The following is a 144,179-nucleotide window of genomic DNA, read 5'->3' on the forward strand; positions in this document are numbered from 1 at the left end:
TTTGGTAGAGTTATACCAGATGATTGTATATGACTCTCCAAACTTCGAATATAACTCCTTATTTGTTGTGTGAAAAGTGTGGGATTACACAATTTGGTGTACAAAGAGAAGATATTCTCTAGTACCTTCTTCACACTATCTATTTTGGTTGCTAATGCAACCTATGATAGTGCAATAATACTTGATATCTTTTCATCAACCTTATGTTGGAACTTCCTCTTAGACCATTTGAGTAATTTTACATTTGAATCTAGGTTTGGGTCATTTAGCTTCTCCATTAAGTTGGTTAATTGTTCAATTATTGGCTTATTTTCCTCTAGAGCCAATAGATTGAATGAATCAAAGGAAATGTACTTGATACCTTTCAAGGCTTGCTTCTACCTATCCTCTTGTTTGAGCAGTTCTTGATTCTTCTTCTTTGCAAGAGCATCTTGTAGTATGCCCATTTGCTCAATAGTGATAGTTGAAAAATCAAGTTTAGGAAACTTAATCACCTCATCTAAGTTCACATTTAAAAATGATGTGACATCATCTACCTTAGATTTTCCTAGGCTTGACTATGATAATTGTAGGGTTATATCTTCTATACTTGGTCTATGAAGATCTTGACTAGGAGGAGTAGTAGTTTCTGGTAAAGTTACCAGTGTTTGTATTGCTAATTTCTCCTAAAGTTTGCAATTCATACCATGCTTTTCATTCTTATCATTTTCCTTCTCTAAATTCATAGATGTGCCTTGTTCTTGTGTTGTAGGTGTAGGAGTGTCTTGCTGACCTATTTGAACTTGTGTTCCTTCAGTCTTCTCTATTTCAACTTTCTACTTTCCAACTATCTCACCCTTATCATGTCCACTTACCCTTATAGTGACTGAGACTAGAGTACTTTGTACTAATGTACTAAAAGTAGAAGTAGATGGCCCCTTCATTTGATATACCACAAGTGGTAATGTAGGTTGTATCATAGAAAATTGAGGAGGGGTTGTAGGTGTAACTTGTTTTTGTACTTCCTCCCTTGTAGATATCTTATCTTCCTTCTCAATCTCATCAATAGTCACAAGTACAAGATTCTTACAAAGATTGACCTAGGTAGTGGATTCCACCAATATCTTTTTCAAGTCATCTTCTATGAGGTGATTTATGTTCTTAGGGGATTGATCTCAAAAACATCATTAATCTTTACATTATCACATTTTTTATTCACTTCATGTGGAGGACTCGTACTAGGCACTAGTGTATTTGGTACACTCTTTTCTATTTCTTTCTCACCCTCAGTTGGTGCCTATGTATCTACATTTTTTTTAGTGTCTTCCTCCTATGTACTTAGCTTAGTATCAATTTTGATTACCTTAGTTACCTATTTTTGCTCTTCTTTGTCCTCACCTCCCTCAATAGGTGCCTGCATTATTTCCCTGGGTGTTATCAAACCATATAGTGATTTCCAAATAAAAGTGGTCTTTTGTACAACATCCTCAATCTTGTTATGCAATATATTGAATGCCCTATATTTTGGTGCAAATTTTCCAATATGCTTTATCAATGCCTTGGACATTGATTCCCTATCTAGTTCTAAGATTACTCTGGCATGCGTAGTCTCTCTGATATGTATTTCTATGTTTAGACTATATTGCCACTTCTACTCAACTCTATCAAATAATTCTTTTAGTAGAGAGTTGGCAATCTCAATTGGAGTTCTTTTAAATGTTTCCATCATGGCATAAATTGACTCCTCTACTTGTTTCATCTCAATTATTCCAAGTGTTTCAAATTTAATATGTGAGAGACTAGATAAATCAGCATTGTTCTTTATATTCTCACATATATTGTCTATATGTAAAGAAGCACTATGACTTACTACTTGAAATTGGTTTTTGTCATTAGATTCTATCTTTTCTTCATCATATTCAACTAGAGAAACATATTATCTCCTCTATCTCTTTTGAGATTCTTTAGCCTTGCTAGCTTGACTAGCTCTATTCTCCTTTGGCTTGACTACTTCTTTAGCCTTCTTTGTAGTATCACTTATGCTTGCTCTTGTAGAGGGGATTGTAGGCTTAGGTTTTGCAACCTTCCTTAGTTTTCTAGTAGCTGGTATCTTAGCTTTCCTTTTCTTTTGATCAAGTACTTCACTGGCTTCTTCTCCCTTGACACCTTCTTCAATTTACACTTCTTCTTCTTGGTCTTATCCTTCACCTTGAGTTAAGACCAATGGTGCTTGAGCTGATATATCCTCTTCTTCTTAATCTTCTTCATCTTCTCCTTCACCAAATTTCTCTTTTAATTTCTTCACAATTTTGTTCTTTTTCCTAATGAATGAGATAGTCTTCAAATATATTGTTATCTTAGATTTGGCCACATCATAGTTTTCAAAGGTAGTAACCTTAGCATCTACATCTTTTGCAAGTAATGTTGTTAGTGTTTTAGATGCTTCATTGACATTGATTTCATAGCCTAATGGCCTTAACCACCTAACCCTTGGAACAATAGCTTGAACATAAGTATAATCAGTATCAACTAGAAAGAAAACATCATTAAACAAAATTCAACTAGTGAAAGCAGTATCCTCAGTCTCTTTTTCATTGATTGTTTTAAGTCCTCAAAATAGCTAGTCATAACTAACTCAAAATTGTTCCCAAGTTGCTCAATAAACTCTCCTATCTGTGCTGCAATAGATCTTTCTTTTTTTTTGAGGAAATTTTACCAAATGTGGGGAATGTGTTATGTACATACAAGAATAGAGCCAAATTTACATTGTGCACTTTTGGTCTTCCTTATAGCTCCCAAGTTTTATGATAGTTGTTGCATCTCCAACTAGGCAAGGTCATAGGTATGATCCTTCATTACAACCTTATAGCACATGTCAACAATAATACATGGTACACTATTGAGCCTACTTGATTGATAGAATTTGTGTTCTATTATCCTCACTCCAAATTCAATTAGGGGATCTAAAATAGTATCAATTGTCATCCCTCATTTTTTCTACACTACCCCTATATTATTTTCAATGACGTCTTTAGATTGACTTCTCATTATTTTAGGTTGGTCAGTTGTTGTATACCCTGTTACTCTATGTACAATTTTCTTGGTGATCTTCACTAGTCCATTATCAAACCAAATATAATTATCATGAATTCTATTCAAGACTATCTTAATCCATTCATTCTTGAAAATATTTGGAAAATCTAGGGCACAGGTCAACCCTTTCCTTTCTATGATTATGAATTCATCCTTAAATGCTCCATTTTTACATAATTTTACATAGGTTTCCCTAATTTCCATATCTCTCATGCTACCAACCTTTCATGTATAGAAACATCTTATGTCTTGGACCATTAAAAATCTCAGTGGTATCATTGACAACAAACTAGATGGATCTTTCTTGTAAGCAATATCAGGTATGGCTCTAAAGTTTGTTTGTTTGATCTCATTACTTATCAATTGCACATTCAAAACTTCTTTACCCTCTTTAACCTTTGTAGCTAAAGAACTAGATGCCATAATGTAAACTAGAGTTTGCAAAAATTCAAATGGCATAGCTTGGCACACGATAAATACCTTTCTGAATCTATTGTAATGGTGTTAAGAGACTTTTGAATTTGTCTTGCAAACACTCATATGATATCTTTTAATTTCTCCTTTCTCTCTTTGTATTATTCTTCAAAATCAAATGATGTCAAATGAGTATAAATTGATCATATAGACCTCAAAATCTCGCATTTAATGCTTAGTGCTTACATAGTTGTAAACTCAATTTTAATAAAGATTTCAACTCACTCAGCTTCCATGAAGTTCCCATTCCACTCAGCAACCACTATGAGCTCATTCAACACTAACAACTTTGATAGCTTTTCATCAACTAAAATTTCACTTGGAAACCATAGTGAATCTTTTCATGCTTGCCAGTAACATGAAAACTAGAAAAACTTAAAGATTTATTCTAGATTCTTAACATCACGTTGCATCTTTATTCATGCATGTGTAATCTTTTCATAGCTAAATCCTTAGAACTGATGTATATTAAATCTTTTAGATATCAGTCACACATACCTTTGGATTACTTAATTGGAGGAGGTGTGATCACTTGATCCATTGGTTGAATTGATCCCTTATGAACTTAGTGTGTTGCAATCTTCCTTTCTTTTCCATGTCTTGTTCATATCATCTCTAACATTCTCAACATCTACCTTTCCTTTTCCTTTGTTGAACTTTTTACTTGGTGCCTTTGACCTTATTAGACAATTTCTACTCATGTGACTAGTTATTAGATAGCTAAAACATGTGGTTTGACTCAACCATCTATTGTAGTCACTTCTAAAATGTGTTCTTATGCAATTTTTAGCAACATGTCCATACTCTTGATAGTAATGACAACTGTACCTTGTATTATAATCCCAATTTTAAGAGTTTCCATTGTGCTTTACCTTTCTCTACTTATTTGATGACCATTTAGGCTTGGATCTACACTCATATGCTCTATGTCCATACTTCTAATAGTTATAATAGTATCCTTTAAATCTTTGTATGCTTGAGGTCTTAGTTTTGCATTCTTGTACTTGATGTCCTTATATGTTTCATTTATGGAAATGACCCATGAATTTTGATTAGAATTTTGATTTGCAATATTTCTCTTGTAAAAATTAGTAGTATGACCTATCTTACCACAATTATGACAAGTAGGTTTGGAGTTCTTACCTTTGTTACTTTTTTCTTCACCAATTTTGGATGATTCTCCTTCTTCAGTACTAGTGTACCCAATCCAAAAGTATTGTTTTTGGATTTAGGGGATCTCATCAATTATTCAAAGTACTTGATGGCTTCACTAGGTTTGTTGAAACTATCAACAAACTCCTTTTCTTTTTTTACATTATTCTCAATTGTTTGTTCTACAACTTTAGTGTTGTGATCTCAATATCCTTTGCATTTAGTTCATGATTTGCAATCATCATTTGACCCAAAGTTTTGAATTGCATATTAGCAATCCTAGTTACCTCTAATGTTTTCTCTTCTAGTCTATTGGTCAAAATCCTTTTTTCATCTTCAATCATGACTTTGTCCTCTTCACCTTTCTTTTTCTACTCAGTCACCTCACATAGAAATATGCTGATTGGACCTCTTGTTCTCTCTTTAAATTTCTAACTTCTTTATTTAGGGCTTCATTCTTTTTCATCAGATCTGCAACTGCTACATCAAATTCATTTGTATTTCCACCAACAAGCAATTCAATAGTGTCAATCTCTTGGTATTGTCTCATTCTCTTCAATAGAAATTTCCTTCCTTCACTTTGATGATATCTTCAAATCATTTCTTGCTTCATTCAACTGGTGTAAAGAAATTTTTATTTCAATCTTCTGATTCTCAATAGTCTTTCCCAATACATAGACTTCCATGTGCAAGATCTTTCCTCAAAGCTACAAAGCTTTACTTTTGGAGACCTAGTGCTCAGATACAAATTGTTGGAAATATAATAGGGAAGAAATTGGGGGTTGGGGGGGGGGGGGGGGGGTGGGGGTGGGGGGGTTGGTGAATTAGCACTTTAAAATTTCAACCTATAAAACTATTCAAACTATTCATCACACATCCATCTCACAATCTATGCATATAAACTAAAATACTAAATTAAGCATATACATCCATAGCATAAAAATAAAATATTCAACACATGTATGACACAAGATATTTGGTTACCCAAAAATCCTCCAAGGAGAAGGTCAAATTGGAGTGGGGATGACACCCACGAATCTTCACTACTATAGTAATAATGTGTATCCAATGAAGGTTACAATGTTTGACCATGAGACATGAACTACCCTATGAAAGGTTTGCCCTATTAAAGGCTTACAAGATTGTTAGATCTTACCCTATTAAAGGATTTAAAAACCCTACTAAAATTTTGTATGGTAGAAGGAATTTAACTTATAATGAAGTAAGAACCATATTAAAGGATTTACAATAGGCTACTAAGACTACTCTATTAAGAGATTTAACTGATTCACCTATTAGAATGCCTCAACAATGGTCCTATGGTTAGCACTTTGTTGCTTGATGTTAGATCACATCTATACTAGTGTGTACTTGATAATTTTTTATCATGTGTATCTTTTTTGTCCTTTGATTCCTTTCCTCTATTCTCCTTTGACAAATTATGCAATGTAACTCAATTCATAACACCTTAATCACCATGAATGCTCTTTTTGTGCATGCAAAACTCACTTCAATTCTCCTTAACATTCTATGAAAAGTTTAGGGTTTTTCTTCCTTAAGAAGACCTAGGTGACTTAGATTTAGGTATGAATCAACATTAGTGATTCACCCATATTGCCACTTAAACCTTCCATTTTTCTAATTGAATGCATGTAATGCTTAGGTATTCACAATTAAGATTCATCCTTATCAGCAAAGATCGTAAATCAATCCTTAAGTTAGCCCAAAAATGGTTTACATAGAAGTTTGTACCATTACAAACAACTCTGTCAAAACTATGTAACTTGGCACTTGAAGTCCCCAATGCTTGACATCAACTACAACTTCAATGTTTTTACTCAACAGTTGAATGACTTGGCATGCAATGTTTTCTCGGCAATTGAATCACCCAACACATACTATATATACTTAGCATCTGAGTGACTTGGCACTTGAGAGGCTCAACACTCACTATTTACTTAGCATGCACTAAATATTTGTTGCTCAGCATATACTATCTAACAACTTATGCTTGACATGTATTACTTGTTCAACATGAACAAAGTAAATGACTTAAGTATATTGTTGCTCATATGTCAAAACCAATCTGAGATTAACATTTCTTCCTTAATTGCAATAAATTCTATTTCATCACTTTGACTCAAGAATCTTTCTACACTAGCTTCAAAATCTTCATCATTTAATTAAAGATATTTTCTAGGATTCCTAGTTTGAAGAAACCTGATATGGGCCTATGCAAGGATTGTCAAATTGGTAAGATGGGCAAGACAAGTTTCAAAAGAAAAAACTATCATTCTAAAGAAGTCTTAAAGATGGTTTGTACAAACTTATGTGGACCTATCATAATTGAGAGCTATAGTGGAGATAAGTATTTTATTTTTGTTGATGATTATTCTAAAATGATGATTATAGTGTATCTAAAAGATAAGTCTGAACATTTTCAAAAGTTTAAGTGGTATCTGACAAAAGTAGAAAAGGAAACTCGGAAGAAGCTAAAGTGTTTGAGGTTAGATAGAGTTAGTGAATTTATTTCTAGTGAGTTCAATAAAATCTACACTAAAAGAGGAATCAAAAAACAAGTATCAACCCCTAGCACACCTCAGTAGAGTGGTATAGATACAAGAAGGAATAGATCCATTATAGATTGTGGGAAAACATTGATGATAGAAGTTAATGTTGTAATTAAATACTAGAAGGAAGTAATCAATACTACAATTCATACATTGAACATAGTATAGCTAAAGAAAGACTCAAATCAAACTCCTTATGAACTATGGTATTGCTACAAACCTATTGTAAGTTTCTTAAAAGTATTTGGTAGAAAATGTTATATCTCGAAGGAATCTAGGAAAGGTAAATTTAATGCCAAAGGTAATGAAGGCATATTCCTATAGAAGAAAAGGATACAAATGTTTGAATTTGTCTACTCATAAAATCATAGAAAGTGCACATGTGAGAATTGATGAGTTTGTAGAAAAGAGTAAAGAAGAAAGCATCAAAGAACCTTAGGACTATACAAAGTTTATCTACTATGAACTTGATACATTGACAAATCTAATTGGAAGTCAAAAAACTTCACCTCTCAAGTCCCCAAAATCTCCAGAAGCTACCGAGTTGCATCTGGTGCAACCCAACTCACATTCTAAAGGACCTGAGTCACAATTAGAGGCTACCAAGTTGTTTCTAGAGAAAACTAAGTCTGAAGGACCTAAGTCATAGATAGTAGGACTCGAGCATGATGTAGAAGATCATGGTGAGGCAAGTGGAACAAGTTCTAAATCCAAAGTACCTATGTTAGTAAGATATGTGAGAAGGCACCATACACCTGATTAGATCATTGGAGTAGGGTATTTCTTAGTGGTGAATATTCATAATTTTGCAAATTTTATAATTTTTTTGCTACAAATTTGGCTAATAATTTAAGATTTAATGCAACCTAAGTTACCACATTTTTATTAAATTTAGTTATAAAATATTTTAAATCGCTCAATAATTTATTCTATTAAAAAATTTAAACTCAAAGATTTGTCACAATATTCGATACGTGATTTGATTTGATTCACCTAAATATTATATATTATTGCAGAAATTAAAATAAATTTGCCAATAATTATCATAATTATTAGTTACTTTATGGATATATTACCAATATTTAATTTTGATTATTGATTTAAAATATAATGTAATTTTTATCATAATTTCCATGAGATAAAACATGTTAAATTTTGATTTGTAATATTCCATGATGATTAGCAAACTTCCTATTATTATTGAGATTTTCCAATATTTTATACTCAAAAATTATGATTCTAAAACAATTGCCAATGTAAATAATATTTAACATTAAAAAAATTGAGAGATTTGCCAATAAAAATAATTTGGTTTTTCAAAATAATGAAAGATTTGCTAATAATTTATATATTTTCTAGAGGGGGGATTCTTAAAGTTTACCCTGCATTAGAGACAAGTCAGATGGAATAATGACAAGGAACAAATTGAAAGGTATATTTTTTCTTACTGAATTTAAACCTAGGCCAATTAAAGATGCTTCAAAAAATGAAAGTTGGATTGAAGCAATGAATGAAGAGATAGAACTGATAGAAAGGAATAAAACTTTGAATTTTGTTCCTAGACCCAAGGATAAAAATGTAATTGGCACAAAGTGGGTTTTCATAAATAAGCTAAACGAAGATGGAGAAGTTTCTAGAAACAAAGCAAGGTTAGTATGAAAAGGCTATTCTCAAGAAGAAGTTATTGACTATGGTAAAAAAAATTTTGTTGTTCCAAGATTAGAAGGTGTTAGGACCTTACTTACTTATGTTGCACATAAAGGATTTAAAGTTTATCAAATGGATGTGAAATCTACATTCTTGAATGGAATTCTTGAAGAGGAAGTTTACATACAACAACCAAAAGGTTTTGTAGATCCAAGAAAAAGGCATATGGTTTGTAAACTACACAAAGCATTGTATGGACTCAAGCAAGCTCCTAGAGCTTGGTATGAAAGACTTCATAACTATTTGATAATGATTGGTTTTCAAAGGGCTAATGATAGCAATAGCCTATATATCAAAGAAGGACCAGACAAGAAGATTGTATTGTTAAAAATCTTTTTGGATGACACATTATTTAGTAGAAAGGATGACTTATGCAAAGCCTTTTCAGAAGAGATGAGTAAAGAATTTGAGAGGTCCATATTTGAAGAGATAAAATTCTTTGTTGGATTGAAGATTCAATAAAAGAAAGATGATATCTACATCACTCAATTAAAACATATCAAGGAGATATTAAATAAATTTGGAATGGAAGATTCAAGACTAGTTGGAAAACCTATGTCTATTGGATATAAGTTTTCCAAAAATGATGATTCGAAGGAAGTAGATCAAACCACATATAGATCAATGATTAGAAATCTGTAATATGTAGTGCATACAAGACCTAATATTGCATTAGCAGTTGGTATAGTGACAAGATTCTCAACAAATTCAGAAAGAAAATCATATCATGGAAATCAAAAGAATCATGAGTTATCTAAAGGTTAGTAAAGATTATGGCTTATTGTACAAGAAAGCAGGCACTTTAGATTTGAAAGCCTTCACAGATGTTGATTGGGCAGGAAGTATTGATGATAGGAAGAGCATCAATAGTGGAGCTCTCTTTCTTGGTAAGACTAGTGTCTTGGACAAGTAAGAAGCAAAAATACATTTCTCAATTTAGAGTAGAAGTGGAGTATGTTGCAGCAATAGTTAATTGTTCCAATGTTTGATTCAAGTAACTATTGGTAGGTATGAAGGTAGAGATCAAAGATCTAGTGGTTATATTTTATGATAACAACACTGCAATTAATATATCAAAGAATCATGTGATGCATACCATGACTAAATACATTGCAATAAAATATCATTTTCTAAAAATTGGTGCAAGATAAAGAGGTAAGATAAGAATATGTAAATACTAAAGAACAAATTGTAGAAATATTCACTAAGCCATTACCTAAGGATGCATTTTTGTATCTAAGAGGTAAGTTAAGATTTATTCCCCTATCTAATGCTCACTAAATGAAGTTAATTAATGCATCAAACAGAGCATGTTGAAGATCAATCAAGTTGATGTAGTATTGGAAGGACATATTGCACATGAATCCGTGCATGAGGTACATTGATATTCACTAAATATTGTCTTTGAAATAAGATTTCAAAGATGGAGAGGTTATTTTCATATTCATATAAATTTTATAAAGATAGAGAGTTCTATGATGAGGGAGAGTTTGTAAAGAGTTCAATCAGAGATGTCAAAGAGGAAGAACTTGTTCTGAAATATTCAGAGTTGTTATCAAACAAGGAATTTTTATTGATAGGGGGAGAAACTAAAGGTAGAGGGAGTTCACACTGATAAAGGGAGTTCTCATAGATGAGAATTAGAATGAAACTAATGATACTTTCCTTACTATTGTTTTTCTCTAAAATTTCATTGTATTATGACATGTGTTGCCACCAATCACAAAGAGGGAGATTGTTGAAAATAATTAATTAATTGTGTACTATGTTTGATGTTACACAAAATGCCATATCTTTACTAGTCAATGTATGTCGAGATCACTTGGGTAATGAAGACAGTTTTCCATATCTACTAAGCATTCTAATTTTTTCCAAGTTTAGAAGATAGTTTCTATCGAGTTCACTTGGGAATCAACAAGAAGTTTGCAGAAGTTGAGTTTTAACTAATCTCACTCAGTTAACAAAGAAAAGTTGGATGCAACTAGTGTTAACAAATCTGACTCAGTTACCAAAGGAAGTTAGCAAAGATGTAGTTTTAACCAAGCTCACTTGGTTAACACAGGAAAATCAATTCTATAATAGTGTCTACACTCATAGGAAATTCAATTCTATATTAGTGTCTATCAAGCAAGGTCGACTAACGAAGGAATTTCTTCTTTTGGCATATTAATTTTAATGTATTTGTTTGTTGGTTCTAGCTGATTGAGGAGATGAATATTAATTATTCTAAGTTATATTCAAGCCACCTTAACAATGCATAAGGTATAAATATAAGGTCAAGTTGAGGAAGAATAGAAGATTCTTAGAGGAAGCAAATTAGAAGGGTAAGAAAAATATCCTTGTGGAAGTAGAAAGATACATTCAATTAGAAAGGATCAAGTATTCGAGAAAGAATTGATATCTTAAAATAACAATACAATTGCATCAAAAATTAGGTCATCTCATTGTTACTCTCTAACCATTATAGCAATGATCTAAATCTCTTAAAAGAGTTGGCTTAACAACTATATGTAAATCCTCTAATATGGTGGTATTTCTAGATTGAAGTTTTTAAAGACCTCGAACAAGGCCACTCCTAAAATGGTGATTAAATACTCTAACATGGTCACACCTAATAGTGTGTTTTGTAACCTTTAATAGGTTTGGCTCATAAAAGGGCACACTTTAGAAGAGTGAAAATTAGTAACTAGTTGCAATTGGTGGTTTTTGCCAAATTAAGTTCCCAGGTTAAAGCTTGGTGTCACTTGTGCTCTGCTATTTCTTTCATGTGTATGAAACTTACTTAATTAAGATTAATCATAGATAATATTCTCATATTTTCATGTTAAGCATTTGTTGAGAAATAGTTGTTTTTTTAGCAGTTACTAAGTTTCAGCATATTGTTAGTATTAACTAAGTGCCTATGTGTTAACCAAACTACAACATTTTGAACCATTTTGTGTTCTGTACTAATATCTAAGGGATTTAGGATTTATTTCAGTGGTAACTTATTCACCCTTCTCCTCTTGGTTACTTCTCTTATATTTCCAACATATTTGAGTAGTGTCACTGGGGGCACTCATGTAGATTGATCCTGATTTTCATCTTGGTTTCAAAGGAGGTTTTCCATTTAGTACTATGATAGTTATCATTTGAAAATCATCCACATGTTTCTTCTATCTCAAAAGATGTTTTTTTAATGCATATTTTTAAGAGGGGATTTTATTCCCATCAAGTCTCCCTCTTTCGTCTTTCCTATTCTTAGGGCTGTGTCTCCTTAGTTTGAATTAAGTGGGGGTGTTAGAAAATAAAGCTTATCATTTTACTTTTTTATCCATGCTTCTATTAGATAAATATTCTTTTCTTAGTGTATAATCTAACTAAGGAATACTTCTTATTTTTTTAGGTTTATTCCTATTTTTGCTTTACTTTATGCTTTGAGGAAGCCTATATTATTCTAATTGATTCATTATTATTAATGAGATGTTCCATTTTTCATCTTTTATTCTAAATTTTTTCTTTATACAACTATATATTTTGTTCTATCATTCTAGCTAAATTATTTGTTGGTTAACCTAAAAATTTTAAATTTCAACTCTAGGTAAGTCTCCACCTTTTCTCAAACTTATCTCAACTAATTCCAATCTTCCAAGAAGAGTCTCTCTTGTGAAATTATCTATGCAAGGTATAACTTATTAAATCATCTACAATATCTATTTATATGGAGGTATCGAAGTTTTCAATATCTTCTATACAATTTCATATTCATCCTTCTTCCCAACATAATCCTTAATTCATGTAACAATCTCTGATATTCTATGAAAATAACTTATTACATATCCATCTTCTATTATTTTAGCTTCTTGAAATTAACATATCCAACTCTATAGTCTAACCTTCTTAGAATGCTTATCACCTTCATAAGTAAATTCCAAAGCTTTCCAATTTGTATTTTCAAAAACTAAATATTTTGTCCAACTGTACTCATTTTTAGGAAGAGTTTTCAAAAGTGCTTCCCTCACAACCATATTAAATGTGAATAGATCTCTTTTAAATTTATAACATCCATCAAGTTTATCTTCTTCAATTATTTATTTTGAGTTCTTAGTAATTAGCCAATATCCTAGACCCATGCATACCAAATGTGTCTTCATCTTTTCTTTCCAATTGTTATAGTTAGCTCCATCAAACTTTAGACTAACCTTTCTAAAATGAATCTTCATAGATCTCCTTAAGGTGTTAAGCTTTTCCTTTAAGGACTCGATGCTCTAATACCAATTTTAGAAAGTAAAGTCCATGAATATAATTAAAGGGGAGGGAGGGGAGGTTGAATTAGTTATCTAGTTAAAATAACTCTTATTAAACTTAATAATTTTGAAACATGTAATAAGAAAGTTCAACAACTACAAGAAGGTAACCATACACAATAAAAATAGATTTATTAATTAGGGAAACCCTTGATCAAAGGGAAAATCCTAATGTGGACGGTACCCAAAAAATGATGTACTAATATATAAGTTCCTTACAAGGTGGTTAATCCTATTAGGTGTTAATGAAATATAGAGATCATTTCTTGTTCAGAGAGTTTGAATCCATGTGAGGAGATTCCAACCATATTAAAAGTTGTGTCGACCTTGTTAGGAGTTGTGGAAGGTAGAAGGACCCACTATCCAAATATCTTTAGGGCAAGGAACACTAAACTCATTGTCCAATTGGCATTAGTAGTATTCCTTTAAAAATAATACTAAATGATCAACTATGTACTAGAATCTCTACAAAATATAATCACTTTTCTCTCTTGTTATGCCTCTATTATAGCAATATCTTATTTGATATCAATTTTATATTTGCTTAATCACATCACATAAAATCCATTGGATCATTTACTCACTTGTAATTTTCAATCCACACTTACAATTCATAATCACTTGCCACATATTCGTAGTCAGCCTTAAGGATTTGTCACTCTACAATTACAATAGGACAACATTAAGATAATACAATGAACATTGCAAAACATCTTTTCATAATTTCATAACATTATCAAATCACAGTCTTCACAAATATTGATGTGTGCAACCTCAGACTTAGCATGATCAACCACACCATCAACATCATGTTGTTTTCCTCTGTTTGACTACACTTGACTAGATTCTATCTATTAGGAGATAAAATCCAACTATCAACAACCACTTCACAAGAACTCTATTAGAACTCCATCTTCAATAAATCTTGAATAAGAGTCAACTATCTTCATCTTTCTCATATGCTCTTAACCACATCATCAAGAAACTCTATAGAATATACCGTTAACTATTCTTGTCCTCATATTTAATCCTCAAACCTCATGATCCCAATCTCTTTCTACTATAATGTCATTCTCACAAAAAAACTAGTAATTTGACATTAATGACAAACATTTCCACGAATGTAACATCTAATCACACTAATAATCTCCCAAATGCTATAGCAATGCTAGGATACACCCCCATAGGAATATCATTAGTATTTATGCTAACATTGATATCTTGAGATGCATTGATAAATGATTCCAACAATTCATATCAAATCATTGAGTCATTGGTTTGAGTCTCCCTTTAGTGGGTGTAAGAGCCTTATTCTATGTTGAGAGGGAGATTGTTGGCTTGGTATTAAGAACCTCCCTTGAGATTCTTGACATGGCATAATTTCCTCTCATCGATTAGGTTTAATATGGAAATAGTATCAAGAATAGACAACTCAAGGTTTGTATGTAATAGAAAATGATTCCAACACTTTAATCTTATTTCCACAATTAAAAATAATATTTAACATGTATCTATCAAGAAAATCTTGATGAAAATTGACCTTTTCAGATCTTAAGTAGTCCTTTATTCCTTAAACCCTTTTGGGTGGGGGGTGACCTCTCCCTCTACCAAAAGTAGGGAAAAGGGTCATCCCTTACCTTGGGCCCCAAAATTGTAGGACCTTGGATTCATTTCCAAGTTGGATTTTTCAAACTTACTTTAACTAATGATTGTGGGGTTTCATCACTAATTCAATATAAAATATCCTCTTTCACTTCATTTGGAAATCCAAGTATAGATAATATTATGTATGGGTGAGAGCATGCTTTGGTGGACGTTCTAATTTTACACAAGCACAATTTCAAGGTGAATATTAAAGACATTTTAATTCATCCATTCAAATAAAGAGTAGATCAAGTATTTTCCAATCAAGCATTAAAAATAATCTTGAAATAAGCATTTAAGACACCATGGAGTCACAAACAGATTATGGAGATGGATAGAGTACATTAGCCCTTGTGAACTTGGTATGATTTTATTTCTATGTTATTTTTAGATCTATTCTTTATTCCTTCATATTTACACATGTTCATGCACTCAAACACATATTAATTACATTTTCATGCTAGAGTTTCACTCTTTTAGGTTATATTTTGGCATTTTTACATTATATTACATAGATTCTAGTATTCTAGATCCACATTCTAGATTCATAAGCACACTATACACTATATTTTTTGTAACATCTATTCATGGAGGTCAAAATCACCAAAAGAGGGGGTTGACTTAGAAAATCATTGTATAGCAATCCACATACATGTTTTCTCAGATATACAAGATTCAAAGCATAATTTTGAACATAGATCTGAAGACCATTTTTGGAGTATATCTTAGATCCCTATTTCATTATGATTTATTAAATTTTAGGGTTGAGGTCTAGGGTATCCCTAAACTTATAGTTAGAGACATTGTTCATTTATGGATCTAGTTGTTCAAAGTGCATATATGCAATTTTTGGGACCAATTTTAGGCTTAGATAGAGGATGAGGTCATCCTCTATCCAAGTTGAAGGGTGAGGTCATCCCTGACCTCCTAGGTTGTCTATGACCTCCTAGGTTTTCTTTGACTAATCTAGAAATACAATTCAACCTAGATCATTTTTATAGTTTTTGGGGGTTCAAAACATATATTAGGTTAGTTTGGGCTTTCAATCAGCAGTAAATCATTCATTGGATCTATTTTCTCCATTATTTTTTCTAGTGAAAACATTTATATACCTATTACTTTCATCTCCTTTTCTAGGTCTAACTTTTAGACATTAATATCTTACATATTACATCTATATCACATTTAGGCATCAATATAAAGTGATTTTAAAACATCCAAGGTTGAGGTCTCATGCCTTTGCTCCTTCTCCTTAGCAGAACTTTATGGGTGATCATTTCTCCCTATGATTCCTTTATTTAATAGGGTAATAAACCACCATCTGATCCATTACCTTTTCATGAACTCATACTTTCTATGCATCTAGTACCTTATGAATGATTAGTTAGATCTTGTGCTCATTTTTCTTATATCAAAAATCATATAAAAAATCATTTAGTATTTATGTTTATCTTTCATATTTAATATTATCTTGTATTTTATTCTTTCATTATAATTCAAATAGAATTGGGAAAAGGCAAGGTAAGATCATAATTCATAAAGGTAAGCCCCAAGGCAAGGTTTATTTTTCAAGTCTCCAAAATTTTGAGACAATAAATTAGTATGCATATAGGTTCTTGCCACTTTACCTATCACCACAAATTCACCTATTTCTACAACCCCACTTATGGCTACACCAAACTTCTAGTTGACTCTTCAACTTCAAAAGTAATTCTCACTAGCATACCTAGGATCTTTCACCACAAGATAGCTAGGTGAATTATAGAGGCATATAATATCCCAATATTATCCATATAAACTAATTTTAGGGTTACAACCTTCATTAAAAACACTCAAAAAATGAAAATGAGAAATATTCCTTAAACATACCATATTTGATTAGACCTTCAAATTGAGTATTTGATAATAAGTCAAGATTTCTCCAAATCTTTTCAAGAATAAAATTAATATTATGAAACCAACTAAAAAAATTCTACAATATTATGAAGTTTCATATTACCAAGCTTCTTCTAAGTTGCTAAACCACAAAGCCCAAGTTTAAGGGTTTTAGGCCTAAAAATGTAGGTTTATTTTGGGCAATACACATACAAAATATTAGAGGCTTTGTTATAAAAGCATTCCATATGCACCAAGTAAGTTATCATATTTTGGTAGTATCATTCCTACTCTTATAGTACATTTAACACCAAACCCTAGTTGTTACAATTCACAAAACCTTAACCAAAATAACCTAGCACAGTGTGACTATAGTGGAAAGAGCATGTTTTGAAGTTAGTAACATATTATACATTAGACTATCTATTTTTCTTGTGTGGCAATCCATATTGTAGAGGTTTCAAAATGATATATAGCCTAAAAATTTTAGATCTTACCTAATAGCCATATTATCAGAGTTTGCACTAGAATAAAACAAAGATCAAGGAGTTTACTAAATCAGAACAATTTTTTCATAAATATACTTCAAATGAAATGAAAAACATACTTGATGCAAGAGCATCTAGTTGTGTAAGGGAAATCCTATATCATCCAAAAATATGATTAATTTTAGTTTCTATTTAATGTATTTGCATTTTTGGATACTCATTTGGTCCAAATAGATATTCCAACTCTCATAGTTCCACTATTAGTTTTTTGGGCTAGTGTTTTTTTAGCACCTCAAGATATATGCCAGCGTAAAAAATAGGTTATTTTTTAATTAAGCCATAATTATAATTATTTATAAGTTTTAAGTTGGGATTATTTTACTTTTAATTCAAAGAATTCCAAAAAAAGAGACAGGTTTAAAGGCTTTATGGTTTGAAAATTATTACAATTTTAAGTTTCCTAGAGACCCCCTAAGAATGCTTCAAAGTTTGATTTGAGGCACTAAACAACCTCATATAGGCCCTAATATTTGAGAATCCAATAAGAATAAATTTCACTTGGAAATATTTCCAAAAAGGTAAATGGTTTGTCAATCAAAGTCCTAGATCAAAAGTTATGCCTCCCGGAAGTTGGACTACCATTTCTAGATTCTTCTAATTTTGCACTGACTTATCACATGTCTTCTAGATCCTTTTGATTTGGTGGTGGATGCCAAATGGAATACTCTAAAACTTATTCCTAACCATAAACCTAATTTGGGTTACTTAATTTCACTTCTTGTATTGTAAAGGTAGTTTTGTAGAGTTTGGCAGAAGGTATTGTGAGAAGGATTTTTTCTCCAAAATCCAATAGCATTGTAAGCCTATAGGTTGCATAGTTAAGTCTATTTTAATTGTACTAAATGTAATAGATTATAATATTTGATAATTAAATTCTTCTTTTCCTATTATTTCATTTTTTATTCGGCCCTCATCAATACTTTAGTTATTTTCGATCAACAATGAAACAAACATGAACACTTGTGCAAAGTAAAACAAGACTTACAAGTTGAGTAGTTTGAAATCCACACAAAAAAAAGATAGTCCAATCCTTCAATAACTTGTTAAAATTTCTTCTCATATAATTTATCCATCATGTAAAATGATCTCTTTACTTCCATGAAGGCATCTACATGGGAAAATACACAAGTAACTCTTCATCTTCAAGAAATTACAAAAGTTGTAATTTTGAAATTTTGCAACATTTGTGCATTTTTCAATCCAAACTACTTAGGACCCAAAAAAATATGACCATTGGGTCACAAAACATACCAATAAATATTTTTTCATCACATTCCCATATTTGAATAGTATTTGACCTTTGACCAACATTGACCTAGTTTGACCACTTAGCTTACATCGCCTTATAATGACACAAATGTGTATAAATGACTTCAAATAAACACGAAATAACTTCAACATATTATAAATATGAAAATAAATCCTCCTATTGACCCACACACCAAAATTGAAGGTAAATGGTGAGGATCATCAATGTTTCTCCCGTCCTATAACTTTTTAATTTTGTAATTTAGCAACGTTTGTACACTTTTCAATACAAGCTATTAAAGACCCCAAGAAAAAATGATCATTGGGTCACAAAACATACCAAGAAATTATTTTTTCATCACATTCCCAAATTTGAAGAATATTTGACCTTTTGATAGGCATTCACCCTATCCAGCCACTTGGCTAACATAGCCTTATTATGACAAAAACATGTATAAATGACTTCAAGTCAACATGAAGTGACTAAAACATATTTGAAACATGAAAAAAAGTTCTTGTATTGACCCACATACAAAAATTGAAGGGCAATGGTGAGGAACAACAATGTTTCTTCTACACCATTTTATTTTTCATATCATTTGCATTTAAAAGAAAAAACCCAAAAATAGTTGGATTACATTAACCTTCCTTAGTTTCTTTTAAACTTGTACAGTCTATTTCATTAGTACTTTGATGATTCCTTCACTATGAAAGATGGTAGAAACCATAATGATTTTTCTAGTAGTGATGATTTTGTTATGTTAGATGAGATCTAACATGATCTCTTATCTAGTTCTTCATCGTGTACATCTCTTCAACCAAACCTTTACCATAAGCTTCTCTCATGGATTTTCTTTAATAATTTTGTGTTTAACATTGAAGCGCCTAAAGTGATTATTTATGAAAAAATATTAATCACAATAAAAGGAGAAGGATTCCCTTCTCAAAAAATTAATAGGCATTAATAATTGTCACTATTAAGGTTTGTCCTCAAATGTTCAATAATCTCATCATTACCATCATAGGCTTTCCTAGGAATAATCCAACATTCTCTCTTTAACTCCAAACTTTTCATCCACTTTCACATTTACACACTCAAAAATTTCCTTAGTTATCTTATTGAAATATCTATAGGCTTTCATTTTCAATCAATAACCAAGGAACATACCTTGATCACTTCTTGGATTGAGCTTACCAATACTATCATCTCTCTTTATGTAACACTTACTTCCAAAGATTATAAAATACTTTATTGGTGGTGCATGTCCAAACTATAATTCATAAAGAATCTTGTGTGTACCTTTTTCTGATTTGTACCATGTTCATGGTGTATACTATTTTTTTACTACTTGTCTCCAAAATGTCTTGGATACATCATTCTCAAATATCATTTCTCTTGTTTCTTTTGATATAGACCTATTCCTTCTTTCTACAATACCATTTTTTTCAGGAGTCTTAGATGATGATAAGTGTCTCTTAATTCTATTTTCTTCACAAAAGATGTTAAACTCTCTAGAATTAAACTCTCCACCTCTATCTAATCTTAAACATTTGATATTTACACTAGATTTATTCTTAACTCTATTCTTAAACACCTTGAATTTTAAAATGCCTTAGACTTTTATTAAAGAAATTCTACCCACATCATTCTAGTAAAATCGTCAAAAAAAATCATAAAGTACCTTTCTCCATAGAATCCTCTCATTTTGGTAGGACCACTAGAGCCTATACGAATAATCTCCAATATCTCTTTGGTAGTGAACTTCTTGTTGGGAAAAGAAACCTTCTTCCTCTTGGCTATAATATATTCTTTGCAAACAACATTAGTAGGCTTCATGATTCTAGGTAAATCCTAGACATCAAATGTGCTACTGGTCTTCAAAATATTATCAAATTTTATGTGAAAAAACCTTATATGCAATAGCCAACTATTATCCACTTTTGTAACTAAACAACTCATCTCAGTAGGGTATAATTGAAATATATTACCTCTAGATCTTGTACCAGTTCCAATCAAGTTATCATCTTTATCCCTGATAATGAAGGTCTTCCTTGTGAATTGAAACTAATAACCTTTATCAACCAACTATCCAACACTTAGTAGGTTATGCTTTAGTCCATCAATAAAATAATCATCACCAATAAATTAGTCTTTCCATTAAGAGTAGTAGATCCTATTCCCATGATGTGAAAAGCTATATTGTTAGAAACTCTAACAATTCCTTCATCATGATTTCTAAACTTAACAAACTTATTCATATCTCTAGTCATATGATGTGAACATCCACTATAGATAATCCAAACAAATTTATTTTCAACTTGTGACACTAAGGCCTTTTCTTCTCTATTTTTTTTTTTAGCATTTTCTTCTTTTATAGCCACAAATCCTAATTCATCATCACTTTCACTCTAGACTCTTTCATCAGGCTTGTCATCTTCATTTGCTTAAAATAATATCTAGGTCTTCTAGGGTTGAAATTCCTTTTATACCTTTTCTCTCTTTTAGGACACTTAGAAGCATAATGATCAAATTCATTGCAAGTACAACATTTACAAATTTTCTTAGCATCTAGTTCTCTTCTTATAAAAAAGGTTATTCCTTCTTCACTTTTCCTATCTTCTTTGGATCTAGGTATGTTCTACTAGCATAGTCTCCATTGGTGCTTGCACTTCTTGATAAAGAAGGACAAACAATTAATGTACTAAAATTTGTTTCCACTCTAGAAAATTCTCTAGATTGCTTCAAGTTCACTTATATTGCTTCCAATCTTACAAGTAGGGTTTCTTTGGTAAACTTCTCCATGCGAGGTATCACTTACTCAATCATTTGTACTATTTTTCTGAATGGTGGTGTCAATGTTTTCAAAATTTTTGAGATAATATCATCTTCAACATTAGATCCTTGAAAAGACCTAATTCCTACAATAATAATAGATATTCTACCAACATATCTTCTCACAGATTCATCATCAATCATTTTAGCATCTTGAAATAAACATATCTAATTCTATAGTTTGACTCTTTTAACATGCTTATCACCTTCAAAAGTAATTTCTAAAGCCTTTCAAATTTCATGGGATGTTTCTTGTTAATCTTATATTGATTTTGACATATGAGTGACTACATACATAGTAATATTTATAAAGTGCATTTCAAGAAAGTAGCATATGTGAAGCATAAGTTGTTAGACAATGCATGTTGAGCATAATATACAGTATATGTCAAACACTAGTATGTGTTGAGAAAACAATTAGTGTTGAGTTACTCCAGTAATGAGAAAGCTAGTATATATTGAGTGATTCAAATGTTGAGTGAATAGTGGATTGACTCATTTGGAAGCTGACCTACAACATTGAAGATATAGTGGATGTCGAGCATCAGTGGTTTTAAGTGCCAAGTAAATAATTTTGGACATAGTTGTTTGTAATGGAAGAAATTCCTATATAAACCACTTTTGGGCTGACTTGAGGATTATTTTGTGATTATAGAAGATATATATGTAGGTATATTATGAATTCATATGTAGTACATTCAGCCAATCAGATTGAGGGATGTTTTAAGCAGCAAAATGGGTGAATCACAATCATTGATTTCTACCTAATCTTAGGTCACCTAAATATTTTTAAGGAGGGAAAACCCTAAAGAGTTCATGAGTGTACGAAGGAAAAGGTTTGCATCCATAGAAAAAGAATTCATGGCGACTAAGGAGATATGAAAGGATTGTATTTTAGAATTAGTTAGAGAGAACAAAGGAAAACAAAGAAGAGGATAGAAGTGATACATCTAATTAGGAGGATAAAGTATACACAAGTAAGGAGAAAACTTGATATCTAGTAGACCAATGCTAACTGAAGGATCAATGTTGAGACATTCTAAGAGGTGAATTAGTAAAATATCTTCATAGAGTAACCCTAACAACTTTCAAGTTCTAACAAAATTTTGTATAAATATCTTAATGAAGTGCTTACTTTATTGCAAGTTAAAGTCCTCTAACTAGACACACTTTTAGCAAGGTGTTGAAATCCATTAATAGGGTGAGACCTAACACTCATTGTAAGCCTTTAATAGGGTAGACCTTTCATAGGGTAGATCATAGTTTATGATCAAACTTATTATAACCTTAATTGAATACACTTTACAACTATAGTAGTGAAGATTTATGGGTGTCATCCCCACCCTAGTTTTACCTTCTCACTAGAGGGTCCCTAGGTAACCAAATATCTTGTGTCATATGTTATTTTCTTTCATGCTTAGGATGAATATGTTTAGCTAGTTATTTAAATTACATGAAAATTATGAGATGGATGTGTGGTGAATTTTAATATGGTTAAAGTTTAGAAGGACTAATTCATTCCCCCCACACCCCCCTCCTCTTACAATTTACTTTTCCATTGTAAAATTCCAACAAATTGGTATCAAAGATTTGTTCTCTGGAAAGGAAAGCTTTGCATCTTTGAGGAAAGATCTTGAAGATGGAAGTCTACAAGTTGGGAAAAGATATTAGGAACTAAAAGATTGAAATATGGCTTGCCCTACATCAGTTGAATGAAGCAACATATGAGTTGAATCATTCATTATAGAGAAGGAAAGAGATAGCTATTGAAGAAAATGACACACACTACAAAGAGGAAGACACTACTAAATTGTTTGTAGAAGTTGTAAATCTAATGCAAAAGAATGGTGCCCTAACTAAAGGGTTCATAAATATTAAGATAAAATAAGAAGTCCAATTAGTATCACTATGTGAGGTGACTGAATAGAAAAAGAAAGTTGTGGAAGAAAAAGTCATGATTGAACATGAAAAGAGGAGACTGACTAATAGAATGGAAGAGAAGACATCAGAGGTACAAAGCATTACTAGCATGCAACTAGATACAATGAATCAACTAATGATTTCTAATCATGAACTAGATGGAAAGGATATTGAGATCACAACCTAGAAGTTACAAAATGAACAACTAAAGAATGATTTGAGGACAGAAAGAGAATTTGTTGAAAGTTTTAACAAATCTAGTAAAGCCATCAAGTACTTTGAGAAAATGATGAGATCTCCTAGATATAATGATGATACTAATAGACTGGGATACACCAGTACTAAGGAAGGAGAATCATCTAAGAGTGGTGAACAAAGAAACAAAAAAGGTAAGAACTACAAACCCACTTCTCATAATTGTGGAAAGCTAAGTCATACAAAAAAATGTTTGCATTGATTTGTACTCAACTATAAATCACTAGTGATAGAAATACCTCTAATTTGGCCTAAAGATCAATCATGAGACAAATATTTTCTAAAAGCATTGGCCATTAAGATAATAAAAAAGGTGAAGATTGGATTCCACTACCTTAGACCTCTTAAAATACTAAAGAAGCCTTCTAGAGATCTATTAATCAAGATAGATAGTTTCAGTGTTTAGATGCATTCAAAGATCAAGATAATTCATTTCTTTGAGAAACTAGAAGCATCCAAACATGTATATAGGAATATCTAGTCTACTCTATCATATGCCTTTTTTATGTCTAGTTAAATCAACATACTTGGTTTAATTTTTTACTTAGAAAATTTTTATCACTTCCTGTGCTATAATAATTCCATTATAAATTGATCAAAAAAGAGAAAAAACTAGTCTAGTCCTTACTAATAAGGTTAGGTAAGAGAAATTAAAGTTAGTTAGCCAAAGTCTTAGTAAGAAATTTATAAACAATATTACAAAGTGCTATAGGTTGAAATTCATCAAAAGACTATGGTTTCTCTCTTTTAGGGATAAGAGCAATAAAGGTATTAGTTATTTCTCTTATAAGTTTACTCAAGTTCCTAACTCCTTCTAGAGAACTTGTTATGATGTCATGTAAGAAAACCCAACATCTCTGAAAGAAGATTATTGGGAAGCCATTAGGTTTAGGTGATTTATCTAGGTTCCTAAGATTTAGAGTTGTCTCAATTTATTGTACAATGCACTTTTTTCTTTACCTTTTTTTTGCCTCTTCAAAGATAATTTTGGGAAAATGAGATAAAATATCCTTCTGGTCCCTTAGGTTTGGGCTTTCCATATTTTTATAGACATAATCAAAATATGATATGGTTTTTAAGTGAATATCATTTGGAGAATCCCTAATTTTTCCTTCAACATCTCTAATGGATTTTATATTGTTAATAATTCTCCTTTCTTTCGTACTATTGTGAAAGAACTTTGTGTTCTTGTCCCTTGCCTCTGACTAGGTTTCCCTACATTTATGTCTCTAGAAGAGTTCCTCCTTAGCTAGGAAATATTCATAATATTGTATGAACTTCTTCTATTTAAGGAACTAGGGTAAACCCATTCCATGTTCCAAAACCTCTTTCTTGAGATATCCCAAGTTATCCTCTGGGGTGAGTTTGTCCTAAAAAATATAGTAAAATAAATTTGAGTTCCATTCTTGCTATTTTCATTTAATAATATTTAACTTACTAACCACCTAAAAAAGTTTGGAGCTAGATATTTTAGTTTCATTCCATCATTGGTTAATCAAACTAAGGTATTTATCATCCTTAAGCCACATTTGTTTGAACTTAAAAGGGCACTTACTTGGTCTTTTATCCTCAATCATTTGAAGCTCAATAGAGAAGTGGTCTAATCTCAAAACTATTTTAAGTTCACATACAAATGAAATAGAGAAGGCAAAAAAATCCCAATGAATGAAGAACCTATCAATATTTTCAGTAATATTACTTAAACCCTTTCTCCTATTATTTTAGGTAAATGATTCTAAGGAGCATTTAATTTCCAACAAAACAACCCTATGGACCTAGTCCACAAAATATTTTGGTGCTCAAGAGAGATAGATGCTACCTCCTCTTTTATTTGAAGGCCTAAGGATGACATTAAAACATCCTCCTAAAATAGAAATATTTCACCCCCCCAAACTAATCCTATCTTTTATTTCCCTCCAGACCCTTTTTTTGTCATGGTTGCTTGTTGGACAATAAATCTTGAAGAGTCTGAAAGGGACAATAGATCTGATGTCCTTTACTAGCCTACACATCCAATTATTTTGAAACTTTGGGGAAGATATTGAAAAATTCCTAGGACCCAACAAAATAGCAAGGCCGATTGAGGCATCCTCTATTGGAGAGTACTTAATTTCCTTCCAACCTAGGAATACTCTAAATTTATCCATCTTTTCCTTAGGTAGTTTAGTTTCTTTGATAAGGATGTTATTACCTTTATTTGATGAGATATAACTTGTTATAGAAGACTTCTTTTGTTAGGTGTGTTAAGGTCCCTAACATTGCATGTTACGATATTCATGACTTTTTAGGAAGGATGTTCCCCTTCCCAACATAAAGTAAATCCATTAATTTTGATTACCAATGGGCTATTCTATCTTAAGATCTGAGCTCCTGAAGAGATTTATGGCCCCGTTTCTTTAAGTATTTAGAAAAATCTGAGTTGGCTTCACTCAGCTTGGCTAGTGGAAGGTAATCCCTAGAGAATCATGTTCCATATCTAATACTATATCTTGATCTAATAAAACCATCCAATCCTCTGGGGTTAGGGAGGATCCTTAACATGCTCCTCATAATTTTTAGGAACCAATTTGATAGGAATTAATTTTTGTCTTCTAATTTCTTCTTCATGGCATATTTGATCTAAAACTTGATTCATGAGATCATCAACCACCATATTATTCAAGGGTTCTACTAAAATATTAACCTCTCTTTTCACTTAGATTGAGATCTACATTTTTACCTCCTATTGTAGAATGCCATTGATACCACTCTAATAGCATATGTTAATGTTGGGTTTAACTTGGTTATAGTCAAAACCATGATCAACTTGATCCTTTACCAGGAAGATTTCTATAAAATCTTTAATAGCATTAAGAGGGGAGGATCCTCCCTCCATTGGGTTCTCTTTCCTAATAATTATCCCTAATCCCCTCTTCCTCCCATTCTTCAATTGTGTGAAAATAGAAACCTCACCCATCCTCATGAAGAATGAGATAAACATTTTAGGCAAGGGTAGCATCTACTAAGTCATTTGGAGCTAGGTAAGGAATATTGCAAAGAATTCGGTCTTCCCAAAAAGGACCTTGCACAAATATATGTTCAATAGAAATGGTTATACTATTGGTGTTTGTAGGGTCCCTCCTCCCATGTACTTATTAAATATGAATTTCTTTGTTAAATATGTTGTAGGAGATTATAATGGATATGAAGTAATGTTTTATGTTGTGAATGCCATAATGAAATTGAGAGTAGTTGATACATCCATGTTTTTGAGAACTACTACATTATCTCGATTGTTCAAACATTAAAATTTCACTAATGATGACATGAGGCATTTTCACCTAATGATGAGGGTGTTGATTTTGGTACCTCAATGATTAGGTTTATTGTTGTTAGATTGTTTAGTATGCCCTATTGGCAATGTTCATGATGTTTAATTATATGCATGCCTAACAATGATTATTCTAGTATTTTAATCTAAATTAATGAAAAATTTATGTTATATTGATTGTGTGATTACTGATGATTAAATGTGAGTAGAAATGAATTAAATAGTTAATTATATGAAAGATTCATGTTTTGATTTATGTAACTATCCAAATAAGTTTTGAATATATGTATGTGATTTTCTTGAGCTACTAATGTGTGCAATGGGTGAGCAAGATATCTTAGCCGAGAAATCTAATAGAAAATCAAAACTGAACCCTATGTACCATTTGTGGAAACTAGGGTTAAATCTGATGAAAGATGCAAACCCCGTTGTTCATATTTTATTTGTTTCATGGATTGAATGAATGTATCATTTTGTAATCTTTAAGTATTAATGTTTTGTAACAGTGATTTTTCAGTGTTGCTTAACACTCATGAATTGTATATGTATTCTAGCATGATAGTTAGGATTGATCGAGTAACCTAAAGATCTAAGTCATACTAGGTTAGTGACCTTTTTGCTAATCAGTTAGTAATCAAGGTTAATTACCCTCATCAAGATTAGTGAGTAATCTATATTTTTTAAGGTTATTAGAAATTCCTAAAATTTCATAGCTTTTGATAGGTCCCTAATTAGTCCTAAGGGCCAAAAATCATGAAATTTAAGTACCTAAGGGGTATGGGTTGGGGGCATTTTCCACCCACGTAGCCCCTTTTGTTGACTTTTATGGTCACTCAAAAACCTCATTTTCACTTTATTGCGAAAATTGAATGTTTTCATCATGAGTTGCATAGCTTTAACTCTGCCTAGAGGTTAGCCTTATGTCTAGTTGAGTTAGAAGACTCTAGAACTTTTATGCAAGTGGGGGGAGTTATTGCATTTTTGAAGGTGGTTGAGTTTAGGATCATATTTAAAGGCAATTTTGAGAGGGTTTTGAGTGTTCACCCAACCTCTAGGGTTTTGAGGATTTCTTAAATGGTTTTCCTTTTTATTTTTTATTTCTTTTTCAAAGGGATTGTATGGGTTGTATTGGAATTACTCACCCTTGGATAAGGAAGAAGTGGCCATGTACAGGAGGAGGCCTTTAGTTGGACTCTAATAGTGTAGAGTCTCTTCTCATGATGAGAAGAGGGAGAGAGGGTAGGGTGTTATGGGCCCCTACTCATCAACACAAATCACGTTTGAGTTTTGGAATGTAAGAATGGAAGAACGAAAGTTCTTGATTTTATAGCCCCAAAAGGGCACTTGTTATGGTATTGTTCTAACATCCCTTGTTCAAAAAATCCACCTTCTCCCTAGTCTGGTTCAATGTTGAACTTGTTATGTAAACTTGGATGGGAGTAAATGTTTGAATTTGTCTTCAGGTTAAGTTTTGTTGTCTCCCAGTCGGTTTTGTTCTCTCTGTGACTTCCTTGATGTGTTTGCAGATTTTCAAAATGGCTACCCTATTGAGGAGCTAAGTAAGAAATTTAGAGTTGTTATTGAAATTAAAATATGTTGGGAGATTCCTCCTTGGGATAGTAATCCTATGTAAAAATGTTAATTCTAATCTTATTGTTGAAACAAATCGATCTTGGGTTTTCTTCCCTGGTTCTTTCCTGAGGGAGTCCTTGAATTAGAAGAATAATTTTTTTTAAATGGAGTATTTTCTATTCATATGATATTCTGTGAAATTAAATTTCCATGCATATGTTTTTCAGTAAATAGTTGAAATGATGTTTTGTCTCCCCGTAATATTCTTAAAAGTTCAATTTTTTAATCATTGATCAAATTGTAATTAGAGGCAATGGTAAGAAATAAAGTTATGCAAATTTGATACTGAAACTATGTTAAGAAAATTCAAATATTTGAACGATAGATTACCTTGCATTTTCATAATTGTTGGAATGAAAAATAGCCCTACGTGGATGAATAAACAAAACATTAAACTCTATGATTGATCCAATTTTTTTTCAAAAAATCCCCCTTGACTATTAAATAAATTTGAAATCCCATACTTAGACAAAAAAATGACCTTCAAAAACAAGTGTTTCCAAGAGCAAATATGCTTTGGATTTTTTATGGGATAGAAATTTAATGCTCTTGTGAACAAAGAATCGTAGAAGATTCTCTAAATATCCTTTTTAAGCTTAACAAGTATTCTACTTATAAGATAGATTATTAAATAATAAATATAAATATAAATATCTATATTCTAAAATCTCTATTTTTCTTACCTTACACTCACCAAGAAAACTTTTAACTTAACTCTTCCCTCAAATCTAAGTGTTGAAATGAAAAAACTGGCATCAATATGTGGCTAACATCATCCTCCCTATCCCTTCACTTTGGATGTAGCATGTATTTTTATTTTTTTGGGGTGGGGAGTTAAAGTCAAATTTGCATTTAACCTACCTTGGTTGCATTTAAAAGAAAATCTCATTACTCTCCCTGGGTTGGCATACTTGTATGAGTCCTTCTTGGATAGAGAGGCCCATGTGGGGGTGGTGTGTCATGTAATGCCCCACCAAGGGATCCAAAGAATTTCACTAAGTTTGCCAAACAATTTTTTTTTTTTAAACATGAAAGATAAACCATTCACAACTTATACATAGTAACGGAAGCAATAGCAACAAATCAAATGAAAGTAAACATAACATAACAGATTACATTCTTTAAGATCCCTTAACGTTGTATCACATCTAAATTAACTATTCATCTAATATCAATCCTTAGCAATGTTACATCCAATGTTCTTAAACAATATTACAAGTGTCCTTTCTGTAATTACATTTTAGATTGCTCAATCATCCACTGTACATGTCACAAGGTATGAAAAACTTAAAAGAGTATACATTGATGTAAATAAAGTACATCATCATCCAATATTAATTCATGATGCTGATAAAGTAAATGAAACCACATGTCATACATGATACATCATTATCATAAAGATATAAACACCCATCATAAAAGATAACCATTTATTACAAACATAAATAACTAAGTGCACAGTTCCTCCCAACCATAAATAACATCATTAGATCATTGTGAATCCTAGCCATCCCTCTGTGCGTAACATCCCAAAGCACCAAAGAGATCATCGGCTATAAACATAGTAGGAATGTCACTCCTAAAACATACTACATCATATGCATAAAGTAATCCAACATGCAAAGCATAACATAACATCATCTAACATATGCAAATCATCAATGTAAGGATACATACTAGTACATACATCCATCATAAGGTATATTATCTATCATAATAATCCAAGAACATAATAAAGATAAATACCAACCAAGAATGCTCCAGCCACGGTGTCTCGGATGGATCTCAAATGATAAGAGTGGAAAAACACTACCACCCGACCACGTGGAACCTAAGTGGTCCACTCCCACCGTGCGGAGGAGATAATCTCAAGTCCCAAATAGGCTATCAAAAATCATATAGCAAAGATACTCTCTAAGTCCAGGAATCCTAAAAGTATACTAACTCAAAGGTTCCATCACACAAAATTGACATCTAATTCCCAGAGGCACACAATGACATGTAGGAAACCTACTCTGCAAGCGAGAAAGTGTCATCACATTTATCATGTACAAGTTACCCTGACAGTTAACTAAACTCCACGGTTCCATACTGATCTCATGCAACCACTAGTATCCTCTCATACTGACGAGGCATACTATGGAATGCAAGGTCACAACCATGCGTTCTCTCTACTCCCATCCTATTCTATACAAGCACTCGAGGCATGGACAAGAACATCAAAACAATTATCTTTTTAGGTTCATTTAATCCCCATTTAGTGTGTAAATGTTATCATTTATTAACCAAACTTACAATGAGTTACCCTGGCAGCCACTTAGGGCCCTGGCCCTCATTGCAAGCCACTTCCTGACACTACAAGTAGATAACCTACCCTAAGCTCATGGAATCATAAATCACCCCAGTCCTATACAAGCGATTGGAAAGAAAATCTAAAAGATAATCCATAAAAAGAATCATCAAATATCCATGATAAAAGAATCAAATATCCACAATAAGAATCATCAAATCTCCATGATAAGAATCATCAAATCTCCATCAGCATCTAAAAAGCATCCATAGAAAATCATGACCACAATAGTTCTCTATTGGCAACTGAAGGCATCACTGATAATCATAAGTATCCATTGGTTCTCAATAACTAAAATATATCTCAAAATAAATCACAATATCCATTGGTTCTCATCAAGCAACCAAGAATATCTCAAAATCATACTGATCGAAGACTCCAAAATGGTTGAGTCAAACATGTCACAACATGACATCATCAAGAAATAAATCAACACTTCAGTCCCATCATGGCAACTAGAAAATAAACCAAGGATAACTGATCGATGACTCAAAAATGGTTAAGTCAAGTGTCTCAGATACAAATAACTCAGCTTCACACATTAAGACTAATGAACAATAACAATCAGTAAATACAAACATTTCATAGAGCATATGATCACATTACCATGGTTGGGTTTATAAATATTGAGACCAAATAAGGTCAACATGCCATCACATCTCATAACCCCCAAGCCTCTGGTCACAACCTAGGACTGGTCAACACTAGTCAACCCAAAAACCCAAAACAAGAAGCATACATAATACACAATGCAAACACATATTTTGGTTTACTAAAATCATATAGTTGAATTAAGTGTAGAGCTTTAGTTTTCGTTTCAAGTATACTTCAAGTGTCTAAGTTTAGTCATTTGACCTACAAGTCAACCCGTTGAATATCAGTTGGCTAATAACTAAAAGTCAGCCATGATCCAATACAAAAATATTCATATTCCTAGTTCAATAATAATAACTTGTTAATATTTAATAACAAGCTATATTAGGAATCTTATTAATAAATCTATATTGACCAGATTAACAAATTATAATAAATCCTTGATACCAAATATTATTGTCTCAAATAAATTTCCCCTATGTACGTTGATTTATAATTCAATAACTATTTAAACCATTAATACCATTTTTTATTAATAGATTGCTAGTCCTTACAAGCATTAATAAACTCATCAAACTATAAATACTCGATCTATAGAATCCTTCCATAAACTCATTAGTTAATATTTGGTTAACTCTTAACACCATTAAGGTATATCAATAGGTTATTTAATAATTCAAATGTATTAACCAATAACATAATAATTCAATCTTAATCCAATATCATTTAGAGTCTCTAAATTTAAATCAACATAATATAAATTATCATCTCACAATTATTTAATATATATTAAATAGTATTTAATATACCTTAAATAAAACCAATATTAAAAGTCAACCATTAAACTCCAACTTGCTAATACTCATACTGATAGTGCAATAACAATTTGCTTTAGTCTTGTTAATGAAAAATCTATTATACTAGATTCATCATTATGAATACTAATGTCTTTATTCTAATTTAATTAACAGATTATTATTAATAATCCATATTTAGCACTATTGCGATTATAATAATAATCAATGTAAAATATTGAGCATAACATTTAATATTTGTCACTTTACAAATATTAATGTTTAGTCATGACTTTATATACCTATTAAATAATACGTAATAACATATGTTGCCATTGATAGCTATATATATTATTAAATATATTCAATGAAATTTACATTAATTAATACTTAATACTATTAATGTTGAGTAACAATATTCATAAACATCAATTTATAAGTAAAATTGATTTAAAATACAATAACAACATTAATATAAATATTAAAAGTCAACTAATGTTAATGAATTACAATCTAATATTAAAACTTAATCAAATTTTAAAAATTTTATAATATATTAATGAGGGAGGCGCTTCAAAGTTTAAGTGATTATAATAAAAATGCTGAACGAAAGTATTGCGAGCCGTGCAGCCCGCAGGTTGCAGGTACCCTGCGTACTCGTGGGTACTCTACGACCTGCACAGGTACACTGCCGGTGAGAAGATGGGGTACAGGGGGTGAGAATATATCCCACCCCTCCAACACATATATAACATTTTATTTTTATATAACATTTTTTATAAAACGTTCATCAAATGCGCCATTCGAATTTATAGTTTTCTTCCACTACGATTCTATACATATATGTATATATGTATATATGTAGATATGTATATATGTATATACGTACATGTATACATACATACATACATACATACATACATACATACATACATACATACATACATATATATATATATATATGTGTGTGTGTGTGTGTGTGTGTGTATTCATATATTCTATAAAAGTATGCAAATTCTATATATTTAAAAAGAGAACGCAAATGTAGCTTTTAAATAAGAAGATTTTTCAAATTCTTTGAATTAAGAATTTTCTCTTTAAAATAATTGTTCTCTAAATTTAACCATTAATCCATCCAATAGGTTTAACTATAAATTTTGAAATCATCATTTCTCAATTTGATTCCAATTCGAACCCAAACCCGTTTCAAATCTAATTTCTTCCTCAATTGGATCTAGGGTTTTCTATTATTTTCTTCTCAACCAAATAAAATATCTAGATTCCAATTTCAAATTACAGGTTCAATCATAGAGAAGTTTTAGACACATATAACAGACATGATGAAGATAGGAAGAGAAAGAGTGCAAATAGAATATGTGATTATCACGAGTGCACTTGGACACTTATGCTAATTTTCTATGCCTTAGAAGTCCATAGATAATCCCTTCCTTCTCCAACATTCGTAATTCCTCCAAGATCCAAGCCAACCGAATCCTCCAAAAGACTAGAAGTGCTAGAAGAAGCATAAGAGCATGTAGAAACATATGAGCATGTAGAGGCATATGAGCTTCTCAAATGCATGTAAGCTTTTGAAGCTTGTCCAAACACACTAGGAGAGCCTCTATTTAAAGGCCTCTAAGATGCATCTAGAATGTGTCTAGAGACAACTAGAAGATAAGCATGACAACTAAGCATGAGTCTACTCCAACCTTCTAGATGAGTCATAAGGTTGTAGACACCATGTGCTCAAATAAAATGCTAACTCCTAAGTGTAGACAACTTGTGCATACTTAGAGTGCACACTCCTGTGTTGTCTACATGACAACTCCTGAGAATTTGCCAACTCCTATGTGAGAAAATATTAAAACAATGCACAATAATTTATTTAATATTTACTTTACTCTTTCCAATTTAATTTATTTATTTATTAAATCTCATGCACTAACTTTAATAATTCCACTTATTTAAAAGTAAATATATTTATATTTTAATCACATGAAATCTAGAATCTTTTAATAATTTTAATATCTTTTCCACTTTTACATTCATTTTTGAAACTTAATTGATAAAATATTTATTAGCTTTAATAATAATATTATTTAGTCATTTATTTAAAAATGAACTCCAAATATATTATTATTAAAATAAATATTGTCACATTTCAAATTTAAACTTATAACTTTTATTTTCAAATTTAATTATTTTATTTAATTAATTTTCCAATTAATTAAATAAAATAAATATTAAAATACCATATTAATTTTTTATTAAATTAAACCATTAATTAAATTTTTTAATTAGGCTTGATTAATAGAAAATACATCAAAGACTCACAAGGGTAAAATACAAAAATCCATCATAGCCAAAATACATACAAAATCAAACAAAGGGTTTATATCATGAATTACATCATCCGACGTATTTAGAAGGTACTCAACTCAGATACTTGTCCTAATTTCCAATTAAGACAAATAGCTTAAAGGGTTGGGATTTGGACTTGAGAATTTATTGGATGATGATGTACTTTATTTACACAAATGTATACTCTTTTAAGTTTTTCATACCTTGTGACATGTATAGTGGATGATTGAGCAATCTAAAATGTAGTTATAAAAAGGGCACTTGTAATATTGTTTAAGAACATTGGATGTAACATTGCTAAGGATGTGATATTAGATGAATGGTTAATTTAGATATGATACAACGTTAAGGGATCTTAAAGAATGTAATCTATTATGTTATGTTTACTTTCATTTGATTTGTTGCTATTGCTTCCGTTACTATGTATAAGTTGTGAATGGTTTATCTTTCATGTTTTTTTAAAAAAAGTTGTTTGGCAAACTTAGTGAAATTCTTTGGATCCCTTGGCGGGGCATTACATGTCAGCACTTGGGAAGCACTAAGGAGAGTAGGGTGAGGTAGTAATAAGATGAAGGGGGTTTGCGTGCCATGTCTTAATGCATGGTTAGGATGGGAGGGTGGGGTAAAAGGGTAGGTAGTGTAGTAAGGTTAATTAGAAAGTTAGTATGAGTTACATGTTAGAATCTTTAGATATTTATGTTAGAGTTGTTTAATGTTTTTTTTTTTTTTTTTGAGTTAGAAAGTTAGAGAGTTAGTGGGGTTGAGGGTTAGATTAGTATTGTGTTAGGATTTGATTTAAAAAGTTAAAGTAGTTAGCGATTAGGTTAGTTGTTAAAATTGTTTGGTTAGTAGTCTACCTTTAATTAAATTGTTAGTGGATTGGTGTGTGTAAAGTTAGATTAGCATTGCATTAAAGATGTTAGAAGTTAAGATAGTAAAGGTAGGTTTCGTTTTGAAGTTTTAATGTTAATATTAGTGTAATATTTTATTTGAAATTAATTAGTTATGTTATTTGTTTTATCATTTAGTTAGTAAATTTTGTTAATTAGAAGGGTATTAAGATTGTGTTAGTTTAAAACTAGTAATAGTTAGTTTTAGTTGAAGTGGTTTTATTAGGATATGTTTAAATGCTAGTAAGTTAAAAAAATTTGGGATTGATATGTTAATGCTAGATTAGTAAATAATGTTAGATGTTAAGATATGTATGTAACATTAGATGTGAGTAGTTAGTATTTTCTTGAGTTGTTAATGTCAATATTTTAATTGATTTAGGAATTTATTTTATAAGGGTAGTGTATGTAATTATTTTTTCTATCATGTTTTGAAGTTTCTTTTTAATATAAAACTATTTGGGTTAAATAGTTAAGTATTTGATAAAATTTTAGCTTGTATGATGGAAAGAGAAATAGTTGTATATTTATGGTTTCTTAATATGAAATATGACATTTTATTATTCTAATCCATTTATCATTAATGATGTATTTGACAATGTTCTAAGCATGTATTAATGTTCTAGATAGAGGATGTCCTTGAGTCACATAATGCTCTTGTATTTATTTGAAAGTCCTATAGGACAAGAGTTGACATGATAACTTGTTAGGATGATTTAGGGCATGTTAGGAGACAAGTTAATGTTGTGATTGTCTAATCATAAATGTTTAAATGTCTTGAATTAGTTAAATAGGTTTTGGTCATTTTTGGAATTTAGTATTAATATGTTATGATGGATTAACCTTTAATTACAGAGTTAGATTATCCTTAGAGACTTATCTAGTATAGTGTTGATAGGGATGGTTTCTTATTCGACTTATGAAATTGGAAACCCTATAATGTAATGTGAATTGGAACTTTTAACCTTGTACTTTGAACCTAAATGTTAATTGATCGACAGTTTTAACTAGAACTAAGTGTTCTTGTAGTGTTAGGATTTTAGGGTTTTGAACCCATACATTATGTAGAGTTGTCAACTCTACATCTGAATAATATGTATTCAAAACTCACTTTAAACCTTTGTCATCTTTTCTATAACCTAATCAGTGTAGCATGTTTTAACCTAGTAGATTATTTATAATAATAAAAAATTTGGTGTGTTTTTTGCCTTGTATTTTGGGCATGACAGTGTTAATATCCAATGGTTTATATTTTAATATGTTAACATTCATATTAATAATAATAATTAGAATCGAGCACTTAAGATTGGTTTCTATAAATCCTGAGAAAGATCTTAGAGTATTACCTATAAGTTTAAGTGTTTCTTTAATTGTTATCTCTATTAGGAGATTTGGTAAAATTATTGCACAACCGACATTGAAATCACCTGGATTCCTTAGATCAAAAAATGTTTCTCAATCCAAAACTTTAAAGGGATAACCATTGAAAATTTGGGTTTACCCTTTTACAAGACTATTTTGTAAATCTAAAATATCACAAGAAATGTAAAAAAAATTATTTTTCATAATTGTAAAGTCTATTTGATTCCCTAAGCTATTTTTAATTCATTTGACTATAACATCTATATCCACATCTATATGCATTGGCATTAGATGTATTCCATTGAATGACTTGTCAAATTCAAAACAAGATGATCATCTACCTTGCTCTCATGTTTATTAATCAAAGACTTTTCCATATCTAAAGTCAAAGAATATGTTGTTGTCAACTTCTTAGGGCTCTAGTATTCTCTCTAGAGAATGCAGAAATCATTTTAGTTAATCATGGTATTTCTTCTTCCTCAATAGTTAGGCAAAACCTTTTCATAGTGTTTCAAGTTACTTTTGTCCCCTAAGCTTGATCTTCTAGCATCATATTTGCATGATTGATGAGATTGAACTACTATCCATTATCCTTGATCATCTTCCACAATAGTTGGATGATTGAGGGACTAGAGGAAGGGTATTGTATATTGTGGCCTCCAAAAGACATAACATTTTCTAAGATATCTATTGAATTCTACATGAGGGTTCAATGTTGTTGTATTCTCATTATTGTTCCAAAATGAAATTTTATTAAAGTGTATGCACAAAAATTTAGATTGCATACAACAAAAATTAAACCTTAGAATAAACAACATTGACCATTTATTAAATCGAAAGAGAATAAATGTTAGTGTGATAAAATTGGATTAAAATACCATAAAATGAAAGTCTTACACCCACTTTCCTATGACATTATATGCATAGAATTTCCAGCAAATGAAAGGGATGCTTGACACACTATTAAATATTGAATTTACTCCTTTAGCATCCACTTCTTTTGATTTTCCTTCAAGTCTTGAATTTTTTATTTTTCCTTAGAAAAATTACCTTCTTATATTTTTCCCTTGCCTCATTAAAGGTGAAGCTTGCATGTGAATTGGACGATATTATTCCTTCAAATTTTGATAAAGGTAATTTTTTTCTTAGATTCCTATTATAATTTTTTGTTGGATTTTATTGTAATTTTTACTAAAAAAAATATTATTCATTCTTCTAGACTTATTTCTAGATGCCAATGATGTACAAGAAAAGCCCTAGCTTAAGAAGATAAAATATCTTGCAACTTTGAGAAGACAAATGATCAAAAAAATAATTTGTTAAAAACTTTCAACCATCAATTATTTCTTTCTAATCATGTGTTGAAAACTGTGATTGTTCTCCTCTGAGATTTTCTAGGAAGTTTGTCGCTTATCTGCACCTTCTTTTTCCTCTAAAAATTTGGTACACATCTATGAAGCTTCCAATTTTTAGTAGAGTGGTGGATTATCATTTCATAATGACTCTTTTGGACACATGTCTTGTACATGGGTAAAAGCACATATATGTGTCACTATTTAGGATACCAAAACCTATTTTGGCCAAATCTCATTTCTCTATCAAAACTCAATTTTTTTCAAAAACTAAAAATACCCTTTTATAGATCTCAAATTCAATATCATCATTATATAAATTTTTGAGTGTTTTGATTAGTTATAATATGTTATAATCTCAAAATATTATAAGTCAATATTTCAACATTTCAGAAGATGCTCCCTCAAAAAAGGAAAAAGAAAGGTAAATCATATCAAAAAAATTAAAAAATCATATTTATCTTTAGAGGAGAGAATCCTCTTCATGAATATATAATTTTTTTTAAGAAGGTATAGATTTGATAGGGAAGTTTTGATGGGAGGAAAAAACTATTGGATTCTGATAAGGTCAAACTTGAGTACTTATAACAAAGAAAATATACATGAAAAATAATTATTTCTTTTTTTATTCCCTAGCTATACATGTCATCTATATGATATTTTCAAATCAAAATGAAAAAAGAAGATTTGTATACACTTGTTTGATGGGAAATACACCCTATATTTTTTATAGTTTAAAATAGGGACTTCAAAATAAAATAAAATGAATAAATTCTTACTCAAAAAAATTGTAAAAATTATAGGCATAAAATTCATCCAGTTCTACACATTTCATTAGTTTACATCATCTTCATATTCTAAACACAAAAACCATATTTTTTGTCATTAATGTTGAACTATGGCATTCTGATATCTCATTTCTTTATAAAAGGTGACACAGGTTTGTGTTTTTACCCACATTGAAGACAATCCATGTTTTCAGTAGTTATCACTATACAGACATCAGTCCAATCATCAATATCTTGTCTCACTATGAAAGAACTCTTTTATTTCTATAGTGGTCGAGCAATAATAATTTTACCACTATGTTTGACCAAATTCTGAGTCTTGATGGTGAAATTTGGAGTGTTCATACTTGGGAAGATCTAATTTTTGGTCTGTTGTTAGTCCCTACCATATAGATAAAGTAGGGAACTAATATTTTTGTTTGACCCCTTCTATTTATTTATTTTGAATAAAAAGTATCATATTTCTAAAGCTTTGAAAATGTTTATTTTTAATTCATTTATCATAATGGAAATCAAATTTTCTAATTGGCCAAAGACCATTTTCCTAGGAATAAAGTCTTTTTTTAGAAATAAAAAATGTCAAAAATAAAAATCTAAAAGATAATGTAATAAATGCTCTTGATTAATGTCTCTATCAGAAAAGTGTGATGGATAGACAAATTGTTGTAGCATATATCTCATCACCACCTACAACAAAAAAACAACTAATAAAATTGGGCAAATGATATATACTATTGGACTCACTTTTCACTGCACAATTGTTTCAGGAATCAATAATTTTTTTGTGGCTTCAAATTTGTTGTCGTAGGTAAGACCCGGTGACAAAAATTCTGGAAGTTTAAATATGCCCTTCAATTTTGTTAATAAATAAAAGATTACTTGATATTCTATAAACATGAAGCATAAGTTAACAATGGGGAGGTAGATAGTATAGATATATAGTGTTTAAAATTATGACCATCTTTTATCTATATTATTATTTAAAAAATTGAAGTTTTTGAATTTGCAAGTATAAAACCTACTTTCTTAATAGAGATCTTTTTATTTTTTAATGTTGAAATTTGTAAACATGTGTATAATATAATTAATATATTGAAGATTTATAGGTCACATATTAACACTATTATAACTTAACTGTATCTAATTCTTTTTAAAATTAGATATAAATTAGAAATACAAATAGTTATAGATGTTTATCTACAACTTTTTTATTTAGTGAAAACATATTGCATATCAGGTGAGAGGTAAGAGACCTTCAAGAATACAAGCAACTAGAATATAGACACAAGATGGACATAAATGGATTTTTCTATATTTAGCTCAATCATATAGAATAATTAAATTATTTTATTTTAAGAGAAAAAAATTGAATTAAAATCTTTTCAAATTTTTATAAGCTCTTTAATTCTAAAGTAAAATCTAAGACTTTCAAAAAGCTAATAGTTCTCATAATTTATTATGTTATTTACAAATACTAAAATTATACATTTAGTTTAGATAGCTATATTTAATAGTATATTTTATTATATATTAGTTTTTTACACTTACAAATTATTCAATATAGATATTATATATTATTATTATTTAAACTAATTCTCCACCAAAAAATATAAAACACTACATACATGTGTCCAAAACTAATCCATTTACAGTTTTATCTCACACAGAAACATTGCAAGACTATTTCCTTTCTAAATACACAGTAATAACTATAACCCCCATTATGATCTTAAAAAGTAGGGACTCTAGATCTCAAAGAGTTCTTATTAAGTTAATCTTTTTTTGGATTCTTGTGATAAATATTCAAGTCAAAAACTCAAATCTTGGAATGGACAACTCTTAGAAAGGTCTTATTTTCTCTTCCAAGATGAATTATATTTTGAAATTATAATTTCAAATAATAGGAATCGAACTTGTCTTTGATGTTTTCTTCAATTTATGATGTCTCAAAGTCTAAAATAGCTTAATGTTGATCTATATTTGATATTTTATGTATTGTTTCAATAATTTGATCTATATTTCCTCAATTTTGATATGCACCTATAGGTCAAATGCATTTTTGATTAGTTGTTTGAATCTTTTAATGATTTGGATCATTTTGAATGTCATTAGAATGCTTAGAAATTTGGGCCAAGGAAAATTAGCTTAAAAGTTATATTTTTCATCAAACGGAAAATAAGTTTCCTTTATACCAACTCCTAAAAATAATTCATTGAGTCATCCTTGATGTTTTCCCAACTAATTAAAATAGAAACTGATTAAGATAATATAATAAATTACATCTTTTCATAATTAAAAAACAGTATCAGCTCACAGTCTTCACAACTTCTCATACACGTAACCTTAAACTTCACACAGTTACTAACAACATCATCAGGTTGTCTTCTATCTGTACCTGATTGTGCTCATCCATATTATATTCATTTCAAGAGATATAATATTAACACCAAAAACCACTTCTCATGTACTCTATCTATAAATTGTCTTCTATAAATCACAAATAACTGTCACAAGTCTTTGACTTTCTGTGCATTCTCTTAGTCATAGCATTAGGACACAATGTAGAACATGTCCACAACTATTCTTAACCTCATTTCCAATACTCAATCTATATGACCTTAATATCTATTTGTTACCCTACCAATCTTCTCAATATGTTGATAGCAATGACAAACATAGTCATGAATGCATCACACAGTCATGCTGACTATCTCTCTACTACTCCAAAAATGCTAGAATATTCTCCCATAGGAATATCATCAGCATTCAAGATAAAAATATCTATTCTAAGTTTTTACCCTTGGTTTGTTTATAGTCTTAGAAAATTATCTTGATATGATTTCCAAATCACTTTTAATCTTCTATGTAGTCTAGAGAGAATCATCACCCACTATGTGAATCACCTAACATTTTGTATTTACAATATTTTCATTTGTAAAACCCTTAGTTTCTACATTCATGGACTTTAATAAGGCATAAATTCATGTTCAATCATAAGTTTATGGTAAAATTTATCCTTTCTTTAAGGCTTGGAAATGGGTATTTCCTCGATGGAAGATCTAGAGTTGGACAATCTTAAAAATTGTAGCAGGAAACCTTCTCAGAGATCTTCTAGAAATTTCTACTACTACCTCACAGAGAGAAATTAATCCAATTTCATAGTGTTGCAATTTTGCGAATGGAAAATTTTGATTATAATTTTGATTAGCAAAATTATATCTAAGCTAGCATATTTTTCTACATGAATCTATTCTAGATTTGTATGGTTTCTACAAGAGTATATATATAACATCTTTTTGTATTTATATGTATGTATATGATGAAGTCTGCAAATAGAGTAAGGGATTTGAAAGATTATACAATAATAGAATAAGGTATAGAGAAGAAAGAAGAAATAAAATGATAGGAAGAAATAATTAGTATTGTAGAGGTTGTGCAAAGAGGTCATTAATGGTTAGCAAAATATTCATAATTGATCTACTACAAATATTTTTTGTGATCTTAACTAGAACTCCCTATTGGAAATATAGGATAGGCTAGGCTAGGTTACTAAGAGGGGAGGGGTAAATTAGGAACCAATAAAACTTAATCTTATTTCACCAATTAATCCTTATATATATTCTAATCTAATTACATGCATGAAAGACTAAAATCAATAAAACATTCATAACACTTTAACACAAAATATGGTGACCTAGAAAACTTCCAAATAGAAGGTAAAACTAGGTGAGGATGATACCCAAAAGCTTTAGTACTGTAGTATAAAGTTGGCCAGTTAAGGCTTACAATTGATCACTTCTGATGATCTACCATGTTAGGAGCAATAAGGATTGCAAGGTTCACTTTGTAAAAGGATTTACAAAAAATAAAATGAATTATGCACTCAGTAAAGATATTTACAAAATACTAATAAGTCTACCTTGTTAAAGGATATAACTGATACACTTGTTAGGATGAGCCACTAGGTGATCTTTGATCTATAACTCTAATTTTCTGGTTGAGATTAATTTGAAATGTGAAGACTGCCTTCCTGTAATTGATAAATCTTTGATGTCCCTTATATTACTTCTATCCTTTTCACTTTGCACTTCTTCTCCTTATATTAACATCATTACATCTTACATGTATTTGGATATGATACAATACATTACATATATACCAATATAAAACACAATACATCAAAATCAGCTATAACATAGATTTCCATCAAAGATCACAAAGTCAGCTCAACTACTACCAATTGGGTTCTAAAAACAAACTAAGTGAGGTTCTAATACTTAGCAACAATTTTCAACACTCAAAATCACCATTTTCTTTGTAGATGTAGAAGATTGGTTCATACTAATCACTTCAAAGTAATCTGATCTCGGTCAGCACTAGTGACTTGGTGAACACTACAAAACTATGCATATAAACTAAATCACTTGGTTGACACTACATGGCTCAGTCAACACTAACATTGCAAGCTCAATATAAACTAAATCACTTGGTTAACCCTCCTTGGCTCAGTCAACACTACATTCACATCACTAACACTATGAGCTTGGTAGACACTGGAGACCATAGTTGACATTGTGCAACTCAATTAATACTATGAAGCTCAATTTGTATTAACATTAATCAACTCGATAGATAGTTCTCAACATGAACTGAATATTGATTCTAGAATTCAGTAGAAACTATAGAACTTAGTAACAACTATATTTCTCTGTAGTAACTATAGCACTCGGTTAACATTTCAAACTCAAAGATAAGCTTGGTAGTAGTCTAACCAATTGACTAAGTGTGAGTCACTAATAAAAAAAATTGACCTTAATCTCAAAAATATCCCCATTTGGCATTAGTGATAAAAACACTTATCAATCCAAAACTGAATACCCAAAATTTTAAGTCCAAAACATTCTTTTATCTCCATCTTGTGTCTTCAACTTGGTAACATATTCTATTTTGTGATTTTTCAAAATTACTTTTGTAAAAGATGTTTTATGATTATCTGTACAAGTATTTGTATAATATTATACTTCTCCTCAATATATATACATATGTCTCCCCCTTATATATGTGTGTGTGTGTGTGTGTGTGTGTGTATGTATACATATATTATACATATATATATATACACATATATGTATACATATATATATGCACATATAGATATATACATATATATATGTATATATATGTATGTACATATATATATATATATATATGTATATACATATATATGTATATGTATGTACATATATATATATATATATATATATATATATATATATATATATATATATATATATATATATATATATATATATATATATATATATATATATATATATATATATATATGTACATACATATATATATATATATATATATATATATGTACATACATATATATATATATATATATATATATATGTACATACATATACATATATATGTATATACATATATATATATATATCTATGTACATATATATATCTATATATTTATATGTATGTATGTATGTACATACATATATACATATATATATATATGTATGTATATATATATATATGTATATATGTATATATACATATACGTATATGTATATATACATATATATATATATATACATATACATATATATATATATACACATATATATATGTATATATATATACATATATTTATATATACATATATATATATATATACATATATATATATATACATATATATATATATATATACATATATATATATATACATATATATATATATATATACATATATATATATATATATATATATATATATCATCTTATACTTTACTTCTCCCCCTTTTTGACATAAATGCCAAAGATGTATGTTGCATGGTAATGCCAAAGCATGACAAGAAGTTAGAATGTACCTTCAAAATCAATGCCATAGTCTTGTTCCAATTTTCTTGTAACATCTTGCTTGCATGACATGCAATCTATATTTCTATTGATAACTCCATCATGTGATCAGCTATGGAAAAGTTATTATCATGGATGAGATTTTTGGCATGTGTAATGTGTTTTTACAATGCATCCATGTTCAAAAGAATCATGCCTTGGATGTCTACAAGTGTGGCCCTAATCTTGGATTCTTCCCTTAATAATTCTACTTGCAAATTAGTCAAAAATATGATCTTTGAGTAGTGAGCATAACTATAGCTCAAGTCAAGTGACAACTTGTGTACACTTTCCTTCAAGTCTTCATCTATCTTAGATAATTTATCTTTGATTCCTTGTGTGAAGATAGATGTCTCAAATAACTTGCTAAATAATGAAGTTACATTATTTTCAAAGGTTTCCAATGAGATATGAGTAGTAGACAATTCTACTTGATGTAGCAATTTTCTCAATTACTTGTTCCAATACCTTGTTCTCAAATTTCCACTCTACTCTTTGTAGATACTTGTCTTGTCCATTCAAATCTTCAATTAATTTCTGGACAACTTCTACTAATTGAACCAAAATAGGTTGTGTACTATTAACCTCAATACTTAGTGCATCTACAAATATAAGCTTTACATCTTCAAGCACATGGTTTTCTCTACTATTCTCTTCTCTAAGCTTATGTTGCTTAGCTCTCTTTTGCAATAATTCAGCCATAATGTTAATTTGATGAGGATTTAGTATAAAGATATCCCAATTCAGGATAACTATATCCTCATCTAGATCAATGTCTTCTTCTTTACGCTTAACCTTATTTGAAACTTTAGTACTCAATTTAGACTTGTTCTCAACTGTCCTTGTACTTGTTACTAACACATTTGGAATTGTAACAATAGTAGAAATAGAAAGGCTAGCAACAAAAATTGGTATTGCATTGATAATAGAAATATCTTGATGTTGTATAACCAAATTTGATGATGGTGGAGGCACTAGCTACTCGGTAGATGAAGTGTTGATCAATTCAATCAATATGGTACTTAGTTGAATAGGTGCATGGTGTTATAGTTGTTGCCACAACCAACTCGGTAGAATCTTTCTCTGAGCTTGATGGCATTAAAGCTTTACTTAGAGAATGAGGAAATGAGGCCATCACATCTACTACAATCTTCTTTAGTTAGTTTCCTCAATACTCTAAATCTTAGGAAGATCATCCTCTATAGCTTCTTGTTATTTCTCCTCATCATCCATATTTACATCTTTTGTTTCTATATCTTCTTCATCATTATTTTCATTATCTTCCTTTTCATCTTCATCATTCATGTCACTAACATGAACAAAAAGTCACCTGGTTGATGAAGCTTGTAAATATTCTTCCATGTAGTTATAGTTGTATGCACCACATGTTAAATGTCATTTACCAATATCATACATGTGTTGTATTTTAGAGAGAGATTTTCCTCATTTTTCTTCATGGGTTCTTTCACCTCTTTCTCACTAAGACATAGCATGAGTTTCCTCAAAGTATGTTCAAATATATCTTTTGTAATTTTCTTAGCATTTTCCCATATTGGCTTGATTGCATGCATAAGTTCATTGGGAATTTGTTGTGCAAGTTGATCAGGAGAGTATTTCATTTACCTAATTTTGACATCATCAAGTCTTCAACTTACTTCTTCTCATCTACACTCCTAGTTTCATATCTGAGAGATTTGGAATTTTCCATTCCAGCTTCTCCTTCAATTTTTTTATTTTTTTCTTAAAATGTAGGTGAAGGCTTTTTTAAAATAATTTCCTTGGCATCCTCCTTACCTTATTTCAATTTCTTTCTTGATCTTGATGCTCTTCTTGTGAATATTGTAGTAGATGACTTGGTGGGTTGGGTAATGATAACCTTACGCTTCTTCCTTATAGGCTCTTCTTCAAATTTTATTTCTTCTACTTCATCCACATCATCTCCTTTTCCTCTAGTCAATGGGAGAGTAAAACTTGCTTCCCTTAGTTTTTCTATCCTCTTCTTTCCTTTATTAACTGCTTGAGGAAACTTAATTTCAAGTTTGATTCTTGCTTTGGCTTCTTGATAAGCACCAAAATATGTGGCCATAGGATCCACAGGTTCATTCAGTAGTGCCTTAGTGATATCCTTGGTGTCATCAATCTTAACCTCATATCTTAGAGGCTTAACCTACACCACTCTAGGTTTGACTGCTTGAATATACACTTTTTCATCGTCTACCATGAAAAAAATATCATTCTTGTAGTCTTCTACAAGTTTTTTAGGCATTCTACAACTGTTATTCATCATTTTCCTTAAATGAATCAAAATAGTTGTCCATAATACTGATAAAGTTCTCACCCATCTTTGCTATATATTCATTAATCTATTATAACATTGGTACATCTTTTCTCTATATGACTGAACCTTTAGAAGGGAATAATTTTTTTAGATAGAAGAATAGACAAGTTAAGAGTGAAAAAACTTAGATGAATTGTTCTTTGAAGTCCTAATGCTCTCCATGTTTGGGTTTAACTAATTTAGCATTAACTCAATAAGATTGAAGGATAGGTTTTTCTTCACTACCTTGAGAGCTAGATCAACTGCCTCACACGATATGTTGTTGAGATGATTGGAGCTATAGATCTTAAGAGCTATCACATGAATTAAAAATTTTAGCTCCATGTCAATCACATTGTTGATCTTCATTCATCTTCCATCTATTATAAATATAGGATAAGCTAGGTTACTAAGAGGGGAGGGGTGAATTAGGAACTAATAAAACTTAATCTTATTTCACCAATTAATCCTTCATATATATTTTGATCTAATTGTGTGCATGAAAGACTAAAAGTACTAAAACATTTATAACACTTTGAAACAAGATATGGTGACCTAGAAACCTTCCAAATAGAAAGTAGAATTGGGGTGGGGATGATACCCACAAGCTTTAGTACTACAATATAAAGTTGGTTGGTTAAGGCTTACAATTGATCACTTCTAATGATCGTCCCTATTAGGAGAAATAAGGACTGCTAAGTCTACCTTGTTAAAGGATTTAGAAAACATACAATAAAGTATGCATTTGGTAAAGAGATTTGCAAAAGACTACTAAGTCTACCTTTTTAAAGGATTTAATTGATAAAACTATTAGGATGAGCCAATGGCTGATCTCTGATCTACAACTTTGATTTTTTGGTTGAGATTCCTTTGAAATGTGAAGATCAACTTGATGTGATAGATAAATCTTTATTGTCCCTTATACTTCTTACAGCCTTTTCACTTTGCACTTCTACTCTTTATATTCCCATCATTACATCTTACATGTATTTGGATATGATACAATACATTACATATATACCAATCCAAAATGCAATACATCAAAGTCGGCTACAACATAGATTTCCATCAAAGATCACAAAGTTGTCTCAATTGTTGGCACTCAGGTTCTAAAGAAAAACTTAGTGAGGTTCTGATACTCAACAACCATTGTCAAAATTTGGCATTTTCATGCTCTTGGTAGATGTAGAAGCTCGGTTCATACTAATCACTTCAAAGTAGTCTAAACTCAGTTAGCACTGGTGACTTGGTGAATATTGTGAAACTTGACCTATAAATTGAACCACTTGGTTGACACTGCATGGTTCAATCAATATTAACACTGTGAGCTCAATATAAGTTGAATCACTTGGTTGACCCTCCTTGTCTTAGTGAATACTAAATTCACATCACTAATACTCCAAACTCGATAGACACTAGAGACCATGGTTGACACTGTACAAATCAATTAATATTGTGAAGCTAATTGGTTTCCACTAACACTGATCAACTTAGTAGATACTACTTGGCATGAATTAAATACGAATCCTAGAATTTGGTAGCAACTATAGAACTTGGTAACAACTATATTTCTCAATATTAACTATAGATCTTGGTTAACACTCCACACTGAAAGATAAGATTAGTAGCAGCTTAGCCAATTGACTATGTGTGAATCACTAATAAAAATAACTTGACCTTAATGTCAACACTTCGCTCATGCAGATGTAGATACAAACCTATCATTTTTTCCTAAAAGATTAATTTGTACTTAGTCATTTCTATATTTAGGCTATTAACCCACCAATAGTAAACATCTTGGTAGATAATGGTGTAGAGAACCTCCCCTTTTAGTTTTTGTGAGTTTTTTGGGTGTTATTTAAGAGTCTTGTGTGATTGTAATAAGATCCAATGGTCCCTAGATCCAACCTTATCCCAACTTGTTTGTAAAGAGCAAAAATTTCTCATAAGGTCCAAAAGTTGTCAATTGTTGTCAAGTAGGTCAAGATTTTATAATATTGATAAACTAGGGTACTTTTTCTCCTATAGGTTCCTAAGGTTTCTAAATTAAGTTCCTAAGATAGGTCTAGGGGCACCCACTTGCTCACAATATGCAAAAAGAAAAATTGCTCAAAAGTTTCTTGAGCAACTTTTGCAATTTTTGCAAGAAAATTGAAAATGAAGGAATGTGAGGTTATGACCACCCATGATCAGTTATTTGATCATGGGATGAATATTTTTGAATTTTATAATGAATTCCAATTGTAGACCACACATGTGAGCAAATTGTACAGATTTTCTTCTAAGTTTTCTTTGTATTTGCAGAACTTTTGTACTCTTCAATGAATGTTTATGAATTGGGTTGCATAATATAATTTCATGGAAGTGTAGATTTTGGTCTTATATTTCATTTTCATATTCAATTTTTGTTTCAAGTTGTAGCATTGGAAAGATCCAATGGTTTCTTTGTGACTAGACTATGATTTCCAACCATAGAGTTATTGGAACAAAAATGGCCCTAACGTGATCATCCATAGTTGAAAATGCATTAAAACTTGTGGAATGATATGTTTTTACTTCTACATAGTTTTTTCCTTTCCTTTTTATTTTTTCAATTGATATTCTAGTTGTGGAGTGATACCCTAGGATGACTACTAGGAGTAAGTGAGCCAAGATAGCGAGAAAATGTGTTTGCATAGCACACCCATGATCTAATATGGCCAATCCAATGGCAAGGTTATAATCCCTATAATGTCCCCTTGAATAAATAATTGGTGTTAGGTGTTAGCATTAAATTTAAAGACTTCTAGGATATATTTCATGGAAATTGGTCGAAAGGTCTAAAAGATAGTCTAAAAACTAGTGGCTATGAGAAAATAGGATTTTGGGTGACTTGGAGCTCTATAATTTGGGAATCCTAAAGTGCTAGGTAATATATTTAAGAATCATAAGGTCTACCATATAGTTTTGTGGAAGAATTTAGAGAAATTGACCAAAATAGTGAGACTGGACCTAATACAATTAGGCCTAATTAGCCTTATTTATGGATAGTGATAGTTAAATGCTTGTTAATGTAACAAGAATTGTTTGAAGGGACTAAGAGGATATGGGGGATATATTCAACATTAGAAAGGGCCTAAGAATGGTGAAAGAAAGATCCTAAGCAACGTTTTGGAGTTCTAAGGGAAGGAACAAGGTACATAAGGGCTAGTAAACAAGAAGATTATATTCTAACATCAACCAAACTATACCTAGGAGGCAAGTTGTGGTAAGGTTCTTAGAGGCCAAGGTTCATGGAGAGAACACAGGAGGAAGGAACCATTAGATAGTTCAAAGGGTTAAACCCTAACTAGTATAATTTAAGTTCTAGAATCCTAAACTACTTTTTATCAGAGTGGTATCAGAGCATGAATTACATTCAATTTTGTGTATGTATAATAAGGAGGAGAGTCATGAGGTTGATAGTATGCCACTAAAGTAAATGAGAAAGGGGATCCTACTGGACTTGGTCAAGGATCTATTGGAAAAGAGCAATCTGGTAGAAGCAAAAATAGAAAAGAAAGTCACTAAATAGAGATATGAGAGTGAGGAAGAAGATGAAAGTATGACAATAGACACATCTAACAAGGGAAAGGGAGTGGATATGGAAAGGGAATAGAAAGTGTTCTTGGATGCCTTCAAGTCCATCAATAATGATAATATGGAACATATTCCTTACTATAGTGGAAGTTTGAATGGAGAAGAGTTGTTAGACTGGTTAGAGGCCATAGATAATTAGCTTGATTATAGAAAAGTGCACAAGGAGAAGAAAGTTAGTCATGCTAAGGCCAAACCCAAGGGATTAGCATTGGTTTTGTGGAATATGATGTAGGATGATATGGTAACAATAGGGAAGAAGAAGATAGTTTCTTGAGATGGGATGAAAATCAAATTAAGGGCACAATTCCTACCCATGAACTATGAGAAATAGATATATCAAAAGTTACAAAACCCAAAGCAAAGGGAGTTAAGAGTAAGTTCCTATAATGAGGAATTTAATAAGTTGAGTCTAAGGGCAAGGAGATAGGAGGAGGAAGTAGAAAGGGTAGCAAGGTATCCTAATGGGTTGAGACAAGGAATTCAAAATGAGATCAATATGATGGCCCCTAATAGTATGCATCAGTGCTTTTATTTAGCCTTAAGAGAAAAGAATAATATTAGAAGGATACATGATTCCCAACAAAGAGGAAGAGGCAATAGAGGATTTAGAGGCAGGGGTAGCTTTGGAAGAGGACAAGACCCAACTAGCCTAGAATAAACTCAGTCTATAGATAACAATGGAGGAAATCATAATAAAGATACATTTTAGAGGGGAAGATATAGAGGAAGAGGACCTCCTAGATGTAGGTTTTAATCACAAGATAGAGATAATTCAATCTTCACTAGTAGATGCTACAATTGTAACCAAGTGGGCCACACCATGGGCATCTGTCCTAAAAAGGGGTCCACCTCATCCATTGGAAAAAGAAGAATTCATTTAGTGTAAGAAGAGGACACCCAAACTATCACTTCACCAATCTTCAAGGTAGGGCCAAAATTTGATGGAGAAAACCTCATGTTGAGGAGGACATTATTGAAGGTACCTAGTGTTGTAGAGACACCCCAAAGGAAGAGCTTTTTTAAAACTAATTGTAGGTCACATGGGAATATATGCAAGGTGATAGTAGACTATGGTTCCATAGAGAAAATAGTGTCAATAGAGATGGTGGAAAAACTAAAATTTAATAGGATACCTCAATGCTCATACCACACCATACAAGGTGTCATGGTTAAGCAAGGGTCATCAGATTTTGGTGGATGAGCAAACTTTGGTGGAGTTTGAAATAGGGGAATATAAAAACAAAGTTTTATGTGAGATAATTCCTATCGATTCATGTCACCTCCTATTAGAATGTCTATGGAAATATGATGTAAAGGTCATTCATGATGGGGAAATGAATAGTTATGTAATCACTAAGAAAGGTAAGAATTTTTAGATGGATCCTTTAGCAGAACCTAATGAAGAGAAACGTTTTGGCTCTAGTGTGATGCTTTTGAGTATAAGGGAGTTTCTTAAAGTCATGAAGAAGTAAAAAGGAGTATGTTGTGTAGTAATAGTGAAGCCAAAAGAAGAGACTAAGGAGAAGTTTATCTACCTCAAGAAGTACAACAATTGCTGGATAAGTATCATGAGATAGTAGATATAGACTAATAAATGCTTTGTCACCTATGAAAAATGTGAGTCATTAGATAGACTTGATATTAGGAGCTAATCTACCCAACAAGAAAACATGTAAAATGACTCCAAGTCATAATGTAGAAATTTCTAAATTGGTACAAGATTTTTTGGAAAAGGGGCTTGTGAGGAAGAACTTAAGTCCTTGTGTTGTACCCATTGTCCTTGGACATAATAAAGATGGAAAATGGAGAGTGTGTACTAACTATAGGATCATTAACAAGATAACAATCAGATTTAGATTTTTTGTGATGCCCCAGATTGATTTTTTTTGGATAATTTGGGAGGTTCTTTTTATTTCTCCAAGGTGGATTTGAAATTAGGGTGCCATCAAATCAAAGTTAGGCCTAGTGATGAATGGAAGACATTATTCAAGAAAAATGAAGGGTTGTATGAGTGGCTTGTAATACCCTTTGGCTTGACAAATGCACCTAGCACATTCTTGAGGCTCATGAATGAAGTGCTAGCAGACTTCATAGGTAAATTTGTAATTATTCATCTAGATGACATTTTTATTTTTATCAAGTCAAAGGAGGAACATGTAGAACATTTGGAGATGGTCTTGAGAAGGCTACACCAAGAAAAATTGATGATTAACCAAGACAAATGTGAGTTTTTGAAAAATAAATTAGTCTATCTTGGATTTGTTGTCTCTAATGGATGTATAAACATGGATCCTGATAAGGTCAAGACCATATTGGAATAGACACCACCTAGCTCCATAGGGATGTGAGGATTTTTCATGGATTAGCCTCTTACTGTAGAAGTTTTTGAGTAATTTTAGTCATGTGTGTGCACCAATCCTAAACACCATCAAAGGGGGGTTTAAATGTTAGTTTAAGTGATAGAAGTAGCAAGTAAGAGCTTTGAAATGTTAAAGAAAAAGATAGAAGAACTACCTACTCTTATGTATCCTAACTTCAATCAGTTATTTATGGTGGTGTGTGATTCCAGTAAACTAGCCATTAAGGTAGTGTTGAGTCAAGAGGGACACCCTATGGAATTCTTCTCAGAGAAGTTGAATGAAGCCAAGAAAAAGTACTCTAGCTATGATTTGGAGTTGTATGCAATGGTCCAATACCTCAAAAAGTTGAGAAATAATTTCCTACCAAGGGAATTTGTAGTCTACAAAAATAATCATGCCCTTAGCTTCTTGAATGGACAAGAAAAGTTGAACCAAAGACACCTAAAATGGGTATAGTATTTACAAGTATACAACTTTTTCATAAAACACAAGAACGGTGTTAGCAATAAATTTGCAAATGCACTAAGCAGGAGAGTGCTACCTGTTCAAGAAATACAATTACAAAGTGTAGGAATGAATGACCTTAAATACCTCTATAAGGAAGAAAAATATTTCAAAGACGTCTATGAAGCATGTGAGAAGTTCAAATAGGGCTTTAGAGTGGATTTTATTGGTTACATGTTACATCAGGGACTATTGTTCAAGGGACACTTGTTATGTATACCCCAAAGCTCCATGAGGTAGAATATAATCAAGGAGAAACACCAAGATGGTTTGGAAGGCTAGTTTGGAGTGGACAAGACACTTGATCAAGTGACTAGGCATTATTATTTGCTTGAATAGAAAATAGATGTGAGGAAATTTTTGGAGCATTGTTAGATTTACCAAAGAGCCAAGGGACATATTAGAAATGTTGGATTGTATTAGCCTCTATCCATACTGCAATGAACTTGGGAGTGCCTAAGAATGGGTTTTGTTTTGGGATTGCCTAAGACACCAAGAGGACATGATAGTGTATTTGTAGTGGTGGACAAGTTTAACAAGATGGCACACTTTGTTCCTTGTAGGAAAATCAATGACGCTTCACACATTATAGGGATTTTCTTCAAAGACATAGTAATACTCCATGGATTACCACTCAACATAGTAAACAATAGGGATAGTAAGTTTGTGAGACACTTATTGAGAACTCTTTGGAAAATGTTAAGAACAAACTTATCTTTCTATTTAGCCTATAACCCTCAAACAAATGGAAAAATTTCAGTAGTGAATAGATCTCTAGGTAACTTATTAAGGTGTTTAACCAAGCAACATGGAAAGTCAAGGGATCACATTATAGGACAAGCAAAGTATGCCTACAATGACTCCATTAATAGGAACACTCACAAGAGCCCATTTGAGTTGGTCTATAGGGATCACGAAGTTGAGGGACCTCAATTTGTAGGACCGAAAGAGTGTTCACGGAGAATCCTTTATAGAGTAGATGAAGGAACTTCATGAATAGGTTAGGAAGACTTTAAAACACCAAGTGGAGAACTACACAACTAGAGAAGTTATGACAAAGAGATATTTACAATTTAAGGTGAGGCATTTGATACTTTTCTACCTTAGGAAGGAGAGGTTCCCAAAAGGGAAACCAACCAGACTAATGAAGAAGAAGATAGGACCATTAAAGGTCTTTCAAAATATTTGGAAATAGTGCATATGAAGTGGAGCTACCTCCTAATTTGGGTATCTCACCCATTTTCAATATATGTGATATGTTTCCTTATAAAGGTCCTCCTTCTGATACTAGTTAGCATGCTATTTCAGATTTGGAAGAAGATGGTTGGATTAGAGATTTTCCCACTCCTCAACCTCTATAGTTGGACAATATAATGGGAACCATGGTGATCAATAAGACTAGGAAGGGTACTACAAAACCTATTTGGTAAAGTGGAAAGGATAGCCAAATGTTGAAGCTACTTGGATGAGGGAGGCAGATATACTAATGCATGTAGTCACCATTAGCAACCTTCTAACTCAAGGGACTTGAGTTCTTTGTCCTAGTGGAGTATGTTTCAAATAACCTCCCCTTTTGGTTTTAGTGAGATTTTTGGGTGTTAGTTAAGAGTATTTTGTGAGTCTAATAAGATCAAATGGTCCTTGGATCCAACCTTGTCCCAATTTGTTTGTAAAAAGAAAAAATTGCTCATAAGGTCCAAAAGTTTTCAAATGTTTTCAAGTGGGTCAACAATTCTTTGATTGAGAAACTAGTGTTCTTTTTCACCTATAGGGTCTTAAGGGTCCTAACTAAGGTCCTAGGATAGGTCTAGGGGCATCCACTTGCTCACAACATGCAAAAAGAAAAATTGTTCAAAAGTTGCTTGAGAAAATTTTGCAATTTTTGCAATTTTTGCAAGAAAGTTGAAAATGAATGAATGGGTGGTTGTAACCACCCACGCTCAGGTTTTTGAGCATGGGATGAATAATTTTTAAGGTTAGATTTAATTTTAGTTGCTGATCGCATGTGTGACCAAACTGTATCGACCATTTTCTAAGTTTTCTTTGTATTTGTAGAGCTTTTGTATTCTTGTACAGATGTGTACAAATTGGGATGCATAATCTGAATTCATGTACATGTATATTTTTGTCTTATCTTTCCTTTTCATATTCAATTTTGGTTTCAAGTTGGTGGGTTGCAAACTTATAGTTGTTTCTAGGTGATTGGATTGTGATTTCCATTCACAGAGTTGCTCGAACAAAAATGGCCCTAACCTGATCATCCATAACTGAAAATGGATGAAACCTTATGGAATGATAGGTTAGGTCTTTTTCATTGTCTTTTTTCTTTCCTTTTTTATTTTTTCAATTTATCTTCTAGTTATGGAGTAATGCCCTAGGCTGATTGCTAGGAGTAGGTGAGCCAAGATAGTGAGTAGATGTGTTTGTACAGCACACCCATAATCTGATATGGTAAACCCAATGGCATGGTTAGAAGGCCTATAATTTTTCCTTGAAGAAAAAAGTGGTTTTATGCATTAGCATGAAATTTTGAGACTTGTAGGAGAGAGTTTATGGAAATTGGTTGAGAGGCTTAAAAGATAGGGCAAAAAATTTGGGCCAATGATAAAATAGGGTTGTGGGCAACTTGGAGCTCTATAATTTGGGATTCTTGAAGTGTTAGATGATATCTTTCAGAATCATAAGGTTTTCCATTTATTTTTGTAGAATAATTTAGATAAATTAACCAAAACAGTTAGACTAGACCTAATATAATTAGGCCTAATTAGCCTTATTTGTGGATAGTGATAGTTAAGTGTTAGCTAATGTACCTAGAAGTATTTGAATGGACTAGGAGGATATGGGGGATATCTTAAAAATTAGGAAGGTCCTAAGAATGGTGAGGGAAAGATACTAAATAGGGGTTTGGAGTTCTAAGGGAAGGAACAAGGTACATAAGGGCTAGTAGGACTAGTTCCTAAATAAGAAGGTTATGTTCTGACATCAACCCAATTATACCTATGAGGAAATTTGTGGTGAGGGTCTTGGAGGCTAAGGTTGGTGAAGATAATATAGGAGGAAGGAACCATTGGATGGTTCAAATGGTTAAACTCTAACTAGTACAAGTTAAGTTTTTCGAACCTTGACCAATGTCACTTTAAATGGTGCTCCATATTTAATAAATAGTTTTCTCTATGCTTTTTTAACTCTTGGGTTTCTACATAAGTTCTAGTATATGATATTTTATGTGTTTTCATGTTCTTAATTACTTTATCTATTTGATTTATTTATGATTACTCTGAATGGTTTAACTTTAAGAAAACTATTTTATGATAATTGGTTCAATCCCACCTCAAATAGTAGAAAATGATTAATTTGATGATGGACTAAAGATAATATTGGATGATATGAAATACAAAATATTTAAAAATAAAAAATTGAAAGAAAATATCAAGGAAAGTTAATGCTTATATCTCGATGACAAGGGAGAAGATTGGGAAATTCAAAGAAAGACACAAAGAAGTTATCCTAAAGTAAAAGGAATCAAAAGAAAATGTTGTGAATTTGAGATTGTGATTAGATGAATTCCACAAGACTATAGAAAAACTCAAAGATATTATCAAATAGAAAATAAATTAAAATGAGAAGTTAGATTAAGAGTTAAGGAAATTTAAATCAGAAACAAGAGTATGTGAGAGTATCACAATTCTAAATCAATATTTGTACTTGTAAAAAAGTAATAAGGACAATGAATGACTAGGCTTCTCCCATAAAATCTCAAATCTAAATATCAAGGGTAAAGATAAAGAAGTTGAATATGAAGAAAAATCTGAAGTAACGAATAAGGTAAAAGATTTAGGAATGCCTACCTTTGATTAGATGACCAAATCCTCAAATGTACATATTATTGTTGGCATACTTGATTCATGAGTTTATGATAATACAAGGAGAGCTATGCATTGTATTATTTATCAATTATATTATTTGTCATAGATTTCAAAAAATTGACTTATTATTTCATTTTGTGACTATATCTTAAGAAATTTTATTGGTTGAGGATATTGAGAAGCAATAAGGAAGCATCTTATTAGGTAACAAATAGAATGATAGATGAGAATGGTTAAGTGATGGATTATCTTATTGGAAAGAAGGGTATCAAAAATAAGAATCTTATGAATGAATTTATCTTTTATCAATTAAGATAAAAAGAAAAGAGAAGTTTCTAGGTTAAGTGTTATGAGATTGTTTTAGAAGCTTCTATATACATGAAGAGATGTCTTTGAGATTGCAAGATTTACGTTTAGGGTTTAAAAGGATAAGATAGAGAGAGAATGGAATCTGTGACAGAGAGGAGAATAGTAGTTGGAAAATGATGGGGACACAACCCAAGAACAGAATGGACACAATAGAAAAGGGGAATTGTATTAACTGAAAAATAAGCTAGTACATTCAGTACAGAGAAAATAAACTTCAAAACATGCCCTAAGGGCTTACAATAGCATAAATGTGGAGATAATTTCTCCTTTTAGTACCTCCTCTCAAACTCCACTCCAAACTGCCTTTTACAATGCCAAAAATCTCCTTAAATAGACCCCGGAGGGTTAAGGACTAGGAGTACATTCTAGAAAGTACTAGTAGGCATCCACCGACCAAATAGAAGGTTCCAGAAGCTGCGTTAGAAGTCGACGCAAATTTAGAAGAATCCAGAAATGGTAATCGAACTTCTGGGAGGCATAACTTTTGAACCGTAGCTTCGATTGACGAACCGTTTACATTTTTGAAAAGCTCTCAAAGCGCTCTATAACGCTATGGACCAGCTCCAATCATCCCCCATTTTTTGGCCCTTTTTGAAGTCATTTAATGCCCCTAACCTAACTTTGAAGCATTCTTAGAAGGTCTCTAAAACTTGAAAAACTGCAATAACTCTCAAATCATGGGGCCTTTTGACCTGATTCTTTTTATGGAATGCTCTAAATTGAAATTTTATTCATCTAGCCAATTCACACCTTCGAGTTCACCAAAATGATGGCCCAATTACATGCTCCTATTTTTTTAGGATTTACACGAACACTGATAGTGGAACTGTGAGAGTTGGAACCCTTATTTGACCCAAATGGGTATCCAAAAATGAAAACACATGAAACAAAAACTAAGTCTAAGTACATTTTTTGGGTGACACAGGATTGCCCTTATACTTGTGGATGCTCCTGCATCAGACACCTAGGGTAGATTGAAAAGTGACCCTGTCACTTTATGAATGGTAGAGGAAATCCCAAATGGAAAACCTCAGCTGCTAAAATCCAAGTTGAGTCCTCGATCGGTCATCCTTTCCATTTGACCAAATACTCTTCATACTGCCTGTTTCTGGTACTCCTACCCACATGATGATCTAGAATGTCTTCTATCTCCTCCTTCTTAGAAGCAGGAATTGGACATGGCTCTAACACCAGCTCCTTATCTGCACCATCATCATGATACTCTGTTAAATTTGCAATGTTGAAAATGGGAGAAATGTGAATACCATCTAGTAGCTCCACCTCATATGCATTTCCTGAGTCATGTTTCTTCAAAATTTTGCAGGGGCCAAATTTCTTCATTTTTAGCTTGTTGTAAGTACCGGCTGGAAATCTTTCTTTTCGTAAGTGCACCATGACTAGATCCCCTACTTGGAATTCCTTATGTCTTCTCCTTTGATCAGCCCTAGCTTTATACTCTTGATTCATCTTGGTAATGTGTGCCTGAACCTCCTCATGTAGACACTTGATATGTTCAGCAAATTCTTCCGCTTCAACACTTGTCCTCTCCCCTTGCTCTATCTTCCTCAATTCTGGTGCAGTCCTTGGGCTATTCTCATATACAATTTGCAATGGTGATTTTCTAGTACTCCTATTTATAGAGTTATTGTAAGCAAACTCTTCTTGTGGTAGAATCAAATCCCATACCTCAGGCTTATCCCCAACTAAACATCTCAGCAAATTGCCCAAACTTTTGTTTACCACTTCTATTTAGCCATCAGTTTGTGGGTGATGCGTGGAACTGAATTTCAAGTCTGTTTTCAACCTTTTTCACAATGTCTTCCAGAAATACCCCACAAATTTAGTATCTCTGTCAGAAACTATGCTCCTTGGAAGGCCATGTAGTCTTACCACCTCTTTGAAAAACAAGTCTGCAATATGGGCAGCATCATGAGTTTTGTGGCATGAAATGAAATGTGCCATTTTGGAGAACCTATCAACCACCACGAATACTGAGTCATTACCCCTTTGTGTCCTTGGCAATCCAAGAACAAAATCCATACTTATGTCCTCCCATGGCCTTGATGGAACAGGTAATGGCTGATATAGTCTAGTATTGTGGCTAAATCCCTTAGCAACTTGACAAACTTGACAACTCTGTACAAACCTTTTCACATCCTGTGACATTTGAGGCCAAAAATAATGTTCTCTCATAATGGCAATGGTCTTATCTCAACCAAAATTTCTTGCCATCCCTCCACTGTGTTTCTCCTTAATCAGATTTTCCCTCATGGAACTCCTTGGAATGCACAATTGACTACCCTTGAACAACATGTCATCCTGAATCAAATAGTCTAACCACTTGGTTCTATCCATGGCAACAGGTTCTTTACAAGCTTTCCATGCTTAAGTAAAATCAGGATCCTCGAGGTACAAATTCTTGAGTTCATCAAACCCAACTACTTCAACCTGCATTACTGTAAGCAACAACTGTCTCCTACTTAGTGCATCTACAACCCTGTTAGATTTTCCACTTCTATGCTTCAACACAAATGTATAGCTCTGCAAGAACTCTACCCACTTCATATGCCTCTGATTCAATTTACCTTGGCTATTTATGTACTATAATGCCTGATGATCAGTATACAAAACAAATTCCTTTGGCAATAAATAATGCCTCCATTTCTTTAAGGCCTGAACTATTGCATAGAACTCTTGATCATAAACAGAATACTTCTTCTTTGCATCATTCAATTTTTCACCAAAATATGCAATAGGCTTACCTTCTTGGCTTAATACAACCCCAATAGCACTGCCACTGGCATCAAAATCCACCTAGAAAACCTTTCTAAAATTTGGAAGTGCCAACATAGGTTGTTCTATTACCTTCTTCTTCAGAAATTCAAAACTTCTTGTAGCTGCTATAGTCCATTTGAACTCTTTTCTATCCCCTCTTATTGTATCAGTTAGGGGTGCACATATGCCACTGAAATTCTTAATAAACTTCCTGTAAAAACTAACAAGGCCATGAAATGATCTTACCTCAGTAGCAGACCTTGGAGTAGGCCATTCCAAGATGGCTTTTACCTTCTCTGGATCCATTTTGAGACCTTCAGGTGATATAACAAACCCCAAATAGACTAACTCCCTTTTTGCAAAGATACACTTTTTCAGATTAATTAACAGTTTCTCTTCCCTTAGCCTTTCAAGGACACTACAAATATGCAGTAAATGTTCTTCCACAGTCTTTTTGAAAATTAAAATATCATCCAAATAGACAATAACAAATTTTCCCAAGAACTTCTTAAGTACCTCATTCATGAGCCGCATGAAGGTGCTTGGGGCGTTCGTCAATCCAAAGGGCATGACTAACCACTCATAAAGACCCTCCTTGGTCTTGAAGGCTATTTTCCACTCATCTCCTTCTTGAATTCATATCTAGTGATAACCACTCTTCAGATCTATCTTTGTGAAGTACTAAGCTCCACTCAAGTAGTCCATAAGAATATCCATCCTCGGCAAAGTAAATCGGTACTTGATGGTTATCCTATTTATACCTCAAGAATCTATACACATCCTCCACTCTCCATCCTTCTTTGGTGTGAGTACTACACATGGACTTAGGCTCTCTCAAATCAAGCCCTTCCTCAATAGCTCCTGAACCTATCTATTTAGCTCCTTTGTTTCAGTAGGAGTCATCCTGTGAGTAGCCTTGTTAGGAAAACTAGCTCCTAGAATCAGATCTATCTGATGACTGATTTGCATTACTGGTGGCAATCCATCTAGAACATTATCAGAGATAATATCTCCAAATTCCCCTAGTAAATCTGAAACTTCAAGTGGTATTTCACTACTACCTTCTTTATCTTTCCTAGCAATCAAAGCATAGCACATATGCTGATGTTTCATGCCATCTAAAAACTTCCTTTCATCAATAAGACAAATCCTAGCATTGCTACATACCTTTTCACCTTCCTTTTTCATGGGCTTCAATTTGTGGCGAACTCCATCCTTTTTCAAAGAGTATGTGTTTGCATATCCATCATGTACTACATGTCTATCAAACTGCCATGGTCTACCCAACAATAGATGGCAAACATCCATCGAAATAACATCACAGAGAACTTCATCATGGTAACTCCCAATTTTGAATTTCACTAAACATTGTTCACTTACCAGGACCTTATGATCATCTTTTACCCAAGAAATCTGATAGGGCTGGGGATGTTTCTCCCTCTTGAGCTTTAGCTTAGAGACCATCTCTTCTGATACCAAGTTATCAGTGCTACCACCATCAATGATCATGTCACAACATTTATCCTCACACTTGCATCTGGTACAAAACAAACTCTTCTGTTGTCCTGGTTCAATCTCACCACTTAGTAGGACTCTTTCATTTACCAAGATCTCTCCTCTTTCTGCATCCTTTGAATGTGATGATTGTGCATCCTCATCCACATGAGCAACCCTAGCTTGGCCCTCAGCTCTTCTATCTGTCCTTCCTTGTCATTGAGGACATTCAAAGGCACGATGACCTTCTTCATTGCAATGGAAACAAGTACCATGGAAGCCTCCTCTTCCTTGTCCACGTCCTCTACCTCTTCCTCTCTAATTTCCAAAGTCTTGATCATGAGAGTGGTTGAAACCCTCATTCCTCTGGTTCCTACTAGTACCCACATCTTCATTTTTCTTTTGGGTTTCATTGCGGCCTCCATATGATCTACCGCTTCCCCTTCCTCCTTGACCATGCCCTCTTTGTCTTCCTTCAAACCTTTTATTCAGCTTCTCTTCAACTCGTAGGCCAAACTAGTATGCCTCTTCAATGCTGGTCATTCGTACCAAACTTAATTCCTCCTGGATGCTAGGTCGCAACCCACTGATATAACAAGCAACCTTCTCCTTATTTGCTTCTGCATGCCCTGCTCTAATCAAAAGTCAGTAAAATTCCTCTGTATATTCTTGGACTGATCTTCCTGCTTGCTTTAACCCATGCATCTTCTTAAACAAATCAAGCTCGTAGTCCACAGGAGTGAACTGCTTCTTTAATTTGTCCACCATGCAATCCCATCTTGTGATCTTCTCCTTTCCTCTTCTGTTTCTTTCCAATTGAACCTCTTGCCACCAGATTTTGGCATGGCCTTTCAGTTTGACCTTTGCAAACTTAACCCTATCTAGGTCCCTGATATCCTCATACTCAAATTATTCTTCTAGTTCATTGATCCAATCGATCAACTCATCTGGTTTCAGATTTCTTGAAAATACACCCACTTCAATTGTAGGTCTTTTCCCAAACTTAGTAATGGCCCTAAAAAATCTTTCCTCTGCATAATTCAAAACTTCCCCATCAAATTCCCCTTCTGGTCCAATTTCATCTTCTTCGTTGACATCTTCACTTTCATCACCTACAGCCATAGTTGCTCCTCTACTGAGCTCCTCCTATAATTCTTGTACCTGCCTTTGGAGGGCTCTAACCTCCTCAAGATTAATAGCACTAGCCCTTTCACCATGCTCTCTTCATGGAGGCATCTTCTTAACTCAAACCCACAACCACACAGTCTTGGTGCAAACTGCCTCACAGTCGGCGCTTTGTCTACACACTCAAGAAAACCAACTTTGATACCACTTGATGGGGGACACAACCCAAGAACAGAATGGACACAATAGAAAAGGGGAATTGTATGAACTAAAAAATAAGCTAGTACATTCAGTATAGAGAAAATAAACTTCAAAACATGCCCTAAGGGCTTACAATAGCATAAATGTGGAGATAATTTCTCCTTTCAGTACCTCCTCTCAAACTCCACTCTGAACTGCCTTTTACAATGCCAGAAATCTCCTTAAATAGACTTCGAAGTGTTAAGGACTAGGAGTACATTCTAGAAAGTGCTAGTAGGCATCCACCGACCAAATAGAAGGTTCCAAAAGCTGTGTTAGAAGTTGACGCAAATTTAGAAGAATCCAGAAACGGTAACCGAACTTCTAAGAGGCATAACTTTTGAACCGTAGCTCCGATTGATGAACCGTTTACATTTTTGAAAAGCTCTCGAAGTGCTCTATAGTCCTATGGACCAGCTTTGCTCATCCCCCATTTTTTGGCCCTTTTTGAGGTCATTTAATGCCCCTAACCTGACTTTGAAGCATTCTTAGAAGGTCTCCAAAACCTGAAAAACTGCAATAACTCTCAAACCGTGGGGCCTTTTGACCTGATTCTTTTTTTGGAATGCTCTAATTACAATTACATTCATCTAGCCAATTCACACCTTCTAGTTCACCAAAATGATGGCCCAATTACATGCTCCTATTTTTTTTGGGATTTACACGAACACTGATAGTGGAACTGTGAGAGTTGGAACCTTTATTTGACCCAAATGGGTATCCAAAAATGAAAACACATGAAACAAAAACTAAGTCTAAGTACATTTTTTGGGTGACACAAGATTGCCCTTATACCTCTAGATGCTCCTACATCAGAAAAGAGAAACAGAATTACCAGAGCTGAGGAAGAGGAAGAAGTAAGAAGAATAGTTAATGTTATGTTATAATGATGAGATTCATTGGATTCAATATAGAAGGATAGTGCAAATCATAGATAATTATTATTTATTATAATTTCTTAACATTGTATCAGTCTAAATCTGTTGGAAGGGTGACCTTAATTGGTCTATTATAAATCCTTTAACAAGGTGACATTCTTAGATTAGAGTTTTAAAATAGTTTAACAAGGTTATTCCTATCAAATTGAAGATCCTAACATATATAGAGAAAAACCATATAATAAGGTACACCTAAGAGTGTGTGTAACCCTTAATTGAGAAAGCTCCTTAGAGATTGTATTTCAAAAGAATGATTTATTTTGTGATCACTGTCATACTGTGGTTTCTACCCTAATTAGGTTTCTACAAAATAAATCTTGGTGTTATAATTGTCTAATTATTATACAATTTTTTTTGGTTTTTGTGTTCGATTAACCAATAACAACACTATAGGTATAACTATATCTTATTGGTAAATTGTAGGAAATGAATAAGCTAAAAGTAAATGTTGAATTTAGTGATTATTGATTCACCCTTAGCCTCTCCCTCTCAATAATTATTAGCCAAAATGTAATGCCCCGCCAAGGGATCCAAAGAATTAACCTAGAATTTCACTAAGTTTGTTAGTTTTTTTTTTTTTTTTTCTAACATGAAAGTAAATACCACATATAACTTATGCACAATAACGGAAGCAATAGCAAAATCCATTTGAAAGCAAACATAACATACATAACAGATTACATTCTTTAAAGATCCCTTAATGTTGAATTACATCTAAAACACTTAACATACATGAATCCATCTAGTACAACATCCACATGAAATAATAATGATAAGTCCAATGTTTATACATTATATTTCCAAATGCTCAATCATCCATTGTACATGCCACAAGGTATGAAAAGCTCAAAAGAATATACATATGTAGAATAATGGTACATCATCCTATTCTAATCCATGATACATCAAAATAAAGATAATCACATGATACACATGATACATCATCATAGAAGATCAAACATAATAAACTAAGTGCATGGTTCCTCCCAACCGTTAATAGCATCATTAGACCATTGTGGATCCTAGCCATCCCTTCGTGCGTAACATTCCAAATCACTGAAGAGATCATCGGTATTAACATAGTAGGAATGTCATTCCTAACATATACTATATCATTTGTAGAAAGTAATCTAACATGCAAATAAAAGCATAAGATAACATCATCTAACATATGCTAATCATCAAGGAAAGGATACATGTCCACCATCACGAAGGACACATCAGCCACGATGTCTCAATGAATCTCAAATGATAAGAGTGGAAAATACACTACCACCCGACCGCATGGTACCTAAGTGGTCCACTCCCACCATGTTGAGGAGATAATCTCAAGTCCCAAAAAAGCTATCCAAAACACATAGCATAAATCTCTATAAGTCCAGGAATCTTAAAAGTATACTAACTCAAAGGTTCCAAACACAAAATCGGCATCTAATCCCAGAGACACACAATGACATGTAGGAACCTACTATGCAAGTGGGAAAGTGTCATCGCATTTATCACGTACAAGTTACCCTAGTAGTTAGCTAAACTCCACAGGTCCATACTGATCTCATTTGGCCACTAGTATCCTCTCATACTGACAAGGCATACTATGGAATGCAAGGTCACAACCATGCATTCTCACTACTCCCATCCTAGTCTGTACAAGCACTCAAGGCATGGGCGAGAACAAAAACTCTTATCTTTTTAGGTTCATTCAATTAGTATTAGGTGTGAATGTTATCACTTATTAATCCAACTTACAATGAGTTACCCTGGCATCCTCTTAGGGCCCCGGCCCCCATTACAAGCCACTTCCTGACACTACATGTAGATATCCTAGCCTAAGCTCATGGAATCATAAATCTCAAAATCACAAAAGATAATCCATAATAAAATCATCAAATATGCACAAAAGCATCAAATATCCATGAGCAAGCATCCATAAAAAATCATGACCACAACAGCTCTCTATTGGCAACTGAAGTATCACTGATAATCAAAAGTATCCAATTGTTCTCAATAACCAAAATATATCTCATTCATACTAATCAAAGACTCCAAAAATGGTTGAGTCAAACATGTCACAAATGACATCATTAAGAATAAATCCACATTACAATCCCATCATGGCAACTATAAAATAACCTAGGATAACTGATTGATGACCAAAAATGGTTAAGTCAAGTGTCTCGTACATAAGAACCTCAGCTATAACAATCAGTAATTACAACCAATACATAGAGCATTCCATCACATAACCATGGTTGGGTTTATAAAGATCAAGATTAAAACATCATCATGACATCACAATCACATAACCCTCAAGCCTCTAGTAGATGTCCTATAACTGGTCAACACTAGTCAACCCAAAACCCAAAACAATAGCATAAAGAATACACAATGCAAACACATGTTTTTGTTTTGCTAAGTTCACAAACTTGAATTTAAATGTAAAAGTCTCAGTTTACGTTTTCCAATTTAAATATCAAGTGGAGAAATTTCATGTTTTACCTAACCCATGTATGTGTTGATAGATAAAAATTTCTCCCCAAAAACCATTAGACTCAATTTTCTAAATGTTCTAAATGTCTTTTATATACACATTTTGATGATAATGACCCCCATAATTTTCCAAATAATAATTCAAAATTCTTTTCATATTCATCTTTCCAAATTAAGAGCTTATATTGAACCTATATTGCTGAACAATATAAAATAACTTGTTATTAAAGAATTACTCTTTAAAATTCCAATCATATATTAATATATTAATTATTTATTATTAATAATATATATATATACTTATACATACACATATATATATATTAATATATATATATATTGATATATATATATATATATATATATATATATATATATATATATATATATATATATATATATATATATATATATATATATATATATATATATATATATATATACTTATACATACACATATATATATATTAATATATATATATATATATATATATTGATATATATATATATATATAAATACATATAGATATATAATTATTAACTTACAAAACAATTTACATAAAAATTGAATCAATAAAATATTTTATTTGACAACATACAACAAGTTTAATAACCGCTGATACAACATTGTTTATATATATAACCTACGAATCGCAGGGTACACTGCGGTCGTAGGTACACTACAGACCGCAAGTACTCTACGGTACCACAGTCCGCATTAACATGACCGTCGGCAGGGGTGAGGAAATATGTTCCCCCCCGCCCATTCAAATTTATCAATTTTTTTTAAAATATTATGTTTTATTAAAATGCATCCCTCCAATGTAAACCGCGATGCGAAATTCGCTCGCTGTGAAATATACGTCATTCAACTTTTATATATATATATTCAAATTTAAAAATATATACACAATATATAAATTCCAACTCTCAGAATTTTCCTATAAGTCTTGATCTCAAAATTTTTCCAATAATTACTCTAATGGGTTTGACTATGAATCTAAACCCTAGCCCCATGTTTTTTTTTTCAGATCTATGCATATAAAATTCTCAAATAAATTAATTACCCATATTGAGAATGCATACAATAAAAATATGAAATTCTTCATAAGACATATGGAAGACATGAAGAAGATAGGGAATGCAAGATGCAAAAATAGCATAAGTAAAATTACAAGAATCTACCCAGATTCTGATGCTAATTCACTCTTCCTCAGAAAACCCACAAAGCAAGCTCCCTTCTTCACAGTTCTCGAATCCTCTAATGCTCCAATTGCACTCCAAACACTGTGTCTAAGCTTCTAGGAATGCCTGAATATAAAGAGCTCTCAAGAAACATCTAGAATGCTTCTAGAACAGCTAGAAGGTGTCACCAACTAAGCATGTGTCTTTTCCAACCTTCTAGATGAATCATAGGGTTGTAGACACAATGTGCTTAACTGATGCACTAACCCTCGTGTTGTTGACATATGAGAAATGAAAAGGTGCGTAGACTCCCATGCAAGCTTATAACTCCAATTTACTTTTTATATAATTTCTATTTAAATATTTATAACTTTCATTTAAATTTTTATAACTTTTTATTATTATTATTTATTTATTACTTTATTATTATTTTATTATTATTATTAATTTTAATTTCTAATTTTCTTTTATTTAAACCTTTTTCCTCAATTAATCCTCATTTAATTAATTATAATCAAAATATCAAAGATTATGATATTTTTATATTAATTTCCTCAAATAATTAATTAATTAATTAAATCTATTTATTAAGACTTAATTAATAGAAAATTCACCATAGACCTCCAAGATAAAATATGAAAACCCATCATAGAGAAATTCACACAAAATCAGTCTAAAGGGTTAAAAATCACCAATTATGTCATCCGACACATTTGGTGGGTAAAATATCTAGATACTTGTCCTACCTCACTAGGACAAATTGTTTAAGGGTTTGGGATTTGGACTTGAGAATTTATCTCCCTTCTCTTATCATTGAGATAGTATAAGAGGGTACGCTCATCCTAGCAATTTAGGGAAGTCGATACCTGGTACCTGCAACCTGTAGAAAAACCATGCATGTACATACAATATATGTAATGCTAAGCTAAACAGACAATGGCAGGAAGTGGTGCATCGTGTAGATCTCGACTAAGCAGGTGACTACGACTCCCTTCCTTAACCACATCAGAAACACCATACAATAAGAAAACATGCACACCATACACATGCAAGTATGGGGTAAGTATCCATAATAAAACACATGAGATAATAAACCATCTAACTAATCATCAATAGCAACTGAAAGCAAAGCAAAGTAATGATCATCATGCATACATGAAATGTAAAGTCTAAATGATCTCATCATATACCACTGAATCCATAACATAATGTCTGATAGTCTCAAAACAATACCACTAATCCATCAACCTAAAACTAGTCTAACATAGTCTGATAATAGCAACATTATGTCTAGAAAAAGATGTGAACAAGGGCAGGCACTACATCCACCCCCCCTTGGATTAGGCTTACTCTTGGAAGCCTACAAACAGGTAGGGATATAACTCCTGTAATCTAGCTGCATCCTCCCATGTAGCTGAAGAATCATCAGTAGGGTTCCATTGGACCCTTACTTGCTCGATGGTTCGACCCCTGAGCGTCAACTCCCGCTACTCCAGAATACAAACTAGCTCCAAAGCCACCTGTCCATCCTCTACCTGCAATGCATTCCAATTGAGAACATGTACAGTATCAAGAATATACCGCCGAAGCACTGAAATGTGAAAAAATTATGAATGTGAGCTAGGCTGGGTGGTAGAGCAAGGCAGTAAGAAATCGAGCCAATCCTCTCTAGAATCTCAAATGGTCCCACAAAGTGAGGTGCTAGCTTAGAACCCTTTCTATAATGGATTGGACTCTTTCATGGATGCACTCTCAAGAAAACCTTATCACCCACAACAAACTGCTTATCAGTCCTATGAGCATCAACATACTTCTTCTGCCTATCATATGCCATAGTCAAGTACTCACGGATACGCACTACCTATTGCTCCATATCATGAAGCATCTCAGGACCCAACAAGATGCGATCCTCAAGGCTATCCCAACTCAATGGTGTATGACAAGGACGTCCATATAATGCCTGAAATGGTTCCATGCCAATAGAACTATGATACTCGTTGTTGTAAGAAAACTCCACTAGGTAGAGATAGTCCTCCCAATGTGTCTGCCTATCCATCACATACATTCATAACATATCCTCCAAAACCTAATTCACCCTCTCTATCTGACCATCAGTCTCTGGATGATATACCAAACTGAAGTTTAACTGCACTCCAAGTTCATGCTGCAGCGATGTCTAGAATGTAGATGTGAATATAAGATCCCTGTCAGAAATGATCTTTCTAGGAATACCATGTAATCTCACAATGTCATGCATGAAGAACATTAGCGATAGAAGCTACTATGTAGGAAGACCTGATCAGTGAGAAATGTGCCACCTTAGTCAATTGATCAATGGTGGCCATGATAGCATCATGACATCGAACAATCATAGGTAATCCTACTATGAAATCCATGGAGATGATATCCCATTTCCAAGAAGGAATGAGATTAGGCTGCAAAAGTCCAATCGGGTGCTGATGTTCTGCCTTAACTCTCTGACACTCAAGGCACCTAGCCATAAAATCAGCAATGTCTCGCTTCATCCCAAACCAAAAGAAAAAACATCTCAAATCAGCGTGCATCTTCTTGACACCTAGATGTGCTGAGTAAGGTGTACGATGGGCTTCTGCTAGAATCAAGGTGCGAAGCTCATCCAAAAATGGCACATAAATCCTCCCCAAATGTCTTAAAAGACCATTTGATTCTCGAACATAACCTGCAAACCTACCTTCCAAAGGTCTTCCTAAATCAATCTCTTTGCAGACTTCCTGATACTAAGAATCCATAGGAAGTGCTTGAAGAATCCGACTCCTCAAATCCACACTAAGAGTCATAGATGATACCACATGTCTCTTGCGACTCAAAGCATCTGCCACCACATTCTCCTTACCCTGAATGTGCTTAACCTCAAAATCATACTTGCATAGAAATTCCATCCATCACCTCTGGCGAGCATTCAGATTAGGCTAGGTAAAAATGTACTGAAGACTATGATGATCACTATGTAGCTCAAATCTCTGCCCCAACAAGAAATGTCTCCATCTTGTCAAAGCATGAACTACTACTGCTAACTCAAGATCATGTGTAGGATAATTTAGCTCATGATCCTTGAGCTTGTGTGATTCATACGCAATCACCCGTCCATTCTGCATCAACACTACCCCAATCCCTTCAAGAGAAGCATCTGTACACACCATGAAATCACCTTCTAGATCAGGTATGGCTAAAATCGGTGCACTAGTCAAAAGCTCCTTGAGCTTCTGGAAAGCTTCCTCACATTTCTCTGTCTACATGAACTTCTTTCCTTTCCTCTAAACAGAAGTGATAGGATGTGCTATCTTAGAGAAGTTCTGGACAAATCTACGATAATAACCAACTAGGCCCATGAAACTACGAATCTCTGACACATTAGTTGGTGTAGGCCAATCTATTATCACTTGAATCTTTGTAGGATCCACTGAAATACCATCACCCAAAATAACATGCCCTAAATATTGAATCTCTGATTTGAAGAATTCACACTTAGCTGCATTAGCATAAAGCTGATTGTCTCTCAAACACTGCAAAACCAACTGCAGGTGTTCCTCATGCTCCTTCTAAGTCTTAGAATATGTCAATATGTCATCAAGAAACACAAGTACAAACCTATCCAGATAAGATCGAAACACACCATTCATCAAACTCATAAAAACCAATGGAGCATTAGTCAACCCAAAAGGTACCACTGTGAACTCATAATGCCCATAGCGAGTTTGAAAAGTGGTCTTGTGAATATCTGCCTCCTTGATGTGAAGCTGGTGGTATCCTAACTTAAGGTCAATCTTGGAGAATATTGTAGCTCCCTTGATCTGATCAAATAAGTCATCAATCCTAGAAAAAGGATACCTGTTCTTAATAGTCACCTTATTCAACTATCTGTAGTCAATAAAAAGGTGCGAAGAACCATCTTTATTCTTCACAAAGAGCACTGGAGCTCCCCATGGTGATACACTAGGTCAAATGCTCCCTTTGGCTAGAAGTTCCTCAAGCTAAAGATGTAGCTCACCCAATTCCTGTGTAGTCATGCGATAAGGAGCTTTAGAGATAGGCTCCACTCTAGGAATTATATCAATACTAAAGTCAATGTCCCTCTTTAGAGGCATGCCTGGAACCTCACTTGGAAAGACATCTACGTAGCCCTATAAAATCAAGTGATCTAAAGTCTTCTTCACAAGATCTTCCTCATCAAGATCATTTACCATAACAGAAAATATCTAACATCCCTTACGGAAACTTCGCTTCATTTGCATAGCAGAAATCATCCATAGAGATATAGGCCTTGGTATCCCAACTATCTTCACATCATTCCCCTGGTCATCTTGGCACATAATAATCTTCTTCCTACAATCTATACTGGCTCTATGAGATCCAAGCCAGTCCATGCCTAAAACCACATTATAGGAACTAAGGGGTATGACTCGAAGATCCACTGCAATATCAAAGCTTCCTAAGCTAAGCCCACACTTATGAACTACAAAGTCTATGGAGACCTTAATACCTAAGGCTAGTTCCACTTGCCAACCATGATCTTTCTTCACTGCATCTAGCTTACACTTACAAACTATAGATGGTGAAATAAATGAATCTGTAGCTCCTAAATCAAACAATATTGAAAGAGATATACCTTGAATAGCACCTGTGGTCTCAACCATTGTTCCCTGGTGATCTACCTGATGTTGATCAATGGCTGCAAAAACTCTATGAGCTCTACCTGCATCACCAACTATAGGCTCTAAAACTGTAGGCCTAGGTCCAAAAAACTAAGGTTCTCACTATAGACACTGAGCTACATAATGTCCAATCTAAGAACATGAAAGACATTCTATATTTCTGCCAGATCCTCTACCCATAGGTGGTACATTTGATTGCTGACAACTATTCCTGCTAACAAAAGATTGGCTACTCTGAGCTAGCTGATTGGGCTGATTTTTTTTATTGCATTGAGCATTGTGGCTGTTCTTGGTGTTAGAACCTTTGCCACCACCTTAAGCCTGAGAATTTGATCCCTTATGTTGCTGTGTCTGTTGAGACTACTACTGATATTGTTTCCCCTTAGAGAAAGGAAACCTCTTGTTACCACCTGAATTGTAGTTACCTTTAGATCCTGATGCTATTGGCGCTCCTACAAAACCTCCTTGACCAAGGTTGACACTTTTCTCAACAAGGATAGCTCGATGTACCACATCCTTGAGAGTTTTTGGCTCAAATACCTTGACACCCCCAATAATACTGTTGTTCAAACCCCTAATAAAATGTTGTGTCAACTGAGCTGAATTTTCACTGAACCCTGAAAAAGACATGAGCTCATAAAACTTACACTCATGCTCGATCACTGACAAAGTGTACTGTCTGAGGTTATGAAATTCATTTTCCCTTTGTTGTTTCCATTCCTCTGGTAGGAATCATTCATGAAAACTCTCTAAGAATAGTTCCCATGTAACACTGCTCATATCGATTCCCAGCTTCTTCTCCTCAATTGTCCACCAAGTGGCCCCAAAATTATCTAAATTAGTGATCGCAAATCTTGCCTTAACGTTACTATCAAACTCCTACATGGAAAAAATCCTATCAAGGGAAATAAGCCACTACTCGACCACATGACCAAAACCTTGCCCATTGAAAGGCTTAACCTTGGATCTTGAAAGATCCTTCATCTGAGTGGACACAATGGACCTCTGACAATCCTTTTGAGGACTTCTAGATTTGGGTCTATGCTCTTGTTCTATCTGGTGCACTTTGGGCTACTCTTGAACAAGAGGTAGACGATCTAGAATAGTCTGCATGATCTGTCTCAAACCAACCTCTTCAAACTTAGCTTGGTCCTCTCTATGGCTCTCTTCTTGTTGCCTACTAGAGTGCTCTTCCCTACTCTCTACATGACCCAATCCCTCATGGGTAGACTCATGGACACTGATAGCTCTGCCATGACCATGGCCTCTACCATGACCTCTACCATAGCCTCTAACAAAAGACCTAGTCCCAGATACCATCCTACAATAGTACAAGGTACTAAGTTTAGTTCTATGTTTATGTTTAAGTAGAATTTCCAATTTTGAAACTAAGTGTTGAAGTATGAAAATTATACAAGTAATAGCTCAGGTTCTGTTTCAATTTACCTAGTTTCAAGTTTGAAAAGATACACTTATTAGATCAAAGTTTCTAATTGTTCCAAAATACTAAGAACTCCCAATGTAGAAACTTGAGCTCTGATACCAAATGTAATGCCCCGCCAAGGGATCCAAAGAATTAACCTAGAATTTCACTAAGTTTGGTAGCTTTTTTTTTTTTTTTTTTTCTAACATGAAAGTAAATACCACATATAACTTACGCACAATAAAAGAAGCAATAAAAAAATCCATCTAAAAGCAAACATAACATACATAACAGATTACATTCTTTAAAGATCCCTTAACGTTGAATTACATCTAAAACACTTAACATACATGAATCCATCTAATACAACATCCACATGAAATAATAATGATAAGTCCAATGTTTATACATTACATTTCCAAATGCTCAATCATCCACTATACATGCCACAGGGTATGAAAAGCTCAAAAGAATATACATATGTAGAATAATGGTACATCATCCTATTCTAATCCATGATACATCAAAATAAAGATAATCACATGATACACATGATACATCATCATAGAAGATCAAACATAATAAACTAAGTTCACGGTTTGTCCCAACCATTAATAGCATCATTAGACCATCGTGGATCCTAGCCATCCCTCCATGGATAACATTCCAAATCATCAAAGAGATCATCGATATTAACATAGTAGGAATGTCACTCCTAACATATACTATATCATATGTAGAAAGTAATCAAACATGCAAATAAAACCATAAGATAGCATCATCTAACATATGCTAATCATCAATGAAAGGATACATGTCCACCATCATGAAGGACGCATCAGCCATGATGTCTCAATGAATCTCAAATGATAAGAGTGGAAAATACACTACCACCTGACTGCGTGGTACCTAAGTGGTCCACTCGCACCGTGCTGAGGAGATAATCTCAAGTCCCAAACAAGCTATCCAAAACACATAGCATAAATCTCTATAAGTCCAAGAATCCTAAAAGTATACTAACTCAAAGGTTCCAAACACAAAATCAACATCTAATCCCAGAGGCACACAATGACATGTAGAAACCAACTATGCAAAAAAGAAAGTGTCATTGCATTTATCACGTACAAGTTTACCTGGTAGTTAGCTAAACTCGACAGGTCCATACTGATCTCATGTAGCCTCTAGTATCCTCTCATACTGACAAGGCATACTATGGAATGCAAGGTCACAACCATGCATTCTCACTACTCCCATCCTAGCCTGTACAAGCACTCAAGGCATGGGTGAGAACCAAAACTCTTATCTTTTTAGGTTCATTCAGTTAGTATTAGGTGTGAATGTTATCACTTATTTATATGACTTACAATGATTTACCCTAGCAGCCTCTTAGGGCCACGGCCCCCATTGCAAGCCACTTCCTGACACTACATGCATATATCCTACCCTAAGCTCATGGAATCATAAATCTCAAAATCACAATAGATAATCCATAATAAAATCATCAAATATGTACAAACTTGAACCACCTCACAATAGGTGTTCCATAGTCATGCACTAGGCCTGGCTTCGGAATAATCTATTCAAGCTAAGGACTACTTTCCCCTACCATGAGGTGCATTTAGATAGTCAACCCAGGGATGTATACTTGAAATGGTCAGCACAATATGTGCACTAGGTACCTTGATGAGTCATTATGCTTGTGCTGCAGGAAAGTAAAAATGCAAAGGAAGGAAACTACACTACTACTGTGGAAAGGAAACTACTGAATCTATGAATGTTGAAAACACAATGACAAGATAACAGAGATTCCATCTTGATTCATCCATTATACTGTTCTTGCAGATGCTGTAGGAATGTTCATGAAGTGTGATGCTACAGGAAGGAATTAACTAGCTATGTCTTACTTAAATACTGCTAATGCTTAGTAAAATAAATCTATTATATCCTAATCTAATCCACCTTCCAAGTGTGCCCCCTTGGTTGGCTTCTCTAATCTACCAATGCAGGATAGAAACTAAAGAGAACTAATTCATTTTATTAATCAGTCATTACATAATTTAGAATTGTAAAACACAACTGCAAAAAACTGTGAATTAGTGTTCTCTCTTACTCGATAAAACTTATCAAAAACAAAAACTAAAAACTAAAACTTCACACACAGGAGTTGATCCCGACATATATAGGGAGTCTACTCTTTATTACATAATAGAAAAGTAACTATCCTAAGTTAAGTCTGCAGGAGAGAATATAGGAGAACAACTGAAAGCGGAAAGGAAGGATAACTGAATTGATGAGGGAGCAATGAAGTCATGGCATCCACTTGTTACAACATAAATGTAGAGAAGGTAATGGCTTGTAAAAACTCCTCCTTATTCATTGCCATGTTTCCTAGAGTGGCTATAACTTCCTTTTCGTGGTTGTTCCTTGATGCTTGTTTCTCCTTGAATGCTGTCGACAACCAACTTCTAGATTCTTCCACTCATCCTTTAATCCTTATCATCAGGTTAGTTATGATATAAGACATATTTGCAAATAAACATCCATCAAACTAAATTCAAGCATAAGAATGCACATTTGGATATTTATATGAAATACTGCATATTAGATATAATTTAGGCAAAGGATGACATAGTTTTTTCTATCCCATAAATCATCAAAGGTTTATCAAACATAGGCTTATAAGTGTTAAAACAAGGATGAACAAAGTATCATAAAGTATCTTAAACATAACAAAATAAAGGCATTTTTTAGACTCATCATCTGCCCCCTGCTAAACTAATGCTTGTCCTCAAGCATTACACTTCTTTGTCAAAGATCTGAGCTCCCCAACTTCTGTCTTTCCCTTTCTACTACTCTTGAAGGTGTAATAGAATCCTCCGGTCCTTTTCCATACTTCTTGTCTGTGATCTTCCTGTAACTTATCAAGTTTGTCAACATCAATATCATACAGGGGCCGTAAAAGAATTGGAGGTTGCATGGTTTAAGGACACCATAGCTCTGGTCATAGTTTCTTTCCTAGTTCTAAATATTTTGGAACTCTATATAGTGCTGCTTCCAAATTAATAGGACTGTGCGGGTCTGATTTCTTGAGAGAATCAGGTAACCGTGCCCATCTACCTCTTACTCCAGTTATAGCTCTTTGGAACACAAAGTAGGGAAAGTTTTCATATTCGGCATATACGTTGGCTCTAGCAGAAAATACCTTCTTTCTAATGTCTGGATTACTCTTCCCATAGGTTAATGTAAACTAGTCTCGAAGCATTTCTTCTGGTTGTTTACTTTTTGCCCTCAAGGGTAAAGGTTTTGTTCTCTCCTCATCTCTGTAATTAACCAATTGTCTATCATAATTCACCTCATTAGGCATCCATGAAATTAAAGCTTTCAAATGCACATCTCCTATATAGAGCAAAGGATTCCACTTAGTTTCTGCAGGAATGACAAAATTATGAATATACAACTCACACAATAGATTTTGCTGCCATGGTGGTAAGGTTTGATATAGCCCATAAAACTCTTGTGTGTTTTTGAATTCTGCATTTACTTTTTTTAGGGTTAACATCAACTGAAACAAAAGATATTGTTCTTCCAAACAAAAAGCATATACTCGAGGAGGTGGTCTACAAGCAAGAGCTTGATCAGCTAATTTAAGTGCATGTTCCATGCCCTGTTTCTGTCATTCTATCTATTCTTTCAATTCTTCAATCTCCTCATTTTGTGATGTTATGATCTTGCTCATTCTTTTCTTCTCCTCTTTCCATAGTGCTTCAGCAAATAAATGTTGTCCATATAATTGGAAAAGGAGTTTTTGCAAGGTGACGGCACTATTATCCTCTTCATAATCCTTTTTCTTTTTCCATTCCCGCCATAGATGTTCCACCAAACTATTGATCCATGTTGATTTATAGGGGACTAAGGTAGTATTCAAATCATGACTTTTAGGAACTACTTCATTCTCATGGCTTGAAACACCTGGTAAATCCATTAAAGTTTTATTAATTTCTTGCTCACATGCTACAAGAGGATTACCAGAAGCTTCTATCATCTCAGTGTGAAGGGAAGAATGGTCAGAAATTATCTGCATAGGAGACTCTGGAGTAGGTGCTTTAGGCAATATAGGATTTTTAAAAATCTGCCCTCTCATTCTAGGGCTTCTCCGCAAAGGAGTCTCTTCTTGTACTATTGTCTTTTGCCTACTTTTCTGTTTTGATATTACTGCTGCAAGATTAGTTGCTGTAGGAACCTTCTTTGTTTTCTTCTGTTGCTGAATTGCAGGACTAGGTTTTTGTTGAGCAACAATTTATTTTGGTGACTTTCATTTCCTTTTAGCTTGACTAGTAGTGGGTTTAGGGATGTCTTGTTCAGGTGGAGGCACATTCGCTTGAGTGGAAGAAAATTTTGGTTCAATCCCTTGTGCCTTTTCTGTTTCAGCTCCCTCAATATTTTGTTCTGCAAGCTCACTACTAGGAACTACATTTTCCTCACCCTACTATTCACTAGGGTCAACTTGGGGTTGTAGGGTTTTAAATTTCACAAAGTCATCCCATGTCAAAGGGGATATGTCCCTAAGATACCTTTCTATTAACAACTTAATCAAATCATGGTGAGTGACAGAATTATCTTTCCCTTTTTTAGTCTCTTCCGCACTAATACAGAGCATATTATACAAAAAATTTGGGAGATTCACGAAAATATTATGCCTTATACAACTAAGCAACTTAAAATGGTGTGCATGTAAGTGAGAAAATCTGCCTTCACAAGTAAAATACTTGATGGCATGCATTGTTAGGTTAGGGTATGGAGGCAGAAAAGACAATCTCTTGCACCCGTACTTTGTAACATCTAATGGAGGGTCATGTGGGGTAGTGAACTGGGCCCTTGCTGACCTAGCATCATGTGAGCTCAAATAATTCTCTCCAACAAGAGGTAACCCTATTACTTCTGCAATTCATTCTTTTGTTGCAATTACTGTCAAACCCCACACAGAAGCTTCACCTTCATCAAATGTCCTGGTGAATTCTACAGCTGCTTCTTCATCATATGTTGTTAAATTCAAACAATAACCTAACCACCCGCATGCATTGAATCTTCTTACTGCTTCTACATCAGAGAGAAACAAAATGTGCTCGACTAGCTCTTTTCTCTGTAAACCTCCTCCCATTTCTTGATACTTTTTCTACTCCGTTTCCCTCTCCCTTTTTGAATGCAAACTTCAAAACTCTGCGTTATTTCTCAGACGCTTCACCGCTTCCTTTTGGGAATATTAATTGCCATAACCAATTTTTATGTGCCATAATTAAACTTTAGGTAAAAGTAAATCATGAATTTGCATGGAAATCATCCGAAAATGTGATTCAAATGCCAAAAAAAATTTAAATAGGTCACATCATGGCTTAGCACGAAAAATTTGGCACGAACAAAGAAAAATTCATTCAGAAAGTGGGAGTACAACACTTGACATGGCATACTTATGGCAAAAAGTTCTCATTAGTAAAGGGTAATGCCAAGATTTTTGAAAATCATCACAGTTAATCAGGCATGTCATTGTATAGTATGACACTCCCCTACCCCCTACTAATTTTATGACAAGTGTCCTCACGTGTCAGACCAGTATGGGTTAGGGACTAGAATATGCCATAATTATAAAGACTATGCAGTATTAGATATAATTAACAAAATCTACAAACTTATAAACGAATAATAGTTTGAAAACATTTATACTTGCCAAGAGGATTGTCACATGCTCCAAAAAAAGGTGGCAGAAATAATGTAAATGGCAACATCCATTAGCATGTACAAATTTGATTGAAAATGCAAAAATGTAAGTATGTAAAAAGTGAGTGGATGGAAGATTAAGAAATGGATTGAGGTGGGTGGATGGAAGATTAAGATATGAATGGAAAGAAATATCATGAAAAGAAAATGGACTTTATGCGAACATAAAGTTATTATTATGGACATGCAAATTAGAATTAATGTTGAAGAAGAGCATGTGAAAGGTTTTCACCTTCGGCTGCAGGAAGAGATACTTGAGTTGTTGGATCCAGTTGTTCAAACTATTGCATGAACTTGACTTTTGTTTGAGGCTATTTGTAAAGTTTAAGTCAATGATCGTTGATCAACATTTTGAAAGGCATATCATCAATTGTGGTTAGTTAAACTGTTCCATTATCAAAGACATGGATGATTTGATATGGTCCTAACCATTGTGTCTACAGATTCCCTGGCATATCCTTGAAGCGAGAATCATACAATAATGCCCAGTCACCAACTTTGAACTATTTGTTGAGGATATGAGAATCATGCCAATGTTTTCTCTATTTTTGCACCAGTTCAGTATGTTCTAAAGTGATCTTGCACATTTCATCCAAAGAATTAAGATGCAGGAGACGTTCTCTTTGTGCTGCAAGAAGATCAATATCTAAGGTCAAGGCTGTTCTTAAAGTCTTGTGTTCAAATTCAATTGGAAGCATTGCCACTTTCCCATACAAAAGCTCAAATGGTGTGAATCTAGTAGTGGTTTTCCAAGTTATTCTATAAGCCCAAACAACTTCTTGTAACTGGCTGGTCCAATCTCGACGATGCAAATGGACTATTTTAGTTAAAATATTTTCCAGCTCATGATTGGTAACTTCTGCTTGTCCATTGGCTTGTGGATGATAAGGACTGGATCTGTGATGCTTGATGTTATACTGTTTCATCAATTCTGAAATTAGGTTAGAAGTAAACTATGTGCCTTGATCAGTAACCAATTCCTTAGGAACTCCATAACATGTAAAAATATCTTCATACAGGAATTCGAAAACTTTTTCATGGGAATGTTTCATAGCCTTAACCTCAACCCATTTGGTTAGATAGTCAGTACAAACCAGAATATAAGACTTCCCATTGGATGGAGGATCAATAGGACTGATGAAGTCCATTCCCCATTTGTCAAATGGTCTTAACACCATTTGAGGGTTCAAAGGCATTTCATCTATTTTGATTGGGTGATCCATTCTTTGGCATTGGTCACACTTCCTTGTATAATTGATGTCATCTTTATGAAGGGTAGGCCAATAGTAACCAATGGCTAAGATTTTGAAAGTTGTTCTTTTGGCTGCAAAATGTCCTCCGCAGGGTTCATTATGACATGCATGCAAAATATCATATGTCTCATCTTCTCTTACACATCTACGCATAACTTGATCAGGTCCAGTATAGAACAAAAAATTGTCTATCCATGAGAAATGAAAGCTTTTCTGTATGAGCAGCTTTCTCTCCTTATAAGAAAAATGTGTTGTTGTCTTATTAGTTGCAATGTAGTTAGCAATATCTACATACCATGGAACTTTAACAGCAATATGAAACAAATGTTCTTCTAGAAATGTATCATCTACCAGAGTAGTGTCAGTATCATGATGATTGATTCTTGACAAATAATCAGCTACGACATTTTTTTTTCCAGGCTTATCTACTATGGTTATGTCAAATTCTTGTAACAATAGTAACCATCTTGCTAACCTACCAATTATAGCAGGTTTGTTCATGAGATACTTGATTGCTTCATGATCAGTATGAACATAGTTAGGATAACCTGTGATGTAATGTTGAAATTTATTTAGAGCATAGACTACTGCTAACAATTCTTTTTCAGTCACTGTGTAATTCAGTTCTAGACCATGAAGACTCTTACTAATATAATAAATGGCATTCTCAAGATTTGAGTGTTTCTGTGCTAAAACTGCTCCTATGGCATAATCAGAAGCATCTGTATATATGTGAAAAGGTAAGTTCCAATCAAGGCCTTGTAAAATTGGGGCTGTGGTCAAAAGTTTCTTAAGCTATAGGAAAGCTTTATCACACTCAGGTGTCCATTTGAATTCAGCTTCTTTTGTAAGCAACTTATACAAGGGACTGGCTATTTTACTGGAATCTTTTATAAAATGCCTGTAATTCCAGCATGTCCCAGAAAAGATCTGATATCTTTTAATTTAGTGGGTATGGGTAATGTTTGAATTACCTCAATTTTAGCTGGGTCTACTTGTATACCTGCAGTAGATATGAAATGATCAAGTACCACACCCTCTTGCATGAGCGTGAAACACTTTTCACTATTTAGTGCCAAATTATGTTCTTGACATCTTACCAAAACTTTTTCAAGATTTATCATTGCTTCTTCAAAAGTAACTCCAAATGTTGTAAAGTCATCCATATAGATCTCCATACAATCATGTGATATATCAGCAAAAATACTAATTACAGCCCGTTGAAACATTGCAGGAGTGTTACAAAGACCAAATGGTAAAATAGAGTATGCAAAAGTACCCCATGGTCAAGTAAATGTAGTTTTGTCTTGGTCTTCAGGAGCAATACTGATTTGATTATAGCCACTGTATCCATCTAAAAAGGAGAAGTACTTCTTTCCAGCTAGTGTATCCAAAACTTGATCTATGAAGGGTAAAGAAAAATGATCCTTTTTAGTAGCCTTATTCAACTCCCTATAATCTACACAAATTCTCCATTTTCCTCCTTTCTTAGGTACTATAACTAGCGGTGATACCCATTTACTATCAGATGTAGGATAGATAAAGCTAGCATCAAGCAGTTTCTGCAATTCTATTTTGACTATTTCTCTGAGGCTTGGATTTATCCTCCTTTGAGATTGATGAAGTGGTAGACAACCTTCATTAATGTATATCCTATGGGTACACAGTGTAGGGCTTAATCCTTTCATATCATCATAATCCCAAGCAAAAGTCTTCTCATGCTTCTAAAGCAATTCTTTTAATTGTTCCATCTGTACGGATGTCAATTTGGGGTTAACATGCAGTTTATGGCCTTTACTCAGTTCAATAGGAATAGTGGATTCTACCATAGCAATTTCAGAGATTGGGCTTCCTTCTACTTCACAAGGAAGTAGTGAACAAAGATTTTTAGGTTCCTTAAGTAAAGTACAACTTGTATCGCACTCCTCATATGTAATCAATTCTAATACAGAGCTTTTAGACACATCTTTTCCTACCACACAGGTGTTGGTAAGGATGCTCTGGATTACTGAATCTTCTTCTTGCAACTTTAGAAAAGTTTTCCTATGTAACATCATAAGTTGTACTATGGAATTTATCTCTTCTTATTCATCTCCTGAATCTAGCTAGAAAGATGTACTCAAATCTGATAATGGTTGTGCAGGAGGATATAGATCAAATTGCTTGGTGGCTTGGCCATTTTATATGGTCATATTCCCTGATTTGCAATTTATGTTTGCATTAGTTGTGGCCAACCATGGTCTACCTAGAATGACAGGATAACTAGATAGGTTTACTTTAGGGGACAAAATCATGAATTCCACAGGATATTCTAGGGAATCTAAGGTCACAACAATATTTTCTATCATTCCATTAGGAGTGACAGTGGAACTATCTGCAAGCTGCAGAATAGTTGGTGTGGGCCTTAATCCTTCTATTTGTAACTTCTTCATGGTTTCTTTAGTCATCACATTTATAGCAGCTCCCAAATCTATTAAAGCATTTTTAACAAATTGACCATTGATGCTGACACTTACTACTGGACTCCCTCGGTCAGAATATTTTGGTGTAATCACTCTTCCTAACATGATATCAGCTAAATGTCTAACAACATGAACTGTGGTAGGATCCTTCTTCTTCCTTCCAGGTTTCTTTAGACAAGCTTCCCTTATAGCTTTTCCATAAGAAGGAATGTCCTTAATAGCTTGAAACAAAGGTATTCAGACATGCATATTCTTCAACTAGTTAACAATGTCAAAGGGTTGTTCCTTGCTTTGTTCCTTTTGTATTAGTTGGTCTGGAAAAGGAGGCTCTACTGCTAGTTGATCTAGTATTGGTATGGTAACATTAGTTGGGTCAATAGGTTCTAATGCTGCAAGAGAGTCTGATACTTCAGTTATAAGAGGTGGCCTTGGTGCTGGTAAGGTCATTCTAGATCTCAAATGTATATCTGTGACATCTAGGGCATAAGCAGGGTACTGCTGAGTATCAGTACTATACATGGGCTGCTTCGGTTTGCTATTTTGATTTGGCTGAGGCTATGTAGGTAGTTGTGTTTGCTTTTGAGGTCCACTATTTTTAGGTGGTGGCATTAAAGTAGGTTGTTGAGCTGGAGGGGGTAATTGTGGAACACCAGTATTTTGGTTAGGCCATTGTTGAGATCCCTTCCATTGGTTTAGAGATTGCCAATTCCCTTGGTTTGGAGATTGCCAATTCCCTTGGGGTGGTTGTCATTGGTTCTGCTGGTTAGGCCAAGGTTGTTGGAAATTTTGAGACCGTTGAGACTGTTGTGGGTTATTTTGCCTAGCATTATTCCAATTGGGTTGGTTTTGTGGAGGACCTTGGGTATTGTGGTTTTGCCATTGATTACCATATGAATTTAAATTTTACAAGGGGTCTTGAAGCATACCTTGATGTTGAGCCCATGGTCGGCATTGAGCAACAAAGAATACTTGCTCATCATCCCCATCTATCTTTACATATTCAGTTGGAAGATGCTGGTTCTCCATGCTTGCAACCAATTTACAGTGGCATTCCTTCTTTTTCTTTTGGCAATGAGGACAGTACTCAGCTAGTTATAACTCAGCCTCTGCTTGCTTCTTCTTTGCAGTCATTGTATCCAACTGTGTAGCGACATCATTACTGATTTCTTGTTTGAAATCTAACAACAAATTGGATATTTCAAGTTTTGAAATGCCTTGACTAATTCCTTTTGTAACCGTAGAACGGGGTCCTCGACCTTTCTTCATGGTTGACCTTGAGTATTTCTGACATATCTTTTTGAGGTCATCCCATTGAGCTTGATATACATCTCCACCGGCCATCAAGTCCAATGCTTCCAAATAGTCTTCATTTACTCCTCTTAGAAAGACTAGTTTTTGGGAATCTTCAGACAATGTGTGCTGAGGATTCTTTTGTAGTGTATATAAAAATTGAGAAACATAGTCTTCTAATGTCTCTTCCTCCTTTTGTGATATCCTAAAGATATCGTCTCCTCTTGTGCTAGATGCTTTGCAATATTCTTTATATTTATCTAAAAACAAGGCTTGCATTTCATCCCAATTTACAGCTGCATTGGCTCCTAAGCCCATGAACCATCGTAAAGCTGATTCTTTCAATGTGGCTAGAAATAATTTAAGCTTATGGGCATCAGTGAAATAGTCAAAACTACGACAAAGGATGTTGAACTCAAACAAAAAGCTATCAGGGTCTTCAGTTGCAAGGCCATAGAACTTCAGAAGAGTAGTGGGAAGTATATTCTTGAGATTGGAATTGGTTATGAGACTCGGAAGTGGAAATGGAAAAGTGGGTTGTGCCATGACTGGTGGGACTAGATTATGAGGTTGCTACTGAAAAGGAAGGTTAGGTACTGGGTGATTAACAACTGGTAGATTCGAGGTAGTGTTATCAAGAAAATTGGTCAATATTTCAGTGAAAGGTTGGAGACCAGATATATCTAGGGATTCAGCTCTTGATGATGATACTGTGGAGAAAATAGGACTTGCATCTTCAAAGGGAAACTCAACTTCTTCTTCAACTTCTTCATTCAAATTAACAGATCCTCGTGGAAGAAATCTACCATATTCATCTCGTTGTCTTCCTCTTCAATGCATGCAACTAAAATTTTCACACTGGTAAAAAGAACTTAATTTAAAAACTATGACTCAAAAATGATCCTAGCTTGACACCATCCTCGACAACGGTGCCAAAAATGAACCACCTCACAATAGGTGTTCCATAGTCATGCGCTAGGCTTGGCTTAGGAATAATCTATTCAAGCTAAGGACTACTTTTCTCGTACCATGAGGTGCATTTAGATTGTCAACCCAAGGATGTATACTTGAAATGGTCGGCACAGTATGTGCACTAGGTACCTTGATGAGTCATTATGCTTGTGCTGCAGGAAAGTAAAAATGCAAAGGAAGGAAACTACACTACTACTATGGAAAGGAAACTACTGAATCTATGAATGTTGAAAATACAATGACAAGATAACAAAGATTCCATCTTGACTCATCCATTAGACTGTTCTTGTAGATGCTGCAAGAACGTTCATGAAGTGTGATGCTACAAGAAGGAATTAACTAACTATGTCTTACTTAAAATACTGCTAATGCTTAGTAAAATGAATCTATTCTATCCTAATCTAATCCACCTTCCAAGTGGGCCCCCTTGGTTGGCTTCTCTAATCTACCAACACAGGATACAAACTAAAGAGAACTAATTCATTTTATTAATCAGTCATTACATAATTCAAAATTGTAAAACACAACTGCAACAAACTATAAATCAGTGTTCTCTCTTACTTGATAAAACTTATCAAAAACAAAAACTAAAAGCAAAAACTTCACACATAGGATTTGATCCTGACATATATAGGGAATCTAGTCTTTATTACATAACAAAAAAGTAACTATCCTAAGTTAAGTCCGCAAGAGAGAATATAGGAGAACAACTGAAAGCGGAAAGGAAGGATAATGAAATTGAGGAGGGAGAAATGAAGTCGCGGAATCCACTTGTTACAACATAAATGTAGAGAAGGTAATGGCTCGTAAAAACTCTTCCTTATTCGCTGCCATGTTTCCTAGAGTGGTTATAACTTCCTTTTCGTGGTTGTTCCTTGATGTTCATTTCTCCTTGAATGTTGTCGGCAACCAACTTTTAGATTCTTCCACTCATCCTTTAATCCTTATCATCAGGTTAGTTATGATATAAGACATATTTTCAAATAAACATCCATCAAACTAAATTCAAGCATAAGAACGCAGATTTGGATATTTATATGAAATACTACATATTAGATATAATTTAGGCAAAGGATGACATAGTTTTTTCTATCCCATAAATCATCAAAGGTTTATCAAACATAGGCTTATAAGTGTTAAAACAAGGATGAACGAATTATCATAAAGTATCTTAAACATAACAAAATAAAGGCATTTTTTAGACTCATCAAAAAGCATCAAATCTCCATGAGCAAGCATCCATAGAAAATCATGACCACAACAGCTCTCTATTGGCAACTGAAGTATCACTGATAATCAAAAGTATCCAATGGTTCTCAATAACCCAGATATATCTCATTCATACTGATCGAAGACTCCAAAAATGGTTGAGTCAAACATGTCACAACATGACATCATTAAGAATAAATCCACATTATAGTCCCATCATGGCGACTAGAAAATAACCCAGGATAACTGATCGATGACCAAAAATGGTTAAGTCAAGTGTCTCATACATAAGAACCTCAACTATAACAATCAGTAATTACAACCAATACATAGAGCATTCCATCACATAACCATGGTTGGGTTTATAAAGATTGCGATTAAAACATCATCATGACATCACAATCACATAACCCCCAAGCCTCTGGTAGATGTCCTATAACTGGTCAACACTAGTCAACCCAAAACCCAAAACAATAGCATAAAGAATACACAATGCAAACACATGTTTTTGTTTTGCTAAGTTCACAAACTTGAATTTAAATGTAAAAGTCTCAGTTTGCATTTTCCAATTTAAATATCAAGTGGAGAAATTTCATGTTTTACCTAACCCATGTAATGTGTTGATAGATAAAAGTTTCTCCCCAAAAACCATTAGACTCAATTTTCTAAATGTTCTAAATGTCTTTTATATACACATTTTGATGATAATGACCCCCATCATTTTCCAAATAATAATTAAAAATTCTTTTCATATTCATCTTTCCAAATTAAGAGCTTATATTGAACCTATATTGCTGAACAATATAAAATAACTTGTTATTAAAGAATTACTCTTTAAAATTCCAATCATATATTAATATATTAATTATTTATTATTAATAATATATATATACTTATACATATATATATATATATACTTATACATATATATATATATATATATATATATATATATATATATATATATATATATATATACATACATACATATAGATATATAATTATTAACTTACAAAATGATTTACATAAAAATTGAATCAATAAAACATTTTATTTGACAACACATGGCGAGTTTAATAACTGTCGATACAACATTGTTTATATATATAACCTGCGGATCGCAAGGTACACTACAGTCGCAGGTACACTACAGACCGTAGGTACTTTGTGGTACCACAGTCTGCACTAATGTGGCCATCGGCAGGGGTGACGAAATATGTTCCCCCCTGGCCATTCAAATTTATTATATTATTTTTTAAATATTGTGTTTTATTAAAATGCATCCCTCCAATGTAAATCACAATGAAACATTTGCTCACTGTGAAATATATATGTCATTCGACTTAAATATATATATATGTATATATATATATATGTATATATATATATGTATGTATATATATATATATGTATATATACATATGTATGTATATATATATATATATATGTATATATACATATGTATGTATATATATATATATATATATATAAGTATATATGTATATATATGTGTGTGTATATATATATATATATATATATATACAGAGAATAATCAAATATCACAGCATATAGACATATATATATATATATATATATATATATATATATATATATATATATATATATATATATATATATATATATATATATATATATATATATATATGCATACATGTATTCAGATTTAAAAATATATACACAATATGTAAATTCCAACTCTCAAAATTTTCCTATAAGTCTTGATCTCAAAATTTTTCCAATAATTACTCTAATGGGTTTGACTATGAATCTAAACCCTAGCCCCGTATTTTTTTTTTAGATCTATGCATATAAAATTCTCAAATAAATTAATTACCCATATTGAAAATGCATACAATAAAAATATGAAATTCCTTAGAAGACATATGGAAGACACGAAGAAGACTGGGAATGCAAGATGCGAAAATAGCATAAGTAAAATTACAAGAATCTACCCGGATTCTGATGCTAATTCGCTCTTCCTCAGAAAACCTGCAGAGCAAGCTCCATTCTTCACAGTTCTTGAATCCTCCAATGCTCCAATTGCACTTGAAACGCTGTGTCTAAGCTTCTAGGAATGCCTAAATATAAAGAGCTCTCAGGAAACATCTAGAATGCTTCTAGAACGGCTAGAAGGTATCACCAACTAAGCATGTGTCTTTTCCAACCTTCTAGATGAATCATAGGGTTGTAGATACCATGTGCTTAATTGATGCACTAACCCCCGTGTTGTTGACATATGAGAAATGAAAAGGTGTGTTAACTCCCATGCAAGCTTATAACTCAAATTTACTTTTTATATAATTTCTATTTAAATATTTATAACTTTCATTTAATTTTTATAACTTTTATTATTATTATTTATTTATTACTTTATTATTATTTTATTATTATTATTATTTATTACTTTGTTATTATTTTATTATTATTATTAATTTTAATTGCTATTTTTCTTTTATTTAAACCTTTTTCCTCAATTAATTCTCATTTAATTAATTATAATCAAAATATCAAAGATTATGATATTTTTATATTAATTTCCTCAAATAATTAATTAATTGATTAAATCTATTTATTAAGACTTAATTAATAGAAAATTCACCATAGACCTCCAAGATAAAATATGAAAACCCATCATAGAGAAATTCACACAAAATTAGTCTAAAGGGTTAAAAATCACCAATTATGTCATCTGACACATTCGGTGCGTAAAATATCCAGATACTTGTCCTGCCTCACTAGGAAAAATGGTTTAAAGGTTAGGGATTTGGACTTGATAATTTATCTCCCTTCTCTTATCATTGAGATAGTATAATAGGGTACACTCATCCTGGCAATTCAGGGAAGTCGATACCTGGTACCTGCAACCTGCAGAAAAACCATGCATGTACATACAATATATATAATGCTAAGCTAAATAGACAATGGAAGGAAGTGGTGCATCATGTAGATCCCGACTAAGCAGGTGACTCTGACTCCCTTCCTTAACCACATCAAAAATGCCATACAATAAGAAAACACACACACCATACACATGCAAGTATGGGGTAAGTATCCGTAATAAAACACATGAGATAATAAACCATCTAACTAATCATCAACAACAATTGGAAGCAAAGCAAAGTAATGATCATCATGCATACATGAAATTTAAAGTCTAAATGATCTCATCATATACCACTGAATCCATAACATAATGTCTGATAGTCTCAAAACAATACCACTAATCCATCAACCTAAAACTAGTCTAACATAGTCTGATAATAGCAACATTATGTCCAGAAAAAAATGTGAACGAGGGCAGGCACTACACAAAAAGTACCCTCCTACCGAAAAATCAAATTCAAATAATAATCCATTCAATGGTCACCTAGGTTTTTTTATGAAATAATATAACATTGGCTATATACTTTATTTCATGTCATGTCTTAGAACATTTCAAGTCATGACCATGTGATTCACACAGTTGCAGTTAGTTAAGTGCTAACCAGGATCACGGTGGCAAAGGCATGATTGTCTTGTATTCACATCATCCCAGAGTTTATTGGCTTAACCAAAGTTAGGATGGAAAAAGCATGTTTACTTTGGTTTTTCCTGATCGCATGGTTATATTAACATAATATGGCTTAAGTTGTGACAGTGTGAAAAGGGCAAGTCTTCAATGTTTCAAAGACACTTTTTTGCAGTGTTAGATCTTTTAGATCTACAACTAGCTCATGGTTGTCACAGGTTAAGAAGAGGCTAAGGTTTGAGTTGTGATCAAGTGATTCTCATTTTTTTTCATGGTTGCAAGGATTAGAAGGTGTACCTATGGTCAAGGCAGAAAAGGCACAATTATTTTGTGTTTGCATCATCGCAAGGTTAGAAGGTGAACCTCAAGTTAAGGTGGTGAAGGTGTGGATGCAGTCATGATCTTAGTCTTCACAAAGTTCCAGCAATTAATGAAACATGTTAAGAGTGGGTTGTAAATTAGCAATAACCAATAGGTCATAGTTTCACAAGTAGGAACTATTCTTGAAGAAAGGTGGTGATGAAGCTATGATCACCAATGACCAAATGTAAGATATAAAGTTGAAAACTGAGAGAGTGGTAGAATGGTAAGAGATGTTTGGTCTACATGGAAAGGCTTCATGGTTAACTCTATTTGACCAAATATTATAGTTGAATTGGTAAGTTAATGGTAGTGGAAGTAGCCCCTTGCTGATGAATCTGATCTTCCTAATCTCCTATAGCCACTTTTATCATTCCCTAGGTCTGATAAATGCAAAGGGACATTCTATCATTGCCTATCAATCCATCCATTCAATTAGAATTTAATGACCACCAGTCTTGACCTCTTAGAGATTTTTTTTTTGAGAAAGTGATCTCCACATGTATGAATGTGCACTATGATTAGATCTTTTCCACTTTTGTGGTTATTATTCTTTGTAGATTTGGTTGTAGTAGTTAAATTTTATCTTAGGGTGGAAGTTATCTAAAGTTTGATGTTGTACTCTTTCTTAGGGTCAGATCTTCTCTATTTCTCTAGTACTGCTTTGGCATGCGACTATAAATTCCCTCTTTGCCTCTAAATTATATGACATCTTTTGTTATCTCCTTTAGCCATTGATGTACTATGCAAGCTTTTTCTACCTCTCTTCAATGTACTATGGATATCTATAATATACATTTTTGTATCTCTTTAAGCCTATCAATGATAAGAAGTGAAGCCTTTTTTTCCTTGTGTCACTCATTTGTTTTTCTGATATGAATGTAGTGAATGGATTAAAACAAGTCTAAGTCCATATATCTTTGGTTTGTTATAATAATTTTATTGCGCATGTATGGGCAGAGATTGGTCTAAACACCCTATTTTGGTGCATCACCTCCTTAGAATAGATTACATAGTTACTTTTATGTGTTCCTTCTCCCTTTTCTATTCAAGAGTAGTTTAAAGTGCATCCTGATAGTATAGGAAGTTGGCCTTCTCTAGAGACTCAACCTCATAGATGAAATCCCAAAACTTGGAGGTTGTTTCCATGTTTCATAATATTGTCCTTAGGTAAAAAGTTTGGACAAGGGAACAAGAATTTGTGACAATGTTAATAAATCATATGCCTACAATTGGTATCAAAACTTTGGTCCTTGAATTGGAGTCATAATTACTTTAGGAAAATATCACAAGATGTATAAGAAGCACCGAAATTAAACAATTATGAAGATTATTTTTTGATGTGGGTAAGCTGGATGAAACTAAACTTATCAAGACTCAAAGATAATGTTGAACAATTTATTGCCATAGAATATACTAAACCTTCTAGATAATTTAATGATATGTAAAAGAAAACAAAGATTCTAAACAAGATTATAATGATAGAACTAGTTGTTGGAAAGTACAATTGGAAGAATTATTATGTTTTCATTGATGTCAAACCTATTGGTAAGACAGAATTTCAAACCTACTAGAGAGAAATTTTACTAACAATGTAGAGTGTCCTATCATTAAATTGATGAAGATGATTTGAAAAGAAGAGATCATGAGGTGACCTAGTGAAAGGTTGAGTTGACATGTCTTAGGATTCAAGGAAATAAAATAGGAACTTGATAAGTTATTCCTTGACAATATAATGTATTACTCAATCAATACATGAATAGAAGAAGATAATTGGATAAAGCTAAGAGTCAAAAAAAGTCTAAATGATAAGCTCTATTGAGTATTAGTATTTCATTATCAATAAAGGAGCTGAAGCAAAAGATTAAGGAACTTATGTAGAAGTAGAGTGAAACAATTCAAGTCAAGTGTTAATTATCACCAAGAAAATGTATGAAGTGGTATAGTAGTGACCGAGTATAGTAATGATCAATCAAGCATGTTAATACTAATTAACAAAGTATACTATGTGCCAAGCTATAAAGTAATGAATGAGATGAAGAACACAATGATTTTTTTGATTATGTAAAATAAGGTTGTGAAGAACATAGTGATTGTTGAGTGACAACAAATGTTAGATTTTTAGAAAGATTTGATTTTGAAGCCAACATGATTAGAATTTTTAATTAGTCAAAGAATGTAGAAGATAAAGATTGATGAGATAGCATATTTAATGCACAAGGAAATTTTTTAAGAGATCAAAGGCAAGGATTTGATTAGAATTTTCTAGAAGAAGAAGGAGAACAAAAAGATTGAATAAGGACTCAGTGAATCTGACCTAACCCTAAGATCAATGGTGATGTTTGAATGGAAAAATATTGAAATTTCATATCTAAGGAGGCATAAGGAATAGATTTTGAGTTTGGCTCATGGTTGATTGTGATCTTAAGGTTAAGTTTTAAAGAGATGAATAGTAGAGGTGAAGTGTGAAGAGTTTGTGAAGAGTGATTGCTTGAGGACATAGCAAGAAGATCAATGATGGAGATGTTAATGAATATCATTCAATGAACTAGCAGATGAGTAAGTGGAGATCTAAAAACATAAAGTGAGTTGTAAGTTACATATCAAACCTATTGTTATAGTCTAACCATTATATCAATCCAAAATCCTTTAATCAAGGTGACATTCTAATGGAATGATCCAAAGTCCTCTTACAAGATGATTAAATCCTTTAATAGGGTCACATTTGATAGTATGTTGTATATACTTTAATAGGTTGGCTCTTAATTGATCTCACCTAAGAAGAGTGAAAAATTGGTAGCATGTTACTTTGTGATTTTTTCCAAATTGGGTTTTCTACATTAAATCCTAGTGTCAAAGTGTTATTTTCATATATGGATGTTATTGTTGTGCATGCTATATTTTATAGTAGTTTATTTACTAGAAGTCAATATATATAGAGGAAAAGAGTTAAGATATTCTATAAAATGTTAAATTTTTGATGATATGTTATAAAGACTAAGCGGATATTCAAGATGGATTAATTTGTTTGATGATGGATTAATTTATTTTAAGTTGAATTAGTACATCTAGACCTAAGGATAATTGATTCACCCCCTGCTTGCCTACCCCTCAATTATTCTAAATCATTATAATAATTAGTATAAGATCTTTGGTGCTTATGAAAAAAGTTTTAAGGGATAGAGAGATACCTAAATTGAACAAGAAGAACTTCCCAGCATGGAAAAGGATGAAGAAATTCCACTTATCTAGAATAGGATATTCCACATATTACTACTTGGAAAATGAATACAGTGAGGTTCCTAGCCCTGCCACTTGACCAAATGAAAAATAAGAAGGAGCACAACCAAATGATGATTGATCTTATAGTAGCCTTTAGTTATGCAAAGTTCAATGATGTGAAGGAAAACACTATTGCAAAGAAAATGTAGGACAAGTTTGAAAAAATAAATGAAGGAGACAAAAATGCATTAAGAGATAAGGAAAAAATCCTAAGAGGAAAGTTTGATGACATGAGAATGCAAGAAGGTGAGAATATTGCATAATATTGTAGTCAAATCAAAGAAATGGTGAATTTTATCAAGGGAGCCAAAGGAAATATAACTGATGAAAATGTGATATGTAAAGTATTGAGGGCTTTAGTCACTATCTATGCAATCAAAGTATCTTCTATTCAAGACCTAAGATGTATACCTAGTAATGATCTAGCCTTGGGTAGTCTTATTGGTAGACTTACTACATTTGAGCTGCCAAATTTTGATAATTACTCCCCTACTAATGTTGAATCTACATTCAAAGCACAACTAACCCTTGATGGATCTAAGAAAAAGAAGAAAATCAAGTTTGTAAAAAGTGACAATGGATCTGATGATGACCTTGATGAACTTGAAGTATTTTTGGCAAGAAGACTTCCTAAAGGAAAAGACAATTAAAAAGGTAAGCTTCCTATTATCTATTTTATGTTAGTGTAAATAATTATTATTTACACTTTACTTAAGTTTACTTAGGATAAATGCATTATTTTATTATTTATTAGGTTAGATGCCTAGGAGTTTGCATACTCATATGAGTGTTCTTGTTGACAACACAAGAGTAAGAAACTCTAATTTAGCACATGGTGTCTACAAAATAATTTTACATGACACACCTTTGTATCATCTCATCATTGCACTAATTTATGTACTTAATGGAGGATAATCCATTCTTGGTAGATATGTGCTTAGTTGTGAGGCTTATCATATTGCTAACTCCTAGACATTCTAGAAGAATTCTAGAGGCCTTTATATGTAGCCACTCCTAGTGTACTATTACATCAATTGAATATCATATTGTTATTTTTATCATACTCTATTGGTCTATTTTGTTCTAGTCATTGAGCTTCTTGGTCTTGGATGATTTTTCCCTAAGGAAAATTCTTACATGGTATTAGAGCCATAGAGGCATCACCTCATAGCCATTAAAGACCATTCTTCCTTCACCTCTCTAAGGACACCTTGATTTAGATCTAGAGCATCCATAGCTATTAGGAGTGTCTAGAGCCAAAGAAAACCTCACCATTGCATCCAAAGTGTTGATTTGGTGAGTTTTGACTATAAATTTGCCTACCCTAGGCCATAGTCAAAATTGAGGGACAGGTAATTTTCAAACAGGCATCCAAAGACCCAATTTGTAGAATTTGGTATAATCATTTCAGATCTCTTAATTTAATTTTTAGATCTACATTTTTCATTTGCATCTCTGCAATTTTTTTCAAATCTGCATTATTTTTTGAAATTTTTTTGGCCATTAGGCTAGTAGGAGAGATTTTTTGCAAGTGAAGATTAGAGCTTGTTGGTGCAAATCAGATATTGGCACCATATTCAAAAGGTCAAAAAAACCTCAAATTGACTTTTGTTTCATCAAAATTGAAAATTTGAGGAGAAATTTAGAGTCAATTAATTTTTGGAGGTGCAATGGCGGTGATTCAGAAAAAATAAAATTATAGAGGTGATTTTCAAACAACGATATCTCTCTCATACAGACTCCTTTCTTAGATCAATTTTTTTTTTTTGGTTTTGGGGTAGAATTTTGTGATCTATACATTGGTGCAAGATGTTTGATATCCCTATTCCTAATTTTTTTCTCCAAATTGCAAATCCCTATTTTTGCAACTTCAAATGCTTAGTAAGGGCTCATCTGGACACATAATCATGTCCCATTTTCTTTTAAAGTGAATAATTTTTCATCCACTTTCCAGATTTGCAATCAAATTATAGGCTTGTGTGGACAAAAATACCACTTTTTGAAATAGGTCATTTCTCTGCATTATATTGCTTTGATAAAACTTCAAAATTGTTGTACGTCTGAGCTATAGTGTTGAGTTCTAGATTTGAACTATAAGAGGAGGTTGTAAAAATCAATATCAGAAGTCCACTTTTGTCCATTTTGACAAGTGGCCTATTGTAATCACACTAAGTATAAAGTGCCAAATCATATATTAGGGGAGGTACATACATTTATTGATCTCATGGACTTTTCTTTCACGTGTCAGTTTGGTGTTAGACTAAGTTTGACAAAAAGGAACTATCAAAAATGGAGTGCCTTGATAATTGATCATCTAAGAAGAGAGCATAAGGAATTATTTCCTTATCTATGTTCCAAAGAACTACCCTTTGATGATTGTACCCCTATTAAAATATTTTTAGATGTCATTTATTTTAGTGTCAACCCTTATTTCTTTGAAATCATTAACAAGTTTAGTGATCCTTATGACATTTGGATGGCTTTTTGGAAAGCATATGGAGATCCTACATTTCCTCCATTTCTAGAAGACATTCTATCTTTAGTCACTCTAGTTATAGTACCTTCTACTCTAGATGAGATCACACATCCTAATACTCCTGTTGATTCTATTGATCCAGTTCTAGCCACATATGCTCCTAATTTAGTATAGTAGGCATTATCATGTCTTCATACTTTAGCTTCATGGGATGACTTCCTTCTAGACATTGCAAGGCTATTTGTGGAGTTGTAAATTGAAGATGTGGGAGACATCATTGATGAAGTCAATCTTCTCTTTGTTGATGAGACTTCTTCACTTGTTGTGAGGGCACACTCTAACCCTCAAACACTTGATTGCTCTAACATGATTGTGGACATTTCTTTACAGCAGATGGAGAAGGACTCTTTCACTTTTAAGGAGTCATATCAGTCTTTGGAGATTGTATTCAGTTTCCTTATACATCATATCTTTTGAGAATTATTCCTATCATTTGGGGAGTTTTCTCTACTACACCTATGGCACCACTTCTCCCTACAAGGAGGAACATCATTCAACTTTCATGGTGCAACTTCTTCAATCATCAAGGAGCTTCTTTCATGGGTGTACATACATCATTGAGGGGAGTCAACATTGCTTCTCTTCTTGTCAGGATGCTTCAACATATTTGGAGGTTGATTCAATTTCATTCATGAACATGTTACCTTATTTTCCACCATCTTTTGGGCATCCACTAGATTGGTTCATGGCATCCACATTTATCAAGGACTTTTCAACATATGAGAAAACTTTAGTGGCAGCATCCACACCATACTACATATGAATCCCTCTTCCATTTTACTATCCATAGTGGGAAGCATGTTTATAGCTATACTTGGTGTATCTTCTTCCTAAAGGGAGAAATGTTGTTTGTAGGCATTGGATTTTCTTTTGTCTTTAAGCACTCATCATCAGGAGATCCTTCACTAAGGTGGGCATTTCATCAAGGGATTATCTATTGTATATGCATGATGTATGTCATAATGAGGGGGTCTTGATTACTTCATCCATACATGCATCTTTCTTCTTGTGCTTATCTCTCTTTTTGGGGGAGGGTTTTTCCCATGCAGCTTTCCCTCTTTCTTCATTTTCAAAGAGATTTCATTGCATTGCATCACATTGTATGTAGAGCATTGCTTTTGTACTTGGGTACCTAACATTGCCTAGTAGTCAGGACCCATTATGAATTTCATCATAGCTTTTATGAACTTAAGTGTATTCCCCTAAGTTTCACTTAAGGGGAGGTGTTAGTGTAAATAATTATAATTTACACTTTTCTTAGGATAAATGCATTATTTTATTATTTATTTGGTTAGACACCTAGGAGTTTGGATACTCATATGAGTTGTCTTGTTGACAACACAAGAGTAAGCAACTCTAATTTAGCACATGGTGTCTACAACATAATTTTATGTGACACACCTATGTAGGCTTATCCTCTCATCATCACACTAATTTGTGTACTTAATGGAGGATAATACACTCTTTGTATACATGTGCTTAGTTGGGAGGCTTATCATATTGCTAACTTCTAAAAATTCTAGAAGCATTCTAGAGGCCTTCATATATAGGCACTCCTAGTGTACTATTACATCAATTGAATATCATATTATTATTTTGATCATACTCTGTTGGTCTATATTGTGCTAGTCATTGAGCTTCTTGGTCTTGGGTGATTTTTCCTTAAGGAAAATTCTTACTTTTTACATGTAAAAAAGTTGGTCATATTGTTTCTATATGTCCTAATAGAGATGACAAATAGGAAAGGAAAGACTTCAATAAAAAATGCAGGATTGATTATAAAGACTATAGAGGGAAGAGATATAGAAGAGACTATAAGGATAAAGGTAAGAAATCTTGCTATATTGCTAAAGAGGATGGTTCTAAGAGTAATTTTGATGATCAAAATGAAGAAGTTGTTTATGTTGCAATGAAAAACTATTCTAATGATGATGAGAAAACTACATTGATCTGACATGTGAGTAAGAATAATAGATGGGTAATTGATAGTGTTTTCTCACTTCATATGATTGATGATACAATTAAATTTGATAAACTAGAACATTATAATGGAAGAAGTATTAAATTTGGTAATAATACACCATGTTATGTGAAGGGTAAAGGAACAATTAAATTGAATGATAAGATAAAATGTAACAATCCATATTGGGTTGATACTCTAAGATATAATTTTTTAAGTGTGGTGCATTTGATAAGTTCATGCTATAGAGTTAATTTCTAGGATAAGAAGGTAAAATTCTATGATGGTATTGGTGAACTAGTTGGAAGTGGAGAGAAAACAAGATGTAAATTTTTTGGTTATGGAATAAGAGGTTATGCTATGTGAGTTTTGATAACTTGATAAGCATTAGTAAAATGAAAAGATTTAGAGGGTTACCAAGAATAAGAAAACCTAATAAAGTGATGTGCAAACAATGTCAAATGGATAAAATAAAAAATTCTAGCTTCAAATGCAAGACATATTCTTCTGATGATATTTTGGGGTTGGTTCATACTAACTTGTGTAGTCCTATTAGAATATAGATCTATTATGGTGATAAATACTTTATTCTATTTGTTGATGACTTTTCTAAAATGAGGACTATAATGTTTCTTAATGAAAAATCTAATGTATTTCAAATGTTTAAGTGGTATGTGGCTAGAGTTAAGAAACAAAAGGAAAAGAGTATTAAATTTTTTAGATTAGGTAGAGGTGGTGAATTTATTTTAGATTAACTTCACATATTTTCTAGTGACAAAAGAATCAAGATCCAAATGAGTGCACCAAGGAAACTTCCACATAATGGTATAGCTAAAAGAAGTGACAAATCAATTATGGATTGTGAAAGAACACTAATAATGGAAAATAATATTTCAAAAAGTATTGGAGAGAGTTTGTTAGCAATGCAATCTGTAGGAAATCTAATGACAAGTAAGTAACTAACAAGGGGGGGGAGGGAATCAAGAACCAATAAAAAAATTTCACACTTAGATTACTTCATACTTTACTTCTTTAGATTATTTAATCTACTTTTATGCATGAACACAAATCAATAAAGAAATAAACACCATAACACTTTTGATGCAAGATACAGTAAGCCAAAAACTGTCTAAGTAGAAGGTAAAACTAGGGTGGCAATGACACCTACAAGCTTCACTAGCACAATAATAAAGTTTGTTTGTTAGGGCTTACAAATGATCACTTCTAGTGATCTACTCTATTATAATTATGAAGGACTTCTAGGTCCACTTTGTAAAAGGATTTTACAACAAAATGAAGTATCTTCTCTATTAAGAGACTTAGCATAAGATTGTTAGGTCCACCTAGTTAAATGATTTGAGAGATGTACATATTAGGATGAATCATCAAGTTGATATCTACAATGCGACTTGATTTTCTAAATAAAATCCTTTGAATAGTATGATCACCTGACTATGATGGATGAGTCTCTACTATGATCTTTATATTGCCTTGTAGCTTGATTACATATTCTACTCCATATTTGGTCCTAGTCTTCATATATGTCTCATATGATACTTCTTACACATTTCACACACTTTCTCTCTCCATGCCTTCTTAGAAAAATGAATTTTTCTTTCTTATATACCCTTCAAATAATAACTCTATACATAGTTGGCTCCCATAATAGATATTTTCATTAAAAAAAATATACCTTTAGGTTGGCTCAAGTATTGATGCTCGAACAATATGGTTCTTTAGATGTTCTACTAACACTTGGGAAATGTAGTGAGCTCAGGTGAAATCATTTCTTGGTTAGTATTGGAAGGTTGGATCACTCTATATAACTTGAGTGATATAACTCGCTCAATTTACATACAAAGCTTGCTTTACTTTGTGAACTCAATTCAGACATGAAACTTGTTTCCAATTGATAGTACCAAATAGCTTAGTTTATATTGTGACCTTGTGTATCACACTATACCTAGTTCATCTAGTTGGGCTATACTAAAATCTACCTGGGCTACACTAAAATTTGTTCCCTAGTGGAAAGCTCAATTGTAATATTAATTGACATTCCTGGATAGCTTAAGTGGTCTATCACTAATTGACAATATGTCTTACCATAGGGTCAAAAATATCCCCCTTTGGAATTAGTGATAAAAACACTTATATTGAGTAGTTATATTAGTAATCAAGAATCTTTTAATCAAAAATTTCTCTGTCAAACTTCCCATTTGCATGTACATGGTTCTATAACTCGATTTGAACTGAAATGTTGTAGCTCGATTACAACCATATCTGAATTTTGAAGTTTTAAATTTTTTTTTTTTAAACTAAACATATGATCATATACATATTCTTCTATACATTTCTTTGTATACATATTTCTCCATTGATTATATACATACTATATTTCCACCATATTTTTTGTTGCAAATGCCAAAAACATATATTTATAAAGTAATACCAAAATGTGTGAGGATATAATTATGCACTTTCACAATTAAAGACATAGGTTTATCCATATTCTCTTGTAGTACCTTTATAATGTGCAATTCAATCTAGATTTTAGCTGATAGCACCATCATGACATATGCAATTGAGAAGTTGGTGTCATGTACTAATGTCTTTGCATGTACTAAATTCATTTACATCACATGCATGTGAGGAAGTATCATTCTATGGCTATCTATAATGGTTTCCCTTATTCTAGCTTCCTCTTTGAACAATTCTTCCTTCAAATCTATCAAAAAATTTATCTTTACAAAATTATTTGAGTTGGTACTTGGGTCAAGTGCTAACTGACTAGCACTTCTCTTCAGGTCTTCATCAATTTTTGATAGTTTTTCTTTTATTTCCTTTGTGAAAGTTGATGTATCACATAATTTTTTGAATAATGAAACAATATTCTTTACAACTTGTTCAAGATTTCCAATTAGAGTGGATAGTTCCACTTGATTAATAGAAATCTTCTTTGCTACATTTTCCAAAACTTTATTCTCAAACTTTCTTTCTACCCTTTACAAAATTTTCTAATGACCATCTATATTCTTATTGAAATTATGTAAAATATCTAATAATTTCTCAAAAAAAAAGACCTCATTATTTACCTCAATCTGTAGTACATCCAAAAATATGTCCTTGATGTCTTCAAGAACTTTACCTCTATCTCTTTTTGCTCTCAAATTCCTTGGTTGTGCACATTTCCTCCAAAGATCACTAAAGATCTTCATCTCATTAGCAGTGAGATTGGATTGATTCCAATTTGGATTCACAATCTTAGTATCCAGATCTATCTCATTAGAGATATTTTCCTTATCCTTTCCTTTTCTTTTGGCACTAGGAGAGACTACAATTTCTTTACTGTTCTCCTCATCTTTCTTCTCCTCTCCACTTAGTTGGCTCTGAGTTACTTCTTTGTCAGAATTGTCTCCATCCTTAGGCTTTTGCTTGATTAAATCTATCCCAGAGGTAGATTCAATCTGTAACTTGGTTCCTACTAGGGTGGGTGGAAGAATTTTCTCCTTTTTGTCTGATTGGTCTACAATGGGTGTAGCAATTGCTTGGCTCAAAGTGGAGGGTAGAGATGCAATCATAATTACTATCATCATCCATGTATTAGACTCTTCAATAGTTTTTACCTCTTGCTCTTCATTCTTTTTCAATTTAACCTCTTTCTCATAAATGGTTTTTGTCAACTTTTTTGTGGACTACACAACATCCTCTATTTTGTTTGACAAATTTTGAAAAGCTTTGAATCTTGGTGTCTTCCTACTCTCATATTTTGTCATGGTCTCCTTAATTTATGCATTAGATAGGTTAGGCATGACACTTTTCAATGATTTCTCTCTAATGTCCATTTCTATTTTAATAGCATTAATCCATGTCTATGTGACTACTTTTAATAGGATATCAAGGGCTTGGCCTTTTAACTCACTTGGATCATATTTCCATTTGGAAGTTTTCTCTACTAAAGAATCTTAAATTTGTTGTCTATTTTCTTCTTCTATTTTCATACTTGATATAATCGAAATATTCCTTTTGACTTCCTTCTCTTAGTCTCTTTACTTTTTTCTCAAAGGATAGTGGTGGCTTCTTAAGCTAGATGATTGGAGTGTTTTCCTCTTCATCATCCTCATCATGAAGATTCAGCCCCCTCTTCGATTTCCTAGCAGTTGTGAATAAAGGTGTAGATGCCTTCTTGTGTGTAGTCTTCTTAGGTACCCTTGAAATCACTTTTTCTTTCTTCTTATGAGGTTTTTTTCTCCTCTTCTTCATGTTCCTCTTCCTCTTCTTCTTTTTGTTCTTATTCTATCTTTACCTCTTCTTCTTCCACTTCATCTTCACCCTTACCCTTAGTTAGCATGAGATAGTTATGTTGTGATGTGGAGCCTAATTAAACTCATAGGTTTATTTGGAACATTTTCTCTCGAGATTATTTATATGGGGGTTTGGGTACAACGCCCCCAAAGCCAAAAATGACCTTATATTGTAAAAAGTGTCAGCTACTATTTTCTATTGGATGACTTATTCTAGTCATAATTTTGTAAGCAGTAATAATCTTGTATAAAGAGGCTTAGGGTTAGGGATTTCAAATTAGATTGGTGATATTGTAGCTTCTTGTGGCACAATTGAGCTATAAGGGATTGTGAATTGTAATCACTAGATAATAATAATATTGGACTTTTTGTTGGTGGATGTAGCCTATGGATTGAGTGAAACACCTTAAGTGTTTGTATCATGTGTTCTCTTCTAGGCAATCTATTATTATTTTTTATTGGTTATATTTGCATGTAACTTTTATTTCTATATGAGGTTAATCCTAACGAGTGGTATTAGAGCAAGATAGATGTCATTATTTTTAGCCAAACCATTATTGTTATTTTTTTAGATATCCTCTATAGGAAGGTCTCATGGTTGAGTGGGAGCAATGGCAGATGAGGGTAAGCTAAAGGTGGAGAATTTTAATGGGAAGAAATTTTAGTTATATAGTCCTCCATTTGCATCTTCCATAACTATGGAAGAAGGTGGATCTATTGCAGATCATTTAAATGAGTTCAATACTATTACTAATAAGTTATCTTCTATGAATATCAATTTTGATGAAGAAATTAGAGTTCTCTTTAATTTTTGTTCTTTGCCAATATTTGGAATGGCTTGGTAATGGTTGTGAGTAATTCAATTTATGGATCTAATGCTCTAAAATTTGATGATGTGATTGGTGTTATTCTAACTAAGGAAACTTGTGGGAAAACCTTAGGAGGATTTACATTAGGAATTGCTTTTAGTGCATAAAGTATAGGCAAAATGATTGAGAGAGAAAATAATTCTAAAAATGGTGGGAAATAAAAGAGAAAAGTCAAATGGAAAGAGGTCTCAATCTAGAGGACCTAGAAATTGTTGGTGCTATGGAAAACCAGGGCATAAGAAGAAATATTGCTAAACTCAAAAGAACAATGAAGGAGATAAACTAGAAGGGAACAAGGAGGAAAATGTGGTAAGTAAAAAATCTAAAGAGGATGTTTTGTTTCTTTCTATAGAAAGTGTTGATGATTCATGAGTTTTAGATTCTGGTGCTTCATTTCGTGCTACACCCCATAGAGGTTATTTTATTGATTATGTCGAAGGGGATTTTGGGCTTGTTTTTTTGGGGGACAATGAACCTTATTAGATTTTTGGAAAGGGAAAAGTTAAGATTAAGTTGTAGAATGAGAATTATTGGCTACTACATGAGGTAAGACATATTCCAAGGCTGACTAGGAATTTAATTTTAGTAAGGTAACTTGGTGATGAGCATTGTGTAGTTATTTTAAATGATAAAAATTGGAAGGTTTTAAAAGGTTCCCTTGTAGTACAAAAAAAGCGTGAAAGTAGGCACCTTATATCTTTGTATAGGTCATATTGTTCCTTCTACTTTGATTGTTTCAAAGAAAAATGAATATTTAGGAATAGTTATTACAGTTGAGTGGGAGAGCAAACAAATGATGTAGATTCTGATATAGCAATATGAAACCATAGAATTGGGCACATGAGTGAGAAAGATATGAAATTAATTCATTCTAAGAAATTTTTACCAGCTCTAAAATGCGTTAATATAGATTTATGTAAAAGTTGTGTGTATGGAAAACAAAAGAGATTGAGTTTTGCAAAGAGTGGAAAGGAAAAGAAAAATGAGATATTAGAGTTTTTTAATATAGATGTATGAGGACTAGCTCAGTAATCTTCCATTGGTGGTTCTCATTCTTATATTACATTTATTGATAATACAACTAGAAAAGTATGGGTTTATTTCCTTAGATAGAAATCTGATGTATTTCAAACTTTTAAGAAGTGGAAACACTTGGTTGAGAATGAGACTAGTAAAAAGCTAAAATGTCTCATATCTTATAATGGTGGTGAGTATTGCAGCCATGAATTTGAAGATTATTGATCTAGTAAGGGTATTCATATACATAAAAAATTTCCAAGGACCCCATAGGAAAATAGAGAAGTTGAACACATGAATACAACAATAATACAGCATGCAAAGAGCATGAGGTTACATGTTGGCTTGCCCTTAAACATGTGGGTAGAGGTTGTTAATGTTGGAAGCATGAATGCTAATGATATTCCTATGGGGGAGTATTGTAGATATGTTACTATCATGATATAGTACATTCATGACTGAGTTTGTCATTGATGTCAACATAGCAATTTTTTGTGGTATATGACAGAAGATCAGTGGAAAGATCAAGTTGGTATAGATGGCTAGTTGAGTATTCTCACTATCCAAGGTTATGAGAGATATGTCTAAGTATCTAGTATATGTAGTTAACGTTGGATGAAGAAATCTTAAGTTTGGAAGAAGTTATGTAAATTTTGGTGATGTTTGTTCTAAGATAGAGTTTATAGAGGCATGTTCTGGTAAACTTGTTATATCTCTTAGTAGGATTCTTATTCTAAGAATTGAGGTTGAGGATACATTGAAGAGATGTTGGCAATGATGTGGCTAAGCTTTCTCATCATAATATTGCATGCACAAAAAGTTATTCAAGTTACAAAGAAGAAGATTAATGTTATCACTAAGTGTAACGTGTTCTTAATGTGGTCCTATAATGATTAATTGAGAAGGTATAATAGTTGACTTGGGGAACTATTTTATGGAATTTATATAAAGGAAGGAAATTTTTCTTTATCATGATATGGATGAGGATGATATTTGTAAGCAACACAACAGCATAATGTGAAGTTGAGCAGAGCAGAGCAGAAATGAAGAAAACTTCATTGCTAATTTTTTCTAAGTGATTTGAGGTTTGTGACTTGGTCTACAAGGTTTGATAGTTTTTGGTTCTATTGATAGAATAAAGGAAAGAAGAACATAACAATAAATTCCATGTTTGAGAAGTGAGCTTTTCTTGTAGTTAAAATTGCATGTTTGGGCAGTGGGTTCTTCTTCCATACATTGTACTACAACTCCTAATAGGTTTGGCACAACTCCTAAAAGAGTTGGAATCTCCTAATAGAAATTCAAAGTCTCCTGATAGGGACTCTATGTACTAAATGTTGTAGCAGACTCCTAATAGTGTCCATCCTTTAACAAGGAATATTTATATTAGTACATCATCTTGTGGGCATCATTCCCACTAGTTTTTTCCCTCTAATCAAGGGTTTCCCTAGTTAACATATTTGGTGTAATTGTCTATGTGCATCTTATTATGGTTGTTTTTTACTTTGGTTGAATGGTTAAGTTTGTTTAAAGAAGATACATGTTTTAATTGTAGGATAACTAATTATCCCCCTCCCCCAGTTATCTTGGTGGACTATTATTTCTAACAATCAATACTAATGTATTTTTGATTAATCAAGGTCCCTCTACTCCTTTGGGCTATGGTATTCTAGAGGAAGCATCGACTAGAAAGAAGGTGAGTTATTCTTTTCTAAAAACCTTTGGTTGTGAAGAATTTGCATATATAGATTTGATGCAGGAGCATCCTAGGTGTAAGAGCAATATTGCATCACCCAAAAATATTTGATTTTTAGTCTTTTCTATTTTAGTAAGGGCTAGTAGATATGGTAGTTACTATTTATGAGAAATTGATATTTTTAGTAAGTTTTTCATACAAGCTCAGAATGTTCTCATTGTCTACATGAAGGTTCGTTTTGGAATTATAAGCCTACCATAAAAATTTCATCTCTCTAGCTTAAGTATCAAAGAAGTTATTATGTATTTTCAGTGGAAAAATTTACAAAAATATCTTTAGGCTTACCATTGGAGGCCTTAGAGTGCCCAGATGAGGTTTGAAAACTCAATGGAAGGGCGCTTGCATAGTTTCAAGCATGTAGATCAAGAACTAGCATTTCTGAAAGGTGGTTATAAAAGCCAATTAGAGCAACAGTTCAAGATTTATGGCCTTTAGAAGTTGGGCTACAAAAATTTCTAAAATAATTTATCAAAAATGTATTTAGCTAACTCTATATGTATTGTCAAGGTCTGTTAGCCCTAGGTATTAAGTTTGAGTATTTAGAACATTCTTGAGCAACATAAAATTACCTATTTAAGAAAAGCTCACACATTGTCTAAGACAACTTTGGGTGATAGTTCGCAACTTGTCTTGCAGATTACTATAATGAAGGCACCCATGTGGGTTAGCATATTGTACTTGTAAATTTTGTAATTTCGCATTTGCGGTACAAATAAGAAGTCCATATTTTGTTCTCACATTTTCTATTATTTTTTAATTTCTGTTATGAGTTTATGGTTTTAAGGGGAGCATCCTTCATCAAGATTCTAAAAATAGAACCAAGCTAGAAGCTAAGTCAAAGAAATGTGTATTTGTTGGATATGGTATTAATGAATATGGTTATAGGATTTGGAATTTTAAAAATTGTAAAATTATAAGTAGGGATGTCATATTCAATAAGAAAGTGTTGTACAAAGATTTTTTGTAGTAGCATGAAAATAAAAAAAATGATTATGTAGTGTTGTATGATACTCATAATGATGATGTTTCAGTAGTTCTTCATGATCTGCAACAATCACAACAACAAATACCACACACACCAATGAATTTTATATGGTCAACAAGGCTAATTAGACCTCTAGAAATATTTCCTCCTTCTTTGTACTCTATTTTATTAACTGATGCTAGTGAACCTGAGTGTTATGATGAATTTTTGTAGGTGGATACAAATTTTTAATGGGAGCCTACAATGATAGAAGAAATGGACTCTTTGATAAAAAAAATAATATGTGATTTATGCAAATTGCCTACAAGTAAAAGGGCTTTACAAAATAAATGGGTTTATAGGTTGAAAGAAGAGGGTGGAGGTAAGTAAATATTTTAAAAAGGTCAGTTATAAAAGCATTTGCACAAAAAAGGGCATTGGTTTTGATGAGATATGTTTCTCCTATTGTTAAAATGACTTATATTCATACTATTTTAAGTATTTTGGCTACTGAAGATTTGCACTTGGAGCAACTTGATGTTAAAACAACATTGCTTGATGGTGATTTGGATGAATATATATATATATATATATATATATATATATATATATATATATATATATATATATATATATATATATATATATATATATATATATATATATATATATATATATATATATATATATATATATATATATATATATATATATATATATATATATATATATGGCACAACCATAGGGATTTGAGGTCAAAGGTAATGAGAACTTAGTGTGAAAATTGTAGAAAATTTTATATGGCTTGAAGCAAGCACCCCTTAAATTGTATCTGACATTTGACAATTTTATGCATGAGCATGGATATAGTAGGTGTCACTTAGAGCATTGTGTTTATTTTAAGAGTTTGGATGATGAAAACTGTTGGTTACAATTATTCAATTGTGTGTTCTCTTTGATGTCACACAAATATCATATCAGTCATCAAATAGTGCCTACCGAACTCATAAAGTTAGAAAAGAAAAGGACAGTGTCTACCGAGCTCAGAAGGTCAGCAAGGCAATAGACAGTGTCTATCGAGCCCAAAAGGTTAGTAAAGATAGCTTGTAGTATCTATAGACTAGACAGCTGGTTACCAAGCCTTCAAGGTAATCAAAGAAATTTAGCTCTTACCGAGCTCACTCAGTAATTGAAGAAAACATGATAAAAGCATTTCTTACCAAGATCACTCAGTAATCAAAGGATTTAGTTCTTACCAAGTTCACTCGGTCATCAAAGGTAATTTGGTAAAAGTAGTTCTTATTGAGTAAACTTGACAGCCAAAGGATTTTAAGATATTGTAATGTTAACCGAATCAAGAAGGTTAACTCTAGAAATTCCTGAAAGTAGTATTTACTGAGCAGGGTCGGCCAGTATAGAATGTTTATTTGTTTAAGAATAATATCTGTAGCTGACTGATGAATGGTTTATTTGTAAATGAAACATGTAAATAGGCTAACTTGACAATCTGAATGGTATAAGTAAGAAGTCAAGTTGTGAATTTATAAGTGTGGAAAGAGGAAGAATGAAAAGTTAATGTGATATGAAGACTAATTATTTTGGAAGCAAATTCAAAGGATGATTAGAGATCATTGAGAAGTAGCAGAGCCATATTTGATCAAGCAGGGTCTAATGATGCTGAACAAAGACTTGTATCCAAAAAATTTAGTTGCATCTTGTTTAGGTCAATTCATTGTTGTTTTCTAACCATTGTAGCAGTGATTTTAAATCTCTTAATAGAGTTGGTTTAACAGCCATTTTGTAAATCCTCTAATAAGGTGACAGTTTAGTTGAATTGTTCTAAAGACCTCTAGCAAGGCCACTCCCAATAGGGTGATTAAATTCTCTAATAGGGTCACACCTAACAGTGTGTATTATAACCTTTAACAAGGTTAGCTCCTAACAGATCTCACTTTAGAAGAGTGAAAAATTGGTGGCTAGTGACTTGGTGGTTTTTCCCATATTGGGTTTCCACGTAAAATCTGGTGTCTCTTGTGTTCACTTTATTTTCAGTTACATGCATGATTATAATAGTTAATTTACTGAGTTACAACAATTGTTTACCAATTAAAAGTAGTAACTAGATCTTTAAGACATCTAAGGGATTTGTGGATTAATTTTTGGTAGTAACTGATTCTCCCCCACCCCCCCCCCCCCCTCTCAGTTACTCTATCTTCAATTCCAACAATTGGTATCAGAGCATTTGGTGCTTATAGGAAAAGATGTCAAGGATCTAAGCTAAATATCAGGATGTCTTACAAAAGAGAAATTCCAAGACTTAACAGGAATAACTTTTCAGCATGGCAAGGACTGATGAGACTTCATCTAGCTTCCATTGGAGATACAGGACTAAAGTATCTTGATGGAAAATATGCAGAAACTTCTGGTACATTATCTATCAATGATATTGCTAAAAAGAAGACTCACAACAACATGATGATAAATATAGCATCCGCTCTGAGTTATGAAGAATTTGATGACATCGAGGATTGCAAAACTGCCTTTGAAATGTGGAACAAGCTGAAAGAAATCTATGGAGAAGATGATAATGTGAGAAGAGCCAAAGCAAAAAGTTTGAGAGGACAATTTGACCAAATGAGGATGAGAGAGGATGACAACATTGCAAAGTATGTTGAAAGAGTTAAAGTATGAGTTAGTGCAATCAAAGCATATAGAAGAGATATCAGTGAGGAGACAGTTATAAGTAAAGTTCTTAGAAATCTACTTCCCATTTATGCAATCAAAGTTTCTGCAATTCAAGAAAGGAGATGTGAAGCAAATCATTAAATAAATTTAGAAGCCATAGTTGGAAGATTGACTGCATTTGAACTAGACAACTATGACAACTATGTTCCAGCTACCAAGAATGTTAAATCAGAATTTGAAGCCAAGTTTTCACTCAAAGAAAAAAGGAAAAAGATGAAGGAACCTCAATCAAAAAGGATTGAAGAATTAGAACAAAGTTTAGACAGTGATCTTGAAGTGGTTAAAGCACTACTAGCAAGAAAATATTCAAAAGGCAAAGGAAAATACAAAGGTAAAGTTCCTCTAATCTATTTCTCTCGTGAAGAAATTGGACACATTGCTGCTAGGTGCCCAAATAAGCAAAACAAAGATGAAACAAAAGGTCACAAGTACAATGGCAAGAAAGACTTCAAACCTTTCAAGGATAAAGGTAAGAAAACATGTTTTATGGTAAAAGATTTCAATGATTCTAATGATGAAGAAGAAGATGAAATTGTCTACATTGCTGTAAAAGATGAATCTAATAATGATGAGGAAATGGCACTAATTTCTCATATGAGCAAAAATGATACATGGATCATAGATAGTGGTTGTTCTCATCACATGACTGGTGATAAAACTAAGTTTAAAAATTTTGAAGACTATGATGGTGGTAGTGTAAGATTTGGTAACAATGAACCTTGTTGTATAAAAGGAAAAGGAAGAATCTCTCTAACCAAGGAACTTGTGTGTGATAATGCATATTGGGTAGAAGGACTAAAGCACAATATATTGAGTGTAGCACAACTACTTAGTAATGGATTCAAGGTAGAATTCATGCATGGAAAAGCAAGATTACTAGATGGAAAAGGAAAGCTGATTGGATCTGGCACTCAAACAAAAGGTAACTTATTTAATCTTGAACTAGGTGAATGTTCATTTTTCATTGCTCAAATTGAAAAAAGTTGGTTATGGCATAGGAGGTTGTGTCATGTAAACTTTGAAAACTTAATAAAGATCAGTAAATTCAAAAAAGTAAGAGGTATTCCTGACATAAAGAAACCTGAGGTTGGTCTATGCAAGAATTGTCAAATTGGTAAAATGGGAAAGACTAGTTTTGAAAGATAGAACTATCAAACTAAAGAAGTTCTAGAAATTATGCATACTGATTTTGTGGACCTATTGGCATTGAAAGTTATACTAGTGAAAAATTCTTCATTCTATTTGTTGATGATTATTCAAGAATGATGACTATCATGTACCTTAGAGAGGAATCAGAAGCATTTGAAAATTTCAAATGGTATTTGGCAAGAGTAGAAAAGGAAATAGGCAAAAGACTAAATGCTTAAGGTCTGACAGAGGTGGTGAATTCATTTTACATGAATTCAATAACTTTTGTATTACAAGAGGAATCAAAAGATAGGTTTCAACACCTAGAACTCCTAAACAAAATGGGATAGCAGAAAGAAGGAATAGAACTATCATTGATTGTGCAATAACCTTAATGATTGAGAAAGACATTGCTATCAAATACTGGAAGGAAGCCATCAACACTACAGTTCATACATTGAACCGAGTATAGCTGAAGAAGGACTCATTCAAAACATCCTATGAATTATGGTATGGCTACAAACCTAATGTAAGTTATCTAAAGGTATTTGGAAGAAAATGTTACATTTTGAAAGAATCTAGGAAAGGTAAATTTGATGTAAAAAGTGATGAAGGAATATTTCTAGGATACTCTTGCAAAAGAAAAGCATATAGATGTTTGAACTTATCTACTCACAAAGTTATAGAAAGTGCACATGTAAAAGTTGATGAGTTTGCAGAAAGAATAGAAGAAGAAAGAAAAAAGGAACCTGAAGACCACAGAAGATTTGTTTACATTGAACTTGACACAATACCAAGTATACCTATCAATTAGGAATCCTCAACTCTAGAGTCTTCATTAACCGAGTCATAAGAAGTTCAAACTGAGTCAGCATCTACCGAGCTACAAGAACCTGAGTTGCAAATAAAAGCCACCAAGTTAGCATCTACCGAGCATGAGCAACCTGAATCAGAACTAGAAGTTGAGAGATAGAAGGAAAACAATGCAAGTCATTCAAAAGGAAAGGAGCTTGTGTTAGCTAAATATGTCAAAAAGCATCATGCACTAGATCATATCATTGGTGATAAATCAAAAGGAACAATGACAAGAAGTAAGTTGAAAGGCACTTGTTTACTTACTGATTTTGAACCTAGAAATGTCAAAGATGCACTAGACAATGAAAGTTGGATTGAAGCTATGAATGAAGAGATAGAAAAAATAGAGAAAAATAAAACATGGACTCTTGTACCTAGACCCAAAGACAAGAATGTGATTGGAACAAAATGGCTATTCAGAAACAAACTAAATGAAGATGGTAAGGTATCAAGGAACAAAGCTAGACTAGTATGCAAAGGATATTCACAAGAAGAAGGTGTAGACTATGGAGAAACTTTTTCTCCTATTGCAAGATTGGAAGGTGTCAGAACTTTACTTGCATATATTGCATTCAAAGGATACAAATTTTATCAGATGGATCTCAAGTCTGCATTTCTCAATGGCATATTGGAGGAAGAGGTTTACATTGAGTAGCCTGAAGGTTTTGTTGATCCAGACAAGAAGGACATGGTTTGTAAGTTGCATTAAGCATTATATGGTCTAAAACAAGCCCCTAGAGCATGGTATGAAAGATTGCATAACTATCTTATTCAAATTCGTTTTCAAAAAACTAATGACAATAGTAGTTTGTACATAAAAGAAGGACCAAATAATAAAATTGTTTTGGCAAAAATATTTGTAGATGATACTTTGTTCATAAGCAATGATGATCTTTGCAAAGAATTTTCAGAACAAATGAACAAGGAATTTGAAATGTCAATGTTTGGTGAGATAAAATTTTTTGTTGGTCTTCAAATTCAGTAGGAATAAGAATGGCATTTACATCAATCAATCTAAATACATCAAGGAGATACTGAAAAAGTTTGGTATGGAAGACTGGAAACTAGTTGGGACTCCTATGTGCACTGGATTAAAACTCACCAAGGATGATGAATCAAAGGAAGTGAATCAGACATTGTATAGATCTATGATTGAAAAATTGCAATATGTAGTACACATAAGACCAAACATTGCCCTTACAGTAGGAATTGCAGCAAGGTTCTCAGTAAAACCAAAAGAAAATCACATGATGGCAATCAAAAGGATCATGAGATACTTGAAAGGAACTGAAGAATATGGATTATGTTATAAACTTGGAGAAAATTTGGATTTAAAAGTGTTCACTGATGAAGATTGGGTAGGAAATATTGATGATAGAAAGAGCACAAGTGGAGGAGATTTCTTTCTTGGAAAAAGGTTGGTTTCTTGGACAAGCAAAAAATAGAAGTGTACATCTCAATCCATAGCAGAGGCTAAATATGTTGCAGTAGCAATAAATTGCTCAAACATTGTATAGTTTAAACAATAATTGGAAGGTATGAAGCAAGAAATCAAAGAACCTATTGTTATGTTTTTTGATAACATAAGTGCAATTAAGATTTTAAAAAATCCAGTGATGCATTCAAAAACCAAGCACATTGCCATAAAGTATCACTTTGTTAGAGAATTGGTGCAATAAAAGGAAATAAGATTGGAATATGTGCATACAAAGGAACAAATTACTGACATATTCACAAAGCCTTTACCTAAGGATTCATTTTTGTATCTAAGAGGTAAGTTAGGGGTCATTCCCCTATCAGAAGCTCACTAAAATACAGTTTTAGTAATACATCAATAGGAACAGAGCTCGAAATCTATCAGTTGATGCAACAAACCAATGAACACATTGCATATGAATCAATACATTAGGTACAATGTTATTCAGTTGTTTTGAGTTATCTTTGGCATGTGTTTTCAAAGAGGGAGAATATATATTGTCATATCTTTCTAAAATTTGCAAATAATAAGAGTTTGTGTAAGAGGGAGAACTTGTGTAAGAGGGAGTTTTGTCACTAAAAGACCTATTTTCAAATTTCATTCTACTATGACATGTTGTGTTTCCATCAATGCCAAAAAGGGAGATTGTTGGTTACAATTTTTCAATTGTGTGTTGTCTTTGATGTCACACAAATATCATATTAGTCATCAGATAGTGTCTACCAAACTCAAAAAGTCAAAAAAGCAAAGGACAGTGTCTACCGAGCTTAAAAGGTTAGCAAGGCAATAGACAGTGTCTACTAAGCCCAAAAGGTTAGTAAAGAGAGCTTATAGTATCTACCGAGTAGACAGCTAGTTACCAAGCCTTCAAAGTAATCAAAGAAATTTAGCTCTTATCGAGCTCACTCGGTAATTGAAGAAAACATGATAAAAGAAATTCTTATCGAGATCACTTGGTAATTGAAGGATTTAATTCTTACTGAGTTCACTTGGTCATCAAAGGTAATTTGGTAAAAGCAGTTCTTACTAAGTAAACTCGGCAACCAAAGGATTTTAAGATATTGTAATGTTAACCGAGTCAAGAAGGTTAACTCTGGAAATTCCTGGAAGCAATATTTGTCGAGTAGGGTCAGCCAGTATAGAACGTTTATTTGTTTAAGAATAATATCTGTAGTCGACTGATGAATGGTTTATTTGTAAATGAAACATGTAAATAGGCCAACTTGACAATCTAAATGGTATAAGTAAGAAGTCAAGTTGTGAATTGAATGATCAAGGAGGATCGAATGATGCTGAACAGAGACCTGTATCCAGCAAATTTAGTTGCATCTTGTTCAGGCCAATTCATTGTTGCTTTCTAACCATTGTAGCAGTGATTTTAAATCTCTTAATAGAGTTGGTTTAATAGCCATTTTGTAAATCCTCTAACAAGGTGACAGTTTAGTTGAATTGTCCTAAAGACCTCTAGCAAGGCCACTCCAAACAGGGTGATTAAATCCTCTAACATGGTCACACCTAACAATGTGTATTACAACCTTTAACAGGGTTGGCTCCTAATAGGGCTCACTTCAAAAGAGTGAAAAATTGGTGACTAGTTACTTGGTAGTTTTTCCCATATTGGGTTTCCACATAAAATCCGGTGTCTCTTGTGTTCACTTTATTTTCAGTTACATGCATGATTATAATAGTTTAATTTACTGAGTTACAACAATTGTTTACCAAGTAAAAGTAGTAACTAGATCTTTAAGACATCTAAGGGATTTGTGGATTAATTTTTGGTAGTAACTGATTCTCCCCCTCTTAGTTACTCTATCTTTAATTCCAATAGAAAACTACATTATTTTATGTTTATATGTTGATGATATAATTGTAGTTCAGTCTAACATGGATCACATTAAGGGGTTAAAGGAATAGTTAGCACATTCATTTGCTATGAAGGATTTGGAGGAAAAAAAAAATTTCTTGGTATGAAGATTTGGAGAGATGGGAAAAAATAGAATATTGACAATATCTCAAGCTGATTATATTGTGAAGGTGTTGCAACATTTCTCTATGGAGAATGCTAAAGATGTCATCACACCTTTACCTAGTCATTTGAAATTGACAAAGGAGATGTGTCCAAAGACACAAGAAGAGGACACTAAGATGTCCAAGGTATCTTATGCTTCAAATTTAGGAAGCTTGATGTATGCTATAATATGTACAAGTATAGATATTACACATGCAGTAGGAGTCATTAGCATGTATATGAGTCATCCAAGAATTGAGCATTTTAATGCAGTTAAATGGATTCTCAAATTTTTGAGAGGAACATCTAGTAAGTGTTTACATTTTGGGGGCTCTGCTAATAATTTATAGGGCTATGTTGACTCGAATTTGGAAAGGGATATTGATAAAAAGAAAAGTACTACAAGTTCTATATTTATTATTGGTGGAGTAGCAGTAAGTTGGGTTTCTCAGTTGTAGAAGGTTGATGCTTTATCCACTATAGAGGTAGAGTATGTTGCTACTACTAAGGCATCCAAGAAGATGATATGGATTCAGTTCTTCATGGAAGAATTGGGACACCCATAGAGGGATAATTATTTATTTATAGATATATAAAGTTCTATTCATCTTACAAATAATTCTTCTTTACATTCAAAGAAAAAACACATAGAGTTGTAGAACCATTTCATTTGGTCAGTTTTGGATGATGGACAGTTAAATTTGGAGAAGATACATACAAATACAATCTAAAAGATATGTTTACCAAGTAAGTAACAATGGAGAAGCTAAAATCCTGTTCATCTTTGGCTAGTCTTCTAGACTAAACAAAATAAAAGAATAGCAAAGTCTAGGGTGATTTGATATTCTAGTGAGAGCTATATGTTTAGCAATTCTATGATGAGTCTCCTAGTGGAAGGTTATTGTTGTAGAGTCTGATGAATCTCCAAGTAGGAGATTGTTGTGATGTGGAGCCTAATAATAATCAAAAATTTATTTGGTGCACTTTCTCCCTAGATTATTTCTATGGGGATTTGGGTGCAATGCCCCTATAGGGTCCAAAGGTAGCACCACAAGTGCACTCCCTATCGTAGTACAGGGTGGTGTCAAGGGGTAACACTCCTACAGGGGTTTTTGAGGGTAGTTCCCCTGAAGCAAAAAATAACCTTATATTGTAGAAGATGTCAACTTCTATTTTATATTGGATGACTTATTCTAGCCCTAATTTTGTAAGAGATAAAAATCCTGTATAAAAATGCTTAGGGTTAGGGACAAGGATAACTTTTGTGGCTAATATTTTCCAATTGGCTAATCTAACTCCTAGGGGACCCTAGATTTGGCTCTTTTTTTTTGCACTTTTGCGGTGTCCATGTCACCTAAAATTTACAAAAATTAGGTCCAATATAATTGAAAATTAATCACCAATAAAATTTAAAAAATTCCTACTTAAAAATAAAAATTCACCAATAGAAATTAATTTTTCCCCCTTGAATTAATGTTCGATTCGCCAAAATTTTATGCTTTTTTCTATAGGGAAGTTTCTCAAAGTTATTCTTGGTTAGGGATTTCAAAATGGATTGGTGATATTGTAGCTTCTTGTGCTAGTATTGAGTTGTAAGGGATTATAGATTGTAATCCTTGGATAATAATAATATTGGACTTCATGTTTGTGGGTGTAGCCCATGGATTGGGTGAACCACATTAAATCTTTGTGACTTGTGTTCTCTTCTATGTGATCTATTATTTTCTAATATTGGTTATATTTTTATGTAACTATTATTTCTTTTTGAGCTTAATCCTAAAATTTCACCTTTCATTTTCTTCTTCAAGGACTCCATCCTCTTCTTTCCTCTTTTAATGACTTGAGGAATCTCTATCTCTGGAGATATCCTTATATTTTCTTCTTCATAGGTACCAAAGTATGTTGCCTTGGGGTTAGCAGGCTCATTCAAAAGAGACTCTATGATATCCCTTGTATCATCAATGTTGACTTCATATCCCAAGGGTTTCACCCTTGTAGTCCTAGGAATAACTACCTAAATGTGAGCATTTTCATAGTCAACCAAGAAATAAATATCTTGAGAATACTACTCAACCAACTATTGAGGTATCCTATACCTATTCTACATTTTCTCATTGAAATTTTCAAAATATTCTTCCATTATACTATCAAGATTTTCTTCCAACTCTTGGATGAAGTCATTGATTTTGTAAATCATAGGTCTATCCTTGCTCTAGACCATAGTACCTTTGGATGGAAAGAACTTTGAACATAAAAGAAGAAGAATAAAATTAGGGATCCAAACTTATAAATGCTTTTATTTGAAGCTCATATTCTCTCCATGTTCTTGTTAATCTGACTAAGCTACAACTTGGCAAGGTCAAATGATAAGTTGTTCTTTACTACCTTGTAAGCCAAATCAACAACTTCACATGGGACACTATTTAGTCTACTCAAATTGTAGATCTTATGAGAAATGAAATGGATCCTAAATTTGATATTGATGTCAGTGACATTATTTAGTGTTGTTCCCCTTCCATCCCATTCTTCTAGGGTCTTCTTTGTCAATTCACATCAAGCTAGGGTTTTTTTTTTTTGGTCTATCCAGTATAGAGTAACCTGTTACTCTACGAACCATCTTCTTTGTTATCTTCACATGTTGTTATCACTAGAAGGACATATCATGCACTCTACTCAAAATGGAACTAATCCACTTTATCTTGAAATCCCTTGGCATGTAGAGGGCCTAAGTTAAACCTTTAATCCCCAAGTGTCTATGTTTGGGCTTGATTACTCCATTGTCACATAGGACATTGTATGCTTTGTTCAGCTCAAATGTACCTAGTTATTGAATAGTGCAATGATAGTATGGCCTACTATCATTTATTACTAGTACCTTTGGTGGTATGGCCAAATGTGCTCTCATTGGATCCTTTTACTCAGTAATTGCTAGATGAAGCTTGAAATTTGGTGCCTTAAAAGTTGCATTCTTCAATAACATTTTTTAAACCCTCTTCACCTTAGAGCTAGATCTAGATGTCATTGTACTTGGTGGATGATGAAATTTGCAAATAATGAAACTTTCACTACATTTTTTCTCTTTCAACACAAATTTTCCTATAGATCTCTTTAGTGCTTGAAATTTCTCTATAAACTAAATGCAATGCAACAATAAACCCCTTAATTTTTCTTTTTATCAAAATGAAAAGAAGTTTATAGCCTCTTATATGCTTTATAAAATGGTAGGTGAGATAACTCAGTTAAGTCATTCAAGCTCAGCATAAACTAATCTTCTCATAGCTCGATGAAAACATAATCATGTTACTTTTCCTTGTGCATCTTTTTTATGCTAATTTGAATTTCTCCCTTCTTGCACATATGGAACTAATGTAAGATATTCTTGATTTTATAGTTCTAATCATCTCCTTGACTACCTAGTTGGATATGGACACTTCACTCATTGGACTAGATGATGATAGCTTCTTGACTTGGGCTTTCTTCTATTTTCCTTACCCATTTTTTATTCCTCTAATTTATGATTTCTTCAATCTTTGACTTGCCTTTATTTTCTTCAGTATTTTTTTTTGTATCTCTATTCATACAGTTTCTTACCAAGTGCACTATTTTCTTGTCTACATAGCATCCTATATTGGTATTTCTTTTCTTGATGTCAGTTTCTACACAATTTACTTGAATGTGCCCATATTCTCCACAATAATGAAATCTTCCCCATGTATTGTAGTCCCAACCAATAAATTCTCTTTATTTGGTTTCATTATGTTGAACATTAGGATCTAATCTATACTCTAAAGATTTGAGACCAAGTTTGTCACATGTAAAACAATTCCCTTCAAATTTTTATTTGGTTCTATATCCATTTTCCTTGTGACCATATTTTTTGCAACTATAGCATAGACCTTTGAACTTGGGTTGCATGGTATCATTCCAAAAAACATTTTATGTATGACCTATTGTTTCATAGGTGTTGCATGTAGGTCTTTTGTTCTTTTGTGCTCCTTGTTAGAATGCCTCTCCTTGATTATCATAACCTAGGCCAATAGTGCCTTTGGGTCTATTCAATATTTACTCATATAATTGGTTTATACTTTCTTGTCATTTCAATTTTCTCTCATTTAATTCTTTTTCAACTCTTAGCTCATTCTAAAGTCTTTCATTTTTTGCTCTTAGATTAGTGATTCCTTGATTTGCATCATCTAGCTGATCAGCCATGTTTTCTTGATGTTGAGATAGTTGTTGAACTACATTAATTTTTTCTTCTAGCCTTGTAGCAAGTAGTATTTTTTCTTCATCTTCCATTTCTTTGTTCTTTTTCTCCATGACTTCACATAGCCTGACTAAGTGACTTTCTTGTTCTCTTTTCAATTTTCTTACTTCTTCTTGTAGAGTAGTATTTCTCACCAGTAGATCTTCTATAGATGCATCTACTTCTACTAAACTTCTTTCATTTTATGGGTCTTATATAATTTCTTTTCTATAGAGATTATCATTCATCTATATAGCCGATTCTTTTCTTCTTTTTAGAGAATGAGTGAGTTGTTCCTTGAGTTTCCTAACTTTCTCTATAGCCACATGTAGATCCAATTTTTCATTTTTAATAGCTTTATTTAACTTGTATACTTCCATTTCCTTGGATATTTTACTCTCTATTTGTTAATCCTCTAATAGGATAACCTTTCTCTGATACAAATTGTTGGAAATGTAATGACAAGCAAGTAACTAAGAGGTGGAGGATCAGGAACCAATAATCTTTTTACATTTAGACTACTTCATCTTTTACTTATTTACATTATCTAATCTACTTTCATGTATGAACATAAATCAATAAAGAAATCAACACCATAACATTTTTGACAAAAGATATGGAAACCCAAAAACGTTCCAAGTAGAAGGAAAAATCAAGATGGGGATGACATCCACAAACTTCACTACTACAATAATAAAGTTGGCCTCTAAGGACTTACAAATGACCACTTCTATTGATCTACTTTGTTAGGATCATGAAGGACTACTAGGTCCACCTTTGAAAAAGTATTTTACAATACAATGAAGTATCTTCTCTATTAAGAGACTTGTCATAAGACTATTAGGTCCACCTAATTAAATGATTTGATTGATGCACCTATTAGGGAGAATCAACAAGTTGATCTTTTCAATGCAACTTTATTTTATGAATAAGATCCTTTGAATAATATGATCACCTAATTGTGATGGATGAGTCTCTTCCCTTCTCTTTATTCTACTTTGTAGCCTGATTACATATTCTACTCTATATTCACCCCTAGTCTTCATATATGTCTCATATTATACTTCTTGCACATTTAACATACTTTATCTCTTCATGCCTTCTTATAACAATGAATTTTTCTTTCTTATATACCCTTTAAACAATAACTCTATGCTTATTCATCTCCCAAATATACCTTTAGGTCATCTCAAGTACTGATGCCCAAGAAATTTAGTGTTGTAGATCTTCTACTAACACTCAGGCAATGTAGTGAACTTGGGTCACACTATTTCTCAATTTGTAGTGGAAGCTTGGATCACTCTATATAACTTACGTGATATAGCTATCTTGGTTTACACAAAAAGCTTGGTTGGCATACAAATCATGTTTCCTATTGATAGTACTAAATAGCTCAATTTATATTATGAGATCAATTATCATAGTATACCTTCATCTACTCAAGCTACATGGAAATATTCTTAGGATACACTAAATTTTTTTCCTCAATGGAAAGCTTAGTTGCATTATTAACCAACCTTTCTAGATAGCTTAAGTGGTTTGTCACTAATTGAAAATGTGTCTTACCATAGGGTCAACATAGTTTATGTTGGTGTTTGAAAATATTACAAGGTTTTCAACTATCCCCATGAGAATATGACATATCTAGGGGCAGCTAACTCCCATTCTCAACATATCATTCCAAACACAGGGCCAACTATAAGGCTTGACCCTTCTACTTCAGGCTCTACAAGACCTAGGTGGGTTAACCTTGGATTCAATTGATATCATACCAATGCAAAACATATCCCTGAATCTATTTATTGTAGATGAAAACCCCTATATCTCCTAATAACTCATGTAATAACACAGATCTACAGTAGAAAATTTGAAATCCCATGATATTCATGAATTGAGTGAGGGTTAATTCCTTTCAGCCCACTATAAGACATGAAAAACTAAAATTATTTGAATGAAAGATATTTGCAAATGACATTCATATCAGCTTGCATCTAATTTAATGATCAGTGCCTTATCCATTGAAACATAGAGTCATTACCAGTAGGATGACCTAACTAGATTGCATTACAATCAAGTTTTTCAACTGAAATCCCCAAATCCCATACTTATGCAATATCCCCTTCATGCACCCAGAAACCCTACTAGAATGATGAAGCATTTACTTGACTACTTGAGTCAAAAGCAACAAAGATCTAACATACAACTCATCCACGCTACCTTAAATCAAATGAACATTATCCACTTAATCCCAAAGATAACAACACATGAAGAATTAGGAGATAGAATAAGAGAACTCAGATAACTCATGTAAATCCCCTTTTGTATTCATCCATGGAAAGACCGAATACACAAATTGGTAACACAAAATGTAACTCAAGGTACGTCACATAATCTATCATCAATTTCCAGTATCTCAGAATGACAATACATGACATGAAATGAAAATTTGCATTAGGTGAATGTGTAGCCTTCACTGCTAGAGCTTAGCTCAATATTTAAGAAGCAAAACCATCTACAATCTTGGTTTCAATAGTAGAACACTGGAACCCTACTGGTATTACCCAGAGAAAATTGCCAACCACCTTGCAAAAGAGAAGAAGGAAGAAAGATATATAGGAGAAGAGTTGATTCCCAGATCTGATCTGAACATGACATCTGCCCACTTGGAAAACCTTCTCAATAGGTTAAAAACAAATTTCTAATCTCTCCCCTCAACTATTGAATCAAATCTTCAATCATTTGGCCTCTACCAACACAAAATATCTCAAATATTTGATTTAACAAGTAACTGATTTCATGCTTGATCTTTACCCATGGTAAAAATGAAAATCAGTTAAAAAGAAACTTCTAAAAGCCAAGAAAACCATTTAGAATTGATTTTCTTCACATCCAGACTTCACCAAGCCTTCATAGCTACCTTTTATCTGATCTTGATGCTTCATGTTGAATTCTGCTCATTCCACTAAGAATGTCCCAGAACTTACAAATTGGTCTATAGACTGAACCAGTGAAGACCCTTGAAAAATTTGATCCCAAATTTGGAAAATTCAGATTCTCCCAGTTTTGTCGGTATATTGAAGTGCCTAATTCGAACAAAAATTGCCCCTGTTATGACCATTTGAAAAACTCAGGTCTGGACTGTATCCTTGCATTAAAAATGATTTTTTTTAAAAAAAAATTATATAGTCAAGACTATATAAAACTTTTTAAAAATATTAAATTTTTCAATTTGTGCATTGATCTTCTTTTCTTTGAATTTTCATTTTATTTCCACTTCTCCTTATCCTTCCAATTTGAAAATGCCATATGTCACAATTTGATTGGCTGTGACCTTTTTGAAATCTTTGTAATTAATTAATTCTTTAATTCCTCTTTCCTCTTTCACATAGCATCGGAAGGCATTTATTTCTCCATTTATGTTCATACGTGAATGAGATATTAATATTTTATTAATATCCCATAAACCTCGTACTAATTCAAAACACGTTTGACCTTTTGAACAATCATTCAAAATTGATTTTACCATCATTTTGCAAACTGTGAATTTCATGTCAGGAGGTTCGTTGACTAGCCTTAAAAACTAACCCGAACAACTGACCAAGCTCTAAAAACTAGGGCACTGATTCTCTCTTCTACATAATCTTACCCTGTCAAATCTTGTCTCATGAAAAATTCTCAGTCAAAAGATATTGGGTGTTAAAGTTGACCTCTCAGAATTACCTGCAAGAAAACATGTTAAAAAGTAGTAAACTGGGTTCGAATTTGGCTCAAAAAATTGGGCAAATGAGCACATAGGGAAATGAAAGCTAGGGCAGATTCTCTATCATGAGGACTATATGAATCTACGGTTTGGGCTCATGACAAATAACAAGATGCAAATGGCAAGCGGTCAAAGTAAGCTACTCAAAATTGTAGACTGGAAACATTGACAGAAAACATTTTTTGCGAATGGAATTTACCTAGAAAATTGTGTAGACGGATTCGTCAAGACATAAAAACTTTCACACTTGAAGTATTTCTAGAGGAAAAAATAGTGGTACAATCCATTCGATCTCACCAATCATGGATTAGGAGTTATAACATCATGAACATGGCTTCTGAAAAATTTGCAAATGCTAACACCAGTAAAACTTAAGAAATCTCATTTGGAATTGCATTTGAAAACTGATCAAACAGATTCGTTATGAGCTAAAACTTGACACATAAAAATTTTCTAACATCTAAAATGCAACACAAAAGGAATTCAACATTTTTGTCTAACATGGATCACATTAAGGGGTTAAAGGAATAGTTAGCACATTCATTTGCTATGAAGGATCTGGAGGCAAAAAAAAAATTTCTTGGTATGAAGATTTGGAGAGATGGGAAAAAATAGAATATTGAAAATATCTCAAGCTGATTATACTGTGAAGGTGTTGCAACATTTCTCTATGGATAATGCTAAAGATGTCATCACACCTTTACCTAGTCATTTGAAATTGACAAAGGAGATGTGTCCAAAGACACAAGAAGAGGACACTAAGATGTCCAAGGTATCTTATGCTTCAAATTTAGGAAGCTTGATGTATGCTATAATATGTATAAGGATAGATATTACACATGCAATAGGAGTCATTATCATGTATATGAGTCATCCAAGAATTGAGCATTTTAATGCAGTTAAATGGATTCTCAAATTTTTGAGAGGAACATCTAGTAAGTGTTTACATTTTGGGGGCTCTGCTACTAATTTATAGGGCTATGTTGACTCGAATTTGGAAAGGGATATTGATAAAAAGAAAAGTACTACAAGTTATGTATGTATTATTGGTGGAGCAGCAGTAAGTTGGGTTTCTCAGTTGTAGAAGGTTAATGCTTTATCCACTATAGAGGTAGAGTATGTTGCTACTACAAAGGCATCCAAGAAGATGATATGGATTCAGTTCTTCATGGAAGAATTGGGACACCCATAGAGGGATAATTATTTATTTATAGATATATAAAGTTCTATTCATCTTCCAAATAATTATTCTTTACATTCAAAGAAAAAACACATAGAGTTGTAGAACCATTTCATTCGGTTAGTTTTGGATGATGGACTGTTAAATTTGGAGAAGATACATACAAATACAATCTAAAAGATATGTTTACCAAGTAAGTAACAATGGAGAAGCTAAAATCCTGCTCATCTTTGGCTAGTCTTCTAGACTAAACAAAATAAAAGAATAGCAAAGTCTAGGGTGATTTGATATTCTAGTGAGAGCTATATGTTTAACAGTTCTATGATGAGTCTCCTAGTGGAAGGTTATTGGTGTATTGTTTGATGAATGTCCAAGTAGGAGATTGTTGTGATGTGGAACCTAATAAGAATCAAAAATTTATTTGGTGCACTTTCTCCCTAGATTATTTCTATGGGGATTTGGGTGCAATGCCCCTATAGGGTCCAAAGGTAGCACCACAAGTGCACTCCCTATCGTAGTACAGGGTGGTGTCAAGGGGTAACACTCCTACAGGGGTTTTTGAGGGTAGTTCCCCTGAAGCCAAAAATAACCTGATATTGTAGAAGGTGTCAACTTCTATTTTATATTGGATGACTTATTCTAGCCCTAATTTTGTAAGAGATAAAAATCTTGTATAAAAATGCTTAGGGTTAGGGACAAGGATAACTTTTGTGGCTAATATTTGCCAATTGGCTAATCTAACTCCTAGGGGACCCTAGATTTGGCTCTTTTTTTTTGCAATTTTGGGGTGTCCATGTCACCTAAACTTTACAAAAATTAGGTCCATGCTAAGGCTAATTGCCAATAATAATACACAAGTATTTTTTTTTTAGTGATGAATTTGCCAATGGAATCTAAATTTTTTACATAGTAATTTAAATATGTTCACTTATAATTTTCAATGCTTGTCTTAATTGATTGTTATATTTGAAAATATTTGGTAAAATATTAAATTACACTATAGATTAAGTATGTATATTTGACATGTGTCTCTATTATGAAGACTTTTCATAAAACTTTTTATCCTTTCTCACTTTTCCATGAAATAGATTTGATTGGGGATGCATTTCTTTACTTTGGGACATTTCTTTACAACTTGGTATCGTTTTAAAAGTTTAACTTTAAATAGGATTTAGGCCATTCTTCTAGGATAGTCCAATGGTTGACAATAATAGAGGTGCTTCCCCCAAACCACCATTCAATAATTTGGAGGAAAACTATAATGATAAAAATGGGCTAAATTTAACCTTAAAGTTTGATAATAAATTAGGCTCCATATGATAATAATAATAATAAAATCATTGTTTGTGTACTTATTCCCATAATTTTTATGAATAATGAAAGATTTTCCATGATTTTATATAATTTTAATATAATTGAAAATTAATCACCAATAAAATTTAAAAAATTCCTACTTAAAAATAAAAATTCACCAATAGAAACTAATTTTTCCCCTTTGAATTAATGTTTGATTCGCCAAAATTTTATGCTTTTTTCTATAGGGGGGTTTCTCAAAGTTATTCTTGGTTAGGGATTTCAAAATGGATTGGTGATATTGTAGCTTCTTGTGGTAGTATTGAGTTGTAAGGGATTATAGATTGTAATCCTTGGATAATAATAATATTGGACTTCATGTTTGTGGGTGTAGCCCATGGATTGGATGAACCACATTAAATCTTTGTGACTTGTGTTCTCTTCTATGTGATCTATTATTTTCTAATATTGGTTATATTTTTATGTAACTATTATTTCTTTTTGAGCTTAATCCTAAAAGGTCACCTTTCATTTTCTTCTTCAAGGACTTCATCCTCTTCTTTTCTCTTTTAATGACTTGATGAATCTCTATCTCTGGAGATATCCTTAAATTATCTTCTTCATAGGTACCAAAGTATGGTGCCTTGGGGTTAGCAGGCTCATTCAAAAGAGACTCTATGATATCCCTTGTATCATCAATGTTGACTTCATATCCCAAGGGTTTCACCCTTGTAGTCCTAGGAATAACTACCTAAATGTGAGCATTTTCATAGTCCACCAAGAAATAAATATCTTGAGCATACTACTCAACCAACTATTGAGGTATCCTATACCTATTCTACATTTTCTCATTGAAATTTTCAAAATATTCTTCCATTATACTATCAAGATTTTCTCCCAACTCTTGGATGAAGTCATTGATTTTGTAAATCATAGGTCTATCCTTGCTCTAGACCATAGTACCTTTGGATGGAAAGAACTTTTGAACATAAAAGAAGAAGAATAAAATTAGGGATCCAAACTTATAAATTGCTTTTATTTGAAGCTCATATTCTCTCCATGTTCTTGTTAATCTAACTAAGCTACAACTTGGTAAGTTCAAATGATAAGTTGTTCTTTACTACCTTGTAAGCCAAGTCAACAACTTCACATGGGACACTATTTAGTCTACTCAAATTGTAGATCTTATGAGAAATGACATGGATCCTAAATTTGATATTGATGTCGGTGACATTATTTAGTGTCATTCCCCTTCCATCCCATTCTTCTAGGGTCTTCTTTGTCAATTCACATCAAGCTAGGGTTTTTTTGTTTTTGGTCTATCCAGCATAGAGTAACCTGTTACTCTACAAACCATCTTCTTTGTTATCTTCACATGTTGTTATCACTAGAAGGACATATCATGCACTCTACTCAAAATGGAACTAATCCACTTTATCTTGAAATCCCTTGGCATGTAGAGGGCCTAAGTTAAACCTTTAATCCCCAAGTGTCTATGTTTGGGCTTGAGTACTCCATTGTCACATAGGACATTGTATGCTTTGTTCATCTCAAATGTACCTAGTTATTGAATAGTGCAATGATAGTATGGCCTACTATCATTTATTACTAGTACCTTTGGTGGTATGGCCAAATGTGCTCTTATTGGATCCTTTTACTCAGTAATTGCTAGATGAAGCTTGAAATTTGGTGCCTTAAAAGCTGCATTCTTCAATAACATTTTTTAAACCCTCTTCACCTTAGAGCTAGATCTAGATGTCATTGTACTTGGTGAATGATGAAATTTTCAAATAATGAAACATGCCCTCCTCTCACTATTTAACACTAGGGTGAAATGCAGAATTGACATTTGCTCAAAACAAGACTTCACAAAATGATTTAAAATGTTAGTTTATCATCATGGAACACTTAAACACCTCACGGGGCTCAAAGGTACAGTCAGGTACATATGTATTTATAGGCATTTATAGGGCTCAATTACTTCAATGGTGCTCAAAATTTGGGCTACAATTTTGAGTGCCAACAATTTACACTCTTAACCAAGTTTGATTGAAGAAAGGAAAAAAATAAGACATCTTTTGAACTCTGGTATAGATATGCACTAAATGTAAATTATTTTAAAGTCTTTGGAAGAAAATGGTATATACTAAAAGATGTTAGAAAATGTAAAATTGATGCAAAAAAGTGTTGAAAGAAATTCCTAGGTCATTCGACTAAGACTAAATCTCATAAATGTTTCAATTCTAACACTAAAAAAATTGTGGAAAGTGCAAATATTAGAGTTGATGAATTTGTAGAGAAAAATGAAGAAGAATGCAAGAAAGAACCTAAAGACTATATAATATTTGTCTATATCTATGAAGGTGAATGTAGCACCATACCTAAACTATAAAAAGTGGTTTTCAGGCATCTACAACCAAGTACTACCAAGGTTCTAAAAAAGATTTTGGTAAAACATCAGCAATTTGTCAAGCATCAAGCTATAGGAGCTAAGTCACAAACTATGATTGTCGACTAGTAGACAGAGGAAATTGAATTTCAGCCAAAGACAACAAAAGATGTTGAACATGTACAATCTAATGAACAACCAGAAGAGGAACCTAGACCTGAACCTATATTCGAAAAGTATGTGAGAATCCATCATGAACAAGATCAAATGATTGGAGATAAAGATTCATGAGTCATGACAAGAAGAAGATTGAAGAATGATACATTCTTATTATGTGAGTTTGAACCTAAATCTATCAAATTTTCTTTAGAGATTGAATATTCGATAAAGACAATGAATAAGTAAATTGAGAAAATTAAGAAGAAAAAAATGTGGATATTAGTACCTAGACGAAATGATAAGAATGTGATTGGAACTAAGTGGGTGTTCAGAAACAAGATGAACGAGAAAGGTTAAGACACAAAGAACAAGGCAAGACTAGTTTGTAGAAGGATATGCACAATATGAAGTAGTTGACTATGATGAATTTTTTCCCCTAGTTACAAGATTAGAAGGAGTGAGAATGTTGATTATATATTCATCTTACAAAAGATTCAAAGTGTACCAAATGAATGTTCAATCTGCATTTTTTAATGCAAATCTGGAGGAAGAAGTTTACATTGAACAATCTAAAATATTTTTTGATCCAAAAAAAGGAATATGCTATGTAAGTTACACAAATATTTATATAATTTGAAGTAAGCCCCTAGAGCATGGTATGAAAGGTGACACAATTATTTGGTGAAATTTGGTTTTTCAAGAAATAATGACAATGGAAATTTGTATTTGAAAAGTGAAGCTGAAATAAGATATTGCTAGCTAAAAAAAATTTTGCTGACATCATATTTGATGGAAAAGATTCACTACGAGGGTCATTTGCTGATCAAATATTAAAGGAGTTTGAAATGTCAATGTTTGGAGAGATTCAATTTTTTATTTATTTTCAAGTATATCAAATGAAAAAAGATATTTTAATCACTCAATGAAAGCATATAAAAGTGACTTTGAAGACTTTTGATATGGAAGACTCAAGACCAGTTGGAAAACCTATGGTGACTAGACACAAATTATCAAAGAATGATGATTATGGTGGGATGAATTAAACATTTTATAGGTCCATGATTGGGAAACTAAAATATGTTGTGCATAGTAGACCTAACATTGCATTAGCTATTGGAATTGTTTCTAGATTATCTACTAATCCCAAAGAAAATCATATAATGATAGTAAAGAGAATATTGAGATACCTAAGAGGAGTAGAAGACTATGAACTATGGTACAAGAGAAGTGAAAAATTTGAACTAGAGGTTTACACAAATGTTGATTAGGTGAGAAATTTTGATGAAAAAAAGAGCATGTAAGTGAAGGATCTTTCTTCTTAAGAATAAGATCAATTTCATGGATAAGAAAGAAGAATAACTATATTTCACAATTTGCAAAAGAGGCTGAATATGTTGTTGTAGTAGTGAATTATTCAAATTTTATATGGATCAAGAAATTGTTGAAAGGTATAAAGGAAGAGATCATTGAACCTATTGTGATATATTGTGATAACACAAGTGTTATAAACATATCAAAGAATTATGTGATGCATACAAAGACTAAGCATATTGAGATCAAGTATCATTACTTGAAAGCATTGGTACAAGATAAAGAAGTGAGATTGGAATATGTTAACACAAAGGAGAAATTAGCTAACATATTCATAAATTTATTATTTAAGGATGCTTATGAATATCTATCAAGTAAGTTAAGGGTCATTCCCCTACCTAAATCAAACTAAGAAGAAATGTTGCATAGTGTCAAATGTTTTAATTAGATTATCATAATGCCTAATGTTATGAAAAGGAAAAGAAAGACATTGACATATAAGTAGAAGCTACAAGAAGTTAATATTGAGATGACATTTATATATTAGTTAGAGTAGTGGCATGATGATGTGCATGTATGGGTACAATGTTTCTGGCATTATTGTCAAAGAGGGAGAAGTGTACAAGTTAGTTACCATATAGCATTAATCAATTAAAAAGGGAGAGGATACATGAATAGTACATACAAAGAGGGAGAAGATTTAGTAAGAGGGAAGTTAATAAAATAAAATGATTATTGACATATGTTGTGGTGTTCCTACATAGTACATACTAAGATCATAGAGGGATCATCTTGAGCTTGAGTGGATGACAATAAGAATGAAACTAAGAAAGAGAGAATACAAATACAAAGGGAGCTAATGGAGTATTTAATCTTTTTAGATTTCATGGTAAATAGTGAAGTATGATTGGTGCTATGACTAGTGTTGCCATCAGTTTCAAAGAGGGAGGTTGTTGGAAACAACAATTGCAGAAATTGTTATGTTGTCATTGTTGTCAAACCTATTGGTAAGATAGAGTGTCAAACCTACTCAAGAGAAATTTTAATAATAGTGTAGAGATCCATATCATTTTATTGATGAAGAGGATTTTAAAAGAAGAGTTCATGATGTGAACTAGTGAAAGATTGAGCTGAGATGTGTTAAGAATCAAGGAAATACAATGGGCACTTGATAAGTAAGTCATTGACAAGATTATGTGTTGTTCAGTCAATACATGAATAGAAGAAGATAGTTGGATGAAGTTAAGAGATGAAATGATTCTAAAGGATAAGTTTGACCAAGTAGTAGTATTGCATAGTGAAGGAGCTAAAGTAGAAGATTAAGGAACTTATGTAGAAGGTGAGTGAAATAGTTCAAGATGAGTGTTAGTTATGATTGAGAAAATGTATGAAGAATTATAATAGAAATTGAGTATAGTAATGGTTGAGCGAGCATGTTGATGATGAATCAGAAAGTATAGTGTGTGTTGAGCTACATAATGATGATTGAGCTAAAGAGAACAATACTTATTGAGTGATAGCAAAAGTTATAATTTCAGAAATATTTGATTTTGAGGCTAACGTAGTTGGAATTTTGAATTATTCAAAGGACATGGAAGATAAGGATTGATGAGTTCATGTATTTAATGCATCAAGAGAGTTTTTTAAGTGATCAAAGGTAAGGATTTGATCAAAAGTTTCTAGAACAAGAAGGAGGACAAAAGGATGGAAGGAATCAATGAATCTAACCTAGTCCTATGATCAACAGTGATGTTTTGGTGAAAAAATATCAAAAGTAGCTATATAAGGAGGCATAAGGAATGAATTTTAAGGTTTCTTCATGATTGATTGGAAATATTACAATGAAGATGTGAAGATTTGAAAACCAAAGTTGAAGTGTAAAGAGCTTGTGAAGAGTGGTTACTTGAGGAGATGCCAAGAAGACCAATGATGGAGATGACAATGAAGGCCAGTCAATGAATGAGTAGATGAGAAAATGGAGATCTTAATTTGTAAAGTGAGTTTTACTTTATAGATCAAACCTATTGTTACACTCTAACCATTGTATCAGTCAAAAATCCCTTAATGAAGGTTGACCTAACAACTATTTTATAAATCCTTTAATCAAGGTAACATTCTAATGGAATAATCCAAAGTCCTCTAACAAGGCCACTCCTGACAGGGTGATTAAATGCTTTAATAGGGTCACATTTAACTATGTGTAGTATAAATTTTGACAAGGTTGGCTCTTAATTGAGCTCATTTCAAAAAAGTGAAAATTTGGTAGCATTTTACTTGGTTATTTTCCCAAATTGGGTTTATGTTAAATCCTAGTGTCAAGATGATATTCTCATGTGTGGATGTTATTATTATGCATGCTATATTTTATAGTAAATATTTTACTAGTAGTCCACATATATACTGACAGAGAGGTAAGATATTACATGAAGTGTTAAATTATTGATGACATGCTATAGAGACCAATTGGATATTTGAGATTGATTAATCTATTTGAAGTGATTATAAGTTGAATTGGTATATCTTGACCTAATGAAAACTTATTCACCCCCACACACACAAACACGTGCATGCACACACCTCTAGGTTATTCTAAGTCATTATAACACTAGCTAATGCTTTGAAGAATTAAGAATGTGTTGATATGCAAGAACTACCAATAGCTAGGAAAATGTGGGACAAAATTCTACAAGAACATGGAGGAGATACATATATTCTCAAGGAAAAAGTGGAAGGACTAAAATTAAAACTTAATGTCATGAAGATTAATGAGAATGATACTATTTCATAGTATGGGACAAGTGTAAAATAAATTTTTGTTGCAATCAAAGGAGTAAGGAATTGGAGGTACTATTGATGAAATTTTCCATCTTATGGAATGTTTGTCAAATTATTTGTAGAAATGGGTGCTACAAAACTACTCATGTAGCAACACTCTACATGGAGTCCTTATGAAAGCAATAAAGGCTAAGGGTGATGTCATTTATTTTGGGTACATGGTTCCCACATCATATCTTTGTATTTTTCTTCTTTTCTTCACCAAATTTTCTTTTTTGCTTCTCTCATAACTATACCAAAGTCATGATCAACATTTTATAGAATACGTCTATATACTTGACATACCTCTTCAATGATTAGCTTAAAATCATTTTTTTCTCTATTTCTTTCTTTTTTCCCCTTTTTTAGGTTTATAATTTCCAAGTTTTTATTTTATTTGTATTTATTTGGGTGCATGGTATTTCTTCATTCAATTAGATCTTGACTATTGATTATTTTAAAAATCATTTTTTTAGATTGATTGCTTGCAGATTAATAGTTCTTTAGTGAGCTATTTCTTATGACCAAACAAAAATTGTACAAAGAATCCCTTGACCCAAAGTTGAAGTAGTCAAATATGTTCCTCACAATGTTTGATGTGTACCAAGGTGCATCTAAATCTAGGGCCTACAAATAATTTAGGAAATAGAATTTTAAGATTTGTAAACCTAAAGACTATTTTCAATTAGAAAAAATAATATTTTTTAAATAAAATAAAATGCTAATAAACTATTTTTAAAAATGAAAAATTAAGAAAAAACATTAGAAAGAAATCGTAAATATATAATGTTGCATTAAACTTTATAGTGTAACAAAAATAATTTAGGAAATAGAATTTTAATAAGTCAAAAATATATTAAAAACACAAATTTAATTTTGAGATCCTTTATGTTTTTACTACAAATAATCAAAGATATTTTAATTTATAAAATGTAAATTATATAATTGAATTTAAGTGATATAAATGCATAGCAAAATTACAGTCTTGTAGCAACAATAGAAAAGATGACTTACGATTAAAATGAGGAGGGCTTTCACTCTACTTTTTTAGTAAGATTAGTTTTAGATTAAAATTTTTATTCAACCTTTTACAATAGATGTGTTATTTGTGTATGCTACTCTAAAGCAGTGTTGGTTGTTATCTTTTTCTTTTTCTTTTGGTAGAACCATGTGTTCAAGACATTTGTCTTTTTTCCCTTTGACAAAGAAATTATTGTTTTTCATTATAATGCACATAGTTCAATGAGCTCCCTACTAAGTTATTGAAGTAGAAGAACAACAATAGATAAATGATCACCTTGATTTTGGATTGAATTAGAAAAAATTTTGCACTTCACACTTTTCATTTTTGTGAAGGTGGAGAACTAATCCTTTTGAATAAATGTCCCCACTAAAGTGCAATTTCAAATCACTTATATTCTTCAAAACTTCAAACTCACCAAACAATAAGCTTCAACTTCATTTGTGTATGATCACCGAATAAGATAAACCATGTACATTATCCCTTACCATATAAAAAATTTAAATCATTGAGAGGTACAAGTTGTTGGTTGGGGCACCAAAATCAAGGTCAAAATGTTTTCAAATCGTTCATCTTTGAATGCTCTCAAGAATTTTTAGCATCTATTCTCACTATTGGAAGAATAACTTCAGTGAAGAGTTGAGTGTAAGGAGTTGAAGAAGTAAGTTTTGCTTCTATGAAAATGCCATAATCACAAGTCTCCCATAATATCCTCAATGTTTTCTAGATGTTTTTTTTTGTCAAGCAATCTCTTTCTAAAGTCACTCCTTCTCCTTTTCTATCTAAAGAAACTCCTCCTTCTCTTTCATGCCTTAAATTTTGATTATCAAATTTCTAAATATCTGCCTCTACCTCATCTCAAATCAACTTCACATTATGTAGCAACTCTATCATAGGTGTTTGATCATCAATAGCTTTCATTTTAGTATTCAAGTTTTCAAGATTGGTCAACACTCTCACTTACAGACCTCTCATATCAAGAAATTTTTGTACTATTTCAACAACATTTTCTTGCTTACGTGCTAACAGTTCTTCAAACACATTGTCTTGTAAAATATTAATTTTGTTGAACAATTGTAAACTCCTAGAAATTGCATTTTTCTTTTCATGTATGTATGTATATATAATAATGAATCATAATAATATTTTTATGTATGCCAAAAATAATAATATTACCATTAGATCATATAATAATGAAGTAATCAACCTAGTTAATCAGCAACTAGACCAATTTAATTGGTGTTTCGAATGTCATGGTACCTATTGCAATACTTTCCTAGATTCTATCCAATGGCTCCTATCCTTATCAAAATTAATTTCAGCATTCAAGATTTCAATAATGGTCAACACCCTCACTTGTGGACCTCTAATGTCAAGAAGTTTTTGTACTATTTCAACAACATTCTCTTGTAATACAATAATTTTGTTGAGCAATTGTAAACTCTTATAAAGTGCATCGTTGTTTTTGTGTGTGTGTGTGTGTGTGTGCACGCGCAAGCGTGTGCATGTGTATATATATGTATGTGTATATATATGTATATGTATATATGTATGTATGTATATGTATGTATGTATAAATGTATGTATGTGTGTATGTATGTATGTATGTATGTATACAGAGAGATCTTGTGGATTCTGGATTATGGATTATTAAAAAAATGATATTAAGCTTTCTCCATTTGTTTTGATTGATTGTGGAGAGTTGAAAATGAAAAAGGGTGGAGAGATCTAAACAAGGTGGAGAGCTCTAAAAATTGGTGGAGATCAATGGAGATCTAGGATTTCTTGTCATGCCATTATGATCTTTGTATATGTATGTATGTATGTATTAATGTATGTATATACATATATATACATGTGTGTGTGTGTGTGTGTGTGTGTGTGTGTGTGTGTGTGTGTGTGTGTGTGTGTGTGTGTGTGTGTGTGTGTGTGTGTGTGTGTGTTTATAGGTATGTATGTATGTATATAAATAGAGAGGTCTTGATACTACAAAAAAACAATAAAACTCACTCAACATGTAGCATGGCCATAGATGCAATGGCAATGCCTATTCGTAAGTACATTTGTCTTTTTCTCACTCATTTTTCATGTGTTTATTTCACTTAAACTATTATTTCTTAGGGAGAATTTTGTAATATTTGATTCATTTTATGTAGGAGGTGACGAGGACATTTTAGGTACTTTAAATATTGATCTCATGACATTATAGGTAACTTATCATGCTTATACATGTATGGATGTTTAAGTAATCAACCTTACATTTAATAAAAGGAATATGTTCTTTTAAACAAGCTTTTGTCACATTGATTATTGTCACAAGATTTTAAACAAAACTATATAAGTAGTATGTTAGGATGTATATGGGTTAACATTACATTAACTATAAAATACAACACAAAGGTTTCACCAGGGTATTATAGTATTGTAATTATAGAAAATTACTTGATTTGTCCAAGTGGGTGTATGATGGTGAAGATTTGTATTAGGTGAGTAAATCTCACTAGTGGTTATAGGAATATAGCTACATCAAAATAATTAGGAACAAGAACTACATATTTGTTAAAGTGAGTAGTTCAAGGGTCTTGATCCTATGGATAGGGGTATGTAGATAGCATGGTAGGTAGAGTATGCCTCCAATGTGCAGATGCCTTGGACATAGTTTGATAGCACTTAACTATTTTAAAACATTATATGTGATAAGTAACAAGTAGTTTGACATGAAACCTTGACAAATTCATTGTTTCCTTTTAAGTACATTATAATCCACAATGAACCAACAAGAAGATAACTTGGAATAACTAAAGAAATAGCACCACCAAAAAATGAGTGGCCCATACACTTTTCAAATAGAATTTCTCATTGCATGATCCATTTAAGGTAAAATAAAGTCTCAACTGAAGTGTATTTTTTATATTAATCAAACAACCTTCTAATTATTTTCAAAATGGTGACCTAGAAATATTGTTTGGCCAATTTAAAAATAGAAATCTATTTTGAAATATAGCAAAAAATAAATCTTGCAAGCTGGTGCAAATATACCAAAAAGTTGTACAAAATAATATCTCAAGGAGCTTGCATGCTCGTGCAAACATTCCATGACTATTGTTTTTTAATAATTGTTGACTTAAAAATCTATCTATTATTGTCTTCCTCATGATTTTTACCTATCACTCTCAGCATCTCTACCCAAATTACTTCTTTCTCCCATTGTCTCAACCTTTCTAGGCTCTATATCATCTTGAATTTTTACAAAGGTATGATGCTTACCAGTTCTATCATCATAAAATTTATTTTCCATATCTCTATTCTTGTATTCCCTCTACATCATATATAATATCATTGTGTTCAGTACCTCCATAAATCTCATTCCTTTGATCAAAACCTTCTATAGACTCTCTATTATATTTCTCTAAATTCATTTCAGTATGTCCATAGTTTTTATTTTCACTATCGTGATCATGATCATATCTTCTCCTTTCTCCCTTTTTTTGGTACCCTCCCAAATGATTCATTGTCTAAATCTCTTTTCTTAGGGACTTTAGTCATATATTTTATGCCTTTGTCACTATGATTTATTGGTCTAGTTGCTAATTAGTTGGGTTGATTACAAATTCCTGTAGAACTGTCATTAGATTAGGCACGATAAAATGAATAATTAGTTTCTCCCAACTAGTAGGATCAATCCAATAACTTTAACTTTTGTAATAATAATAGAAAACAATATGGAATGTGTGATGATGGAGAGAGTGCTTTCCTAAAAAATCTATTTCTAAAATTCATCTTTGGTTATGAACATTATTAGGAGACTGCAACACTATTACCCCTATAACTAGCTTTCCTATTATTTCTATCTTTTGGGAGAGATCAGATGATTCATATTTGATGGTCAAAAGAATCATTTGATCTCTCCCAAAAGATAAAAATAACAAGAAAACTAGTTATAGGGGTAAGAGCATTGCAATCTCCTGATAATATTCATAACCAAAGTTGAATTTTAGATATAGATTTGTTAGGAAAGCAATCTCTCCCACATCAGACATTCCATGTTTTTTTCTAGTACATTGTCATCACAATTTCAATAGCTAGTCATTGATTCCATAGCATTACTACCACAAATCTATCTCCGTTGTGAAGGACAAGTTCAATGGCTAGTCATTGAACCCATAGCATTCCTATCACATAAATTCCATAGTATAATAGAGTCTCTATGGCATAGTCATCACAATTGTGATAGTGTATTGAACTGTTTGGCTTCAATTCACAATAGCTTTGTGGATCACAATTGTGATGGAATCCCTTTCCATCATAATTTATGACAAAAAAAGTTTGATGTCCATTCAGCGCGAGCTAATTCTTGTATGTGTCACTTGGGCTATGGGTTGTTGTCTCAATTATGGCGTTCTATCATTTCAATTTGACCCCAAATGTAGTAGTTATTAGGGATATATTTTTCCTAGTCTTTTATAGGTATCTCCATGTTTAGCATCTTTTCTATCAATTGTAGAATCATTCTACAATAGTCCCTAATATGGACATTGCAGTCATGCACTACTGTCATCTAATGATCTTCTAGTGCTTCCTCATGTACAAATTTCTTCCCTAATAGATGTTACACTATTCCAATATTATCCAAATATAAGCATATAGTTTGATAATCCTCTAGAGGATATTGATTTCATTGTGAGTTGAATGTAGCAATATCTTGCTTCTACTTTACTTTGAATGCTCCAAATGTGATTGGTCATACCTATGTTTTCTTATGTTTTTTTCTCACTCTATTAGATGCATAAGTGAGTTGGTGATCTATCTCAAGTAGTATGATCTTATTTGATGGATATCGTGGTAGCTTCTTGGGACACAAAAGCATACTAGCTACTCAGAGATAGGAGAAAGTCTTAAATTGGATGTAGTAGGCACAAATTTTTTTTATTCATGTTGTAGATTCTATCGACATCCTCTTTTCATAATCCCCTTATATGAATCTAATGATGGCAAATATGAAACCATTATTGACCACTCTGTATTCCACACTTTATAGTGGGAGTTTCTTCTTTATTAGTTGTTGGTATACTACATAGGGCCAAGCATTTGCATCTTGGATGCTTCCTTTTCTATACAATCTGAGATAGTATATGGTCTTAACTATTAGGAGATGCACCTTATATGAAGTCATATAAAAGTGGGGTCATTCTTCACTGAGATCAATTGCTTATCCAAATTGTCGCTAAGAATGGTGGCCCAATCAATAGGCATCTTGGTTCTTCTGATGGTTTTGATGAAGTGTACCATCCATGTCTCTAAGTGATTTTTTGCAGGAAGTCCCATGCAACTACTCAAGAGAATAGTTGAGTATCTAACTTCATCAATCATGTATCCACATGTCATATCCATTGTTCCCGCTCTTTGGCCCAAGTGTTTCCTGTTAACTAGGTAATTAGATTGTGCCAACTCCTTGGCCTCTACTTCATTTTCTCTATACCATCTATCTACACCTTCATAAGTGATATATATATATATGTATTGATCTTCCCTAGGGAAGTGGAAAACCTTCTCAATGTTGCATGGCCTGAGATTGAGGATGATGTCATGTCCCCTAGTTATGAAAATATAGATAAATGCTCGATAAAATACTTATAATAATCATTTTTAACAAATATATAAAAAAATTATACATAATAATTATTATTATATAAATTATAAGCTATTGTCAATAAATTAAAATATTAAGAAATTATAAATCAATAATAATATAAATAATGATATTGTTATGATTTATTATTATCATATTATATTGCTACTAAAATATGAAAATTACATTTAAATTAAGTATATAAGACAATAATATTAAAAATAAAATTATTTAGTATTGCTAATAAAAAATATAATTCAAACTCTGTATTTAATATAATATAAGTACTACTTATGAAAGGATATGACTCTAGGTTTGAGAACTTATATATATATATATATATATATATATATATATATATATATATATATACATACATACATACATATATACATACATACATATATCTACATATATGTATATATGTATATGTACATATATATACATGTATATATATCCATATATGTATATACACATATATGTATATATACATATATATGTATATATACATATATATGTATATATGTATATGTATGTATATATGTATATATATATATATATACATATACATATATATGTATATATACATATATACATATAGACATATATACATATATATATATATATATGTCTATATATATATATATATATATATGTATATATACATACATACATATATATAATTGATAAAGGGCATATTGGAGATATTGGGAAATATTGATAAATGGAAAGAATTATATATAAAATAACAGTGCACTAAAGAAATTTATAATCAATTAAATGAATGTCTCAGTAAGGGATATCTGAGTGGTATTAGAGCTAAGATTCTATCATCCTATAAATAATAATACAAATCGACCAATCAATTGTGAAGAATCACTAATAAGGAAGAAAAAATACATTGATGTATATGACTCAGATATGAACAAGAGATTATCCCATTACTTAAGCATTAGTATGTATTGAAAATCACTATTAGAGTATATATAGTCACTAGCTAATGAATGATTGATGGATATATTGATACCAGGGATAATTTTTTAATTTGTATTTGCATTGAGAAAAAGAACACAACCAAATTTAGTTGCCAACACATATTCATCTATCACTGTTTGAACAAGAGGAATACTTTCCTTGCATACTGAGTTCTATTAATCATCAAATATAAATGAAACTAGTGATTTTACCCAAGTCTCAGCCAAAAAACTAGAGTATACAAAGGAGATGACGTGAAGAAAAGTGACACGATAAGAAATACAAAAATATATAATGCATGGGAGATTGTATGGAAAGGATATAAAATACATAAGCGTAGGTGGCCATCAAAGGTGGCATAGAAAAAATGAACAAAAAAACATAAGCCATGCATGTACTCCCGATTCATATGGAACTAATAAATATTGATCAAAAACCATGTCTAACTAGTAAGGACTATGGAGGAGTTTCCTAAGAATATGAAACTTCTAAAAAGCATAAAGGGCCAAAATTATAGGGAGAAATAAGGTAAGATGGAAGACATGTATATGAGGAAAAGTTCCCAATAAAATAAAATGATAAAGAGGCAAGTTTTAATGAAAGGAAGGTATGCCAAAGGAAAATAGGTTAAGGTATGTCTTGTTATAATTTTTATTTCATTTATATTAGGCATTATGAATTCGTAATAGATGTAAGGATATTTTATATAATTTTAAACTTTAGATATATATTTTCAAAATGACTATTATCAAAATAATATAACGTTCATATTTTATGGAATCTAATATTGTCCTTCAAGAGGGGAAGCCTAATCTAAATATCATAATAATTTCTAATATTGTTACAAAATATAATTATAAAAACTGAAATTGAGCCTAAACACATATATGATTATTTTTAATGTCATTATAATTTGTTCTTTGAGAAGGATTCTATTATAATAGCAAATCCTATTAGTAATTGATGGATATGTCTATAAGAACCATTGTCTCAATTTAGTGATAATACTTACAAGCTGATTTGAAGGTGATTACTTGTATCAAGATTTGACTTCAAGAGAATCTCATATTCCTTTTGGGATCATTCTAAGCTAAAAGAAAGTAAATAGGGTCATTACATAGGGAATGAAAGACCAACTATAAGTTTAAAACTACTTTTCTCTTAACCCCCCACACCAAGGATCATAATACATCAATAGAATTGTCTAGAAACACATACGTTGGTGGATTGGATATTATTATTTACTACAATCTTATGTTTCAAAATATTTCATTAAGTTCTGATCATATTGAAAATGAAATCATGACCAAATGATAATTATATATCATATAAAACATAATTGGTTGCACAAGTTTTACACTGAGGAACTATGAACAAACTTATTTAATAGCCTATGAAATAATGGAATAGATAATCATGGGGGAGCATCATGAAGATAAGAATAAGAGGGAATAATTGAAGCTCAAAGCGACATAGATATACACCTAAAAGTTTAACTACTCCATGATTGCCTATACTAGAGAAGATATCAATGATAAGATATACCCTAAGAATAACCAAAGCATCATTTGAAGTTGCATTACATAATTTGAAAGATAAAAAAATCACTTATAGATGGTGGAAACAACATACTGTTGATCCCTATAATCATCAATAAATCTATGGAAGAAATATCAATGATAAGTTAATGATCAACCACTATAGACAAGATAGGTAAAAGATGAGTTTTCTTAATTATAAGTAAATAATATTAAGAAGTGTAAAAATGTTATCATTCGGTTAACAAGAAAATATTATGAGGAAAATGTAAATGTGATATAAGACAAAAACTATAATGCAACTCATAGAATATAAATGGTAATGATAAAAAGTAGTAATATAACAAAATTATATGAAATTATTTCTTTAAGCATTAATTATCAAAACAAAATGATTCAAGATAAATTTGAAATGCATGTTAATGAGGAAAGGACTACGTAGGTAAGAGGGTAGGGCTAATCCCTAAGGAAAGAGAGGAATGTATTCCACTCTTGGGTTTAGGCTTATCAAGCTATGGGACCCACTACAATACCTGAACTTACTCTATTAAGGTATAGCACCTAGGAATGGTGCAGGATGACAAGCATTAAGAGGTAATGATTATAAAATGATCAAAAAATTATGTTAATCAGTAAGCACTAGGTAGATAAGAGGGTAGGGTATAGTCCTAAGACAAGAAAGGTACATACCAAAACTTGGGCTTGAGTTTGTCAAGCTATGGGACCCCACCACAATGTTCAACTATTGTAGTATGGTGTAGCACCTAGGCATGGTGAGGGATGGAAAGCACCCATTGAAAGATCAAAAATGCCTTGGAAAAAGGATCAAGGGTCTACCCAAGCTTTAATGAGGTCTCCTTGTCTAATCCCCAGATGACCTAGCCTACACATACAGGTTGAACTCATAAGAAATAAATAGAAGCAATGAATGAATAAATGGTGAAATGATTATTTCTATTATAAAGAAGACATATACGCATTTTTCCTAATACTATTTTTGCTAATTAAAAGTATTAGTTTGTTTTGAAAGTATACTCATGTATACTAACTTTTATTCCTTTGGTATAGGATTTTGTCTAAAGGATAATGATAAATCTTTTTTTTAAATACCATTCTAAATAGATTATAGGATGATATTTTCAAAATGTGTATACATTATACATGCTTTGTGTCTTCATGCATTATTCTGTCTTCTTTATGTATACTTTGTGTCTTCATGCACTTATGTGTCTTCTTCGTGTATGCTTCGTGTCTTCAAGGACTTATGTAATTACTATGTGAACACTTCATATTTTCATGCATTAATATATAAACTCCATTTCTAGTTGTGTTAGAAATTCTTTAGAGTAACTGACAGGAGGGTTGAATTAGTTATTCAAGGTCCAAATGTCCTATTCAAACTTTTCACTAAGTATAGTGAACCCATTCATTCATTCCTTCATCCAAGCTTTGACTATTCTAGCCATCAAGTTATTATAAATCAACATGCAAGCATAACACATAAGAAATCAATACATAACATAGTGAATTATGTGGAAACCCAATTTAGGAAAAACCACCAGTAACATGCTACTCAATTCTCACTCTTCTAAAGTGATGCCTTGTGAAAGGCTTGCCCTATTAAAGCCTCACAACACAGTGCTAAATGTGACATTGTTAGAGGATTTAACCACCCTGTTATAAGTGGGTCTGGTTAGAGGACTTTAGAACATTCATTTGGAATGCCACCTTGTTAAAGGATTTACAAATGGCTATTAAACCAACCTAAGTCCATAGGATTTTTATAGCTAA

The sequence above is a fragment of the Cupressus sempervirens genome, chromosome 2, assembly GCF_028749045.1.
Source record: "Cupressus sempervirens isolate cs-2001-9-10 chromosome 2, ASM2874904v1, whole genome shotgun sequence".
Taxonomy (NCBI): domain Eukaryota; kingdom Viridiplantae; phylum Streptophyta; class Pinopsida; order Cupressales; family Cupressaceae; genus Cupressus; species Cupressus sempervirens.